The following is a 143,612-nucleotide window of genomic DNA, read 5'->3' on the forward strand; positions in this document are numbered from 1 at the left end:
TCAATCACCTTCGTTGCTCTTCTCTGCACTTTTTCTATCTCTGCGATATCCTTTTTGAGATGTGGCGACCAGAACTGAACACAGGACTCCAAGTTCTGACTGTAACAAATTCTGACTATAACTATTTCATGTCCTCGTCTGAAAGGGACCTATGCTCCATCTTGGAAGGAGACGCATGCTCTTATTCAGGAGTGGCTGGTGGAAGGGTTTATTTTCCCAGGTGCCCTAGTGCTTAATGAAGCTGGGGCAAATTCCTGCGCTCCAGACTTCACAGACTTCATAAGATCACATGGTGACTGTCCTGATTGTCCATCAAACAAAGATCATTTGGTGGGGGCACGAGACAGGGTCTTTTTGGTGGCAGCCCCACCATTATGGAACAACATCTCATCGACAAAATTTCCTTTTTTTTCCCTCAGGGCATCTTGATCCAAACCCTTTTTGCACAAGTCTCAATCGAGGCATAGCAAATTCTTCCGCTTGGTTACACAGCAAAACTGAGAAAAGTCATCCCTGAATTATCTTGCTAAATGAATACTCCCCCCAACCCAGGGGAGGAGAAAATGTTAAAAAAAAAAAATAGTTTCCCTGCAACTTCCTCATTGATTACTTCTCTTTTCTTTTGAGTCTGTTACACCGCATGTCTGTCATGGAATGATTTCCCTCAACGGCTGAGCGTTCAGAACCAGCCGATGTCCTGCAGGCAAATCAAGCCTGAACTTCACTGCATGAAAAAGAATTCCTCGTAGCCTTAAGTTCTTCTGATTTATGGACAAAAGCTACATGACAGTGATTTCATCAGATGAGTCTACTCGCACGGGTGCCAAACTCGCGGCCCTCCAGATGTTATGGACTACAGTTCCCATCAGCCCCTGCCAGCATGGACAATTGGGGCAGGGGGCAGCATAGCAGGGGCTGATGGGAATTGTAGTCCATAACATCTGGAGTGCCAAAGGTTCGCCATCGCAGGTCTGGGCATTTCCTGAACACCCTATAAGCACATTCTTATTTGCATCTATTTCCACCTTAATGTTATATATTTTTTAAAAAATCACTCTGGCCATTTCCGCACGGCCACGCTGGGGATTGGGTCGGCATACATGACGCCGACTCAAACCCCCTCTCGGACCATTTGGTAACCGTAACAGTCCCGGGTTATGGGGAAGACAGCTGTTGTGCCTCTCTGGCGCTAGGTTGCGCTACAGGAACCAGTCTTAATATGTCCTTCCCGGCTTCCGACGCGTTACACAGGCCAGGGGACATGCCCCCCCGCCCTGTGCGACAGCTTGGAAGTTGCACGGCGGAGGGGCGTGTCCCCTGGCCTGTGTGACGTGCCGGAGGCCGGAGGACATGGTAAGGCATTTGGGAAAGGGGGGGAATGGCACCTTCCAGCCGCTGCCGTTTGCACGGGGAGCGAGGTTGGGAAACAGCGCCTTCACACCGCTGGGGGGAGCGAGGGCGGCGCGACTGCGATGCAGCTGCACCACCCATGCGAACAGCTCCCTAGGGATGGCGTTTTTGCCATCCCTAGGGCGCTGTTATTGGCCTGGGCAGGAAAGGGCCTCTGGTTCTCATTAAGTCAGTCAGTTTTCTTGTTGTTGTTCAGGGTCATCAGTGACATGAGCTGGAACTCTCAGCTGCCCATTCTGTGAGAACAAAACAGTCCTTGCATATGAAAAGTCTGAGTTTGGATTTATATCCCCCTTTCTCTCCTGTAAGGAGACTCAAAGAGGCTCACAATTTCCTTTCCCTTCCTTCCCCCCGACAAATATCCTGTGAGGTGGGTGGGGCTGAGACAGTTCTGAAAAATTCAAGGTCACCCTTCTGGCATGTGTTGGAGTGCACGAACTAATTTGGCTCACCAGATAAGCCTCCACAGCTCAAGTGGCAGAGGGGGAATCAAAGCTGGTTCTCCAGATTAGAGTGCACCTGCTCTTAACCACTACGCCACGCTGGCAAATACGTGGGGATTTATTCACTGACCCACCTGCAGTACCATCCAAAACAGAGCTACACCCTTTTGAGCTTATTAACATCTGTAGGCTTCGGAAGGAGTAACTTTGACCTGCCCTGGATAGCCCAGGATAGTCTAGGAAGCTAAGCAGGGTCAACCCTGGTTAATATTTGCATGGGAGACCACTGAGAAAATCCAGGGTCACTATGTAGAGAGAGGCAATGGCTAAGTACCTCTGCCCTGACCTGCTTGGCCCAAGCTAGCTTGATCTTGGAAGCTAAGCAGGGTTAATAGTTGGATGGGAGACCACCAAGAAGAAGAAGAAGAAGAAGAAGAGTTTGGATTTATATCCCCCCTTTCTCTCCTGCAGGAGACTCTAAGGGGCTGACAATCTCCTTGCCCTTCCCCCCTCACAACAAACACCCTGTGAGGTGGGTGGGGCTGAGAGAGCTCCGAGAAGCTGTGACTAGCCCAAGGTCACCCAGCTGGCGTGTGTGGGAGTGCACAGGCTAATCTGAATTCCCCAGAGAAGCCTCCACAGCTCAGGTGGCAGAGCTGGGAATCAAACCTGGTTCCTCCAGATTAGATACACGAGCTCTTAACCTCCTACGCCACTGCTGCCAAGGGTGGCTATGCAGAGGCAGGCAACGGCAAACCGCTTCTATCTGACCTGGTAGCCCAGGCTAACCTGATCTTGTCAGATCTTAGAAGCTAAGCAGGGTTAATACTTGGATGAAAGACCACCAAGGAAGTCCAGGGTCGCTATGCAGCAGCAGACAAAGGCAAAACTCCTCTGCTTTAACTTGGAAGATCCAGGCTAGCATGATCTTGTCAGATGTTTGACCCTAGTACTTGACATTTGGGGCCTAGTCCTTGGGGCCTGGAGATCTCCCGGGATTAGAACTAACCTCCTGGTGACAGAGATCAGTTCCCCTGGAGAAAATAGCTTCATTGGAGGGTGGACTCCGTGGTCTGGTACCCATTGAAATCCTGCCCTCCTCAAGGGATGGGAGACCATCAAGGAATTCCTGGGTTGCTACACAGACGCAGGAAATGGCAAACCAACTCTGAATGGTGGATTCTGCACACCGTAAATATAATGTCTTTAGGACCTTATAAAAAGATCTGTGCTGGGATTGTGTGTTCCCATAGCACAGGAGAACACAAGCATTGTCAGTCAAAGCAGATATTTTTCCCTCCTGCTGCATGGAGCTCTTGTCAATTTCACAGTGCGCCCGCCACTGTGTGTGCCGCAGGAGTTTCTCTGTGGAGATTACCCACAAAGGTTTCCTCTGCTTGCAGCTCATCTGTGTGCTATTTCACTGTCGAAAGTAGATGAACAAAGCTTGTTTAGCCCAGCGATCCCGTGCACGTGTTGTTTTTCCTTTCTTTTTTTTGTTTTGTGGGGGCTGATCTGCAAAGCTATGGCAACACAAGTATGCGCATATCGCAGCTTCTCGAGTTGGGTCCCTGTAGCTTCACAGACAGCCCCCTCAAAACAAAACAAGGGAAAAACAACACGTGCTCAGGATCGCTGTGGATCTGTGCCTGTCTCTACATAGTGGCCCTGGATTTTCTTGGTGGTCTCCCATGCAAATATCTATCTATCTATGCTGGGGATCATTAGGAAAGGAACTGATAATAAAACTGCAAAGATTGTCATGCCCTTATATAAAGCAGTGGTGCGACCGCACTTGGAGTATTGTGTCCAGTTCTGGTCGCTGCATCTCAAAAAGGATATTGAGGAGATAGAAAAAGTGCAGAGAAGGGCAACCAGGATGATTGAGGGACTGGAGCACCTTCCCTATGAGGAGAGGCTGCAGCGTTTGGGACTCTTTAGTTTGGAGAGGAGGCGGCTGAGGGGGGATATGGTTGACGTCTATGAAATTATGCATGGGGTAGAAAATGTTGACAGAGAGAAATTTTTCTCTCTTTCTCACAATACTAGAAGCAGGGGGCATTCATTGAAAATGCTGGGGGGGGGGGAATTAGGACTAATAAAAGGAAACACTTCTTCATGCAACGTGTGATTGGTGTTTGGAATATGCTGCCACAGGAGGTGGTGATGGCCACTAACCTGGATAGCTTTAAAAGGGGCTTGGACAGATTTATGGAGGAGAAGTCGATCTATGGCTACCAATCTTGATCCTCCTTGATCTCAGATTGCAAATGCCTTAACAGACCAGGTGCTCAGGAGCAGCAGCAGCAGAAGGCCATTGCTTTCACCTCCTGCATGTGAGCTCCCAAAGGCACCTGGTGGGCCACTGCGAGTAGCAGAGAGCTGGACTAGATGGACTCTGGTCTGATCCAGCTGGCTTGTTCTTATGTTCTTATGTTCTTATGTTCTTATCGCTGGGCTGAACAAACTTTATTCGCCTATTTTGTACAGTGAAATAGCAAACGGATAAGCTGCAAGCAGAGGAAAACTCCATGGGGATACTTTACTGAGAATCTCTTGCAGCACACACATTGGCTGGCGTGAGCAGCAGGAACAAAAGCAGGAGGGGTGTTGTGTGGTTTCCGGGCTGTATGGCCGTGTTCTGGTAGCATTTTCTCCTGACGTTTCGCCTGCATCTGTGGCTGGCATCTTCAGAGGATCTGATGGTAGTTAAAGCAATATATACCTGTGGAATGTCCAGGGTGGGAGAAAGAACCATTGGCCTGTTAACAGGCGTAAAGGGTGCAGTTAGCAAGCTTGATTTGCATGTGTTGGATAGGATCCATCCAAAAGTAAGAGGGTTGGTTAGGAGAAATAAAGCATTTCCTGCCTGCTGGAATAAAGCATTTCCCGCTCAGCAGACAGGAATCATCCTCAACCCTGGGTTGGGGAGGGAAAGATCACTCGTTTAGTAATCTTTGAAAAACCCGGGTTGAGAGAAATATGACTGAACTCATTTTGCGGAAGAGAGATGCGCAAGGTTCTTCCCCAAAATGCTATTTATAATCTCCTGAAGACATTATGTTTGTGCTGTGTGGAATTCACCAATGCCAGGTGCCTTGAAAACCCCACGAGGGGGTGTCAAAAGCTGGCTGATATTTGACAGCACTTTTCACCACAAATATTGCATGAGATTGTACTGCTAGAAAGATGAAGACCCGAAGTGCGGAAACGAGGGGAAAATGGGGAGAGTCCACCCCTGCTTGGGACACTCGAACCAACTATGAAGTGTTTTCTCTGACAAAGTCAATGAGTTTTTATTCAATCACTATGTGAAATATGAAAACGTTTGTGTTAAGGTAATCTATAGCATTTGATAATGACAAGCAAGAGAACCAGACAACTCACGGGGACTTTCCTGCCCACTCCCTGGAGACACTCCCTTCCATTTTGAGGGGGGTGGGGGGGGTCACATTTGTTTTTGAAGACCCCACCCCCACCCCCACCGCCATCTTAACTCAGCCCCACTCTCTAAGGCTGATTCCGCATGGGCCCCAAACAGTGGTGTGAAAATGGTGTAAAAGGGTTTAAAACAGTGTAAGAGGCTTTATACCGTTTTCACACTGTTTTCACACCGCTGTTTTTGGCTCATGCGGAATCAGCCTAAGTTTTTTCTTTCTGCTGGGAAGAACCAGGTTCAGAATAAAATATAGGATAGGTCCTACATATGCTGTAGATATATACAATGTACATATAAACTGCTGGAGATTAAGGGCAGGCAGGGCGGGATATAAATAAATAAATACATACATACATACATACATACATACATACATACATACATACATACATACATACATACATACATACATACATACATACATACATACCAAGTAAGTCAAAATAAGTACAGTGTCTTAGATTAATTTCTTGTTCTAAAGATGCTTATGTCTTATTTCTTAGGATGCCTTTATTTTTCTGTGTGTTCTGCTCCGTCTTCCAAACAAAAACTTTGTTAATGTCTTACTTTCGGGGGATGCCTTATATTTCGCACTTCAGCAAAACCTCTACTACGTCTTATTTTCCGGGGATGTCTTATATTCGGGGAAACAGGGTACATACATACATATATACATACATACATACATACATACATACATACATACATACATACATACATACATACATACATACATACATACATACAAATTTACCTCAGGAGGTTTAGATTTTCATAGTTCTGAATCACTGTGTGCACTCAGGAAAAAACCACTCCCTGTTTTTGAGCAGTCTGGAACATTACCATGGGTTACAGTACAATCCTTAGCAGAGCTTAGAAAGGCTTAACACTTCTTAGGATTTCACTATAGGGGAAACTTTGTATGCCCTGCGTAAAGACCTTGTCCCACTAGTTGAAGCTTGCGATTTATGACTCTCAAAGTTCAAGCAAACAACGTTTCACATATTTACATCCTTTATCACCTCCCTGTTTCCTCCAAAGTACTCGTCTGTGTTTTATCTTTATAAAACCCGCGTGAGGTGGGCTAGGCTGAGTGAGTGGTCCAAGTTCACCCAGAAAGCTTCTGTGGCAGAGTAGGGGGTTCCTACTCTAACCACTAGACCAGGGGTCAGCAACCTTTACCACCCAAAGAGCCATTGGACCCATTTTCCACTGCCCCGAAGATCTACTGAGCCAGAGAGGCGACTCCGCATGAAGCGGCCTCCAGTTTGGCCCCTCCACTCACCTTTCCTGGAGGGACACGCCCATGCTACCCTCCAACCTCCAGGCCACGCGGAGCCGCAGTATAAGGCTGAAAGAGCCGCATGTGGCTCCAGAGCCGCAGGTTGCAGACCCCTGCACTAGACTATGCTGGGACTTGGGAACTCAGGATTCCTAACCATTAAAATAAAAATGATATATTTTTTTTTGCCAGAGAAGTCTGCACATACCTTCTTCACGAGGTACCCTTCCCGAATGCGTCTGGGTTCGCTCTCTGGTTCTTGCTCCATCCCTGTTTGTCCTCTCAGGTCTTACGCAGCCACCAGTTCAAACGCTTTTGACAAGCTGGGGTTTTGCGTACTGGCTGCCTACACTCGCCACTTTCATAAATTCCCCCGCTTGGTAATCACATGAAAGCATACCCAGTTTCCCCTTCCGGGAGAAGGAAATGGGGAACCAGATGTAAACACTCAGTTAAACGTTTTTTTTTTTCCTGTGCTAAGCCTGCAGACCAACCATAAATGAAAGTAAACGGGCATTGTTTGTTCTAAGGGGGTGGGGGTGTCCCAAAACAAGATTTTCTTGGTACATAAGGAAAGCATATTGAAACTAGTTGAAGAAGCACGCTGGTACATGTGTTGAGGAAAGCATATCAAGAAGATTCAAGAAGCCTGCTGGCAGAGTTATACGTTTGCTGAAATCCCCCCTCCAAAAAAAAACCCCTCCTGAAATCATGACAAATAAATAGAAGAAGAAGAAGAAGAAGAAGAAGAAGAAGAAGAAGAAGAAGAAGAAGAAGAAGAAGAAGAAGAAGAAGAGGAGGAGGAGGAGGAGGAGGAGGAGGAGGAGGAGGAGGAGGAGGAGGAGGAGGAGGAGGAGGAGGAGGAGTAGTTTGGATTTATATCCCACCTTTCTGTCTTGTAAGGAGACTCAATGTCAAGCTCCTTTCCCTTCCTCTTCCCACAACAGAAACCTTGTGAGGTAGGTGTGGCTGAGAGAGTTCCAAAGAACTGTGACTAGCCCAAGGTCACCCAGCAGGAATGTAGGGCCCTTTCTGCACAGGCGGTAAAGAGTGCCCCAGGGATGCTAAAAACAGCGTACTTGGGGAGAGCCAGACAGTCAGCCACATCGCAAGAGATCTATAGCCGGCCTCGCAACCCTCGAAGTTGTGCAAAGATCGCTATTTCCAAACCTCGCTCCCCCAGCCGGTATTTCTCGGAAGGTTCGCCTTCCAAACCAAGCTGTGTGAACGGTGCAGCTGGAAGTTGAATGTTACTCGCGACTGTCCCTGAACGCTTACCTCGTCTCCTGGCTTCCGGCTCATCTCAGAGGCCAGGGGACACGCCAATGTGATTTGTATCCAATGTGATTTGTATCAATAGGAGTATAGTGTCAAGATCGAGGGGTGTCGTTGTGCCTCTCTGTTTTGCATTGGTTAGACCTCACCTGGAATATTGTGTACAGTTCTGGGCACCGCAATTCAAGAAGGATATTGACAAGCTGGAACAGGTCCAGAGGAAGGCAACCAAAAGGGTAAAAGGTCTGGAATCCATGCCCTGCATGGAGAGATTTAGGGAGCTGGGTATGTTTAGTTTGGTGAAGAGAAGGTTAAGAGGTGACATGATAGCCATGTTTAGATATTTGAAGGGATGGCATGTCGGTGAGGGAGCAAGCTTGTTTTCTGCGGCTCCAGAGACTAGCACCAGGAGTAATGGGCTCAAGGTGAAGGAAAAGGGATTCCACCTAAACATCAGGAAAAACTTCCTAACAGTAAGGGCTGTTTGGCAGTGGAATGCACTACCTTGGACTGTGGTGGAGTCTCCTTCTTTGGAGGCTTTTAAGCAGAGGCTGGATGGCCTTCTTTGATTCTGTGTTCCTGCATTGCAGGGGGTTGGTCTTGATGGCCTTTGGGGTCTCTTCCAATTGTATGATCCTATGATCCCATGATTCTATTTATTAATCAACAATAAAAAGTTATAGAGAAACATGGTAGGTTTTGTTTTCTAACATGGCATGACTAGAACATGGCATGGTGGGAAATTTCAGCTCAGATTGAGAGAAAAGTACCCGTATGAAGCCAATATAAATTATATCTACAACCTGCGAGGCTGATGAAGCCATCGAAAAATGCGGATTAGGCGCAATGTGTTTTCCTCCTTGCGTTTAAAAGAATTTGGACTTATGCCTGTGCACAATTTTGGACTTATTATTGAATATGTACAGAATACTTACCTGAGTGGATTTATATAAAATGTTGATGGATCAAGATGAACTGAATATATATTTATGTGTATAGACAGACAGACAGACAGACAGACAGACAGACAGACAGACAGACAGACAGACAGACAGACAGACAGACAGACAGACAGACAGACAGACAGACAGACAGACAGACAGATAGATAGATAGATAGATAGATAGATAGATAGATAGATAGATAGATAGATAGATAGATAGATAGATAGATAGATATGTATTTATTACGGCCTTTTGGCCAGCCAATATGTGTATATATGTTTTCGCATTGATTGAATACTTACCTTATGGATGTTGAACTGACGGGAGAGCATGAACTAAATACTTACCTGAACTAATATGGATGACCCTGAATCTATTTGTTATAATTGTTAAAAATAAGTTGAACTTACCTGTTGGATGGTGTTGACAAGAAATGATTGTATTCATAGCTAATGCAATATTTAAAAAAATATAAGCAATGATATAAACTCATGTATATAGATATACGCATTTGAAAAATTAGTTATAGCCAGAGTGCAACAGTAGTTGTGGTCTTATTATTAAGGTTTTGTTTTCTGCCTTGATTCGATTAGAGCACAGGTGTCAAACTGTAGTCCATAACATCTGGAGGGGCATGAGTTTGACACCTATGGATTAGAGCTTCCAGAGGCAATGGGGACTCTGAGGCACAATGTTGTGGAGTCATATTTAGATGACAATAAATATTGCAACTGGTAAAAATTGCCCTTCTATATAAGGTAGCTTAACTCTATGACTACATATAAGCAAAGACCTCATTTTCCCAAGGACTTTTAGGCCCCCTCCCCAAAAACACTAAACAGTATTTGGAGGCGGAATTTCTGAACCCCCCAGAACAAAAGAGCAACACATATGCAGTCCTTGCATTTTAAAAAATTGCTTGCAAAAATCCTACTGCTGTCAAGTTGTACTGAAAATGCCCACATGAGGCAGATAGTCGCAGTCTTGCACAATGACAACAGCGCCCTCTTCTGGCGACTAAAGCAATGGGACACTAGAACGTTTTCTTTTTCTTCTTCCTGTAGTCTATATTGGTAGGATATAAGAAAACTGAACATTCATATATTGGAAGATATAAGAAAATTGGACATACTAAAAGGTTCTGCCCCTGTAATAATGACAGTGCGGAAACGCTTATGCATTCCTTATTCGAATGTCCCAGACATGGAAAGACTAGGTTAAATTATAAGGATATGATTTTGGCGAGCTGTTTACAATTGCCGGAATACTACAGAATACCTCACTTGCAGAATTATAACAATTTGCTATTCGGTGAGACTGTTGCAAATTTTCTTTTAGAATTAATGAAAGTGTAATAGCCTTTTTTTTAAAAAAAAAAAAGTACATACACTATATATTTCTGTAGTCATTTTGCGGCTGGCTCCACGTCCTGCTGAGCCTGGGGAGAGCAGTTGCCAGCCCCCAGCGATGTACCTTTAAAAGCACGAAGGCTGGGGGCGGGACCATGCCCCCAAGCCACGCCCCCTGCTTTCCGTGCTTCTAGAAGCACATCACTGGAGGCCCAGCAACTGCTCTCTCCAGGCTCTGGGGAGAGCAGTTGCTGGGCTACCGGGAGCCTGGGGAGGGGGCGGAGCTTGGTGGCATGGGGGCGGTGGTTAGATGTGGGGAGTGGGGCCTGGGGATGGGGCAGGAGCGGAGCGGAGCTCCCCCACACATCCCTGGAGGCCGACTCCTACAGAAGCTGGCCTGCAGGGAGGTCGGGAGGGGGGTGGGGTGCTGGCTACGGACGCATGTCTTTGGTCACGTGGGGGCCCCTCTGGCGCCCCCCTCGTGACTGAAAGGCGTGTGCCTGGGGAAATGGGTATCCTCATGTCCCTACATCGGTACATCTCTAGTCAGAAGGCACATGAAGTTACATGAAGGCAACTTTAACAGAATTTACCAGTATAGAAGTGGTGAAATAGGTTATTTTCTCTGAGAAGAAGATGGGAGACAGCGCTCTGGTTACAGCAACAGAGAAACGGACAGAAAGACAAACAGGCAGAGTGACAAAGAAAGAGACAGACAGAAAGGGAGACAGAAGATACGGAGACAGAAGGCGAGACAAAGAAAGAGACACACAAAGACGGAGAGGCAGAAACAGACAGAAATAGAGAGAGACAGAAAAAGAATTACACACACACACACACACACACACACAGAGAGAGAGAGACAGACAGACAGACAGACAGACAGACAGACAGACAGAGAAGTCAGGGAGACAGACAGATGGAGAGGCAGATACAGACACTCAGACACAGAAACACACAGAGAAAGATGGACAGACAGACAGACAGACAATCAGAGGGAGTCAGATTGAGAAAGACAGAGAGTAACAAAGACAGAGGCACAGAGTGTCTGATAGAAAGACAGACAGCAGAGACAGACAGTCTGAGAGGTAGACAGATGTAGAAAGAAAAAGAGGGACAGAAAGACACAGAGAGAAAGTCAAATACAGAGATAGAGAGACACTCAAACAGAAACAGGCAGGGACAGACAGAGACAGACAGACAGAGACAGAAATAGACAGAGACAGAGACAGGCAGAGAAAAAGATCAGACAGGGACAGAGAAACAGAGCCAGAAATATACAGAGACAGACAGAAAGACAGAAAGACAAGCAGACAAAAGCAGACAAAAGCAGAGACTAACATAAACAGATAGAGGGAAAGGCAGAGAGACAATCAAACAGAAAGGCAGAGAGACAGCTATAATGAGACACCCAACACAGATACACAGAGAAAGACAGAGAGACAGATGGACAGAGACAGCCAGAACGACACCCAGACAAGGAGACAGAGAGACAGACACAGAACAGACAGATAAAGACAGCCAGATGGTCAGATGGAGAAGACAGTTATAGAGACAGAGAGAGTTAGATAGAAACAGATACAAACAGAGAGACAATGAAATTCACACAAGAAGACAGAGAGAAAGGTGGACAGAGAGACATCCCCAAATCACCAGGACTTTCCCAACCTGGATCTGGCAAGCGTCCCCTCCCCCACACCATGCAAAATGTCCCTTTATCTAGGTACTATACTCCTATTGATTCAACCAAGAATGGCATTGGCCTTCTTGGCTGCCGCATCACACTGAGTTGCTAGAGTCAAGTCCACTAGCCTCTTACAGACCAATAAGATTGGGGGGGGGGGGGTAAGCTTTTGAGAGTCAAAGCTGCCTTCATCAGATCCACAGAATGATGGCGATGGAGGACCTGCTAGTACTAAATTGTTCCATACGGAAGTGGTTATCATGAGTTGCTTTCAGTTCTGCTTTGTTTTAAAAAACTGGGCTGACATAATTGGAGGTTCTGGGGCACAAGAGCTGTCAATCAGCACAACAGACATGGAGTTCTGAGCAACTGATTTGGGGTTGCTTTAATTGTCAGATGCAGCAATTCTACCAATGCATACCAATTCTACCAATGACTGTAACAAAACTCTACGCAAAAAGCACAAACTCTTTCCCAAACAAATAACCAAATAAATAAGAATAAATCTGCAACTGGTTTTGGATGAAATAGTTGGGACTTATGCCAGAATGATCTTATTTATGTGTAATGGGGCAAAGTAAAAAAAGCTCAAGTTGGTCTTCTGTGCAATCACGACACATGATTACAATTGTGTTACATCACAATATTTACTAGGCAGAATCAACCCTGGCGATCAATGGGGTGACAGATGTCACAGCCAGATCGCCCTCACATCCAGGACTTGCTCTCCTTTAGCTCTAGGTATCACCTACACTGGTAATAGAAAATTCAATACCTGCACCCAGATAAAGCAGTGCTCCAGGTTTCAAACACAGAGCCAATGATGTTGGCCCGTTGCAATGCCCTTCCACCAGCCGTATCAACAGGGAGATTCACTAAAAACCCTTACCGCCAAAGGCTATGCATATGCAACGGGAACTGTGTTGACTCTATAGACCATATTTTACTTTATTGTCCACTTTACACAGGACCCAGAGTCAAATACTTGTCACCCCTGCTACTCAAAAAAAGAGTATGCATCTGACTTGCAAAAGATTACCTTTCTGTTGGACAGCTCCAGTAGTGATGCAAACGATGTAGTCACCCAATTTTGGGATTTGTATATAAAACAGTGCTTTAGGAGCAAATCCTGAACATCAGCCTTCTCTACCTGTACATTTATTTTAGCTTCCCTCTACTTGGTTAAGTGGATCTGTGTATATAATGTTGTTATGCCAATAAAGGTTCTTTGTTTGTTGTTGTTGTTACTAAGCAGATGACATTTATGGGGTGGTTTGCTATTGCTTTCCCCTGTCATCTATACCTTATCCCCAGCAAGCTGGGTACTCATTTCACTGCCCTCAGAAGGAGGAAAGACTGAGTTGACCTTGAGATGGCTACCTGAAACTGACTTCTGTTGGGATCGAACTCAGGTTATGAGCAGAGCTCTGACTGCAGGACTACAGCTTACCATTCTGGACCACAGTGCTCTTAATGGGGGGAAAACCCATACAAATACAAGCATGTCAACTATGCTGGCATATGTATCTACCTACTGGAACTAGAAACATAAAATTGGAAGAGAACACAAGGGCCATCAAGTCCAACCCTCTGTCATGCAGGAAGACACAATCAAAGCATTCCTGACAGATGGCCATTTAACCGCTCTTTAAAAACCTCCAAAGAAGGAGGCGCCACACTCCAAGGCAGCATATTCCTTACTGTCAGGAAGTTCTTTCTAATGTTTTCCTCTATTTTGAATCCATTACTCCTTGTCCTAGTCTCTGGAGCAGCAGAAAACAAGCTTGCTCCCACTTCAACATGACATGCCTTCATATATTTCAACATGGCTATCATATCACCCCTGAGCCTCCTTTTCCAGACTAATTATTCCTAGCTTCCAGACTAGTTATATCTAACTTTTCAACACCAATTACAACTAGCTCCCTTACCTGCTCCTCATAGGGTATTGAAATCAGACTTCTACATTACAGTCATACTCCTATGGACCCATTCCAGCTTGTCAATACCCTTTTTGAATTGTGGTGCCCAGAACTGGACACCACAGTAGACAAGGTGAGATACGGAACAAAGGGAGGATTTTACACCCATTGTTTTCCTCTTTGCAGGATCCCAATGACTGTGGAATTCCCTTCAGAGCAGGTACATTGAGGTCTTGCCACCATAAGCTAATTTCAACAGAAAGCATCCCTTTGTACCCAAATCCTCCCTACAGACAGATTTCAGTCTATGTATGCACACAATTTACTTGAGGTGATGGTGGCAAAACTTCGTCTCGGTCACATAGGCCCCTGTGGGTCACATAGGACCATAAATCCTACACAATCGGTGCCTGATCTGGATCTTGACTGCAGTGCGCATAGATTTCCCCCTCCCCTCCATTTTTCTGAACTGAAATGATCCATCAGGGGTGGGGTGGACAGATGCTATTTGGCCTATTGGGGAAATCCACTGGGACCATTTCTGGTTGGGATAATGGCAAGGGGAGGAGGGGAAGAAGGGTGTCGTGATCCGCCCATGTCTGTTTTGATCCTGCCATGTCTCTCCCACCCAGGATGTTGGAATTCTTTCTCCCCCTCACTCCCCGCTCCCTTTTCATTACTGAGGTTGGGTGTACTTTCTCACTCTTTGTGCTTTGGCTTCCCCGGAACCCTTCTCTTCTCATTCCCCCTCCTTGCTGAGCTTACGTTTTTCCACTTTGCTTCTCAGGCCTTATCAGCTCATTAGACACCTGCTGTTGTTGTTCTGTCAGTGGTGTGGAATGTAGGTTGTTTTGGCCCTGGGAGAGGCCCCCTTATTTGTGGACTGTAGGCTGGCGAGGGCCCAGTCCCCTCTTGGGAATGGACAGTCAGGGTGGTGATGTGGGACATGACATAGGGTATAATGGAGGGCACTTTGTTGCTTGTCCTTTCGCTCTGGCAATAGACATCTAAATGCTTATTCCTGATGCTGTTTCATCTATATATATGAAAAGCTAACAGTGTTTTTGTTGATGATAGTATAACTCAGTAACTGCTGGGCCAATTCCTCTGAAAATTCCCAGTCACTATAGTCAGCCAGGTGAGAGTGTTTTTAGATGTTCACATATCTGAAATTTCACACCTGGCCCAGGTAAAACACCTTTTTCTTGGCACTCCATGGTGAAGGACATGCAGCTGCCTGTGTGTAACTGTCACCCTTAGAATGTTTGTGCTGCTTAGAATGTTCACTCAGATGGCCAGATAGGAGCAGTGGAAACAGTACATAGGTAGTAACTCCAGTGGAAGTAAAACACATACACACACATACACACGAGGGAGAGGGAAGGGAGGGAGAGGGAGGGAGGGAGGGGTGGCATGCAAGGGAAGAGAGGGAGGGAAAGGAAAAGGACGGAGGGGGAGACATGCAAGGGAAGAGAAGTGAGAGAGGGGAGACCGTGAGGGGTGGCATGCAAGGGAGGGGAGGCAAGGGGCCCAGCATCTTGATATGACCCACCCACCCTAGCGGAGGAAAAGGGAAGGGAAGGAGGGGAAGGGGTGGCATGCAAGGGAAGAGAAGTGAGGGAGGGAAGAGAGTGAGGGGTGATATGCAAGGGATGGGAGGGAGGGGCCAGGCACCCTAGATTCCCTGAATACTGCAGTTACAGTTAAGAAAACCAGGCAGGCATTACTCAGGAGTAAGCTCAGTACAGCAACCGTGACATACTTGAATGGCTGCGTCACGCCCCTCAGAGGGTTTCCTCAGAAGCGACACCCATTGCCACCAACCAAACTTACTCTCAGGTAAAGGATCATGACCAGCAAGCCTAGATGTGTGGGAGGGGTACCTTTCCATCCCCCCCAAGGAATGCAGGCACACACATCAATGACATCGCACAGTGTCAGGGTGTGTCTTTGCATGAGCATGTAGTCATCCCCGCAGGGTCGTCGCTAAGGAAGAGGCGAGACGCGGAGGTTTCATCTGGTGGAGAGCGCCAGCAGCGGGAGCGCGGGTGTCCGTGTTCCTAGCGACTCTGCCGCGTGCTGGTTCCTGGCACCTTTTATTATGATTCTAGCGGGGGCGTGTAGAAGGGCGGAACGGGGGGAATTCCGGGAGAGCGGGAGACTTAGAGATCATCATGTGATGCATGATCTCACCTGGCTGCTACGTGCGGAGAGGAGCGCCAGCTGCCTGGGCTTCACCCTCACCTGCTGGGGCAAGACCATTGTCCCTTTGTCCGGGACAATCGGTGGTTGTGAGCCAGGTAGTTCATGACCTGTGACTCATCGGGGGATGAGGGGTGGGGGAGCGGTGCGACCAGAAGGCCGTAGGAGCGCCGGTGTGCCAGCGCTCTACTTACGGTGCTGCTGGGTTAGCAGTGCATCCCTACATCTCCTCCTTTTTTACATTTAGAAGGGAGGCCGAAAATGTTGGGGGGTGATTTAAAGGGACGCTTCATCTCCTCCGCCGCTAATAAGCTGGCTGGAAGCTGCTTGTGCAACATTAGAACTTGGCTATGGCGATGTAAGGGAAAGTCGAGGGGTTTCTTACACATGTTACAGGCAATATTAGATATACATTGAATGAAACAAGATCCGACGATGAGGCACACAATCAAGCCACTGCATCTGGCAACTCATGTAATCTCTTCATATGAATCACCAATGACAAACAATCAATGCATGCACGAATAGAATTGGTGAACTTCGGTGAAGGGCACAGGCCAGAACGGCCGATAGTCTTGGTGTGACAGGAAATAAGTGCGGGGATTCCCACAAGGGAAGTCGCGAGGGAAACATAACGCCTTACTAGAGCCGCCACGTCGCTCCGGCAAAGATGGGGTCCGAGGGGAAGTGGGATGACGGTGGCGCTGTGGGTTTCCGGGGTGGTTTTTCCTGAGGCAGGACGATGGTGAGGCGGCAGCAGAGAGTTCCGGCAGACGGATGCAACAACAAACAAATAACATAACTTCTAAAATTAAAGCATGCAATAACTTCTATGATCAGCTGGGTTACAGAGCTCCACAATTCCTTTGGAGGTCGGCTCCAAAGGGCACCGCTGTAGATGGGGAACAATAAACATAGCTAAACAATACAAAAACTAGGTGATGAAAGGAAAAAGGGGGGCAGCCCATGGCTGCATAATTGTCCAATGCACGGCTCTTGCTGTTTGGCCACCAACGCCCTGAGAGCCGCATGGTGGTAGAGTCCATGGATTTCTCAAGAACGTAGAGAGAGAGCTACCGATAGTCTCTAGCATTGTGTTCAGCACCCCTCACGAGCAAGGCTGCGAGACAAGGCATGTTCCGATAACAATCAGGTGGTTGGAGACAGCTGAGAGTTCCAAAGGTTAACCTATCAGGAGTGTTCCTGGCTGCAACTTCACCCAGCCAGGGGGGGGGCGGCAGAGAGGGGAGAGAGAATGATGGGTTGTAGATGAGGAGCATGACACACAGCTGCTTTCAACCTCTGAGCCATAGCTGGCCCAGGCAGAAGGACGAAACATGGCGGCGGCGGCTAATTGCTCCCAGATGCTGGTCTGGTCAAAGCTCATCAGGGTGTGGCCGACTCTGCCACCGGCAGGGAGGCAGCAGAGCAGGCAGAGGGATGGTGGCCGAAGCTGGCAGTGATGATTGCAAAGAGGGCGGTACAGAGATCCCTCGGATGCCTCGGGGTAGCCTTGCTGGCATGCAGCAGCTCTTGAGCTTGGGCTGGCGGTCGCCTTGACATCCCCCCCAGGTCATCCGGGTCTTTGGACCATCTAAGGCGTCGGTGGCGGGCAAGCTCGCTGAGGTCAGCCAAGGGATCCTCCAGAGAGATTCGGCCCATCTCTGGGATGGGGTTGGTTTCCTTCCCATGCCATTCCATGGGCTGGCCTGTCATGGCGAAGTCGGGATCCACAGGAGATCTGTAGGAAGAAGGACTGAAACACACCCCCTTCCCCAGGTTATAGGAGGGGGGGTCGGGTCCCAAGCCAGGCTTGGAGAGCCGATGGCTGGAGGTCAAGACCAAGTTTTGTTGGATTTTAGTGTTTGCTATAAGAAGATTCATATAAGAAGGCTTATCTTGCAGTCTGCATAGGGGTTGCTTTTAATGCACTCTGTTGGGGTCAGCCTACTCCTCTTTCTTTAAGCTATTTGACAGGGAGGGCAGAGGGTATGATCCCGATGGAAGCTGGCTTCAGAGCCGCCATCTGGTAAGTACAAAGCGAGGGTCCGAGCCTCAGTGGGAGGAGGGGGCTAGCGGACCCTGAGGGAATTGTGGGTGTGCATGCTTAATTTGGTAACACAAAAGAGGGCTTTGATGCGCTTTTGGGTGATGGATGCATCCGGGAGACAAAGTAATCAGGCGATTAATAGGGTAAACCCCACACACAAAGGGGGAGGGGGTCTTTCTTGGTAGGGAAAATGTACTTACTGCGATCTTGGTGGTTAACGCTTAGAGGCTTGAAATGGTGCTGAATTTGTAATCGAATTTGCTGGTTGAAAAATAGAAGGAAGGAAGGGAGGGAGGGGGAACAGCTCCTGGGCGGAATTCTAGGGAGTGAATTCAGGAGACAATAATAAAGGGTACGCAGGAGAAAGAAAAGTGGGGGGGAAGTTGTCTTTGGAATCCTTTACCTTCCCCTCCTGTAAGGAGACCTTGGGCGGTTTGAACTCGCTTCCTCACCTTCACAGCTGAGGCTGTGTAAGGTAGCGGTGGCCGAGGGAGCCCCCAGGCATGGTGACCAGCCAGGTGTTCCCAGCGGGAAAATGTGGGAGCACGGAAATAACTCTGGCTCCATATATAAACCGAAAGCTACGCCAATGTGGTAATGTAGGCTCAAACCTTTCAGGGCACTGGCACACACAATCAAAAGGAGAAAAACTTTAATTGAGGCACAAGTGAGCATAGCTTAGAAGCTAATGGAAAAATCCCTCTTATGAGGGGAAAAACTTTAGGGGTCTCTGAGAAGGGGGCAAGACATACAGAACATACATAGGGCATACAGAGCACATATAAAGTAAATGAGGAGGGATTGCAACTCTGATTTGAGATCTTGCTCTCTGGATCTTGCAGGCTTATTCCTTTGTAGGTTGCGACCCTGCTTTTCCTGAGGTACTGACAATTTTGCTGCCACTGGGAGCTTTGAGCTTAGGGCTTCTTGCACAGGCTCAGAGGCTGGGTGAGAGGTCTGGTTTGAACCTTACAGCTTGAGAGGGCCAAGGGGGCTTCTTCTTCATGAAGGACTTTGGGCTTAAGGCCATTGTGCGAAAGCATCTTCCCCTTTCCATGCCCTATTGTCCCAGTAGATTGGCTATGGGGCATTCTGAGGGAGGGTTCAAAACGGCAGTCCTCCTGTTTACCGAGATCGGACTGGGCATAGTGCCACAAAGCTGGCGTTCTCTCTCTGTCAGCATTTCTTTCTGTTGCAATTCAGCGGCTGTGGACTCTGCAGAGATTTTGAAATGCGTGCCACTCTGGGGCACCTGGCGGAGGCATGGTGACTTTGGAAGCAGAAGGGGTTAGCAGAGCAGGAAGTATAGACGTAGGGGGGGGGAGCAAGCAACGAGATTTAGATTAGCTGAACTTGTGATCAGACTCGAGTGCGAGAGCATTAGGGCAGGATGATCGGATGAACTTGGCAGTTCCTGCGGGATGTTTGTCCCCAAGACCTGGATGTGGATGGCTCCCTGGTGCGCGGAGTCGATGACCCCTGGGATGCCGATGAACAATCCCTGTTCAGCGGCAGAAGCTTTTTTTGGCAAGACCCTTCAGCCCAATGGTCTCCGTGGGGATGGGATCACCACACTGAGCTGGAGAATAAGATCTCATAGGGGAGCTCTGGGAAGGGTTTGAGGTGCTGGACCTTGGTTCCGGGCTTGAGACGTTCGGGTGCTGGCCTCCCCAGCGGGCATTGGGAGCACCTGGTCTTAGACCTCCCTGGGGGTCTTCGGCCCCTCTGGCATCCCCTTCCGGCTCGGGTTGCAGGCCCCCCTGTCGGGCAGCCTACAATCCCACGGAAGTGTCCCGGCTTGTTGCAATTGAAACACTCGTGCCCTGGTTGTCCGCTGGCAGCTGGAGAGGGCTGGGCGGCTAGAAGGCTGGACTTGATGGGCTTAAAGACCCGGAGATCCTGGCAAGCCTTAAGCATGTCGGCCCGTTCGGGGTTCCTACCTAGACCTGCAGGGACTGCTTTATGCACTCAGCGGAGGCGTATGCCTTTGGTAAGGCATGCTTAAGGAGTTCGGCCTGGGCCTCCTCGCTGTCAACCCGCCAGTTCTTTGAGGGCCTCCTGGAGCCCGTTCACATCAATTCGGGCATAGGGCTCCTGAGGTTTCTGGCCGACGCTAGAAAAGCTTTGGGCTGGCCGCCTGGTGTTGGGGACTTTCTAAAACGCCTTGTAGGCTTATCTGTGAGGCTGCACTATAAGGGTGGCATTCCCGCAGGACAATTTGCTGCTGTTGGGGTTAGTGAAAGTTTCGCGAGCCATAAAGCTGCGCTACGGTGTAGGTGCCGCCAGAGGCTGCTCCTCTGTTTATGCACCGCTGGCGGTACTCGCCTTCCCAGATCACATACCGTGCGGGGTTTAAAAGCATGCGAAAGGTGGTTTTCCAGTCCTCCGGAACCGCTAGGTGGTTCCTGGCGACCGCTTCCAACATGCCTCTCCCATAGGGGCTGGTGACTCCCCACGTCCCGCATTGCCTTGCGGAGCTCAGTGAGAATGTTAAAACTCAGGGGGCGGGTACCTAATAACTCATCGAACGATGCCATCCCTCCCCTCGCTATCTGGTGTAGTGGACGGGGCACATGGCAAGGGATGTCGGCATCGCCCTCTTCCGCCAGGGTTTCCTTCTCTTGCAGATCGTGGCTAATACGCTCTGTTATTGTTTTTTAAAACCGCGCCATTACGTACCGACGGAGGTGCGGTGTTTGTGGAAACAAGGCGGAGCCGGCGGGAGGAGTGCTGCCCAGCCGCCGGGAGAATTTGAAGGAGGCGGGGAAGCAAGGGAGGCAGAGGGAGGACAGGCGTCCAATTTAGTGGGATAGAGAAAATTCCGGGGGTGAAACTGGAAGCTGAAGGGCTCCAAAGGGAGGGCGCATCTACAGCAAGGGAGCCATAGACCCGCAGGCTGATGACGACATAACATTGCCTCCACGTCTGCAGCAGTGACATCGGCTACGAGGCTCTGTGTGAGGAGTGCTCACGATGTTTTCCCCAATCCTTTGCGATTCACCGTCCCCCTTTCTAAAGTTCATGGACATTGAGCTTCAATCTCCTCAACCACCTTGCTAGCTCCCCTCTCTTTATGGGAGCACCCTGCCGCATTTCGCCAGCGCTTTCAATTCGCTAACGCGCTTGTCATAAGCCCTGCTTTGGTAAGCTCCCATACTTACCGCTGGTTCACAGGACGAGAGAGAGTGTCCTAGGAACCTCGAAGTCCCTGGACGCGCCGATCCAGCCGGACGGGCGGTAACCGAGAGGTGGGTTCCCTGGACGCGCTCGATCCAGCGGGATCGCCGGTACCGCGTCCTAATCCCAGGCCGGTGCACGGTAAGCAGGGCGGAGGTTTGAGGATTCCCGGGTTTCCAGGCACCAGCTTGTAGTCATCCCCGCAGGGTCGCCGCGGCGAAGAGGCTGGTGACGCCGGAGGTTTCAACTGGTGGAGAGAGCCAGAAGCGGGAGCGGGAGCGCTGGTGTCCGTGTTCCTAGCCACTCTGCCGCTGCGGCTGGTTCCTGGCAACCTTTATTGATGAGATTCTAGCTGGGCGTGCAGAAGGGCGGAACGGGGGGAATTCCGGGAGAGCCGGAGACTGAGAGATCATCATGTGATGCATGATCTCACCTGGCTGCTACGTGCGGAGAGGAGCATCAGCGTCTGGGCCTAATCCTCACCTGGGGGCAAGACCATTGTCCCTTTGTCCGGGACACCCGGTGGTTGTGAGCCAGGTAGTTCATGACCTGTGACTCATCGGGGGATGAGGGGTGGGGGAGCGGTGCAACCAGAAGGCCGTAGGAGCGCCGGTGTGCCAGCGCTCTACTTACGGTGCTGCTGGGTCAGCAGTGCATCCCTACAGAGCACGTACTGCTGGCCTCTGCAATTGATTTGCTGCTACTGTTCCTTTCCCATTTCACCACAATAAGCCACAGCAACACATGGCTGGGCCCCGCTAGTAATAAATATATCATCTGAACACATAATCTCATATTCAACAGTCCAAGGGTGCAACAAAGGGCCAAAGACTCTTTACCATGTGTGCTACAGGCGCAATTGGAATCGAGCACCGAGTATGCAGGAATTTAGACCAGTCTGCAACTCAAATCTGGCATTTTCCACACAGCCAATATAGCCTGGGATAAGGTGGTGAAACATTCCGGTTTGGCCATGACTTCCACATGGCTTTCAGGCCTAAATCAGGCCCACCCCACAAGATTTCCCTTATCCCGCGGCTTTAAAAAAAACACGATAAAATTGGAGGTTCTTTTTAAAAAGCCCGGGCTGATCCTTCTCCCATGCAAACACCGGAGACAGACTGGTTTATTTTTCCACCCCGCCACCTGCTCTCCCCACCCCACAGCTACAGTCAATCAGGACGTCAGAAAAACGGGAATGTTCACACATACACAGAAATCTACGTAAACTCCGTAGACATAAACTCCGTAAACGTGTGTAAACGTAAAACGTTCATGTGGAAAATGAAAATAAACCGGGGACTCATGCATGATTCCCCGGAGCGCTTCCTTCCGGCCCACTGACGGGGCAGTCGTGCGAAGGGAAAACAGGGATAAAAAGAACCTGGGGTATATGATCCCAGGTCTATCCCAGGGTATTTTGTCCATGGGGAAAATGCCTCTGACAGTGACACAGGATGAGGATCCCAGATGCAACCAGTTTGTCCTAATGTGTAAATGGGCCCTTATCTACAAAGACGCTTTTATATTGTGGCAGAAAAGAGGCCATTTCAGTATACGTTTCTTTCTCTCCGCAAAGGTAAGGAAGTAAATACTAGAGGCAGCTTTCCATCATGTGCAAAGATACAACAGAAAGAATACTACGGCAGCTTTGTTGTGTTAAAGGATACATGTTGGACACAGTCTAAATTGACAGTAAAGTTAAACTAACTGCCTGCTTGCATCTCCCAAGGGATGTGTGAAAAACCAGGTCTTAACATGGAACCCTGAAAGAAATCTGCATTCCATACTTTAAGAACATAAGAACTAGCCTGCTGGATCAGACCAGAGTCCATCTAGTCCAGCACTCTGCTACTCGCAGTGGCCCACCAGGTGCCTTTGGGAGGTCACATGCAGGAGGTGAAAGCAATGGCCTTCTGCTGCTGCTGCTCCCGAGCACCTGGTCTACTAAGGCATTTGCAATCTCTGATCAAGGAGGATCAAGATTGGTAGCCATAGATCGACTTCTCCTCCATAAATCTGTCCAAGCCCTTTTTAAAGCTATCCTCCTGTGGCAGCATATTCCAAACACCACCTCCTGTGGCAGCATATTCCAAACACCAATCACACGTTGCGTGAAGAAGTGTTTCCTTTTATTAGTCCTAATTCTTCCCCCCAGCATATTCAATGTATGCCCCCTGGTTCTAGTATTGTGAGAAAGAGAGAAAAATTTCTCTCTGTCAACATTTTCTACCCCATGCATAATTTTATAGACTTCAATCCTATCCCCCCTCAGACGTCTCCTCTCCAAACTAAAGAGTCCCAAACGCTGCAGCCTCTCCTCATAAGGAAGGTGCTCCAATCCTTCAATCATCCTCGTTGCCCTTCTCTGCACTTTTTCTATCTCTGCGATATCCTTTTTGAGATGTGGCGACCAGAACTGAACACAGTACTCCAAGTGCGGTCGCACCACAATGCCAATAAAGGCCCTGGATTGGATTGGATCGCATTCCACACTCCTGACTTTTAAAAATTTTGTAACCTCCAGAATGACAGAGTTCTGGTGAATTTGAAAACTTCCACAACGTTTTGTGTCAATTTGGTTGATCCTAAAGAAAGGTACAGATTTTGTTCTGTTGTTTGGCTTTTGTGTAAAGCACTTCGCAGTCCGGTGGAATTCACTTCCGGGTAGATGCATTTCAGATTTTAGCCTTAACTAGTTTGTGTGAATATGGCTGTACAACTTTTCTAAATTGGCAATGGCCACTGGCTTTCTCCCCACCCCTTCCTGCGGCAGACCCCCGCCCCCCCCCATGTCATTCCTTAGGAACCTTGACCCAACTTTCTGTGGAGATCAGTGGCAAGAGGTGTACAGCCTATAGGGACATGGCGTCGCTTTTGAAAGCCAGTTTGCAGGGGGGGCAGGGGTGGGGCTTGGGGCCACACTCCCGAGCTCCCCCCCCCCCCGGCACTTTAAGCAGCAGTCCTGAACAATCACAGATGCTCTAGGCCAGAGGTGTCCCAACTCTGGCATTTCAGATGTTCATGGACTACAATTCCCATCAGCCCCTGCTGGCATGCTTGGTTTAGATGGCCTATATGGTCCCTTCCACTTCTATATTTCTGTCTTCTTATAGTTTCAAGTATCCACGTAACACAAATATATTTCCAGCTCCTGACAGTACTCCTTCCCTTGGTGTGTTTGAAATCACATACACAGAATTTCTGACCATCTTCAAAGCCAGCATGGTGTAGTGGTTAAGATTCGGTGAACTCTAATCTGGGGAACTGGGTTTGATTCCCCACTCCTCCACCTAAGCAGTGGACTCTAATCTGGTGAACTGGATTGGTTTCCCTGCTCCTCCACATGAAGCCTGCTGGGTGACCTTGGGCTAGTCACAATTCGTTCAGATCTCTCAGCCTCGCCTACCTCACAAGGTATCTGTTTCGTGGTGAGGAAGGGAAAGGAGTTTGTCAGCCTCTTACAGGAGAGAGAAAAAAAGGGGGGGGTATCCAAACTCTTCTTCTTTGTTAGCTCAGTTTGGTTTTGGGGGGAGAAAATAAAACAACTGGTAAAACTTGGTTATTTTTGTTTTATTTAAATAAACATAAACCTTTCAGTGTTGCAAATCCCCCCCCAAAAGGTCAAACCCCACCCCCACCCCCAAGAATAGTTAACACACAGAGAGGAAAGGGTAAATTGCATATTCCAATACTAGGTAAATTTCATGTGACCAGTTCATTTGTTGCAGTTAGACCAGACAGAGAAAGATAAAGGAAGGGAGAAAAAAAGAAAAAGGAAAAAAGGAAAGTCTTAATTTGGATTATCCAACATGGGGTTAAGCAATTTTTTTATTTAAAAAAAAGGAAAGAAAAGAAAAGAAAGAAAGAAAGAAAGAAAGAAAGAAAGAAAGAAAGAAAGAAAGAAAGAAAGAAAGAAAGAAAGAAAGAAAGAAAGAAAGAAAGAAAGAAAGAAAGAAAGAAAGAAAGAAAGAAAAACAGCACATCAATGTCACTTGCATTAATTCTGTTTAAAAACCACTTTTTTTCCTACCAACTTAAATCTCACTGTAGACTTTTGAAAAAGCTGACCTACTGTTTTCCCCGTTTCCTACCCTTTTCCTGGCCCAGCACTAATCTACACATCCAATCAACGGATGCAACATTCTACTTCCATGCTAATCTATCCAAGTAATCTAGGATCTTTTTTTTTTTCATAGCAAAGATAAATAGAACAAAAAAAGAGGAGTTACTATACATAATGCTCTATTTTATACAATGGCTGCATCCAAAGCTGTAAATCAACGTCCTTTTGAACTGATCACTTTTACCCTTAGTTATACACTTTTATTCAAAAATAGAAAAGAAAAGAAAAGAGGAGACAGCTTTTTAGATATCGAAGGCATATTCTTCAAAACATTACACCGAAGGCAAAGAATTTTAATCCTTCCCATCACAAAAAAATAATAATAATCCAAAAACCTGACGGGCAAGGGAGACTTCCAGACACTCCCCCCTCCCCAACTTCTTCTCCACTGCTTTCTTCCACACAAGGAAAGGTCTTCCGTTATCTACACAGGAATTTAATCGCTGAAATTACAAAAGAGGAAAACAGAAAAAGGAGAAAAAAGAAGAAGTATTCTTCATCTCAAAGTAAACTGCCAAAGCCCCGGGAATGAAATAAGAGTCAATTTAAAACGACAGTCCGTTTGAATTCAGAATCTTTTAGCTTATGTTCGTGAGTTTCAACGACGTCCTCGGGCGAGCCGTGTGCGTTAGTCAAGAGGTCCTTGGAAAATAAGTCTGATGTAGCCTTGTTCGCCGGAAAGCTGATGTGCGCAGAACGGGCAGGCTGCATGAAAAGTGTGGGTACCGTGCGGAAGAGGGATTTGGGACCAATAGGCCGTTGTCTTTTCTGAGCAGACGTGTCCACATGGGCTGAACACGTGAGTTGGGGGCCCAGCGTCCACATAAAATCCAGCTTCACATCCCAGCCAGAGAGGCACGTAAGGACCGACCGATCGGCACATGGGACATTCCCGATCCTTCCCGTCTCTCTCTTCTTTGTTCCCCCAGTTATGGTAGCCGTGGACATGGCCACAGCTCAGGTAGACCCAGGGCTGCTTTTCGTCTACGACGTCTTTCCGCTTCATACTGGGGAAGGCTAATGTGTTAAAGCCCACCGGGCACTGAGGCCGAGCCGCATTGATTTCCTGCCGCAGAGCTTCCAGGTGTTTCACCGTTGGAGTGCGGGAAAGCCCTTCCGCCGTGCGCCACAGCAGGGTGGCTCCACACAGGTCAATCAGAGAGCCGTCCTGCAGCTGGTTAGTTTCGTTTTCGACCTGGCGGGAAAAGAGACACGTCGGTTTGGCAGAGTTAAGTGTGAACAGCCTTTGATATCAACAACAAACACGATCCCTTAATTCTTCCTGCGTCCATGAACTGGATATGGGTTACTGTTACCTAAGGCAGTGGTTAACAACCAGGGGTACGTTTACTCCCAGGGGTGTGCGCCAGAGTGTTTGGGGGTACTCAGAAAAAAAAACTTAATGGGTTTGCCAATATGGAGGTACAATGTTAGGGAAATGGGTTCCACCCCCCAGTCACAGCTTCTCGGAGCTCTCTCAGCCCCACCCACCTCACAGGGTGTTTGTTGTGAGGGGGAAAGGGCAAGGAGACTGTCAGCCCCTTTGAGTCTCCTGCAGGAGAGAAAGGGGGGACATAAATCCAAACTCTTCTTCCTCTTCTTCTACAAAGGTGGGAATCACTGACATAAGGTATCACTATGATTTTCCCAGCAGGGCCATATTAACCCATGGCCAGGCCTCTAGGCTTTCAGGTACTTTGGGCTCCCTCCGGCACTTCAATCTTTCACCCCACTACAGCTGACAGCCTGACCCTTGTACATTAGGAACTAGACCGCAGGACATCGCCCTATATCCATTTTGAGGTTCTCTTTCAGAATTTTGCTCACAATTTTATTCACTCACTCACAATCAGTCAAGGTCATGACTAGACTGTATTGCTCACGGAGGTGTAATAAGGGAGGAGGCAGCATGACATCGCAACCTTGACACTAAGCGTGTTATTGGCCCACTGTCTCCCCCCCCCCCCCCCCCCCGCACTGACTCAAAACACACCTCAGCTGTCTACGAGCGTGCTTTGTAACTCACTCTCAACTGGCTCATGAACTCGCTCAGTCGAGGCTTGTCAGAAAGGCTGAAGTCCTAGGGGGCTAGTAACAGTGCCTCAACAAAAACAATTGATGGGACCCCAGTCTCTGTGGGACTCCTAGGCTTCAGCCTAGTTAGAATAATGGATAATACGGCCCAGTTTCACGGGCAGAAGGGGTATGATTTTCACTGATCCTCCATTGTGGAACTCTGATTTCTCTCTGTTGTCCCCAAGAAGCAGCATTTCAAAAGGCACATGGGAGTGAATAAGCCATGGAAATTTCCACTGGATCCCAGCCAGTACACGGAAATCTCAGCTGTTTCTTTTTTCACAATACCAAGTTCCTTGGTTCTAGCCAGCTTCATCAGAACATAAGAACTAGCCTGCTAGATCAGACCAGAGTCCATCTAGTCCAGCTCTCTGCTACTCGCAGTGGCCCACCAGGTGCCTTTGGGAGCTCACGTGCAGGAGGTGAAAGCAATGGCCTTCTGTGGCTGCTGCTCCCAAGCACCTGGTCTGCTAAGGCATTTGCAATCTCACATCAAGGAGGATCAAGATTGGTAGCCATAGATCGACTTCTCCTCCATGAATCTGTCCAAGCCCTTTTTAAAGCTATCCAGGTTAGTGGCCATCACCACCTCCTGCGGCAGCATATTCTAAACACCAATCACACGCTGCGTGAAGAAGTGTTTCCTTTTATTAGTCCTAATTCTTCCCCCCAGCATTTTCAATGGATGCCCCCTGGTTCTAGTATTGTGAGAGAGAAAAATTTCTCTCCGTCAACATTTTCTACCCCATGCATAATTTTATAGACTTCAATCCTATCCCCCCTCAGACGTCTCCTCTCCAAACTAAAGAGTCCCAAACACTGCAGCCTCTCCTCATAAGGAAGGTGCTCCAGTCCCTCAGTCATCCTCGTTGCCCTTCTCAGCACTTTTTCTATCTCTTCGATATCCTTTTTGAGATGTGGCGACCAGAACTGAACACAGTACTCCAAGTGCGGTCGCACCACGGCTTTATAGCTTCCCTGTTGTATCTCTTGTCAACATTTCAATTCAAGAAAATCAAGCTGGACTTGTTGATTGTGTAGATCTTCCATGATTTTAATAAGCATTAGGTCCAGTGTCCACCTTAATTTTTTTTAATTTATATTTTAATTGAATCCAAACATTTTCCAGCTAGTGTATTCTAGGACATATTTTACATATAGTTCAGCATGTTACACGCACCATGAGGCAAGCCTCTTTCCAAACCCTTTCCTCTCCATTTCTTATATTTTCTGCCTCAGTTCCATCATTGGATCGTGTTTCAGTAATATTACCAGATCCTATTCCAGCTCTGGTTTTCAAAACTCTAAAAAGCATCTCCTGATCTCGTTAAACCTTTCCATCCCTCCATGTGGATAAACAGATAAAATACATGGTGGACAGTTACAAAATATGGAAATGGCATGAATGCAATTAGTAGAGCTACCCTTGCCACTTCTAGGTAACTTCAGGAGTCATCTATGGTCAGAACTTCCTGTACGTAGACAAGGCCTTATTTTCTTTTTAATTTTTCTCCCCAGAGAGCTCAGCCCCTCCTCCTGTCAATTTTCACCCACTAATCAGCTGAGCGCTGGTGGGCAAGGGCTGCAATCGGCTGGTGGTCTTCCACCATAAGCAGCCACATAGGACCCCTACTGATGAGATGCGGGCTTTTTCTGGGGGTTATTTCCTCCTAACAGCCGGCCTCTGTCAGCAGGGATGTGTGAAGATTCAGCAGCTACTGATGGAAGCAAGAAGAAAGAGCTGAAGAAGGTGATAGCTAGGAAAAGGGTCCTGTGAACCAGAAGCGGGAACGGAGAGCAAGATGGAGCCCACAGGAAGAGGAGCCTCGGGAGTCTTTGCTGAGGATGAGGTGGAGTCTCACAAAACAGTAGCAGGCTCAGAATTGTAAAGGTGCCTGCAGGTTCAAAAAAGGTTGAGGACCCCAATCCAATGGCGTAGTCACCAGGGGGCGAGACGAGGGCGTCTTGCACAGGGCGCATGATGGTCCGGGGGCGTTCCGGGGCAGGTGTGGCCGGGGCAGGGGCGCAGAGCACATGTACCCCGGGTGCAGGCCCCCCTCGCTATGGCTCTGCCCCAATCAATTACATTTATGGAGTCAGATCTTCCTGGAAACTGGGAATCTTACTCCCAATGTAGCATGATGCTGGGATACAGCAGGCAGACAGTGGCTCTTCCCAAAGTACTTAATGTCTGTAATGTTTTCAATGTTTAGATTATTTAATTGATAAATTGGGAATTGTTTTTATGACTGTGATTGAAATATGTATGTCAGCCGCCCTGAGCCTGGCTTTGGCCGGGGCATTCAAGCCAATAAAATAAAAATAAACAAATAAAGTGCAAAACGATACTGTGGACAGCTGTTGGGCCCGCTTGCTATTCTTACCATTTTGCCTCTCTGCTGAGCAGATCTTGTTTCGCGGAGGCTGAATACATTCCCACATACAGATATCTCCCTCCACACGCCTGGCTTGGAGTCTTCGGTGAAGCCGTTCCGTGGATGCATGACCAGGACTCCATTTGTAGTCAAACCGTCCATCTGCCCGTCAGAGGTCTTCCACTTGGCAGCTTTTTCCTGCAAGGAAACCACCAACAAAAGGCACTTTTATTCAATCGCTCGTCCTCAGATTTCGGCTGGAATCCAAACAAAGCATCAGGGAGCAGAGGCAGCCATTCCTTACCCCTAGGAAAATGTTCTTGGAGGAGTCAAATCCGGCAGCGTAGATCCTCGCGGTGAAAGGAGGGTTGCGTTCGCATATGATCCGGCAGGCAAACCTTGAGATGGTGCTTTGCACGGACTGAGTTTCTGAATTGCTTTGGCTGCCCGGAACGGTATCAGTCACTACGAAATCTATTGGACTTTCTGTCGATCGGCCAATCTGGTAAAAATAAAAAATGGATGCATTCAGATACGTTAAGAACATAAGAAAGAGCCTGCTGGATCAGACCAGAGTCCATCGAGTCCGGCACTCTGCTACTCGCAGTGGCCCACTAGATACCTTTGGGAGCTCACATGCAGGATGTGAAAGCAATGGCCTTCTGCTGCTGCTGCTCCTGGGCACCTGGTCTGCTAAGACATTTGCAATCTCAGATATTGCAAGGAGGATCAAGATCGGTAGCCACAGATCGACTTCGTTCATGATGCAGTGGACAAAGAAAAGGGAGCTTCCAAAGTATCGTAAAACAAAGTATCGTAAAACATGGCCTGGTCAAACCAGCGAAGCGTTATCATTCATCCAACAGCATCCAAGTCTTCAGATACCAATTCCATCTGAACTATTGTGCTGTTTTATTCTGAACTGTTTGGCTGCAGGGAGTCACTTCCTGGCTACACTTTCACAATTGGGGAGACAGGTGATATAGTGGTAAGGTTTAAACTAGGATCTGAGAAACCCAGGTTTAAACTTGCACTCTGCCAAGAAGAAGAAGTAGAGTTTGGATTTCTATCTCCCCTTTCTCTCCTGTAGGGGCTGACAAGCTCCTTTCCCTTCTCCCCTCACAACAAACACCCTGTGAGGTAGGTGGGGCTGAGAGAGCTCAGAACTGTGACTAGCCCAAGGTCACCCAGCTGGCATGTGTGGGAGTGCACAGGCTAATCTGAATTCCCCAGATAAGCCTCCACAGTTTAAGCGGCAGAGCGGGGAATCAAACCTGGTGCCTCCAGATTAGAGTACACCTGCTCTTAACCACTACGCCACTGCTGCAAGGAAGTTTGCTCGGTGGCGTTGGGCCAGTCACGCACTCTCAGACGAACCTACCTCACAGGGTTGCTGTGAGGATAAACATAAAAAAGGAGAACAATGCAAGTTACTTTGGATCCTCGCTCAGGAGGACGGTGGAGCGTAAATGAAGTAAACAAATAAATAAGCAAAGCTGGATTATACAGCTGCACCCACAAACTAGAAGGGAATGATGCTACTATCGTTAGCCATGCTTCGCTGTTTGCTAGGTTAATCAGCTGTAATTATTCTGTGTGAGGCCGCACCTTGAAGGCAGTGTGAAAGCTACAATTACTTTTACAAAAAAGCTGGGGCCCGTTTTATATCTGGAGTAAGCAGGAGACCACACGGGCAGCCCTAGAACCTGAACAACTTCACTAGCTACCTGTATGTTGCTAGGCACAATTCAAGTGGTGATTTTGACCTTGAAAAAGCCTTCGTTCCAGATCATCCCCAGGATAATCTTCTGCTTAGCAGGAGCTCCTGATTTTTTAATATCTGCCAGTAAAAATCTACTCAGAATGCCATCTCAAGTGCATGCAAGAATGGCATCTGCCAGCCGGGCCTTCTTAGTGTAGGCTGACCAGACGTCCCACTTTTGGCGGGACCGTCACGCCTTTAAACAATTTGTCCCGCGTCCCATGGGTTCTGCAAATTGTTCTGATTTTTGGGAGGCTGCTGCACTGCCTTCTGGGGCGCAAGGCAGTGCGGCAGCCTCCCGCGCGCCCGGCCACAGGAGCGCCCGGCCTTCTGGGGCTTGCCGCTTCCCCGTCCCGGATCACAAAGGTGACCATCTGGTCACCTTATCTTAGTGGTAGGGCCAACGCAGAATTACTTGACTAGAATGTAGTAGTTTCATGGCAGACTAAAATGGCTGCCCTCTGAAACTATCTTCAGAGGCACCTTGAACGCCTAAGGCATTTATTATGAACTGAACTTTCACGATGTTCACCGGAGCTTCCGAGTCTGGCAGCTGGGAGGGGGAGCGAGCAGTCTGAATAGAAAGTTACTTTCTTTTTCACATAGCTGAACAAGTAGGGGCGCCCGGGCCAGATGACTGCTTATCTCAGCCTCTGGCCTTGAAAATCGGACTCACCATTTCACTGTCTTTGCTTTGCAGTTGGGTAGCGCCGGAAGAAGAGGGGGATGAATACTTTGGGTTGACGTATGTGGGGTTTGGGAAAAGACAATTTAGAATTGGCTTTTCATCTGCTGGCCACTGATACTTTCCAATACAGCCTTTTAAACCGATGGTTTTCAGAGTTTTATTTGGTCTCAGATCCAGGGCTTGACACATGAGTTAGAGCCCAAATACCTCAGGATATACTTACTCACAAACACAATGGTACAACAAACCATTGTGGGGTGTGGGAAAAAGCATAAGGTCAGAAGGCCCACCATGTGGGCGTGTTGCATGACATTATTGAGCTCCAGCCAGGAATGTAAACAATCCTGTCCATGTGGGTGTGGACCAATCCCAGCTGGTGATGAACTGTCAAAAGTACATAAACTTATAAACTGGGATAATGACTGTATGTAGAAGCCTGGCCACTCCCAGTTCACATTGACCCCAAACTGGATAGGTCAAATCTGCCTAGGACAATGCAGATGAGCAGGGCTCTCCAATCTTTTTGGAATTCTGAAATGGCATGATGGGGGTAGCCACAAAATGGCTGCCACAAAATGGCTGCCGGAGGAGGTGGAGCCAGTAAGGCTGGGTTACATAATTTTAAAAACAAGGACTCTCTCCAAAGGAAGTATAGCAATGTATGTGTTATGGTTGCCACTCCCTCCTACGCTACCCCCCCCCCGATCAGCCGACTGGGGGGACTTTCCAGCAGCGGGATAGGTCTACATCGGCATTTCAGCATCATCACCATCAACACAACAGTGTTTTGGTATTGGGGCAAAAACTATCGGGAAAATGGCTTCTACAATGCTAAGACACTGGTGTAGGCTCCTCCTTCTGTCAATAGGTCCCCCTCCCATTGCCAAGGTTACCAGTGTGTTTTGTATTACATTTCACCCTTGCTTTTCATAATAAAAGATGGTCATTGTCCCCTCAAATCAGGGTACTACCCAAATCATTGTAATTTGCAGCAACTGATTCTCAATGGCTTTCAAGCTGGGAAGAACTTCAACTTTTGATTGTGATGTATGCAATGTGTTGAGGAAGGTTGTATAAGAAGAGATGGACTAAGAAGGGACAAAAGGGAAAAAGGATCCTTCACAAGTGTATGGCAGAGAGGAGAACGAAGCTCCCAGATCCCCTGAGGTCCATTCACAATGAGCGCTTTCCCAATCGTTAACAATCTGAAGTAGAGTGAAAGTTTCACACAACTTCCAACATCAGAAAAATATCACAACAACAAGAATTTGGGTCATTCCCATCTGTGCATACAACCCTTACCTGAAACATATCTGTATTGCTGTCGTGAGTGTATTCAACTACCACCGTCTGAACTCGAGACAAGGTATAGGATATACTGTGCTGGTCCTTGTTACTTATTGCCTGTTGAAAAGAAGAGAAGCATATTTGCAGTTTGTCTGTATGCCCTTTTGTGCATCTTAAATGTAATGGCTTTCGGCCCTAGGGGGTTCAATTCTATGGGACCCAAAAAGACCCATCTCCCACTGCCCCCTAAAGCAAAGTTCCCCAAACCTGGATGATGTCATCTAGACACTCTCCTGAAGATACCCTGAAAGTTTTGTGACTGTACCTTCAGAAATGTGCACCCCACAGCCCTCCACCAGAAATTCCCCATTCACTGCAGAACAAAGAATCTTGGGCAAATTTCTGGTGGTGCCTGCAGGGGACACATTTTTAGATGTATCGGCACCATCTTCTTAGCTCCCATTGGAAAGGATGGGGAATAGGAGCACCCCTTTTGGGGGTCCATAGCTTTGGCCCCCCTGAACCAAACTGCACCAAACTTTGGGGGAGGGTATCATCAGGACAGTCTCCTGATGATACCCTGAAATTTTGGTACCAATACATCTAAGAATGTGCCCCCTGCAGACCAAAACGTGAAAAAACACCCAAAAATTAAAACCGTGGTTTGGCTGCTGATTCAAATCCCATGAATTCGGATCGGATGGGATTCGGACAGCTCGGATTCGGACCCTACTCGTCCGAATTCGTACGAATCAGTGCAGATTCAGTCCTAACCCAAATTCGGACTGCCCAAATCTCCAACCCTAGTTACTATTAGTGTGCTGTGCAGAAACCTCCAAAGTTTTGTGATTCAACTCAGCCTTCACAGCAGCCATTTTGCTGAGCTGACCATTTAAAATTTCAAAAGTATCCAAGAGGCTCAAGGTTATGGACTTCTGCATTACATGCACGAGACTAGCAAGGTCAAGTACAAGAAGAATGAAGCTGATATGGGGAAGACAAGACAGAGGTGCTCGGGAGCAGCACCAGCAGACAGCCATTGCTTTCACATCCTGAATGTCAGCTCCCAAAGATATCTGGTGGACCACTGCGAGTAGCAGAGTGCTGGACTAGATGGACTCTGGTCTGATCCAGCAGGCTCTTTCTTATGTTCTTAGAGGTTTATAAAATTATTCATGGCAAGCATTAACCAGAAGGGGGCAGTGTAGAAAGAGACATTGTTTTTCCTCTCCAACATGTCATGCAGAAAACAACTACTTTACACACCACCTTACTAACTTGTGGGATTGACTGTTCAATCCATTCCAAGGCCTTTATTGGCATCTAGGCTATAAAGTATTACATGATATACAAAAATTTAAAAGAAAGAGTTAAAAAGCAAAGAGTTAATACAATTGTAAAAAGGACCAGAATAAAAATTAGCACCCTTTCTTTGGAAGATGGAGCTTAATGGCTTCCTGCAGAAATTTAGCTACACTTTTGCACATTTCGAAGATGGGGCTATTTAGTAGGAAATCAGCTTGGAACTATCAGAAAACTCAGCCCTCTGTTTATATACTTCACTCAATTTTTATTGTACAACGGGCAATAGAAGAACGTGCGTTGTACAGTTTCAGGGCAACACTTTGGAATCTTCCATAGAGGAGAGCAGATGGCAGGACGTTGAATCTGGCGAGGGAAAAGCCCCTTTGGTGATTTGGATTTTGAAGAAAGCAAGGATAACGGATTGACTGTCAAACAATGTGGCAATGAGGTATCCAAACATTGAGACAGCTTTCACAAAGTGTACCAAACTAGACAAAATGTAGGACCTACTTACAGCTACCTGCCTTCATGGCCACATGGTCAATATTCAGGAGCAGTTCACATTAGTCATTGGTACGGGGGAGAGAACAGTGGCAGGCAGGACATCACTGAGATTGCACATACACTCTGTGCTCCACCAGTTGTACTCACTCCCAGTTCAGCAGTGAATCTGGTGCAAGGAAGAGGCATAGTGGGGGGAAATGGCACCTAGGGCAAAATGGGGCCCTCCACACCCTGTGGTAGCTATGCCCCCCCTCCACACCCCACTTGCCTGAGCTGGTGGCGGTCCCAGGCAGCCTGGTGGGGCTGAGGGGCGCTTGGCTGCAGCCTCCACTGGGCCTGGCAGGGTGGGGCTGAGGGGGCACACTGCAGCAGACCCACTAGGCCGCACCTTCAGCTTCTGCTGGCTGATGGATCAGCCTGGCGGATCCAGGCCCGGCGGAGGGGTGAAGGGGGAGGGGTGTAGTGAGCGATTTTGCACTTCCCCATGGACGCCTCCACTCCTCCCCTGCGCTGACTCAGATGAGCCAAGTCAGTGCGAGGGAGGCATGGGGGGCCCACTGCAAAATCACCCCTCACATAGCACACTCCTCCCCGTGCCAACCTGGCAGCTGAGTCAGTGTGGGGGAGGAGGGGCGTGGGGGCAATTTTGTGGCCCCCCATGTGACAGGATGGGGTGTTTCCCTTTTTTAAGGTTTTGGTGCTGACCATCAAAGCTCTAAATGGTCTAAATGGGTTGACCATCAAAGCGCTAAATGACCATCAAAGCTCTAAATCATACGTGCTGAGGACTCCTGAAAGTCCCCACCCCCACCCCCTCCCCCAAGAGGGCTCTACGCTCAACTGGTCCCTGGACCTAAAGATATCCAGCTGTCCTCAATCATAGTCAGGGCCTTTGTTTTGTTTTCTGCTGATTATGACTGCACGCACACTTGACCCATTCATTCGGATTACTTAATTTGTTGACAGGCCAGCGTGGAAAACAAAACGCTGTCTTAGAGAGGCCTCTAATCTGATCCACCGGGGCTCTTGTTCGCAATGTGGGCGAGAGGATTGGCTCCAGCAGCCCTACAAATTGATTGCCCTTTTTTTTCTGCAGATAGGCGTTTCGCCCCCACCCCACAGAAGTCGCTGCACAGGCTCCGTATCACTCCTGGCACCTGTCTATACACAAAGCACGCCTCACGATCAACCTCCCGTGGAGCTCACTGAAAGCCTGATCCGACAAATGCTAATTAGGCACAGGTGTGTCACTTCGCAGCGACGAATTACCCAGAAATCACTTCTTTGGACCTTTAAGCGCCCGACTGATCTATCCCACAAAACAGACCGAACTGGTCATGCTTGATGCTTCGCAAGAGAACACATGTTGCTACGAGACAGGCGCATTAGTCACGCCTACTGCGAGCCATATGTTGGCCCAGACGCCTTGAGTGATTAAGATACTCGGGATGATTAAACACCAGCAGACTGGTGGGGCACGGAACGTGATGGCTGACATAGCCCTCTTTTACCCCATTCCCTTGAGAATGTAATAGGGGAGGAGGATGGGGGGTCCTTTGTTTGTTTTATTAAACAGATGTTATTTACTCACGCCGGTCCCCCGCAGTGATTTTTAATGAAGTAACTCGGACAATGTGGGTGCTACTGGGAGACAAAGGGAATGGAAATTTATGCTATGTAGGAAAGGCACAGATCTAACAAAGCAGATTAAGTGCCACCATTTGACAGCCCAGGCCATGAGGTTTGGGGAAATGGGAGCCATTTGCCTTCAGAGACCAAGCCTTGCCTGTAACACAGACCTGGGCATTATACGGCCCGTGGGCCACGTCCGGCCCGCCGGATGACCCTGACTGGCCCCCCTGCCATGCTGGGGAGCGAGGCGTCTTTGAAAGCCCCGCAGAAGCCGGTTGCCTTGGCTGCCGGCTTCTGCGGGGCTTTCAAAAGCGCCTTGCCCCCCTGCCTTACTGGGGAGCGAGGCGCCTTTGAAAGCCCCGCGGAAGCCAGTTGCCTTGGCTGCCGGCTTCTGTGGGGTTTTCAAAAGCGCCTCGCCCCCCTGCCTTTTGGCCCGGCCCTCCACAATATTTTCTGTTTCTTATGCGGCCCCATGGAAAAAATAATTGCCCACCCCTGCTGTAACAGATCAGATGGACACTCCCATGAGCGTCAAACTTACGGGCTTGGATGGAGGGGAACACAGGAACTCATGCAATTTGCAAACAGAGGGGCTGGAAGACGCGAGCTGAGCTCTTTTCTTATTTCAAAACTAATAATGGGCCATTGAGGGATTCGTCACTCATCTGGGGGGGAAAATGAAAATCCTAGACACATGGTATCCTACAACATCAACAGGTCCGGCTATTTTCAGCATGGTCTGTTTCTAGCTTGCAAACTGTTCATGGGTATAATTTTAGACGACTGAATGTTGTTGTATGCGTTGTTCTATTGGGGATGACTCTCACGTTGCCCTTTCTTGTGCTGGTTTGATGGCATTGGTGGTATTTCGTGAAAGGTCTCTGCGGAGGCCGCTTACACATTCTGGTCCTTTCCACACAAACCTTTTCAAACGTGTCGAGACAGAAAATAAAACATTTCCTCTATGGGGTTCTGCATTGCTTTTACCCCTCCCCCCCAAGACGTTTTATTTCCAGTCTCAAAAACGTTTTAAATGAATCCCCTTTTAAAACGATTCTCTGTCTGAGACGTTTCGAAAACATTTTCAGTTGCTGCGCGAACTATTGCCTACGTTTCCCATACTTCTCTGCTGCCCTGAACTTCTTCCTCGCCACCATTTTCTGAGCTCCCTCTGTCCCTCCTCGCCTGTTTATTTGCAGCGTTTCTCTGTGTTCTTTTTGCAGGAGGGGAATCTTCGAAGCATCGAGTATACGAGGAGCGGAGAATTACGGCACGAAGCTATGAGGCTCCGAAGCATCGATTCAACATAGAACTAAAAAATGTGGTGGAAATCACGTAATGCAGGCCAGGAATGGGTTCGTGGGGGGAAGGGGGGGGGAGTCCAGACATACATCATCACAAAGGGGGGATTGAAAATGTTTTAGGGGATTTATGTGGCAAGAGTCTCTCAAAACAAGCAACTTCTGATCCTCCAAGTGCAGATAAATCCTCTCTGAATGAGGGGGGGGGAGAGGGGAGTGTCTATATGACTTCATGGGTTAAAGGTGCCAACCTCCAGTTTTGGCCTGGAATTACAACTGATCTCCAGACTACATACATTGCTCGTTTATTATTTATTTATTTACTTAAAATATCTGTTCCATTTCTCCTGGAGAAAATGGGTGGTTTGGAAGATGGGTGGTGTGGCCTGATAGCCTGCGGAGGCCCCTCCCCTCCCTAAACCCCACAAATCTCCAGGTATTTCTGACCCCACAGCTGACAATCCTATTCATAGCTCCATATGGGACCAGCACATACCGTGTTTCCCCGAATATAAGACAGTGTCTTATATTAATTTTTGCTCCCAAAGATGCGCTATGTCTTATTTTCAGGGGATGTCTTATTTTTCTGTGTTCTGTTCGTCGGGCATGCTTCCAAACAAAAACTTTGCTACGTCTTACTTTCGGGGGATGCCTTATATTTCGCACTTCAGCAAAACCTCTACTATGTCTTATTTTCTGGGGATGTCTTATATTCGGGGAAGCAGGGTACTTGTGCACTACCTGAATCTTGAAAGCAGCAACAGAGCTGTTACTGAGGGAAGTCCTCCAATCAGACAGAACGCTTTCTACCACAAAACATTTCTTCTTCTTCTCCCCCCCAAGGACGGGCTGGCCTTTCAGAATAACAGGCCTTGCATTGGAATGATTCCACCCATTTTATTTACAATATGCTTGCTAGTGTATCTTTTTTTTAAAAAGAAGCTTGTCCTTAGGTGAGAGCAGCCCATTCGTCAAACTTACCTTTGCTGCCTGGGGTGTGCAGGCAATATGCACAGTGCTTGGTTTCACCCCGTTGGCTTTGGGCCTTTTAAATAAAGCAAATCTGCTTTTTCTTCTTCCTCGGTCTCCGTTTGGAAGGGAGCCATTGTACCTGTGGAAGAGGAACGAGGGATTACACAGAAGCTGAGGAGCGGGCGGCCTCCAAGTTTATTTGCGTATAGCATCCTTTAGAGATGAGAACCTTAATATATATACGAGTGTAGGTGGGTGGATGGATGGATGGATGGATGGATGGATGGATGGATGGATGGATGGATGGATGGATGGATGGATGGATGGATGGATGGATGGATGGATGGATGGATGGATGGATGGATGGATGGATGGATGGATGGATGGATGGATGGAATTTGCTGATCTAAAGGATGGCTTTAAAAGAAGATTAGACAGAGGGGTCTATCAGTGCAACGTTCAGGGGAGTCAGTCTTTGAATTCCAGTGACAGAAGTCAACATCAAAGGAAGGCTGCAGCCTCTATGACCTGTTGTTGGACCTCCAGAGGAACTGGCTGACCACTATGTGAGACAGGATGCTAAATTAAATGGACCACTGGTCTGATCCAGCAGGGCTCTTCTGATGTTCTCATGAGGCCTCAGCCTCTATGTCTTGTTGTTGGATCTCCAGAAGGTTAACCACTATGTGAAACAGGATGCTAAACTAGATGGACCATTGGTCACATCCAGCAGGGCTCGTCTGATGTTTTCATGAAGGCCTATGTCCTGTTGCTGGACCTCCAGAGGAACTGATTGGTCACTATGTGAGGCAGGATGCTAAACTAGATGGACCACTGCTCTGATCCAGCAGGGCTCTTCTGATGTTCTTATGCATTTGGGATCACAAGAAAGCTTTGAAAAATACTGAGGATCACACAGGTGAACATACATGAGGTTGCCTTATTCTGAATCAGACTCTTGGTCTGTCAAAGTCAGTACTGCTCTCTCTCTCACTCTCTCTCTCTCTCTCTCTCTCTCTCTCTCAATCAATCAATCAATCAATCAATCAATCAATCAATCAAATTAGTTTTTGGACCGCCCTTCCCCAAAGGGCTCAGGACGGTGAACAACAAGTATAAAATATCACTTTAAGCACAGTTTAAAATATAACAGCTCAATGCCCACTTAATAAACCAGGAACCGGGTAACATCAGATGGCGGCATATTCCTCCCCAACTCAGAGCGGTAGCAGTTTTCCAGGATGTCAGGCAGAGGTTTTCTACATTACCTATTACCTAGTCCTTTTAACTACAGATAATGGAGATTGAAACTGGAATTCTGTATGCCAAGTGGAAGTCGGGAATCAACCTGGTTCGCCAGATTAGAGTCCACCGCTCTTAACCACTATACCATGCTGGCAAGATCTGCAGATCCAGACCAGTGGCGTAGCGCCAACAGGGAGAAAAGGGGTGCGATGCCCCAGGCGCATGCCTATGCGGGGGTGTGGATGGGGTGTGGTGGGGGAATTTTGGGAGTGGGGGCATAGCAAGGGCAGTGGACGCAGGCATGCCCTGGGCGCAGTTCCCCCTTGCTTCGCCCCTGATCCACACTATAACACATTGGGCCAGTGGCGTAGCTGCCAGGGGACAGGGGTGGGGTGCCTTGCCCCAGGCACGCACTGTGCATGGGCGTTCCGGGGCGTGGCGGGGGTGCATGGCATACACATGCCCCGGGCGCAGTTCCCCCTCGCTACGCCCCTGCATTGGGCAACAGACTGGGATAACAAAAGAAAATAGAAAGGGTTTTGCCTGCAGGGTTAAACTGCAGGATGACTAATGCTCAACCGGAAGTAAAATGAATGTACGAGGCTGCCATATACTGAGTTCATTCAAGTCAACATTGTCTAAGACTGGCAGCTTCTCTCCAGTGTCCCAGGCTGGGGTCTTTCACATCACCTACTGCCTGGTCCTTCTAAGTAGAGATGGCAAGGCTGGGACCTTCTGCATGTCAGGCAGATGCTCCTATCACTGACCCACAGCCCTCCTGAGTCCCATCTGAGCGCCAGGCACTTACCCTAAGACAATCAGTTCACCATACTTCACTGGTGCTTTTGACGGATGATTTTCTTGATCAGGCGAAAACATGAGCCTAGTTAAGAGCCTTTATCTCAATTTCCACTTCTCTGATCAAGAGCGTTGGCACACTTTTTTCATTATTTCCTGAAAGAGAGAACCGAGAGAGAAAAGGAAGAGGTTAAGTGCAGAACTGGGAAAGTATCCAAGAAATTAGCTGCGGCAATCAATTTTGTTAAGCGCCGCGGATTAAGCGAGCCTGCAAACGGGTCCAGCAGTAGATTGTTAGTCTCATTTTTCTTCTTCGCCCCTTCACCCAACAGCTGAGGAGTTTCTCAGTTGATTACCCATCTCACAAGACCGCTGTCGACACACTGCAGTGGATTTCATCCAGTGGCTCACCCCAGACTGCTTCCAAGTTATATCAAAGAACCTGGAAATCTGAGAACCGTCGTGTATGGTGGTTAGAGTGCTGGACTAGTATCTGGAAGGCCTGGGTTCAAATCCACTAAGCTCCTTGATTGGCTTTGAACTGGTCATACTCCCTCAGCTTCAGCCACCACACACAAGATTGGGGACAAAATGCTAACAGGATCTCTCTCTAGAGAGCCAGAATGGTTAAAAATGGTGGATTCTTCTTCCCCACTCCTCCGTATGAGCAGCAGGCTCTAATCTGGTGGACCAGGTTTCGTTCCCTGCTCCTCCACATGAAGCCTGCTGGGTGACCTTGGGCTAGTTCTCCCTGAACTCTCTTCGCCCCACCTACATCACAAGGTGTCTGCTGGACGGAGAGGAAGGGAAGGCGATTGTAAGCCGCTTTGAGATACCTTACAGGAGAGAAATGCAGGCAATAAAAACCAACTCTTCTTCTCTGTTTCTTAGGACAGTCAAGGTCCTTCTTTGGCAACTGGCAGGGAGACTCACAGGCAGTCGGGGAAAGCAGAGCCCGGGGTTACAGCCTGCCAGCAATGTCATTTCCGGCACGTTCTGAAAGTGATGTCATTGTGCTGGTGGGAACATGGAACACTCTTGGTGTCTGGGCACAAATTCTGTGGTAGAAGGCATTATTACCATAGAGATTTTGCCTGAATACCAGAGCATCCTACATTGCTGGCAATGTGACGGCATCATGTTGGGGGCATGTTGGAAGTTGAGGCCGCCAGTGATATTGGCCTACATCTGTGGTGGCGAACCTTTGGCACTCCAGATGTTATGGACTACAATCCCCATCAGCCCCTGCCAGCATGGCCAATTGGCTGATGGGAATTGTAGTCCATAACATCTGGAGTGCCAAAGGTTCGCCATCACTGGCCTAAATCTTTCCCCACTGCCAGTAAGTGAGCCCTCCCCAATGGCTTCTAAAAGGGGGTGGGGGATGGCTGAGTGCAGTGGGGCCTAGGAATAGTCCTCTTTCTCTTTGTTGTGTTAGCTGCACCAGGCCAACACTATTACTGTATTTGAGTCCAGTAACATCTTAAGGTTTGACAAGACCATATGCCATATGTTCTCTGTTACTTCATGAACGCCACACAGTTCAGGGGAAATTAACCACCAGGATGACGTAAATGCCAGCCAGTTAGCATTCTGAGCAGTTAAAATATAACTGACAGAGATCCATTAAATATTTCACTGTGTCTGCTTGCTTTTTTAAAAAGAAAAAGCTAGAATAAAAGTGTCTTTGTAGTAAAATTACCATCATTTTGTTCAACAGAAGCAGCATTATATGCATTAACAACTGTAGCCAGTAAGAGAGTCAGTCACCGTTTCTAAAAGATTTTCAACTGAAAGGAGGTTTCACTGTATATTCATTAAGGGGAGGTTTTTTTTTAAAAGGAAAGAGCAAACCACACAACTGAGATATGCTGATTCAGAAGCAAAGCCGGAACATTTAAAACGGCTGTGCCAAAGTCCTGAAACAAGTTCTGTCCATGCAACCTGGAAATATCCCCGCTCTCCCCTCCTTAAAAATAATTCACTAACTGGAAAGCCCGCATCATATGGTGTGAATAAACCTCCTCTCTATGCCACGAATCCAGACCACTGCGTTAGTGTGCCTCGTTCCGTTGAAGTTAATGCAACTGAAGCTCTTCTGTCCCCGGAGCTGCAAGCTGGCATTGCTCAAGTCTATGATCCTTTTAGCAAAAGACACAGTATTGGGCCCTTGCTAAGTTTCTGCACAAACCTTTTAAAAAGTTTTGAGGCAGGATATAAAACATTTCCTCCATGGAGGTCTGCCTTATTTCTCCCCCCCCCCCCCCACCACCACCACCACCTTTTCAAATGTTTTATTTGCAGCCTCAAAACATTTTAGATGAATCACCCTTTAAAACAGTTCTCTGGCTGAAACGTTTTGAAAACGTCGTCAGTTGCTGTGCGGTCTATTGGCCGTGTTTCCCACGCTTGTCTGCTTCCCGGAACTTCCTCTTCAGCATTATTTTCTGAGCCAAATGCATTCCCCACTCGCCTATTTATTTCAAACCTGTCTGTTTTTTTTATTTGGGAGGGGGCAATCTTCTAAACACTGCGTATACGAGAATTGTAGCATGAAGCTTTGAAGCATCGAAGCGTTGATTCAAACAGAACTTTTAAAAAAGAGGGAGAGAAATCACATAATGGGAGCCAGGGACCATTTCGAGGGGGTAAGCATCAACGTACATCATGGTAAAGGGTGGGGAGGATGACTGAAAACGTTTTTAAAATGTTCCCAGGGGTGGCCAATATCAGCAGAGTTTAAAGCGGAGTCACTCTGGTAAGATGAGAAGGACTATAGTCTTCTTGCATTCTGCAGCCTCCTACCACACTTGGAAAAGAATACTCTTCACGAAGATGTTCTTTCCATAGGCAGGCTTTACTTTAGCAGTTGAAAGGTTACACAAGTCTATACTATACAAGACTATAAGACTATACAGAACTTAACACTCAATCACACTGAACTCTGCATATACAAAGCATTGCCTCTTATACATCCAACAAGGATACTTTTCCCCCGCCCTGGCAACAACCTCTCATTGGTTTAGAGTCACAGTTGAACTCACCAATCATGTTAAAGGTCAACTGTTGCTACTTTCTTGTCCCTAGACTGACTGTCTCCGGCCTCTGTGTTGGACAAACCTCTGCTGACTTAGAAGATGAACCTTTTTTGAACCTTTCTTTTTTATATATATCATGACAGCCAACCTATGGCGCTCCAGATGTTCATGGACTACAATTCCCATCAGCCCCTGCCAGCATGGGAACTGCAGTTCATGAACATTTGGAGCGCCATAGGTTGTCCACCCTTGTTCTAGGCCAGTGATGGTGAACCTTTTTGAGACCAAGTGCCCAAGTTGCAACCCAAAACCCACTTATTTATTGCAAAGTGCCAACACGGCAATTTAACCTGAACACTGAAGTTTTAGTTTAGAAAAAACAGCTGGCTCCGAGGTGTGTGTTACTCAGGAGTAAGCTTGGTGGCAGTTGGTGGTTTTGCTTTGAAGCAACTTTGTAATTCTTCCAATGGGTGAATCATGACCCTAGGAGGGTTTACTCAGAAGCAATCCCCCTTGCCAGCAACTGAGCTTACTCCCAGGTAAAGGATCATGCTTTAGTTCTTTGCATGAAAATCAGTGGGGTTTAACAGTGCTTAACAGGGTTACCTACACTGCTTCCCCAAAACTAGGTCTTAGGTTTAATGCTAATAATTGATCCCAGCAGCCCAGGCCAGCCTAGATGTGTGGGGGAGGGGGGCAACTCTGCGCGTGCCCATAGAGAGGGCTCTGAGTGCCACCTCTGGCACCCGTGCCACAGGTTTGTCACCACTGTTCTAGGCGATTTGTGCAAAAAGGGCTAGGGGCTTGCCTTCAGTCATAGTAAGATGCATCAATGAAGCTAAGATAGGAAGGATACTGTTTGGTGTGTCGTCCACACCTTTCTTCTCCCTCTCAGGTGGCTTGTGAGAAAACATCCCTGCAGCACAATGAACTATTGGCCCCCACAATATATGGATGCTGATCGAACCAGAGTCGGTTTGTTCCACCCGCACCAGGATTCTGAAGAGACCTCAATTCTCCCTTGTGCCTGTACATCCCAGAGAGCTGGTGCCAACTCCAGACAGGGAAATTCCTGAACATTTTGGAACTGGAGCCTCGGGAGAGCAGGGTAGAAAGTCACAGAGTCCACCCTCCAAAAGAGCGTTTTCTCCAAGGGAACCCATCTCCGTAGCCTGGAGATCCGGCTGAGGTCTCTTTAGCAGCCATTGGAGCGAGAAGGAAGGAGCCGAGAGCTCACCTGCCAAGCCATATGGTGCACACGTCTCAGCTTAAATGGCTTTGTTTTGACGTCTGGGAGCAGCCCTTGGCTGTGCTTAGGTTACAGACACACAACAGACACACTCACTCAAGCTGCGGTGTACATGCTGCGGGGTTTAATTTAAACATAGGGGCCTGTGCAATAACTTTTTTTAAAGGTAGCACTTGTATACTTAGCTATTAGGCTTGCCTCTCCTTAAATTAAAGGACTGGTGTCCTCTGCCTCGACTCTCGCTCGCTTGAAAAGGGTCAGAGCATCGACATCATTTGGAAGGGGCCTGCAGTATGTTTACTTCCCACCTGAGGGAGGGCCCAGCACAGCTGAGCCGTTGGCCCGCTCCCAGATGACCTCGATTTTCAAATGCAACCCAAGTGAAATGGGTCAAAGCCACGGGAGGACACGGCAGAAAGCCACAGATATTACACTCTCCCACAGCAATAGCACTGTCCCCAGAAATGTAGGCAAAATAAAAATAGGTTTTCTGTATTTACCCAACATAAAATAAAGTCAACTGATCACGAACCCACACTTAAAAAAAAAATCCATTCTATTTCTAATGCACACCAGGAGGAGGAGGAGGAGGAGGAGGAGGAGGAGGAGGAAGAATAAGAGGAGGAGGAGGAGTTGGATTTATATCCCCCCTTTCTCTCCTGTAGGAGACTCAAGGGGGCTTACAATCTCCTTGCCCTTCCCCCCTCACAACAAACACCCTGTGAGGTAGGTGGGGCTGAGAGAGCTCCGAGAAGCTGTGACTAGCCCAAGGTCACCCAGCTGGCGTGTGTGGGAGTGCACAGGCTAATCTGAATTCCCCAGATTAGCTTCCACAGCTCAGGCAGCAGAGCTGGGAATCAAACCTGGTTCCTCCAGATTAGATACACGAGCTCTTAACCTCCTACGCCACTGCTGTTCCTTGAGGTTATCGATTTTCAATCGATAACCTCAAAAAATAACCCCCCCAATAACCCCCCCCCAAAAAAACAGAGGCAGAAAAAAATTATGTAACTTCGATTAAGCGATACTTTCCTCCACTTAGTAGACTCAAAAGGCAGAGGGCTATAAAACCAGTATCTATAATTTGCAAGGTAGTGACTGCTAACATTTTTTATTTGACAGCACAGTCAACAGATCTGTAATGGTCAACTAGAAGCCTTGTTGAGCAAAATATCTACTAGGCCACACTGACAATTGGCAGGCACTACGAAAGGTTTTGGCAGCCTTTGGCAGAAATGTGTTGGGGACCCCCGCTTTAGTATTATTCAGACGAGAAATGACATTTGAAAATAGGTGAATGACATATGATATTTAAGAGTTCTCACATGGGGGATGTAAAACAAAATCAAGAGAAGACTCATGGATAAGAGGGAATTGCTTCCTTTATGCCCATTTATTAGAAAGACTGAAAACAGATAGAGGATCCTATGGTTTTGAACATTCCCATACCAAATTTGAGCTAGAATGATGTTGAAACGATGATCATGTTATTGCTAAAAGGGATATGCTTTTGCTGAGATTTGAAACAGAAGAAGAAAAATGGGTAAAAGACTGTATGACAAATTAGGCTATGAATTCTGGGTGCAATATGCAAAAGAAAGAAAGAAAGAAAGAAAGAAAGAAAGAAAGAAAGAAAGAAAGAAAGAAAGAAAGAAAGAAAGAAAGAAAGAAAGAAAGAAAGAAAGAAAGAAAGAAAGAAAGAAAGAAAGAAAGAAAGAAGAGTTGGATTTATATCCCCCCTTTCTCTCCTTTAAGGAGGCTCAAAGGGACTCAAACACCCTGTGAGGTAGGTGGGGCTGAGAGAGCTCTGAAGAACTGTGACTAGTCCAATGTTTTATGCATATGGGAGACTGCATATGGGAGAATATGTGGTAAAAAGGTGACCCTCCAGGATGGAGTGAGGATTCAAACTCGCATCTCCCAGAACTTCATCCACCATTGTAACTGCTACTCTGTCCTGGATCTCTACATTCTTCCCTTCCCAAATCTCATTTTTTGACAGACTCGCCTTCTGTGATCTCATTCTTGAGGGCTCTGTATACCATATGATTTTATGTGCAGCTTTTAACAGCTCCAGCTGAGATGTCCTTGATTCACCCAGCGTGGGCAAATTTAAAGTTAGCAACTGTAGGTGGGAGGTAGTACAATTTTGACATCGGTGGAACAATTTTAACATTGGCGGTGGGTGAGATTCCTCTTTTAGGAAGTCTACATGTTAGGTCTCCTCAGAACTGAAAATATTTCCGATAGCCTAGATTAGTGAGGGATGAAAATACATTACGAGGTAAAAAGACAATCTTGGATCACATCCATTCTGTTTAAATAGGATTCTGAACTCGTAATATACTCTGTTAAGCATGTTAGCTAGCAAAGCCCTAATATACTAAGAAAACACTCCAAAACTGTCTTGCAGGGGCTCTTTCTGCAGAAATCACCTAGAACATTTTAAAAAAAACATTTTCAATTCCTCCCTTTACTGTAATGTTTGTCCGCACTCATCCCCTTAAAGGGTCCCTCCCCCACTTTTTGGGAGTCATTTGTTACATCGATGCTTCAATGCTTCTTGCTGAGATTCTCTATTGCTCAAATAATCAATGCTTCAAAGATCTTAGCCCCGCTCACCCCCCCAAAAAACCCCAACACATAAATTGCAAAAATAAACAGTCGAAGGGGAATGGAGTGAGCTCAGCGACTGTGATAAAATGGCGCCGAAGAAGAAGAGTTTGGATTTATATCCCCCCTTTCTCTCCTGCAGGAGACTCAAAGGGGTTTACAATCTCCTTGCCCTTCCCCCCTCACAACAAACACCCTGTGAGGTGGGTGGGGCTGAGAGAGCTCCGAGAAGCTGTGACTAGCCCAAGGTCACCCAGCTGGCGTGTGTGGGAGTGCACAGGCTAATCTGAATTCGACAGATAAGCCTCCACAGCTCAGGCGGCAGAGCGGGGAATCAAACCCGGTTCCTCCAGATTAGATACACAAGCTCTTAACCTCCTACGCCACTGCTGCTCCTTCCGAGAAGGAAGTTCACAGAGGCATGGAGGCAGTGGGAAAGATAAATGGTAGCAAATATGATCACACAGCAAAGGAAGATTTTTGAAAACGTTTCAGACTGAAGAATCTTTTTTAAAGGGGATTCGTTTAAAACGTCTTGAAGCTGGGGATAAAACATTTTCAGAACGTAATGGGGGGGGAAAGCAATGCGGAGCTCCATGGAGGAAAAGTCCGTATCTCTTTACCAAAGCAACTTTCTAAACTGCTTCGTTGTAGTACAGCCCTATTCACAGGTGCCAAAGAAGCCCTCTGGAGCAATTCTGTTTTGTACGGTTTGTGGAAGCCTTCCTTACCTAGGACAGCCGATACCAAAAAATGGTGCTCCGAGTACAGGAGAGCTACGGTATAAGCAGCCATAAAGGAATTCGAAAGGATTCCTAAGTGTAAGGATGTGTCGCCAGCCACCAAGATCCAGTCAATTCATGCCGTAGTATTCTCCTATCACTACCTATGGGAGTGAAAGCTGAACACTGAAAAAAGCCGACAGGAAAAAAAGTACCGTATATACTTGTGTATAAGTCGACCGAAATGTGTCAAGGCACCTAATTTTACCACAAAAAACTGGGAAAACTTATTGACTCGCGTATAAGTCTAGGGTGGGAAATGCAGCAGCTACTGGTAAATTTCAAAAATAAAAGTAGATACCAATAAAATGTTTTTAAATATTTATTTCAAAGAAAAACAGTATGGTGTCAACAATCACTTTAAAAGTTCTCAAGTGGAATATATAACTCTCACAAACAGTATCTCTTCAGAGTTTCATAGGGAAGATACTCAACAAGATCCCCCTTTTAAAAGTCCCTACAGGTTCTCCTTCAACACGGATAGCTTATCATTACACAGCGAAGATACTTGCGTGGTGATGGCAGCCGCTGCCCCAAAGCAAGTCTTTCTTGCAGGTCTGCAAGCTCAGCTGGACAGAAGTCCCACCTGCTTTCCAAAAACACTGGGTGGGGGCCGAGAAAGGTGCTGGCAGTGGCTGCACCCCAGGGCACCCTGTGTGTGTGTGGGGGGGGGATTCCTGCCACCATAGGCTCCAATGGTGCGGATTTCTCAATGAGAACATAAGAACATAAGAACTAGCCTGCTGGATCAGACCAGAGTCCATCTAGTCCAGCACTTTGCTACTCGCAGTGGCCCACCAGGTGCCTTTGGGAGCTCACATGCAGGATGTGAAAGCAATGGCCTGCTGCTGCTGCTGCTCCTGAGCACCTGGTCTGCTAAGGCATTTGAAATCTCAGATCAAGGAGGATCAAGATTGGTAGCCATAGATCAAGTATGGCTCCCTAGCATTCATGGAGCTTCCAGGCCTGAACAAAAATTCTGTAAGATATAAATTTAATATTTAATATACACACCTATTCACTGAATATTCACTGTGAATGAAGCTATTGGCCACCTGTAGTGCAACGAATAAACAGCCCAAGGCTTACCTGGGAACTGCCTTTGTGTCCACATAGCAGGGAGCAGGTGCAGAAAAACACGCTCAGCTCCCAGCCTTTTTTTGCTCGCCACCCGCTTGCCACCCATTCACTCGCATATAAGTCGAGGGGGACTTTTTTCAGCACAAAAAATGTGCTGAAAAAGTAGACTTATACACGAGTATATAAGGTAGATTAGTTTGAAACATGGTGTCGGAGGAGAGTGTTGTGGATACAAAACAATGAGCTCTAGATCAGTGGTTTCCAACCTGGTATATCTGTCGCCTCCTCCTCCCCAGAGTGGATGGGCCATGGCAAGATATCAGCCCCTTCCCCCTCTTCCCCTCCCTTTCCCCCCACCTTCCCCCTCTCTAATCTTCCCCCCAGGTTGGGAGGGCCACGGCCAGATGACACGCCAGAGTGTTGGGGGGGGGGGGTATGCAAAAAAAATTACATAATGGGTTTGCCAACAGGAGGTTAAACGTTAGGGAAATGGATCACCAATAGGTAAGCAAGTGAAAAAAGGCTAGGAAACACTGCTCTCAAATCGGGTCTGACCTGTCCATAGAAGTTGAATTTACTAAACTAAGGCTCTCGTATTTTGGTCCCATTCTGAGAAGACAAGACTCACAGGAAAAGACAATAATGCTAGGAAAAGGTGAAGGCAGCTGGAAAAGAAGAAGGCCCAACATGAAGGGGATTGACTCAATAAAGAAAGTCACGGCCCTCAGTTTGCAAGACCTCAACAAGGTGTTAATGATACCGTGTTTCCCCAAAAATAAGACAGTGTCTTATATTAATTTTTGCTCCCAAAGATGCGCTATGTCTTATTTTCAGGGGATGTCTTATTTTTCTGTGTTCTGTTCGTCGGGCATACTTCCAAACAAAAACTTTGCTACATCTTACTTTCGGGGGATGCCTTATATTTCGCACTTCAGCAAAACCTCTACTACGTCTTATTTTCAGGGGATGTCTTATATTCAGGGAAACAGGGTAGGTCATTCTGGAGGACACTGATTCACAGGGTCGCCATCAGTCAGAAGCAACTTGACAGCACTCAATAAACACAGTACAGGGGATGTCCTGCGGACACTCCTACTATCGATTATGGGGAGGAACTGTGGTTCAGCAATGGACCATGTGGTCGTTCCCAGATTCAATCAGTAACATCTCCAGGTAAAACAGCTCAGGTGCTGTGAAAGGCCCTTGGATGCCCGAGACCCCGGAGATATGTTGCTGCTCAGAGTCAAACAATGCTGAGTTAGCTGGACTTCTGGGTTCAATCCCCAGGGCCTCCCACTTAAGAGGATCAGGTAGCTGATGATTTGAAAGACTATGGTCTGAGAACCTATAGGCCAATACTGACCTCGATAGACCCATGGCCTGCCTCAGCATGAAAGTGATCATTACTGTAGTGGCAAAATTTTTATTATAATACCTTCACAATGCCCTTCGGGAGACCTGTTGCAGAAAATAATGAATGACCTATTAAATGCAGGATCTAGGGAGAGATCTACCAGTTGTCCAGCTGGTACAATCTTTGGCTAAGAACACTGGCTCTCATTGGCATGAATCAGTCATTTATAAATCAGAATATGGATGTCCTTGCTAGCATACCGCCACACCCTGAATAACTATGGATTAGGTTGCAGTAGTTAAAATCAATGTGCCTCACTCAGTGGCTCGGGAGCTACATCTGGTTCTTCAATATATAGGGTTCCCAGGCCTATTCCTTCCAATGGCCTCCAGTGCCCGCTGCCACTCTGAGCAGCGTTGGAAGAAACATATTTCTAAAACCCCAAAGTCCTCTGCAGCCAGCAGTAACGATAGGTAGCTCTAGGAATTGGCAGAAAAGCTGTGGTTTTACCGCAGAATTTCCGTCAGTGCCTAGAACTGCCCGTTAACATTTTCAGGTCGTACCTGGAAATGATGCAGTGATATGTCTCACACTCTCACGTCCCCAGTCCCAACCTTCCCATATCACCTATGGCACCTTTCCCCAACATAACACTCATTCATTTTTCAGAAAAGTGGGCACGGCTATTGCCCCATGTGACTCGGGGCTGGCAGAAGATGCCCACTTACCACAGAGAGAGGTCCTGACCTCCCCCCCCCCCCGTCTCTTGTAGCGCTAGAGTTCAACTCGAAAGCTACTTGAAGCATTTATCTTTCAACATCCAGCCTACTCAAGAGTTCTGGAAAACCTGAACGTTCACACATGGCTTTGTGTCATAAACCTGACACTCTCTCATGCCACATATCTACGGTTCAACACAGGACGGAGAGACAAGCCCAAGAGGCACAGAGAAACTCTGACAATTTAGCCATACTTTGAATATTAATAAATATAACGTGCGTGCGTGCGTGATCAGTCGGTGGCACAGGGCCTTGAGCAGTCTTGCGGCCATTTTGGTTGATGGAGCTACGCAAGCTGTAGTGAATACCACTGGTTTCAACTCACTGATATAGAAGAGGTGCTCAGACAGGATGAGCAGACAAGAAGCAATATGAAATCAGGCCAACCCCAGACATGGAAAGCCAACTGAGAGAAGGTGGATAGCAGTATACAGAAAATCATCTTCCCCAAACATTTCCCCGCAATCCCACTCGGAAAATATATTTCAGAAATAGTGCCAGTTCTCTGCTGGGATAGATGAGCGTGAAGAAGATTATTCTGGCTGGGCAAGCTGCTATATTTTATCATAAAATATTTCTAAATCAACATGTATAAAGCGCACTTTGGCCCGGGGTCTTGAAGCTGAGGAAGAAGGCACTTAAAAACAAACAAAACCGAGACATTTTGCTGTTATGAAAGACAACAGCTGATTCTTCTCTGAGGAAAACCACACGACCCTCCTACATATTCTCTGTGATGTTCTCAGCTTCCCACACACACAGAGTGTCTCAGCATTGTAGTCATTGTTTTCTTTTTTATATCAGGTGGTTATTTTAGAGCTGGCAGGATGACATTAATATACCATATCCCTTCGACCAAGATTCTTTCTGGGTCAGGATCTTTTGCTATCCGCCATCTTTATTCATCCTCCGCAAAATCAACGATCCTAATTTTAAATCTGAAAGTCAAGCTTTCTTTCCGAGTAGACACATTATCCCATTTAGAAACGTCTCTTAGGCCCCTTCCGCACACGCAAAATGATGCGTTTTCAAACCACTTTCACAACTGTTTGCAAGTGGATTTTGCCATTCCGCACAGCTTCAAAGAGCACTGAAAGCAGTTTGAAAGTGCATTATTCTGCATGTGCGGAATGAGCCTCCGACAAATCCCAGTTATATAAATACAGTGGAACCTCGGTTTTCGTCCGTGATGCGTTCAGAATCACGCGACGAAAATCGAAATCGGAGTAGTCCAAGGTACGCTGTTTGCGCATGCGCAACACTGTTTGCACATGCGCAGTGCAAACGGTGCACCAGATTTACGCAAAAGTCGCCTCGAAATCCGATGGAATCCGAGGTGACTGACGATCACCAAGGCAACAAAACAGCCAGGGGCGACTGGAAAACACTGAAACCAGCGATCTCTGAGGGCAACGTTAACTGAGGTTCCACTGTACCGAGTCACGTTGACCAACTGAAACCGATTGACATTACCATCGCCAGCCCAAAAGTCACCTCCACAACTTTAAGCCCAGATAGGCTGGATGTGATAGCATATCCCAAGAGCTCAATTCATTTCCAGGCCGATCAGCTCTACCTATGACACCAGAACTACATTCATTCGTCTTGTTTTTTTATTTTAACTGTAAATGGATATTATCCTGCATACTGTTCCTGCATAGCTGTTCCACCTGGCCTTTGGGGAGACCGGCCGCTGATGGCGCCCCTCCCCCCCTTTTCTTCCTTCTATAACATCTGTGGATCCTACCATTCCTTCCTCCTTTTCTTTTTGGGGATCTATTAGTAGGACGCCATCTATATATTTGACTGAACGCTGCTTTTAATGGGGTAGTTTTAACATTTATAGAGCCACTGTTTAATCTATCTATCTATCTATCTATCTATTATACTTGTATACCGCCCTCCCCCGGAGGGCTCAGGGCGGTGAACAACAAGATATACAATAGAGCACAAAATAAAATCAATAATACCAGAGTTAATTAAATAAATAATTATGGCTCTATATACATTAAAACCAACCCTATTAAAATGCAGCTTCCAAATACCAACATAATAGATGGCGACCTACTATCAGATCCCCTAAAAGTCCCCTAAAAGAGGGGAGGAGGGGGCGGCAGATTCCACTGATGTTATGGGTGGGGGGGCCATCAGCGACTGGCCTCTCCAAAGGCCCGGTGGAATTCCAAGCTTCCCGTCTTCACACAGGCCCTCGCGAAGACTCATTAAAAGATCACTGGAGGAACCCCGCCAGCTGGAGGGAGAGCGTTCCACCAGGCAGGTGCCAGAGCTGTAAAAGCTCTGGTCTGAGTGGAGGCCAGTCGCATCATTGAGGGGCTAGGGGTCACCAGTAAATTGGCCTCTGCTGAACGTTTATTTAATCCAATTTGATATTACTGATTTTATTGTGTGCTCTATTTCTATGTTTTGTTCACCGCCCTGAGCCCTTCGGGGGAGGGCGGTTTATAAATACAATTAATAATAATAATAATAATAATAATAATAATAATAATAATAACAACAACAACAACAACAACAACAGCAACAACAACAACGATAATGATGATAATAATAATAATAATAATAATAACAACAATAACAATAACGATGACGATGACGATAATAACAACAACAACAACAACAACAACAAACGACAACGATGATAATGATAATGATGATGATAATAATAATAACAATAACGATGACGATGACGATATTAATAATAATAATAATAATAATAATAATAATAATAATAATAATAATAATAATAATAATAATAATAATAATAATAATAATACAGAACAAACTTTGAGCCAAGTTCTTTCTCAGGAATTCCCACACAGGAACGTATTCTGAGCAACACAGACGCTCAGCTTTCTGAGGTAGACCTCCTGTCGGAACATCTTTGATATGCGGATGACTCTCAAAACATGTGGGTGAAGCATGATGATACACTTCCCAAGTTTCCTGTCATGACTGTTTGAAAAAAACTGTGAAGGAAAAATGTTTTTGGCAACGTGGATTTGCTTCTCATGAACAGGTCTGTCAAAAATATCGTGCGGCAGCAACGCCATGCAACCGTTAGGCAAAAAGGAGCAGCAGTGGCATGGTTAAAAGCAGGTGTACTCTAATCTGGAGGAACCGGGTTTGATTCCTTGTTCTGCCGCTTGAGCTGTGGAGGCTTAGCTGGTGAGCCAGATTAGCTTGTGCACTCCAACACACGCCAGCTGGGTGACCTTGGGCTAGTCAGAATTCTTCTGAGCTCTCTCAGCCCCACCTACCTCACAGGGTGTTTGTTGTGAGGGGGTGGGGAAGGGAAAGGAGTTTGTAACCCCCTTTCCAAGTAAAGGGGGGATATAAATCCGGCTCTTTTTCTTCTCCATCAAAGAAGGACATTCTCTGCATTCTGACTTTGCAAGTGTTCTCACGTAGGATGTGAGGGAAAGCTGTAATGAATACCTGCAGCCCAGCTTTCCAAACGTACTGCAAGAATCAAACTGCTCCCCACTTAGGGTTGCTAACTCTGGGTCTGGAGAATTTGGAGGCAGAGACTGGGAGAGGAGGTCGGCACGGGGTCAGAGCATCCGTCCTATAAAGCTGCCGTTTCTTCCAGGGGAAATAATCTCCGTAGTCTGGAGATCAATTGTAACCCTGCAAGATCTCCAGGCCGCTGGGAAATCTCGAGGCCTGGAGGTTGACAATCTCATGATGATCTTTTAAGACCTCGCGCTGCTAATGCTATTAATTCAATACTTGATATACAGCCATCCTTAAAGCACCTCGCTTGGTATTATATAGAGATATAAATATGGGTATGTATACATTTTTTTCTTTGCAGTCAAGTCACAGTTGCTGCTTTACAGCACCAGTTGTCGAACTTCATGACCCCTCCCAGATGTTATGGACTAGTTGCCTAACCCGCCCTCCAGATGTTGGACTACAGTTGTAGAACCATGACCCTCCAGGTCATTTATGGACTGATTCCCATCATCCCCTGTCATCATGATCTTGGCAGGGGATGATGGGAACTGTAGTCCATAACATCTGGAGGGCCGCGAGTTCGACACCCCTGCCTTACAGCAACACAATAGGGGTTTCAAGGCACTAAACAAACTAGAGGTGGTTTAGCCATTGCCTGCCTCTGTGTCACAACCGTGGTATTCCTTGGTGGTCTCCCATCCAAATACTGACCACTTAGCTTCTGATACCTGATAAGACTGGGTTCATTTGGCCCACCCAGGTCAGGCCTGCTTGATATGATTTGAGTTTAATTATTCCAAACTGAATTCCAAGGAATACCTTAAATCAGGGGTCTTCAAACTATGGCCCTCCAGATGTTCATGGACTACAATTCCCATCAGCCCCTGCCAGCGTGGCCAAGTGGCAGGCCTGATGGGAATTGTAGTTCATGAACATCTGGAGGGCCATAGCTTGAAGACCCCTGCCTTAAATGTTCACAACATTTATTTGAGTACCAGCTTTTGAAAACCAGAAGAAGAAGAGTTTTGGATTGATACCTCCCTCTTGCTCTCCTGTAAGGAGACTCAAGGGGGCTTACAAACTCCTGTCCCTTCCCCCCCTCCCCACACACAACAAACACCCTGTGAGGTGGGTGGGGCTGAGACAGCTCTGAAGAACTGTGACTCACCCAAGGTCACCCAGCTGGAGTGTGTTGGTGTGCACAGGCTCATCTAGTTCCCCACAGCTCAAGCGGCAGAGCGGGGAATCAAACCCAGTTCTCCAGATTAGAGCGCACCTGCTCTTAACCACTTCGCCACTGGTGCTCCTTTCCGTCAAATGCAGGCTCATTCCGCATGGGCCAAAAACAGTGGTGTGAAAACGGTGTGAAAATGGTGTAAATGGGTTTAAAACAGCATAAAAGGGTTTATGCCATTTTCACACCGTTTTCACACCACTGTTTTTGGCCCATGCGGAATGAGCCGCAGTTCCATCAGAGCTCATTTCGATCTAGGATTCTCTGAACAGCCAACACAGGAAACGGCAGTCACGTGACAGGAAGAAATGGCACCCTAGCCCAGTGATGGCAAACCTTTTTGAGACCGAGTGCCCAAATTGCAACCCAAACCCCGCTTATTTATCACAAAGTGCCAACCCGGAAATTTAACCTGAATGCTGAGGTTTTCGTTTAGAAAAAAAGGTTGGCTTCCTCTTCCTCCGCCCCACCCGCTCGAGCAGGGGCCAGCCTGCTCTAGCCTCCAGCAAGTCCCGCGCATGCTGTTCTGTGCCTCTCTAGCATCTATGTCTTCTCTGCACCCCCACCCCCCACCCTCAGGCAGCAGCTACCCAGAGCACAGGCACCAGGCCCACCAGCCGAGTCCTCCTTGCTCACTGCAGAGCGCGCACGTCGTGCTCAGTGGCCCAGGCCAGCCTAGATGTGTGGGTGGGGGGGGGGTGTGTGTGATTTTCCAACCCCCACATGATGAACTCTGTGTGCGTGCCCACAGAGAGGGCTCCGAGTGCCACTTCTGGCACCCGTGCCATAGGTTCGCCATCACTGCCCTAGCCTATGAACCTGCCCCTGCTTCACAATGAATCCTCTCCCACCAAGTGACCTCCTCTTGCTGTCCTAGTGTCTCTCTCAATATGCACAGTAGCAGCACATCCTTCCAAAATGCAGCAAAACAAAATGGCAGCTCTTTGGGGGCCTCAGGATCCAGCAGGTGGGGATCAGTGACCCACCTGAGGGTCGGGACTAGGGTGACCAACTCCAGGTTGGGAAATTCCTAGAGATTTGGGGATATAGCCTAGTTAGGGTGTGGTTTGGAGACAGGAGAGACCTTAGAGGGGCTTAATGCCAAAAAAAAGTATTTTCTCCAAAGCAACCATGTCCTCCAGGGGAATTGATCCATGTTTCTTGGAGATTGAGTTTCCAGCTTCTACCTGGAGGTTAGTAAACCAAACCACGCTGCACCTCAGGCTATCAATACTTGTGGGGGGAAAAAAACCACAAGTTTCATCCCACAACATTGAATGTAATGCTGCTATCTTCAAACACACACAATTCTTTCAAAAGGCATAAAAGTATTCCCACAGTACAGATACTCTAATCTTGAACAATTTTCACAAAAAGAGAACAGCTCAAGGCTTGTACATTAATTCAAAAATACAGCAATCTGCTACTACATAGAGGCAGAGGTGGGATCCAGCAGGTTCTCACAGGTTCCCGAGAGTAGGTTACTCATTATTTGTGTGTGCCGAGAGGGGGTTACTCATTGGTGATTTTGCCTCGTGATTTTTGCCTTAGTTACGCCCCTCCTCTCAGCAGTAGCGCGCAGAACTTGAAGCAGTCTAGCAGGAGGTGCACCGGTGTGCGTGGCAGCCTGCGCCTGTGTGCATTTGTTTCCCACCCAAGGACCGGCGCAGCGGCTGCATCCTTGCCACAGCCCCACCCAGGAATGCCCCACCCCTGGAATGCCTGACCACACCCACGTCATGCCCCGCCCAGCCCCATTGGCGCTACACCACAGTTTGAATCCCATCACCATGGGAACCTGTTACTAAAATTTTTGGATCCCACCACTGCATAGAGGTGACCAGTCTGTCTGTCTGTCTGTCTGTCTGTCTGTCTGTCTGTCTGTCTGTCTGTCTGTCTGTCTGTCTGTCTGTCTGTCTCGTACTTGAATGTTAAAGGTACAGCAACAACGCTTGTAAATCACATGAATACAAAAAGGCTTCCCGAGCTGACCAAACTGTGGTATAGTCTGAGCTCGGGGCTTCTTCAGCTCGGCCTGATTATTTGCACGTGCACTTGCTAATAAGAAACTCAATACAGTGTTTTAAAGAGTATAGCTCCTGCCCTCCAGGACCGCGGACCAGCGTTTGTACTCAGAGTTGCTCCAGTGGGCTGTGCCTCTAAATAACAGGGGCAGCTCATCAGTCCATCGCCAAGTCATTCTTTTTGTGAACATTATTCAAGATCAGAGAATCTGTAGCGTGGGAATTCCTTTTAAAAATATTTTGAAAGAATTGTGTAGGTTTGGAGACAGCAATATTATCTTTGATTTTGTGAGATTAAACTTGTGGTTGTTTTTTTTCCCCCAAGTATCGATAGCCTGAGGTGCAGTGTAGTTTGGTTTACTTACCTATCCTCTATGTGGAGGTTAGCAAACCTGTTCCTGAATGAAGACCATATTCCTGATATTAGAGGACAGTCGAGACACAGTTACCCTGGGTAATAGAACCCAATAGAAGCAGCAGTGGCGTAGTGCTTAAGAGCAGGTGTACTCTAATCTGGAGGAACTGGGTTTGATTCTTGGCTCTGCCGCTTGAGCTGTGGAGGCTTATCTGGGGAATTCAGATTAGCCTGTACACTCCAACACACGCCAGCTGGGTGACCTTGGGCTAGTCACAGCTCTCTCAGCCCCACCTGCCTCACAGGGTGTTTGTTGTGAGGGGGGAAGGGACAGGAGTTTGTAAGCCCCTTTGAGTCTCCTTACAGGACAGAAAGGGGGATATAAATCCAACTCTTCTTCTTCAAACATTCTGAAGTGTGGTGAAGACAGCCAAAGGCCTGTTAACAGAATTCCTGAGGCATGTGTCTACAGGGCAGAGAAGGTGTGCTAAAGCTAATTCCCCGCCACTTAAGAACACGTGCAGTGTCTTCACCTCTGGCTATTCTCCCACTCCCTCGGCCCTTAATGAGATGGTCTACTCAGAATCCTACTCAAGCCTATTCAATGGGGCTTACTCCCAGGAAAAAAATGTTCACCAGATGGCACTGTTTGGAAAGATGATTCACAAATTGAGAACAGTTCCTCTCACGCGACAACTTGCGCCAAACTGATCAAGGGAGTAAAGTGGATCAAAGCGTGCTGTGCCCGAGTGTTCTGTTCACATTAAGGAGCTTGGGATGAATTTGAGTCCAGTAGCACCTCAGAGACTGACAAGATTTTCCAGGTATAAGCTTTCTGGGAGTCAAAACTCCCCCCTTCCATCAAATCTGATGGTATCTGACAAATTGAGTTTTGACTCTCAAAAGCTTATATCCACCCCCAGCGTAGCATTGTGGTTAAGAGCAGTGGGCTCTAATTTAGAGAATCAGGTTTGATTCTGCACTCCTCCATATGAGTGGCGGACTCTAATCTGGTGAATTAGATTTGTTTCCTTGCTCCTCCACATGAAGCCTGCTGGGTGACCTTGGGCCAGTCACAGTTCTCTCAGAACTCTCAGCCCCACCTGCCTCACAAAGGGTCTGTTGTGGGGAGAGGAAGGGAAAGGAGTTTGTAAACTACTTTGAGACTCCTTGTGGTTGAGGAAAGCAGGGTATAAATCCAAACTGTTCTTCTACATCTTACTCCAACACCTTAACCGCTACACCACAGGCACTCTCACCTTTTAAGGTCCTACAGGCATGATTAAAAGTCAAACATTAAAAAAGATGGTTTTAATGTGTGATGGAGAGTGGTGTAGTAGCAGGTATTCAGCCATGAGGCGAGGGGTATCCCTGCTATGATATCAGGGAATCCCTCACAATCCAGTCCGAGCACTGACCTAAAGGGCAAACAAAAAACTTAAGAAAATCCCAGAAAAAATTGCAAAAGTATCTCTACTGGCTTAGAGCCCAGTAAGAAACCTGCTCTCCCTGCTGAGGCAGGAAAAATACTGGGGAACAAGATGGATGCCCAGGCCTTCCGTAGGAAGTAGAAAACTTAGTTCCTGCCTCCCTAAGAAAGGGTTGAGAAATCACCCATCCAAGATGCCCACAGTCACCTCCAGGAAAACAAAATTCTCTGCTTGCTCCTCCTGCATTGGTACACTGAAGCTCCCCAAAACTTTGTTCCTGGGAGCCAGCACACCCTCAAGAGAAACACATGCCACAAAGCGGGGAAGGACGAATTGGGAAGGACCAATCAGAAGAAACCACTTCCGTTAACGGAAAAGCTCTTCCGTCAGAGAAACTGTGAGCTCGGTCACCTGCCTCCTTTGACAGCAATTATCAGGAAGGATTGTGCAAAGAGCTGTTCCCTCTCTTCTGCTTAATTCCCACATCTACCCCTTTCCGTTTAATTTCTTCTTTAAAAACAACTTTGTTTTCCTCCCACACCGAGATGCACACGTTCAGCAAAACACAACATCACGAGTATGTGTGGGCACGGTCACATGGGATCCAAGCACAGAGAACTTTGTCATTTGGCTGATCAAACCTTAACCCATTCACAGACTTCCTATCACGAACACACAACAGTTCGGCAAAGACTTCTCTTCCTCTCCGTTACGCACACGTCCTGCTTTGACGGCCCCCGACCATTTGATAAATCTCCTATTCTGTCCTCTCTCTACTTGAACACTGCCTCTTCCACAGGTAGGGGAACAACTCACCCGGCATCTATTCAAAAATCAGCTGCCCCAGAAACCAACTATATCAAACCACTCTAGCTACAAGCCCAACAAAAGAGAGGAAGACACTAACAGCATCCCAATGTATTTCACAGTTCATCGTTAAGAACGGTTACAGGGTCTCTTATGCCAATGTTTATTCCAGAGAATCTTTTCACAACAGTGGCTGAGTATTAAACCAAACTGAATATTAAATCCCCGTTCTGTTTTCATTTAAGTTCATGAGGAAATCAGGTGAGCTCCTTATATTACAACACTTCAGGGAAAGCAATCCCAATTCCGTGGAACAGGCACAAGACAGAAGTTGCCCAGTTTGATTTATTCAGAAGCCACCAACGAGTCTTGTCGATTTCGATGGGGCTTATTTTTGTGCCAAGATTGGGATTGGGGTAGATACATGATCAAACCCGCATCTTGAAAGCCCTTTGACTATAGGCTGCTGCTTCCAAACTCGCAGCAGATCAGACACACCGATCTGAGAACAGGAATGTGACATAACAACAGAGACGCACCGAAGCAACTTACCGGCTTCTTTCCCTTTGTGTTAATTTCCCCATCCTTTTCACACAAAAGGACGCGAGAAGAAATGATACCGGACTCCCTGATCTTCTTAAAAAGCAATCATTAAAAAAGCAGAGGTTGGTGGGGAAAAAAAAGGAGATTAAATCCACACAGGTCCGTAGGCACGCTTCAGAGAACCAGCCAACTCCCAAGCTCCAGTGAGTCTCCTGTGTTCTTTTCATTTAAGCCACTGGGGTTATACATGCTGACTCAAAAAAAGGGGGCGGGCCTCGAGTTACGCAAGCCAAGGTAAACACATGGCAATGGCTTGATGTCATTGGCTGGAGTCAGAGCTGGCATCTCTCTCGACTCCCCCAAATTCATCCCGACTCCAAAAGGAAGAACAGGAAGTGAAAGAGGAGGTGTGGTATTTATGTCCCTCGTTTTTTTCTTTTTTAAATCCTCCAGATACATGCTGAACACCCAGTATCGTGTCAGGATGGGAATATTTGCAGAAATAGATAATGTTCTATTTCCTTCCTGCCCTGCATTACATAATTGTACTGATCCATGCTACGTTCTTCGGGGGGGGGGGGGGGTTTTAAAAAAAGGAATACAATTTACTAGACTAACTTGCTTTCTTTCTCTCCCACATCACCAGCCACGGCCTCAGAGAGTCAGTATTAGAATTAGAGCACAAAGAAATGCCCCAGGCATGAGCACCTTTGAATCACAGATCCATCATGATATTCATTCAGTTCCCGAACCCCCCCCCCCCCCCAGTTATTCATCTAAAGCATTCATTAGCTCCTTTATGGAGCTCACGACATCCTAGAGGCATCACCGAACAGTATAGATTGTTTAAATTTTAATTGTAAATTTACTGAGCCCATTTGCATGGAAGGGAAGGCTATAATATTACAAAGACTATAAACAGAATAAAAATAAATGGAACAAATAAACAGAGGCCCTTTCCGCACAAACCTTTTAAAACATTAGGAGGCAGGAAATTAAAAGTTTCCCCCATGGAGTTCCATACAGTTGTTACTTCCAAAAGTTTTATTTCCAGCCTTCAAACATTTTGGATGAATCCGCTTTTTAAAACGATTCTCTGGCTGAAACGTTTTGAAAACGTCTCAAGTTGCTGTGAGATCAGTTCGCTATGTTTCCCCTCTTCTCTGCTTCCCTGAACTTTTCCCTCAGTGCTATTTTCTGAGCTCACTCCGTTCCCCCTTGCCTGTTTATTTGCAGCATTTCTCTGTTTGTTCTTTTATTTTTTGCGGGGGGAGGGGGGTGCAGCCTTTCACACATTAAGTATACAAGGAGTAGAAAATGCAGCACAAGCATTGAAGCATCGATTCAACACAGAACTTTAAAAAAAGAGAGGGAAAAATCACGTAATGGTGCCCAGGAATTGTTTTGAGGGGGTGAGTGCGGGCATGCATTGTTGTAAAGGGGGGGTTGAAATTTTTTTTACAAACATTTTAGGGAATTTGTGCAGAATGGCCTTAGATGCAAATAAAATATATTAAAAACAGAAAAAAAATAAAATTTACCAGCAGAACTGCTAAATTTACTAGCAGAACTGCTAGTAAATGTATCTAAAAATAAAAATGTCTTCAGCTTTCTTCTGAAGATCAAAAGTGAGGGACGCAGGTCAGCTTTTTTGGGAGGCATTTCCATAATCATGGGACTACCACTAAAAAAGCCCTATCTTGAGTACCTATCCACCCCTTTTAAAGATAAAAATATGACTTCTGCAGGCACCATTTGTCTTCTACTGAGGACAATGGAAGGAATCTTCTGTTGAAGCTCACCCAAGGCAGGGTGGTGTCGCGGATTCTAATCTGGAGAACCGGGTTTGATCCCCCACTCTTTCACAGGAAACCTGCTGGGTGACCTTGGGCAAGTAACAGTTCTCTCAGAACTCTCTCAGCCCACACAGAGGCAGGCAATGGCAAACCACTGCTGAACATCTCTTGCCTTGAAAACCCAACAGAGTCGCCCTACAGAGCTGTGACTTGATGGTACGTGTGCATACACACACACACACACAACTCACCCCAATATCAATAGGAATGGTTCTTTGGCCTCTCATGGACCCCCGCCTGGTGTTTATCTGAGCAAGACGAGGAGAAGGACACACACCCCATGATTATTCTTTAGCAAGCCTTTACTGGCATAGACAACAGACCAACAATAATAAAAACGGACTAAAAAGCATATGCAATACAGGAAATAAATGTTAGGTCGAAGGAAATCTACTGGTGTTAGGTAATTTCCAGGAGAAAGTCTGCCACTATCATACAGAGAGAAGGATCAGGATTGTCCAACAAGTAGTGTAATCTAATTAAATCGGGGAGATTGGGTAAATGTAAAGGAGTAAGATTCACATACTTGGATCTGATTTCCTTGAATCTGAGACAGTGTAGTAATTGGTGGGCCAGAGATTCAACTGAGCTATCGTTACATGGGCACAATCTTTTAGCCTTTTCTTGCTTATTAAATCTGCCATGTAACAAGGCAGAAGGCATAACATCAAACCTGGCGAGCATCATGGCTCTCCTTTGAGAATGATTAATGTAATGGCACTGGCCAGTAGAGCGTTCACATGGCTTACTATTGTTGAGGGTGGAAGTCAACCAAGGAGCTGCCTCGAACTTATGGAAAGCACAAAGATTGTACTTTTCAAAAATAGCATTTAAAAGGAATCGGCATTTCCTGGGGATTTTCTGCAGTTTGCCACCAAACCAGGACGGTACTGAACCAGTCTTTCTAACGTCAGGATGTTCCTGCTTGACTTTTCAGATGCCCCAGAAGAAGACGGCTAAGATAACCCAGGCAAACATGGCAAGACCCCTATCTGGACATCCACCTTGCTCTACTTGTAATGTTCGGAACAGATTACGCATAATATAACAGCAGTTAAACTCAGAAATAAAGAAGAATGAAGGCATGCTTTAAGGCTTTGTATGTAACCCTATAGGCCGTGGTGGCGAACCTTTGGCACTCCAGATGTTATGGACTACAATTCCCATCAGCCCCTGCCAGCATGGCTAATTGGCCATGTTGGCAGGGGCTGATGGGAATTGTAGTCCATAACATCTGGAGTGCCAAAGGTTCGCCACCACGGCCCTATGGGGTTGATGGTGCTTTCCATCATCAATATGCTTGAATTTGAAGTATGTTCACCCATTTTCATGGCAGCTCTAAAAGAGAGCTCGTGCACCCAGCAAGAATCCAGGGGAACTGCTGAACAATGCTAATGGAGGCAAGAGGAGGAGGAGTTTGGATTTACACCCCGCCTTTATTCTCCTGTCAGGAGATTCAAGCCAGCTGAAAAACTCCTTTCCCTTCTTCTCCCTGCAGCAGACATCTTGGGAGGTAGGTGGGGCTTAGGAAGTTCTGAGAGAACTGTGACTGGCCCAAGGGCGCCCAGCAGGATTCATGCGGAGGAGCGGGGAAACAAATCCAGTGACCATACAAAAAATCCACCGCTCGGGCGGAGGAGTGGGGAATTCAACCCGGTTCTCCAATTAGAGTCCACCCACTCGCAACCACGACACCACACTGGAAGAAAGTTACGGCTGGGAAGTAAGAGTACAGTGAAGAGAATGCCTGTGTGAGGAAGCTTTTAATTCACCTGGACCAGTTCCAGGGAAGCCTGGTGTTTCTTCACCCCTTCGCCCCCACTCAAAGGCATACCTCTGCAGACCAAGATGAGTAAGAATTATCAACCTAATGAGAATGGAAGCAGACTTTTGTCTACACCCATCTCACCTAGGTGTAAGTGATCACACCGGTTGGGAAACAGGCCTGGTGAGTTAGGCTAGACGTACTGTAACCAGGGTAATGAGAAAAATACCACCAACTATATCTTGGGGGAAGAGAGATCCGCATAAACCTGTACTCTTAAAACAAATTTTCAGAGACTAAGAAAGATCACCAGCGCTAATAAGATAGCAGTTATGCAGGGGGAAAATTAAGCCAGCTTAAAGCTGGTCTTAAAACTTTCCCATTAAAAAAAACATGGAAACACACACACACACACACACACACACACACACACACACAGATAATGACTCACAACTGTGGAAAACAGCAGATCACAGCACTGTGTCACAAGAGCATTCAAACTCATCTTCCACAGCATCAATATGAGCCTATTGCATCTCTCCAGCATTTCATTTCCATAGTTTTGCAAAAACAGTGAAAGACAGTGGCGTAGCTACCTAGGGACAAGGGGTAACCCTTGTCCCCGGGCACCGCTGTTCTGATCACATTGGGGTGCAAAATCGGCCCCCCACGTGACCAAGAAGTCCTGCTGCCTCGTCGTTTTCGCGTGCCTCGACCCAGTCCATGTGTCACCAACATGGGCGGGGTCAGGGCACTCAAAGACCATGGACTCCCTCCCCCCTTCCTTCCCCCCCTGCCGGCTGGACTTCCAGCCAGCAGCCTGCAGTCCCCTCCAGGCAGGCCAGAAGAGGCTGCAGTCCCGGCCTCGGAGACCTGTTTTATAAGCACTGAGGCCGGGGGTGGGACTTGGGGAGCAGGAAGTTTGTCTCTGGGCACCATTTACCCCTGGTGCACGCCTCTCTGGTGAAAGTTAGTCGAGAGACCGTGCAGGAGGACCTTTGGCACTCCAGATGCCATGGATTACACTTCCTGTTGCTTCAGCCAGCATGGCCACCACATGCTGGCAGGGGCTGATGGGAATTGTAGTCCATAACATCTGGAGTGCCAAAGGTTCGCCACCACTGACATGTAACATCTTGGCCTCATCTCTGCAGAGGGACCGCTGTAAAAAAAATCTCGTCTTTGTTTCACAGAGACAAAAACCCATTTGAGGTTGGAGGCATTTGTCTTGAGGCAGAGTAAACACCAACCCTTTCCTCAGTACAATTTTTCTAGCACCTTCATGCACGTGTGAAATTCAGAAACATAAAATGTCAGAAGGCATTTGTTCTTTTTCCGCTTTTAGATTTTTTTTTCAGTTCTTGGCCTCCTCCTTGTAGAAGAAAACTCTGGAAGCGCGAGGTCCCACTTTCAATGCTGTGGCAGACTTGGGTGGCTCTGACCTGGATGGCCTAGGCCCATGGTGGCAAATTTTTGGCACTCCAGATGTTACGGACTACAATTCCCATCAGCCCCCCAATTGGCCATGCTGGCAGGGGCTGATGGGAATTGTAGTCCATAACATCTGGAGTGACAAAAGTTTGCCACCCCGGGCCTAGGCTAGATCAGGCCTGTGCCGCACATGCAAAATAATGCACTTTCAATCCACTTTCAATGCACTTCGCAGCTGGATTTGCCACAAAGTGCGGAATAGCAACATCCACAAAGTGGATTGAAAGTGCGTTATTCTGCATGTGCGGAAGGGGCCCCAGTCTCGTTAGATCTTGGCTGCTAAGCAGGGTCTGGGCTGGTTAGGATTTGAATGGGAGACCGTTCAGGAAGTCCAAGGATGCTACGCACAGGCAGACAATGGCAAACCATCTACGTTTGTCCCTTGCCTTAAAAATTCCATAGGGTCACAACAAGACGACTACAATTTCATGGCCCCCAGACTTGGGTGGTTCTTTTCCTCCATCAGCTCATTGCACAGTTTAGAGCAGGGGTAGGGAACCTGCGGCTCTCCAGATGTTCAGGAACTACAATTCCCATCAGCCCCTACCAGCATGGCCAATTGGCCATGCTGGTAGGGGCTGATGGGAATTGTAGTTCCTGAACATCTGGAGAGCCGCAGGTTCCCTACCCCTGGTTTAGAGGCAACATCAGGGGAAATGGGAGCAGAGGATAAGTTGAAAGCAGAAGCCCCATCTTCATAGACCTGTACCCCTCAACAATGCTCACCGTCCCATTTGTCATTAGCGTTATCCTTACATAATATTGCCATTAGGATAGCAAGCCTAGCTCGCTGTGGATGGCAATATTTCACACAGCGACTGACTCTGCTGGTCCTCAGCGATGTTTGTGTCTAACAAAATGAAATTCTCATAATTAGAAGCCAAGGTTAATTAGAAGCAAAGCAGGGGACCCCAAACGTTTGACCTTGCGGGCACCTTTAGAATTCTGACACAGGGCAGGGGTGAAACCACAAAATGGCCGCTGTAGCCATCCACTAAATGCCCAGGAGCAAGATTATATATTGGTTCTGGTGGGTTTTCCGGGCTGTGTGGCCGTGGTCTGGTGGGTTTTGTTCCTAATGTTTCGCCTGCATCTGTGGCTGGCATCTTCAGAGGTGTATCACAGAGGGAAGTCTGTTCCACACTGTGTCTAAGTTCTAAGGAACAAAATCCATCAGACCACGGCCACACAGCCCGGAAAACCCACCAGAACCAGAACCAGCCATGAAAGCCTTCGACAAGATTATATATTGCTTTTCAATCTTCACAGCCAATTAGAAACCCTGCTGAGCAAAGGCCCCACCTAGCCCCTCCCACTTTCTAAAAGTACTTGGCGAGCACCATGAAAGACATCAACAGGTACAGGTTATCATGGGGGGGGGGGGAGAGACATAAACAAGCACAGAACTTATCTCAAGCGACCTTCCATTCCTATCCTATAAGAAGCAAAACCAGATATTAAAACCACACCCCAAAGCCTTCCAAACAACTCTTTTGGCTACGGGCAATGGGTCAGTTCTTCCAATATGAAGAAATCGACGTCTCAACAGCTGTTAATGCATTTGAAACCAGTTCCAAATCTATAGCATCCGCTTTAAGTACCCCAAAAGAGTTTAGGAGCCAAAGGAAAAGTGCTGTCATCTCGTTCATCAACTTCAGAATTTCTTACAGCAAGACCACAATTGAGCTGAAAATCTGCTTGCTCCCTTTCACTTCTCCAACAAACATCTAGAACTGAGACTTGGGTCTCCCATCCAAACACTTGTCAGGATCAAGGTTGATAGTTTGTGACAGACCCAAAATCACCTTGGAAACTTCCACGGTGCAAGTAGGAATTTAAACCTGGATTTCTCAGACCCTAGTCCATGATGCTGGCAGGGGATGATGGGAACTGTAGTCCATAACATCTGGAGGGCCACGAGTTTGACACCTATGCCCTAGTCTGACACCTGAACTACGACATCATGCTGGAAAGTCAAGAGTATTTGTAATCAAACAAGCACACACAAGCTGCTCACAGCCTAGCGGCTGTATTTTTAATCATTCTGCTCCTTTAAAAAGGGTTGAATGTGCTGCATGTGTTTGTAACATCCCAAAAGCACTCACAGTCCGAACAATGTCTTGGAATTTCTGGAGTCCACAACGGACAGGCAAGGATTCCACCTTTGCCTTCGGTGAAAGCATACTCTCCAATACTGCCCCCACCCCCGCTGAACTAGTCTAGCCAGCTTGACTTGCAACCCAATTAACCGATCTCCGAAGATCTATCAGGCCCCAAATCTGCAAGCTTCGCTCTTGCATCGGCGCTGTGCGCAAGAAAATGCATGGTGCAAAACCCCGTTGGACTGGTATGGCTACAGGAATTGAGGAAAGTTAGGTTGAAAACAACAAGCTAGCCGGCCCTTGGGAAGTCATTTCCACCCAGGTTAACCTACCACGCATTTCTGAGAGCCAGCGTGGTATAGTGGTTAAGATCAGGTGGACTCTAATCTGGAGAGTCAGGTTTGATTCCCCACTCCACCACGTGAGGAGTGGACTTTTATCTGTGAACCAGATTTGTTTCCCTACCCCTACATTCCTGCTGGGTGACCTCGGACTAGTCACAGTTCTCTCCGAACTCTCTCAGCCCCACCTACCTCACAAAGTGTCTGTTGTGGGGAGAAGGAGGGAGAAGAATTTGTAAGCCACCTTGAGACTCCTTACAGGAACGAAAAGAGGGGTATAAATCCAATCTCCTCCTTGCCATCGTCCTCTTCCTCTTCTTCATGCAGCTAGAACTGGCGTCATTTTCGTCGCTATTATGTTAGTATAGTTGCTGCTTCGCCCATCCTCACACCACCATTACAGATTTGGTAATAAAAATGATTTAGTCATTATTAGAAGACTGGACGGATCAAGAAGAACCCGGAAGTACATTGTAGATTGTTTCGGGATTGAAACCCATGCTCTGTACTCCCCATGCCATTTGATTGAAATTAACTCCATTTTCCCCATTGCCTATGGTGACTCAAAGCAGCGTACAAAATAGCATTAACCCACACAGTGTAAAAAACCGTTAATCATATCCCTATCTAGATGTTTATAAGCTGTTTTTCTCCAACATGGAGTCAAAGGTGTTTACTACAAGTGTGGGTTAGGCTGAGAGACAGTCGCGTCGTGCCAATGGGGCGAGGTGGGGCGCAACACCCTAGGTGCATGCCGGTGAGGGGTGTGGCTGGGGTGGGGGCAGGGCAGGGGTGCAGGGCACGTGCGTGCCCTGGGCGCAGTTCCCCCTTGCTCCGCCCCTGCTGAGACAGCGGTCCTTCCCACACAAACCTTTTAAAACATTTTCATGCAGGAAACAAAACATTTCCTCCATGGAGTTTTGCATTGTTTTTACCCCAAAATGTTGTATTTCCAGCCTCAAAACGTTTTAAATGAATCCCCTTTTAAAACGATTCTCTGTGGCCCTTTCCGCATCGCAACGGTGCGAGGGTGCGTCGGCATAAACAATGCCGACGCGCACACACACACCCCGGACCGTTCGCATGGACGGTCCCGGGAGTGCGGCAGGCAGCAGCGCAGCCTTCGCACAGGCTGCGCCGTCCCCGAAGCCTACTTTGTCTCCTGGCTTCCAGCTTGTCGCAGAAAACAGGGGACACGTCCCCGCAGCCTGGAGCGACAGCTCTGGAGTCGCAGGCCAGGGGGGTGCGTCTCCTGGCCTCTGCGACAAGCCGGAAGCCAGGAGACAAGATAGGCGTTTGGGAAAGGGGGGGAAATGGCACCTTCCAGCCGCTGCCGTTCGCACAGCAGCGGTTGGAAGCCGCTGTTTCCGAAATACCTCGCTCAGGGAGCGAGGTTCGGAAACAATGGCTTCGCGCCGCTTGGGGTTGCGAGGCCGCCACGTGCGAACCCCTCCCCAAGGACACTGTTTTTAGCGTCCCTAGGACGCTGTATTCTGCCCGTGCGGAAACAGCCTGCCTGAAACGTTTATAAAACATCTTCACCTGCTGTGTGATCATTTGACCGTTTCCTACACGTCCCTGCTTCCCCGAACTTCCTCCTCGACATCATTTTCTGAACTCCCTCCGTTCCCCCCTCGCCTGTTTATTTTTGACATTTAGCTGTTTGTTCTTTTATTTGGGTGGGGGGGACCAATCTTTGAAGCGTCAAATACATGAGAACTAGAGTATGAAGCACGAGGCTACAAAGCATTAAAGCATCGATTCGATAGAGAACTCAATAAACGGGAAAAATCACATCACGGAAGACAGGAATTGTTTCATGGTGGGGGTGCGAACCAAAAGGGGGGAATTGAAAACATTTTACAAATGTTTCAAGAGATTTGTGTGAAAGGGGCCAGTGTGTGGCTTTATCAGGACAACACCCACAGAAGAAACTGTGCGCTATTCCAAGAAGCTGTGTGCGCTGTACAAATGAAGTTTTTATCCACTGAAGAAGAAGAAGATTTTGGATTTATATCCCCCCTTTCTCTCCTGCAGGAGACTCAAAGGGGCTTACAATCTCCTTGGCCTTCCCCCCACAACAAACACCCTGTGAGGTAGGTGGGGCTGAGAGAGCTCCGAGAAGCTGTGACTAGCCCAAGGTCACCCAGCTGGCGTGTGTGGGAGTGTACAGGCTAATCTGAATTCCCCAGATAAGCCTCCACAGCTCAGGCGGCAGAGCTGGGAATCAAACCCGATTAGATACACGAGCTCTTAACCTCCTACGCCACTGCTGAAGGTAGGACAGGCCCAGAACAAGACAGGTTTACAGTGAAACGCTATTTTCCAGCACTTGCAAGATGCCCGCAAGAACTCTCAGGACCCAATTTTGTCTACAAGAGAGGTAATGTCTCACTTTCATGGAGAAACGTAAAACCGAATCAAGGCTGTCTGCTCTCATAATACTCAAGTTTTTATTTTCAGGGGGGGGGGGGGAACAGACGGTATCATTACTACATAAGCATGTTACTGAGCTTCTCGTAACCGAAAAACATTTCCAGTTTCTAAATTGTACAGAAAGCAGCTCCAAGTCATTCTGCAGTTTAGCCTCAGAAAAATAAATTGCAACAGTTAAGTCGTACGAGAACCTCAGCGAGTTTGACACATTTGGCGCGTGTGATCATAAGGGACTAAAATAGGCAATACAGACGCTCGGCTTAATCAGATTATTATTTATGTATTCGGAGCGTTTCTGCCCTGCCTTTCCTCCAGGGAGTTCACGGCAGCATATTTCCGTCTTCTCCCTCCTCCGTGTAAGCCTCAGGACAACCCTGTGAAGTAGGTTACCCTGAGAGACCGTGACCGGCCTCAGGTCACCCAGGGAGTTTCATGCTGGGTGGAGATTTGAACCTTGGGACTCCCAAGTCCTAGTTCAACACTTTAACCCAGGAATTCCAAACTTTTTGGAGCCTGTGGGCAGGGGTGTAGCCCTAGGCACTGCACCAACCCTAGAGTTGCGCCCGCCAGTGACATAGGGTCCAGGGGGCCAGGTAGGGCATGACGCCCCAGGCTTGCACCCAGTGGTGGGATCCAAAAATTTTAGTAACAGGTTCCCATGGTGGTGGGATTCAAACAGTGGCGTAGCGCCAATGGGGCTGGGCGGGGCACGACAGGGGTGTGGCCGGGCATTCCGGGGGCGGGGCATTAATAATTTCTCTGTTACTGTAAAAAACTCTTACTGTTAAAAAATAAGTTCCTAATTTCCAGCTGGTATCTTTCTGTCCATAATTTAAACTCATTTTAGCAAGTCCTATCGTCTACTGCCAACAGAAACAACTACTTCTCCTCTAATTGACTGCCTGTCAAATACTTAATACTTTCAAATACTTAATTTTGTTTCTAGAAATCAAAAGAAGGATACTTTCCTTAAACAAGGAACTTTACCATATTTCCAAAACATGTTTTTAAAACAGCCCAACAGGGAGAATTATCCCGTTTTCTACCTTCGCTAACCAGCCACATAGGAAACAGCAGGACTTTATGATTTTTGGACCTAATGGAATTTCTAACGGAAAAGCGGACCCAATTAGTAACCCCCTCTTGGCACACACCAATAATTAGTAACCCACTCTCGGGAACTGGTGAGAACCTGCTGGATCCCACCTCTGGTTGCACCCGCCAGTGGCATAGGGTCCAGGGGGCTGGGTGGGGCACCACGCCCCAGGCTTGCACCTATGCATGGCAGGGGCACGGCATGGGCATGTCGGGAATGTTCCGGGGCGTTCTGGGGTGGCAGCAGCATGGCAGAGGCTCAGGGTGAACTGCACCCGCCCATAGCTGCTCCTCGGCTGAACTTCTCCCACAGTTTCCCAACACCATTCCCACAAAAACTCTATGGTGCCTGTCTGAGGTACATCAAGGCCAGCAAGACACTTGGGGTAAAGACAAAGCCAGGGTGGGCGCACTCCTTCCCTGGCCTTGTCCCTACCCCCAGTGTGTTGATGGCCTCGGTGCGCCTTGGACAGAAGGAAAGCAAGGCACATTTACAGTCTGGTGGGCCCAGCCGCAAAATGGCAGCTTCAGGAGGAGGAGTCAGCCACAAAATGGCTGCTGCAGGTTATCTTCAATCACACAGTGAAGATCCTTGTGATGTAATGGCAGCTGCAACCAAAGCAACATTTTAAACAATGGGCAGCGCAAAGCAAATCTCCACTGGTTAATAAGATGCCTCGTGGGCAAAAGCCCCACCTGACTCCGCCAACTTTCTAAAAACACTTGGCAGGCATGAGAAAAGGTGTCAGGGGACCCCGGCTCTAGCCAGTACACCCCACTGGTTTTGCTATCAGATCAAGACAAATGTGTTCCTTGTATATTGGCTGCTGGAAGCAGTTGCTAAGAAAAACAGGAGACCGTACAGTCAAGTTCCATTCACGTTGCAGAGATAACACCATCGGAACAGGTTTCTGCAGCTTTTTGTAAGATGCAAAATTGGGCCCTTTCATTTCGTTTTGTTCCGGGATAGGAAGCACGCACTGCCGCAACATGTTTGCCAAAACAGCTTAACGTGTTTAGCGGTTTCCGTAAGTACGATGTCGAATCACAATTTTTCTAATTTCCTGGCAAGAACGGAAAACGACTAGAACCCTATATGCAAGTCCACGTTTTCGCTGCCAAATCGTGACACAGACTTTCCTATCTTCTCCGCTACCTTCATCTGATGCTATCGTTCCTGTCACCGATTGGGAGTGTAGGCTTCCGAGGCCCGTTCTTGGCTTCCTATCAGTCCCTGAACAAAATGGCCTTCTGGTTCCCTAGTAACCAACTCTTTTGACAGTTTGGTTCCCTTGGATTCCATCTGTTGGCAATTCAATTCTACATTTGTACATTTTTAGTAGGCAGGATACACCGAGCGAATATTTCAGTGGATAGAGGTATACTTATTTAATTTATACCAACATACGGGGTGGGGGGGAGCTTTCGTTTGTTTTGTAGAACTATGTGAAGAACCAGCAGGCGTCTTTTAAAATAATTTAACAAAAAATTTCTTAGCATACACAAGAACAATAATACAGAAACAAAAACATAAACACTTTTACTTCCCACCACATCAATACAAAACAAAAACATGAAATACAAAAAAGAAAAATAACCAAATAACGACTTCCCTCTATCTCATTATTGAATTCTAATCCATTCTAGGTTCATGCACCTATTTAAAAAAAATGGAACAATTTATCAGTTACACATTTTATGATTTCTAATATTCTGTTTCAGTTTGCTGTTTTCTTTTAGATCTCAAATCCTGCCATTATGTCTTTTCTACCATATTTTTCAATAGGTAGTCCAGAGCCCTTCGGGGGTAGGGCGGTATATAAGTTTGAAAAATGAATAAAATAAATAAAAATAAATAAAAGGTTTCTAGTTTTCTACAAACTTCTCTGTATGACTGCCGATTAATAAGATTCTTAATTTTGCTGAATATTCTGTGACCTTCTGTATCCAATCTCTGACAAATTTTTAGCTATCAGAAGAAACAGGACAAGCAGAACATATTCATCCTTTGTGATACTGAGTTGAATTCAGCAGCTGTTTCCAGAGGTGAAAAAGGAAGGCCCAATTTTGACCACCAAAAAGGTTATGATGGTGATTATGGGACCTACATGGACAAAATCCATTTGGGGCAGAGATACTGTGGCTTGAGTGAAAACATTAGTCACTCCAACTCATTATGTGCTGATCTACCCAAGAAATCAGCCACCAAGAGATAAAACTAATGCTTTTGTCCAATTCAAAAGCAATTTGTAAGGGCGTCCCTAAGTGCTAGTTTCCCCAGGACTGTCCGTAACTTTACAGGCAGGCATCTGGCCATCGATGCTGCTATTGATACCAGTTGGGCTTCAACCACTTCAGTTGGCCGTTTCACAGCCAGTTTTCCGTCAAAAGTCCCATCCTGCGGCCAACTGCAGTTGACTGTATGCTTAAGGAATTCACTCTGTCGGAGCCAAGGAGAGCCAGTTTATGGAGCCATTATGGGAAACCAACAGTGACAGACGAGCTTTCACTTTTAGGCGTAATTAAATCTTGTGGAAGCAACAGGTATCTTGCAATACGTACATATTTAAAAGAATCAGATACCCTGGTGGGTGTTTCTACCTAGGCAGAGAAATTCCAGCACATGTCAGCCATATTCCTCTTTTCCTTCTATGCTTGCAATGAATTGCGAAGTCCAGTGACCGACTGCGAAGTCGAGCGACAGATTCGGGCCAAGGTATTTGAGGACTCCCAGGATAAGAATCTGAATGAACTGTGCTCATTGTATGCCCCCTTTCGCTGCTTTTTGAGACACTGGCCCTTTCCACACAACACAAATACAACATTTTCAGGCAGGAATTAAAACATTTCCTCCATGGAGTTCTGCACGGTTTTAAGCCCAAAATGCTTTATTGCGAGCCTGACAACACATTTTCATGCTGGTCCCTAGCAAATCTTTTTGTGAAAACATCTTGAAAATGTTTTCATTTGCTGTGCAGTCTCTTTAAGAAGAAGAGTTAGGATATGCAGTCGAAGAAGAAGAAGAAGAAGAAGAAGAAGAAGAAGAAGAAGAAGAAGAAGAAGAAGAAGAAGAAGAAGAAGAAGAAGAAGAAGAAGAAGAAGAAGAAGAAGAAGAAGAAGAAGAAGAGGAGGAGGAGGAGGAGGAGGAGGAGGAGGAGGAGGAGGAGGAGGAGGAGGAGTTTGGATATATATCCCCCCTTTCTCTCCTGTAGGAGACTCAAAGGGTCTTACAATCTCCTTGCCCTTCCCCCCTCACAACAAACACCCTGTGAGGTAGGTGGGGCTGAGAGAGCTCCAAGAAGCTGTGACTAGCCCAAGGCCACCCAGCTGGCGTGTGTGGGAGTGTACAGGCTAATCTGAATTCCCCAGATAAGCCTCCACAGCTCAGGCGGCAGATCGGGGAATCAAACCCGGTTCCTCCAGATTAGATACATGAGCTCTTCACCTCCTACGCCTGTGTCACTGTTCTCTAGAGTTACGAGCCTGTGTCACTGTTCTCTAGAGTGTCAACTTGCGTGAGCCATGACAGTCCTTGGGCTATCAAAGCGAAAGCAGAAAGTGGAACAGGAAGATAATTGTTAAGGCAACAGCTCACATGCAGAACTGCCATTTACATAGCCTTGAGGGAATCTCACACATCCAAGAGCTACCAAGAAGGACGACTGCCCAAGCCATCCTGTTTAATATTAAACTTTCTGTTACATTTGCTAACCAATTAGGACCACTGGCAGGCAGAAATTATGAGTGTACCATTCGCCCATCTCCCCACAAAAAATCCCAAGCCAGAAGCAAAAGGAGGCGGCCTGAAAATGCTCCACGCATTGGTCCACTAGTCCTGGCTAGAAGGGTATGGCATTCTTTCCCATGACCTTCCTCATGGTGAGAGAACTCAAACTTGCCAGCCACACCCAATACAAAAATGACCCTGTGGTGCATACTTTGTTCAGGGACTCTCAGTGCCCACACTTATGACTCCACAATCCTTACGCCGCCCACTGCAGCATCCCTCAAGAAAGATCTCCTCAGCAACTGTGCAGAGGGAAAGGCCTACATACCACCTGCTTCGAGACTATGCATCACCCTCGGATTCCCACTCATTCCTGATGCCGGTGAAAGAACGGCAAAGTGGTTTGAGTCTCAGGTCCTTATCTCTGACAGATTGTACGACCATATGGAGTGGAAAGGAGACAAAACACACGGCACTGGTTGGCACAACTGAAGAAGAAGAAGAAGAAGAAGAAGAAGAAGAAGAAGAAGAAGAAGAAGAAGAAGAAGAAGAAGAAGAAGAAGAAGAAGAAGAAGAAGAAGAAGAGGAGGAGGAGGAGGAGGAGGAGGAGGAGGAGGAGGAGGAGGAGGAGGAGGAGGAGGAGGATTTATATCCCCCCTTTCTCTCCTGTAGGAGACTAAAAGGGGCTGACAATCTCCTTGCCCTTCCCCCCTCACAACAAACACCCTGTGAGGTAGATGGGGCTGAGAGAGCTCAGAAGAACTGTGACTAGCCCTAGGTCACCCAGCTGGCGTGTGTTGGAGTGCATAGGCTAATCTGAATTCCCCTGATAAACCTCCACAACTCAAGTGGCAGAGTGGGGAATCAAACCCGTTTCCTCCAGATTACAGTACATCTGCTCTTAACCACTACGCCACTGCTGCTCCTTTTGAAGGTAAACAGAAGACTTAACTTGGCATAGTGTTAAAGTAGGGGTCCCCAACACAATGCTCATGACCACCAAAGATGCCTTCTGTCACTGTTCCTGGTACCTGCCAATAATTTTTAGGGAAGTGGGTGGAGTCAGGTGCAGCTTCTGGCTTCTGATTGGCCACTGGAGATGTGATTGTTTTTAAAAAACATTATTTTGGCAGCAGCTGCCAAATGAGTTCTTGGCCATGTGACTGAAGGTTCACTGTGGCAGGCTTTTCTGGTTGACTTCACCTCTTGTGACAACCATTTTGTGGCTGCACTCACCATCCTAGGGATACCAGCCTCCAGTTGGAACTTGGGGATTCTCCAGGATTACAGCTCACCTCCAACGAGAGAACATGGATGCTTTGCAGCAGTGGTTCTTAACCTGTGGGTCAGGACCCCTTTGGGGGCTGAACGACCCTTTCACAGGGGCCGCCTAAGACTCTGTGCATCAGTGTTCTCTGTCTGTAAAATGGATAAATGTTAGGGTTGGGGGTCACCACAACATGAGGAACTGTATTAAAGGGTCGCGGCATTAGGAAGGTTGAGAACTACTGCTTTGGAGAGTTTCCCAACCTGGATATGGCAAACTTACCCCCCAGAGACTCAGGGGGGGGGGGGGGCAACCCTAGTCTCACAGGCTCAAAAAGGTTAGGGACCTCTGCGTTAGAGTGTCATAAGAACATAAGAACTAGCCTGCTGGATCAGACCAGAGTCCATCTAGTCCAGCACTCTGCTACTCGCAGTGGCCCACCAGGTGCCTTTGGGAGCTCACAAGCAGGAGGTGAAAGCAATGGCCGCCTGCTGCTGCAGCAGCTCCTGAGCACCTGGTTTGCTAAGGCATTTGCAACCTCAGATCAAGGAGGATCAAGATTGGTAGCCATAGATCGACTTCTCCATAAATCTGTCCAAGCCCCTTTTAAAGCTATCCAGGTTAGTAGCCATCACCATCTCCTGTGGCAGTATATTCCAAACACCAATCACGCGTTGCGTGAAGAAGTGTTTCCTTTTATATGTCCTAATTCTTCTTCCCCCCAGCATTTTCAATGAATGCCCCCTGGTTCTAGTATTGTGAGAAAGAGAGAAAAATGTCTCTCTGTCAACATTTTCTACCCCATGCATAATTTTATAGACTTCAATCATATCCCCCCTCAGACGTCTCCTCTCCAAACTAAAGAGTCTATGACTATGTCTAAAGCCATGGTGGCGAACCTTTGGCACTCCAGATGTTAAGGACTACAATTCCCCACCCCCCCCCCCCCCCACCCCCCCCCCCCCCCACCCCCCCCCCCCCCCACCCCCCCCCCCCCCCACCCCCCCCCCCCCCCACCCCCCCCCCCCCCCACCCCCCCCCCCCCCCACCCCCCCCCCCCCCCACCCCCCCCCCCCCCCACCCCCCCCCCCCCCCACCCCCCCCCCCCCCCACCCCCCCCCCCCCCCACCCCCCCCCCCCCCCACCCCCCCCCCCCCCCACCCCCCCCCCCCCCCACCCCCCCCCCCCCCCACCCCCCCCCCCCCCCACCCCCCCCCCCCCCCACCCCCCCCCCCCCCCACCCCCCCCCCCCCCCACCCCCCCCCCCCCCCACCCCCCCCCCCCCCCACCCCCCCCCCCCCCCACCCCCCCCCCCCCCCACCCCCCCCCCCCCCCACCCCCCCCCCCCCCCACCCCCCCCCCCCCCCACCCCCCCCCCCCCCCACCCCCCCCCCCCCCCACCCCCCCCCCCCCCCACCCCCCCCCCCCCCCACCCCCCCCCCCCCCCACCCCCCCCCCCCCCCACCCCCCCCCCCCCCCACCCCCCCCCCCCCCCACCCCCCCCCCCCCCCACCCCCCCCCCCCCCCACCCCCCCCCCCCCCCACCCCCCCCCCCCCCCACCCCCCCCCCCCCCCACCCCCCCCCCCCCCCACCCCCCCCCCCCCCCACCCCCCCCCCCCCCCACCCCCCCCCCCCCCCACCCCCCCCCCCCCCCACCCCCCCCCCCCCCCACCCCCCCCCCCCCCCACCCCCCCCCCCCCCCACCCCCCCCCCCCCCCACCCCCCCCCCCCCCCACCCCCCCCCCCCCCCACCCCCCCCCCCCCCCACCCCCCCCCCCCCCCACCCCCCCCCCCCCCCACCCCCCCCCCCCCCCACCCCCCCCCCCCCCCACCCCCCCCCCCCCCCACCCCCCCCCCCCCCCACCCCCCCCCCCCCCCACCCCCCCCCCCCCCCACCCCCCCCCCCCCCCACCCCCCCCCCCCCCCACCCCCCCCCCCCCCCACCCCCCCCCCCCCCCACCCCCCCCCCCCCCCACCCCCCCCCCCCCCCACCCCCCCCCCCCCCCACCCCCCCCCCCCCCCACCCCCCCCCCCCCCCACCCCCCCCCCCCCCCACCCCCCCCCCCCCCCACCCCCCCCCCCCCCCACCCCCCCCCCCCCCCACCCCCCCCCCCCCCCACCCCCCCCCCCCCCCACCCCCCCCCCCCCCCACCCCCCCCCCCCCCCACCCCCCCCCCCCCCCACCCCCCCCCCCCCCCACCCCCCCCCCCCCCCACCCCCCCCCCCCCCCACCCCCCCCCCCCCCCACCCCCCCCCCCCCCCACCCCCCCCCCCCCCCACCCCCCCCCCCCCCCACCCCCCCCCCCCCCCACCCCCCCCCCCCCCCACCCCCCCCCCCCCCCACCCCCCCCCCCCCCCACCCCCCCCCCCCCCCACCCCCCCCCCCCCCCACCCCCCCCCCCCCCCACCCCCCCCCCCCCCCACCCCCCCCCCCCCCCACCCCCCCCCCCCCCCACCCCCCCCCCCCCCCACCCCCCCCCCCCCCCACCCCCCCCCCCCCCCACCCCCCCCCCCCCCCACCCCCCCCCCCCCCCACCCCCCCCCCCCCCCACCCCCCCCCCCCCCCACCCCCCCCCCCCCCCACCCCCCCCCCCCCCCACCCCCCCCCCCCCCCACCCCCCCCCCCCCCCACCCCCCCCCCCCCCCACCCCCCCCCCCCCCCACCCCCCCCCCCCCCCACCCCCCCCCCCCCCCACCCCCCCCCCCCCCCACCCCCCCCCCCCCCCACCCCCCCCCCCCCCCACCCCCCCCCCCCCCCACCCCCCCCCCCCCCCACCCCCCCCCCCCCCCACCCCCCCCCCCCCCCACCCCCCCCCCCCCCCACCCCCCCCCCCCCCCACCCCCCCCCCCCCCCACCCCCCCCCCCCCCCACCCCCCCCCCCCCCCACCCCCCCCCCCCCCCACCCCCCCCCCCCCCCACCCCCCCCCCCCCCCACCCCCCCCCCCCCCCACCCCCCCCCCCCCCCACCCCCCCCCCCCCCCACCCCCCCCCCCCCCCACCCCCCCCCCCCCCCACCCCCCCCCCCCCCCACCCCCCCCCCCCCCCACCCCCCCCCCCCCCCACCCCCCCCCCCCCCCACCCCCCCCCCCCCCCACCCCCCCCCCCCCCCACCCCCCCCCCCCCCCACCCCCCCCCCCCCCCACCCCCCCCCCCCCCCACCCCCCCCCCCCCCCACCCCCCCCCCCCCCCACCCCCCCCCCCCCCCACCCCCCCCCCCCCCCACCCCCCCCCCCCCCCACCCCCCCCCCCCCCCACCCCCCCCCCCCCCCACCCCCCCCCCCCCCCACCCCCCCCCCCCCCCACCCCCCCCCCCCCCCACCCCCCCCCCCCCCCACCCCCCCCCCCCCCCACCCCCCCCCCCCCCCACCCCCCCCCCCCCCCACCCCCCCCCCCCCCCACCCCCCCCCCCCCCCACCCCCCCCCCCCCCCACCCCCCCCCCCCCCCACCCCCCCCCCCCCCCACCCCCCCCCCCCCCCACCCCCCCCCCCCCCCACCCCCCCCCCCCCCCACCCCCCCCCCCCCCCACCCCCCCCCCCCCCCACCCCCCCCCCCCCCCACCCCCCCCCCCCCCCACCCCCCCCCCCCCCCACCCCCCCCCCCCCCCACCCCCCCCCCCCCCCACCCCCCCCCCCCCCCACCCCCCCCCCCCCCCACCCCCCCCCCCCCCCACCCCCCCCCCCCCCCACCCCCCCCCCCCCCCACCCCCCCCCCCCCCCACCCCCCCCCCCCCCCACCCCCCCCCCCCCCCACCCCCCCCCCCCCCCACCCCCCCCCCCCCCCACCCCCCCCCCCCCCCACCCCCCCCCCCCCCCACCCCCCCCCCCCCCCACCCCCCCCCCCCCCCACCCCCCCCCCCCCCCACCCCCCCCCCCCCCCACCCCCCCCCCCCCCCACCCCCCCCCCCCCCCACCCCCCCCCCCCCCCACCCCCCCCCCCCCCCACCCCCCCCCCCCCCCACCCCCCCCCCCCCCCACCCCCCCCCCCCCCCACCCCCCCCCCCCCCCACCCCCCCCCCCCCCCACCCCCCCCCCCCCCCACCCCCCCCCCCCCCCACCCCCCCCCCCCCCCACCCCCCCCCCCCCCCACCCCCCCCCCCCCCCACCCCCCCCCCCCCCCACCCCCCCCCCCCCCCACCCCCCCCCCCCCCCACCCCCCCCCCCCCCCACCCCCCCCCCCCCCCACCCCCCCCCCCCCCCACCCCCCCCCCCCCCCACCCCCCCCCCCCCCCACCCCCCCCCCCCCCCACCCCCCCCCCCCCCCACCCCCCCCCCCCCCCACCCCCCCCCCCCCCCACCCCCCCCCCCCCCCACCCCCCCCCCCCCCCACCCCCCCCCCCCCCCACCCCCCCCCCCCCCCACCCCCCCCCCCCCCCACCCCCCCCCCCCCCCACCCCCCCCCCCCCCCACCCCCCCCCCCCCCCACCCCCCCCCCCCCCCACCCCCCCCCCCCCCCACCCCCCCCCCCCCCCACCCCCCCCCCCCCCCACCCCCCCCCCCCCCCACCCCCCCCCCCCCCCACCCCCCCCCCCCCCCACCCCCCCCCCCCCCCACCCCCCCCCCCCCCCACCCCCCCCCCCCCCCACCCCCCCCCCCCCCCACCCCCCCCCCCCCCCACCCCCCCCCCCCCCCACCCCCCCCCCCCCCCACCCCCCCCCCCCCCCACCCCCCCCCCCCCCCACCCCCCCCCCCCCCCACCCCCCCCCCCCCCCACCCCCCCCCCCCCCCACCCCCCCCCCCCCCCACCCCCCCCCCCCCCCACCCCCCCCCCCCCCCACCCCCCCCCCCCCCCACCCCCCCCCCCCCCCACCCCCCCCCCCCCCCACCCCCCCCCCCCCCCACCCCCCCCCCCCCCCACCCCCCCCCCCCCCCACCCCCCCCCCCCCCCACCCCCCCCCCCCCCCACCCCCCCCCCCCCCCACCCCCCCCCCCCCCCACCCCCCCCCCCCCCCACCCCCCCCCCCCCCCACCCCCCCCCCCCCCCACCCCCCCCCCCCCCCACCCCCCCCCCCCCCCACCCCCCCCCCCCCCCACCCCCCCCCCCCCCCACCCCCCCCCCCCCCCACCCCCCCCCCCCCCCACCCCCCCCCCCCCCCACCCCCCCCCCCCCCCACCCCCCCCCCCCCCCACCCCCCCCCCCCCCCACCCCCCCCCCCCCCCACCCCCCCCCCCCCCCACCCCCCCCCCCCCCCACCCCCCCCCCCCCCCACCCCCCCCCCCCCCCACCCCCCCCCCCCCCCACCCCCCCCCCCCCCCACCCCCCCCCCCCCCCACCCCCCCCCCCCCCCACCCCCCCCCCCCCCCACCCCCCCCCCCCCCCACCCCCCCCCCCCCCCACCCCCCCCCCCCCCCACCCCCCCCCCCCCCCACCCCCCCCCCCCCCCACCCCCCCCCCCCCCCACCCCCCCCCCCCCCCACCCCCCCCCCCCCCCACCCCCCCCCCCCCCCACCCCCCCCCCCCCCCACCCCCCCCCCCCCCCACCCCCCCCCCCCCCCACCCCCCCCCCCCCCCACCCCCCCCCCCCCCCACCCCCCCCCCCCCCCACCCCCCCCCCCCCCCACCCCCCCCCCCCCCCACCCCCCCCCCCCCCCACCCCCCCCCCCCCCCACCCCCCCCCCCCCCCACCCCCCCCCCCCCCCACCCCCCCCCCCCCCCACCCCCCCCCCCCCCCACCCCCCCCCCCCCCCACCCCCCCCCCCCCCCACCCCCCCCCCCCCCCACCCCCCCCCCCCCCCACCCCCCCCCCCCCCCACCCCCCCCCCCCCCCACCCCCCCCCCCCCCCACCCCCCCCCCCCCCCACCCCCCCCCCCCCCCACCCCCCCCCCCCCCCACCCCCCCCCCCCCCCACCCCCCCCCCCCCCCACCCCCCCCCCCCCCCACCCCCCCCCCCCCCCACCCCCCCCCCCCCCCACCCCCCCCCCCCCCCACCCCCCCCCCCCCCCACCCCCCCCCCCCCCCACCCCCCCCCCCCCCCACCCCCCCCCCCCCCCACCCCCCCCCCCCCCCACCCCCCCCCCCCCCCACCCCCCCCCCCCCCCACCCCCCCCCCCCCCCACCCCCCCCCCCCCCCACCCCCCCCCCCCCCCACCCCCCCCCCCCCCCACCCCCCCCCCCCCCCACCCCCCCCCCCCCCCACCCCCCCCCCCCCCCACCCCCCCCCCCCCCCACCCCCCCCCCCCCCCACCCCCCCCCCCCCCCACCCCCCCCCCCCCCCACCCCCCCCCCCCCCCACCCCCCCCCCCCCCCACCCCCCCCCCCCCCCACCCCCCCCCCCCCCCACCCCCCCCCCCCCCCACCCCCCCCCCCCCCCACCCCCCCCCCCCCCCACCCCCCCCCCCCCCCACCCCCCCCCCCCCCCACCCCCCCCCCCCCCCACCCCCCCCCCCCCCCACCCCCCCCCCCCCCCACCCCCCCCCCCCCCCACCCCCCCCCCCCCCCACCCCCCCCCCCCCCCACCCCCCCCCCCCCCCACCCCCCCCCCCCCCCACCCCCCCCCCCCCCCACCCCCCCCCCCCCCCACCCCCCCCCCCCCCCACCCCCCCCCCCCCCCACCCCCCCCCCCCCCCACCCCCCCCCCCCCCCACCCCCCCCCCCCCCCACCCCCCCCCCCCCCCACCCCCCCCCCCCCCCACCCCCCCCCCCCCCCACCCCCCCCCCCCCCCACCCCCCCCCCCCCCCACCCCCCCCCCCCCCCACCCCCCCCCCCCCCCACCCCCCCCCCCCCCCACCCCCCCCCCCCCCCACCCCCCCCCCCCCCCACCCCCCCCCCCCCCCACCCCCCCCCCCCCCCACCCCCCCCCCCCCCCACCCCCCCCCCCCCCCACCCCCCCCCCCCCCCACCCCCCCCCCCCCCCACCCCCCCCCCCCCCCACCCCCCCCCCCCCCCACCCCCCCCCCCCCCCACCCCCCCCCCCCCCCACCCCCCCCCCCCCCCACCCCCCCCCCCCCCCACCCCCCCCCCCCCCCACCCCCCCCCCCCCCCACCCCCCCCCCCCCCCACCCCCCCCCCCCCCCACCCCCCCCCCCCCCCACCCCCCCCCCCCCCCACCCCCCCCCCCCCCCACCCCCCCCCCCCCCCACCCCCCCCCCCCCCCACCCCCCCCCCCCCCCACCCCCCCCCCCCCCCACCCCCCCCCCCCCCCACCCCCCCCCCCCCCCACCCCCCCCCCCCCCCACCCCCCCCCCCCCCCACCCCCCCCCCCCCCCACCCCCCCCCCCCCCCACCCCCCCCCCCCCCCACCCCCCCCCCCCCCCACCCCCCCCCCCCCCCACCCCCCCCCCCCCCCACCCCCCCCCCCCCCCACCCCCCCCCCCCCCCACCCCCCCCCCCCCCCACCCCCCCCCCCCCCCACCCCCCCCCCCCCCCACCCCCCCCCCCCCCCACCCCCCCCCCCCCCCACCCCCCCCCCCCCCCACCCCCCCCCCCCCCCACCCCCCCCCCCCCCCACCCCCCCCCCCCCCCACCCCCCCCCCCCCCCACCCCCCCCCCCCCCCACCCCCCCCCCCCCCCACCCCCCCCCCCCCCCACCCCCCCCCCCCCCCACCCCCCCCCCCCCCCACCCCCCCCCCCCCCCACCCCCCCCCCCCCCCACCCCCCCCCCCCCCCACCCCCCCCCCCCCCCACCCCCCCCCCCCCCCACCCCCCCCCCCCCCCACCCCCCCCCCCCCCCACCCCCCCCCCCCCCCACCCCCCCCCCCCCCCACCCCCCCCCCCCCCCACCCCCCCCCCCCCCCACCCCCCCCCCCCCCCACCCCCCCCCCCCCCCACCCCCCCCCCCCCCCACCCCCCCCCCCCCCCACCCCCCCCCCCCCCCACCCCCCCCCCCCCCCACCCCCCCCCCCCCCCACCCCCCCCCCCCCCCACCCCCCCCCCCCCCCACCCCCCCCCCCCCCCACCCCCCCCCCCCCCCACCCCCCCCCCCCCCCACCCCCCCCCCCCCCCACCCCCCCCCCCCCCCACCCCCCCCCCCCCCCACCCCCCCCCCCCCCCACCCCCCCCCCCCCCCACCCCCCCCCCCCCCCACCCCCCCCCCCCCCCACCCCCCCCCCCCCCCACCCCCCCCCCCCCCCACCCCCCCCCCCCCCCACCCCCCCCCCCCCCCACCCCCCCCCCCCCCCACCCCCCCCCCCCCCCACCCCCCCCCCCCCCCACCCCCCCCCCCCCCCACCCCCCCCCCCCCCCACCCCCCCCCCCCCCCACCCCCCCCCCCCCCCACCCCCCCCCCCCCCCACCCCCCCCCCCCCCCACCCCCCCCCCCCCCCACCCCCCCCCCCCCCCACCCCCCCCCCCCCCCACCCCCCCCCCCCCCCACCCCCCCCCCCCCCCACCCCCCCCCCCCCCCACCCCCCCCCCCCCCCACCCCCCCCCCCCCCCACCCCCCCCCCCCCCCACCCCCCCCCCCCCCCACCCCCCCCCCCCCCCACCCCCCCCCCCCCCCACCCCCCCCCCCCCCCACCCCCCCCCCCCCCCACCCCCCCCCCCCCCCACCCCCCCCCCCCCCCACCCCCCCCCCCCCCCACCCCCCCCCCCCCCCACCCCCCCCCCCCCCCACCCCCCCCCCCCCCCACCCCCCCCCCCCCCCACCCCCCCCCCCCCCCACCCCCCCCCCCCCCCACCCCCCCCCCCCCCCACCCCCCCCCCCCCCCACCCCCCCCCCCCCCCACCCCCCCCCCCCCCCACCCCCCCCCCCCCCCACCCCCCCCCCCCCCCACCCCCCCCCCCCCCCACCCCCCCCCCCCCCCACCCCCCCCCCCCCCCACCCCCCCCCCCCCCCACCCCCCCCCCCCCCCACCCCCCCCCCCCCCCACCCCCCCCCCCCCCCACCCCCCCCCCCCCCCACCCCCCCCCCCCCCCACCCCCCCCCCCCCCCACCCCCCCCCCCCCCCACCCCCCCCCCCCCCCACCCCCCCCCCCCCCCACCCCCCCCCCCCCCCACCCCCCCCCCCCCCCACCCCCCCCCCCCCCCACCCCCCCCCCCCCCCACCCCCCCCCCCCCCCACCCCCCCCCCCCCCCACCCCCCCCCCCCCCCACCCCCCCCCCCCCCCACCCCCCCCCCCCCCCACCCCCCCCCCCCCCCACCCCCCCCCCCCCCCACCCCCCCCCCCCCCCACCCCCCCCCCCCCCCACCCCCCCCCCCCCCCACCCCCCCCCCCCCCCACCCCCCCCCCCCCCCACCCCCCCCCCCCCCCACCCCCCCCCCCCCCCACCCCCCCCCCCCCCCACCCCCCCCCCCCCCCACCCCCCCCCCCCCCCACCCCCCCCCCCCCCCACCCCCCCCCCCCCCCACCCCCCCCCCCCCCCACCCCCCCCCCCCCCCACCCCCCCCCCCCCCCACCCCCCCCCCCCCCCACCCCCCCCCCCCCCCACCCCCCCCCCCCCCCACCCCCCCCCCCCCCCACCCCCCCCCCCCCCCACCCCCCCCCCCCCCCACCCCCCCCCCCCCCCACCCCCCCCCCCCCCCACCCCCCCCCCCCCCCACCCCCCCCCCCCCCCACCCCCCCCCCCCCCCACCCCCCCCCCCCCCCACCCCCCCCCCCCCCCACCCCCCCCCCCCCCCACCCCCCCCCCCCCCCACCCCCCCCCCCCCCCACCCCCCCCCCCCCCCACCCCCCCCCCCCCCCACCCCCCCCCCCCCCCACCCCCCCCCCCCCCCACCCCCCCCCCCCCCCACCCCCCCCCCCCCCCACCCCCCCCCCCCCCCACCCCCCCCCCCCCCCACCCCCCCCCCCCCCCACCCCCCCCCCCCCCCACCCCCCCCCCCCCCCACCCCCCCCCCCCCCCACCCCCCCCCCCCCCCACCCCCCCCCCCCCCCACCCCCCCCCCCCCCCACCCCCCCCCCCCCCCACCCCCCCCCCCCCCCACCCCCCCCCCCCCCCACCCCCCCCCCCCCCCACCCCCCCCCCCCCCCACCCCCCCCCCCCCCCACCCCCCCCCCCCCCCACCCCCCCCCCCCCCCACCCCCCCCCCCCCCCACCCCCCCCCCCCCCCACCCCCCCCCCCCCCCACCCCCCCCCCCCCCCACCCCCCCCCCCCCCCACCCCCCCCCCCCCCCACCCCCCCCCCCCCCCACCCCCCCCCCCCCCCACCCCCCCCCCCCCCCACCCCCCCCCCCCCCCACCCCCCCCCCCCCCCACCCCCCCCCCCCCCCACCCCCCCCCCCCCCCACCCCCCCCCCCCCCCACCCCCCCCCCCCCCCACCCCCCCCCCCCCCCACCCCCCCCCCCCCCCACCCCCCCCCCCCCCCACCCCCCCCCCCCCCCACCCCCCCCCCCCCCCACCCCCCCCCCCCCCCACCCCCCCCCCCCCCCACCCCCCCCCCCCCCCACCCCCCCCCCCCCCCACCCCCCCCCCCCCCCACCCCCCCCCCCCCCCACCCCCCCCCCCCCCCACCCCCCCCCCCCCCCACCCCCCCCCCCCCCCACCCCCCCCCCCCCCCACCCCCCCCCCCCCCCACCCCCCCCCCCCCCCACCCCCCCCCCCCCCCACCCCCCCCCCCCCCCACCCCCCCCCCCCCCCACCCCCCCCCCCCCCCACCCCCCCCCCCCCCCACCCCCCCCCCCCCCCACCCCCCCCCCCCCCCACCCCCCCCCCCCCCCACCCCCCCCCCCCCCCACCCCCCCCCCCCCCCACCCCCCCCCCCCCCCACCCCCCCCCCCCCCCACCCCCCCCCCCCCCCACCCCCCCCCCCCCCCACCCCCCCCCCCCCCCACCCCCCCCCCCCCCCACCCCCCCCCCCCCCCACCCCCCCCCCCCCCCACCCCCCCCCCCCCCCACCCCCCCCCCCCCCCACCCCCCCCCCCCCCCACCCCCCCCCCCCCCCACCCCCCCCCCCCCCCACCCCCCCCCCCCCCCACCCCCCCCCCCCCCCACCCCCCCCCCCCCCCACCCCCCCCCCCCCCCACCCCCCCCCCCCCCCACCCCCCCCCCCCCCCACCCCCCCCCCCCCCCACCCCCCCCCCCCCCCACCCCCCCCCCCCCCCACCCCCCCCCCCCCCCACCCCCCCCCCCCCCCACCCCCCCCCCCCCCCACCCCCCCCCCCCCCCACCCCCCCCCCCCCCCACCCCCCCCCCCCCCCACCCCCCCCCCCCCCCACCCCCCCCCCCCCCCACCCCCCCCCCCCCCCACCCCCCCCCCCCCCCACCCCCCCCCCCCCCCACCCCCCCCCCCCCCCACCCCCCCCCCCCCCCACCCCCCCCCCCCCCCACCCCCCCCCCCCCCCACCCCCCCCCCCCCCCACCCCCCCCCCCCCCCACCCCCCCCCCCCCCCACCCCCCCCCCCCCCCACCCCCCCCCCCCCCCACCCCCCCCCCCCCCCACCCCCCCCCCCCCCCACCCCCCCCCCCCCCCACCCCCCCCCCCCCCCACCCCCCCCCCCCCCCACCCCCCCCCCCCCCCACCCCCCCCCCCCCCCACCCCCCCCCCCCCCCACCCCCCCCCCCCCCCACCCCCCCCCCCCCCCACCCCCCCCCCCCCCCACCCCCCCCCCCCCCCACCCCCCCCCCCCCCCACCCCCCCCCCCCCCCACCCCCCCCCCCCCCCACCCCCCCCCCCCCCCACCCCCCCCCCCCCCCACCCCCCCCCCCCCCCACCCCCCCCCCCCCCCACCCCCCCCCCCCCCCACCCCCCCCCCCCCCCACCCCCCCCCCCCCCCACCCCCCCCCCCCCCCACCCCCCCCCCCCCCCACCCCCCCCCCCCCCCACCCCCCCCCCCCCCCACCCCCCCCCCCCCCCACCCCCCCCCCCCCCCACCCCCCCCCCCCCCCACCCCCCCCCCCCCCCACCCCCCCCCCCCCCCACCCCCCCCCCCCCCCACCCCCCCCCCCCCCCACCCCCCCCCCCCCCCACCCCCCCCCCCCCCCACCCCCCCCCCCCCCCACCCCCCCCCCCCCCCACCCCCCCCCCCCCCCACCCCCCCCCCCCCCCACCCCCCCCCCCCCCCACCCCCCCCCCCCCCCACCCCCCCCCCCCCCCACCCCCCCCCCCCCCCACCCCCCCCCCCCCCCACCCCCCCCCCCCCCCACCCCCCCCCCCCCCCACCCCCCCCCCCCCCCACCCCCCCCCCCCCCCACCCCCCCCCCCCCCCACCCCCCCCCCCCCCCACCCCCCCCCCCCCCCACCCCCCCCCCCCCCCACCCCCCCCCCCCCCCACCCCCCCCCCCCCCCACCCCCCCCCCCCCCCACCCCCCCCCCCCCCCACCCCCCCCCCCCCCCACCCCCCCCCCCCCCCACCCCCCCCCCCCCCCACCCCCCCCCCCCCCCACCCCCCCCCCCCCCCACCCCCCCCCCCCCCCACCCCCCCCCCCCCCCACCCCCCCCCCCCCCCACCCCCCCCCCCCCCCACCCCCCCCCCCCCCCACCCCCCCCCCCCCCCACCCCCCCCCCCCCCCACCCCCCCCCCCCCCCACCCCCCCCCCCCCCCACCCCCCCCCCCCCCCACCCCCCCCCCCCCCCACCCCCCCCCCCCCCCACCCCCCCCCCCCCCCACCCCCCCCCCCCCCCACCCCCCCCCCCCCCCACCCCCCCCCCCCCCCACCCCCCCCCCCCCCCACCCCCCCCCCCCCCCACCCCCCCCCCCCCCCACCCCCCCCCCCCCCCACCCCCCCCCCCCCCCACCCCCCCCCCCCCCCACCCCCCCCCCCCCCCACCCCCCCCCCCCCCCACCCCCCCCCCCCCCCACCCCCCCCCCCCCCCACCCCCCCCCCCCCCCACCCCCCCCCCCCCCCACCCCCCCCCCCCCCCACCCCCCCCCCCCCCCACCCCCCCCCCCCCCCACCCCCCCCCCCCCCCACCCCCCCCCCCCCCCACCCCCCCCCCCCCCCACCCCCCCCCCCCCCCACCCCCCCCCCCCCCCACCCCCCCCCCCCCCCACCCCCCCCCCCCCCCACCCCCCCCCCCCCCCACCCCCCCCCCCCCCCACCCCCCCCCCCCCCCACCCCCCCCCCCCCCCACCCCCCCCCCCCCCCACCCCCCCCCCCCCCCACCCCCCCCCCCCCCCACCCCCCCCCCCCCCCACCCCCCCCCCCCCCCACCCCCCCCCCCCCCCACCCCCCCCCCCCCCCACCCCCCCCCCCCCCCACCCCCCCCCCCCCCCACCCCCCCCCCCCCCCACCCCCCCCCCCCCCCACCCCCCCCCCCCCCCACCCCCCCCCCCCCCCACCCCCCCCCCCCCCCACCCCCCCCCCCCCCCACCCCCCCCCCCCCCCACCCCCCCCCCCCCCCACCCCCCCCCCCCCCCACCCCCCCCCCCCCCCACCCCCCCCCCCCCCCACCCCCCCCCCCCCCCACCCCCCCCCCCCCCCACCCCCCCCCCCCCCCACCCCCCCCCCCCCCCACCCCCCCCCCCCCCCACCCCCCCCCCCCCCCACCCCCCCCCCCCCCCACCCCCCCCCCCCCCCACCCCCCCCCCCCCCCACCCCCCCCCCCCCCCACCCCCCCCCCCCCCCACCCCCCCCCCCCCCCACCCCCCCCCCCCCCCACCCCCCCCCCCCCCCACCCCCCCCCCCCCCCACCCCCCCCCCCCCCCACCCCCCCCCCCCCCCACCCCCCCCCCCCCCCACCCCCCCCCCCCCCCACCCCCCCCCCCCCCCACCCCCCCCCCCCCCCACCCCCCCCCCCCCCCACCCCCCCCCCCCCCCACCCCCCCCCCCCCCCACCCCCCCCCCCCCCCACCCCCCCCCCCCCCCACCCCCCCCCCCCCCCACCCCCCCCCCCCCCCACCCCCCCCCCCCCCCACCCCCCCCCCCCCCCACCCCCCCCCCCCCCCACCCCCCCCCCCCCCCACCCCCCCCCCCCCCCACCCCCCCCCCCCCCCACCCCCCCCCCCCCCCACCCCCCCCCCCCCCCACCCCCCCCCCCCCCCACCCCCCCCCCCCCCCACCCCCCCCCCCCCCCACCCCCCCCCCCCCCCACCCCCCCCCCCCCCCACCCCCCCCCCCCCCCACCCCCCCCCCCCCCCACCCCCCCCCCCCCCCACCCCCCCCCCCCCCCACCCCCCCCCCCCCCCACCCCCCCCCCCCCCCACCCCCCCCCCCCCCCACCCCCCCCCCCCCCCACCCCCCCCCCCCCCCACCCCCCCCCCCCCCCACCCCCCCCCCCCCCCACCCCCCCCCCCCCCCACCCCCCCCCCCCCCCACCCCCCCCCCCCCCCACCCCCCCCCCCCCCCACCCCCCCCCCCCCCCACCCCCCCCCCCCCCCACCCCCCCCCCCCCCCACCCCCCCCCCCCCCCACCCCCCCCCCCCCCCACCCCCCCCCCCCCCCACCCCCCCCCCCCCCCACCCCCCCCCCCCCCCACCCCCCCCCCCCCCCACCCCCCCCCCCCCCCACCCCCCCCCCCCCCCACCCCCCCCCCCCCCCACCCCCCCCCCCCCCCACCCCCCCCCCCCCCCACCCCCCCCCCCCCCCACCCCCCCCCCCCCCCACCCCCCCCCCCCCCCACCCCCCCCCCCCCCCACCCCCCCCCCCCCCCACCCCCCCCCCCCCCCACCCCCCCCCCCCCCCACCCCCCCCCCCCCCCACCCCCCCCCCCCCCCACCCCCCCCCCCCCCCACCCCCCCCCCCCCCCACCCCCCCCCCCCCCCACCCCCCCCCCCCCCCACCCCCCCCCCCCCCCACCCCCCCCCCCCCCCACCCCCCCCCCCCCCCACCCCCCCCCCCCCCCACCCCCCCCCCCCCCCACCCCCCCCCCCCCCCACCCCCCCCCCCCCCCACCCCCCCCCCCCCCCACCCCCCCCCCCCCCCACCCCCCCCCCCCCCCACCCCCCCCCCCCCCCACCCCCCCCCCCCCCCACCCCCCCCCCCCCCCACCCCCCCCCCCCCCCACCCCCCCCCCCCCCCACCCCCCCCCCCCCCCACCCCCCCCCCCCCCCACCCCCCCCCCCCCCCACCCCCCCCCCCCCCCACCCCCCCCCCCCCCCACCCCCCCCCCCCCCCACCCCCCCCCCCCCCCACCCCCCCCCCCCCCCACCCCCCCCCCCCCCCACCCCCCCCCCCCCCCACCCCCCCCCCCCCCCACCCCCCCCCCCCCCCACCCCCCCCCCCCCCCACCCCCCCCCCCCCCCACCCCCCCCCCCCCCCACCCCCCCCCCCCCCCACCCCCCCCCCCCCCCACCCCCCCCCCCCCCCACCCCCCCCCCCCCCCACCCCCCCCCCCCCCCACCCCCCCCCCCCCCCACCCCCCCCCCCCCCCACCCCCCCCCCCCCCCACCCCCCCCCCCCCCCACCCCCCCCCCCCCCCACCCCCCCCCCCCCCCACCCCCCCCCCCCCCCACCCCCCCCCCCCCCCACCCCCCCCCCCCCCCACCCCCCCCCCCCCCCACCCCCCCCCCCCCCCACCCCCCCCCCCCCCCACCCCCCCCCCCCCCCACCCCCCCCCCCCCCCACCCCCCCCCCCCCCCACCCCCCCCCCCCCCCACCCCCCCCCCCCCCCACCCCCCCCCCCCCCCACCCCCCCCCCCCCCCACCCCCCCCCCCCCCCACCCCCCCCCCCCCCCACCCCCCCCCCCCCCCACCCCCCCCCCCCCCCACCCCCCCCCCCCCCCACCCCCCCCCCCCCCCACCCCCCCCCCCCCCCACCCCCCCCCCCCCCCACCCCCCCCCCCCCCCACCCCCCCCCCCCCCCACCCCCCCCCCCCCCCACCCCCCCCCCCCCCCACCCCCCCCCCCCCCCACCCCCCCCCCCCCCCACCCCCCCCCCCCCCCACCCCCCCCCCCCCCCACCCCCCCCCCCCCCCACCCCCCCCCCCCCCCACCCCCCCCCCCCCCCACCCCCCCCCCCCCCCACCCCCCCCCCCCCCCACCCCCCCCCCCCCCCACCCCCCCCCCCCCCCACCCCCCCCCCCCCCCACCCCCCCCCCCCCCCACCCCCCCCCCCCCCCACCCCCCCCCCCCCCCACCCCCCCCCCCCCCCACCCCCCCCCCCCCCCACCCCCCCCCCCCCCCACCCCCCCCCCCCCCCACCCCCCCCCCCCCCCACCCCCCCCCCCCCCCACCCCCCCCCCCCCCCACCCCCCCCCCCCCCCACCCCCCCCCCCCCCCACCCCCCCCCCCCCCCACCCCCCCCCCCCCCCACCCCCCCCCCCCCCCACCCCCCCCCCCCCCCACCCCCCCCCCCCCCCACCCCCCCCCCCCCCCACCCCCCCCCCCCCCCACCCCCCCCCCCCCCCACCCCCCCCCCCCCCCACCCCCCCCCCCCCCCACCCCCCCCCCCCCCCACCCCCCCCCCCCCCCACCCCCCCCCCCCCCCACCCCCCCCCCCCCCCACCCCCCCCCCCCCCCACCCCCCCCCCCCCCCACCCCCCCCCCCCCCCACCCCCCCCCCCCCCCACCCCCCCCCCCCCCCACCCCCCCCCCCCCCCACCCCCCCCCCCCCCCACCCCCCCCCCCCCCCACCCCCCCCCCCCCCCACCCCCCCCCCCCCCCACCCCCCCCCCCCCCCACCCCCCCCCCCCCCCACCCCCCCCCCCCCCCACCCCCCCCCCCCCCCACCCCCCCCCCCCCCCACCCCCCCCCCCCCCCACCCCCCCCCCCCCCCACCCCCCCCCCCCCCCACCCCCCCCCCCCCCCACCCCCCCCCCCCCCCACCCCCCCCCCCCCCCACCCCCCCCCCCCCCCACCCCCCCCCCCCCCCACCCCCCCCCCCCCCCACCCCCCCCCCCCCCCACCCCCCCCCCCCCCCACCCCCCCCCCCCCCCACCCCCCCCCCCCCCCACCCCCCCCCCCCCCCACCCCCCCCCCCCCCCACCCCCCCCCCCCCCCACCCCCCCCCCCCCCCACCCCCCCCCCCCCCCACCCCCCCCCCCCCCCACCCCCCCCCCCCCCCACCCCCCCCCCCCCCCACCCCCCCCCCCCCCCACCCCCCCCCCCCCCCACCCCCCCCCCCCCCCACCCCCCCCCCCCCCCACCCCCCCCCCCCCCCACCCCCCCCCCCCCCCACCCCCCCCCCCCCCCACCCCCCCCCCCCCCCACCCCCCCCCCCCCCCACCCCCCCCCCCCCCCACCCCCCCCCCCCCCCACCCCCCCCCCCCCCCACCCCCCCCCCCCCCCACCCCCCCCCCCCCCCACCCCCCCCCCCCCCCACCCCCCCCCCCCCCCACCCCCCCCCCCCCCCACCCCCCCCCCCCCCCACCCCCCCCCCCCCCCACCCCCCCCCCCCCCCACCCCCCCCCCCCCCCACCCCCCCCCCCCCCCACCCCCCCCCCCCCCCACCCCCCCCCCCCCCCACCCCCCCCCCCCCCCACCCCCCCCCCCCCCCACCCCCCCCCCCCCCCACCCCCCCCCCCCCCCACCCCCCCCCCCCCCCACCCCCCCCCCCCCCCACCCCCCCCCCCCCCCACCCCCCCCCCCCCCCACCCCCCCCCCCCCCCACCCCCCCCCCCCCCCACCCCCCCCCCCCCCCACCCCCCCCCCCCCCCACCCCCCCCCCCCCCCACCCCCCCCCCCCCCCACCCCCCCCCCCCCCCACCCCCCCCCCCCCCCACCCCCCCCCCCCCCCACCCCCCCCCCCCCCCACCCCCCCCCCCCCCCACCCCCCCCCCCCCCCACCCCCCCCCCCCCCCACCCCCCCCCCCCCCCACCCCCCCCCCCCCCCACCCCCCCCCCCCCCCACCCCCCCCCCCCCCCACCCCCCCCCCCCCCCACCCCCCCCCCCCCCCACCCCCCCCCCCCCCCACCCCCCCCCCCCCCCACCCCCCCCCCCCCCCACCCCCCCCCCCCCCCACCCCCCCCCCCCCCCACCCCCCCCCCCCCCCACCCCCCCCCCCCCCCACCCCCCCCCCCCCCCACCCCCCCCCCCCCCCACCCCCCCCCCCCCCCACCCCCCCCCCCCCCCACCCCCCCCCCCCCCCACCCCCCCCCCCCCCCACCCCCCCCCCCCCCCACCCCCCCCCCCCCCCACCCCCCCCCCCCCCCACCCCCCCCCCCCCCCACCCCCCCCCCCCCCCACCCCCCCCCCCCCCCACCCCCCCCCCCCCCCACCCCCCCCCCCCCCCACCCCCCCCCCCCCCCACCCCCCCCCCCCCCCACCCCCCCCCCCCCCCACCCCCCCCCCCCCCCACCCCCCCCCCCCCCCACCCCCCCCCCCCCCCACCCCCCCCCCCCCCCACCCCCCCCCCCCCCCACCCCCCCCCCCCCCCACCCCCCCCCCCCCCCACCCCCCCCCCCCCCCACCCCCCCCCCCCCCCACCCCCCCCCCCCCCCACCCCCCCCCCCCCCCACCCCCCCCCCCCCCCACCCCCCCCCCCCCCCACCCCCCCCCCCCCCCACCCCCCCCCCCCCCCACCCCCCCCCCCCCCCACCCCCCCCCCCCCCCACCCCCCCCCCCCCCCACCCCCCCCCCCCCCCACCCCCCCCCCCCCCCACCCCCCCCCCCCCCCACCCCCCCCCCCCCCCACCCCCCCCCCCCCCCACCCCCCCCCCCCCCCACCCCCCCCCCCCCCCACCCCCCCCCCCCCCCACCCCCCCCCCCCCCCACCCCCCCCCCCCCCCACCCCCCCCCCCCCCCACCCCCCCCCCCCCCCACCCCCCCCCCCCCCCACCCCCCCCCCCCCCCACCCCCCCCCCCCCCCACCCCCCCCCCCCCCCACCCCCCCCCCCCCCCACCCCCCCCCCCCCCCACCCCCCCCCCCCCCCACCCCCCCCCCCCCCCACCCCCCCCCCCCCCCACCCCCCCCCCCCCCCACCCCCCCCCCCCCCCACCCCCCCCCCCCCCCACCCCCCCCCCCCCCCACCCCCCCCCCCCCCCACCCCCCCCCCCCCCCACCCCCCCCCCCCCCCACCCCCCCCCCCCCCCACCCCCCCCCCCCCCCACCCCCCCCCCCCCCCACCCCCCCCCCCCCCCACCCCCCCCCCCCCCCACCCCCCCCCCCCCCCACCCCCCCCCCCCCCCACCCCCCCCCCCCCCCACCCCCCCCCCCCCCCACCCCCCCCCCCCCCCACCCCCCCCCCCCCCCACCCCCCCCCCCCCCCACCCCCCCCCCCCCCCACCCCCCCCCCCCCCCACCCCCCCCCCCCCCCACCCCCCCCCCCCCCCACCCCCCCCCCCCCCCACCCCCCCCCCCCCCCACCCCCCCCCCCCCCCACCCCCCCCCCCCCCCACCCCCCCCCCCCCCCACCCCCCCCCCCCCCCACCCCCCCCCCCCCCCACCCCCCCCCCCCCCCACCCCCCCCCCCCCCCACCCCCCCCCCCCCCCACCCCCCCCCCCCCCCACCCCCCCCCCCCCCCACCCCCCCCCCCCCCCACCCCCCCCCCCCCCCACCCCCCCCCCCCCCCACCCCCCCCCCCCCCCACCCCCCCCCCCCCCCACCCCCCCCCCCCCCCACCCCCCCCCCCCCCCACCCCCCCCCCCCCCCACCCCCCCCCCCCCCCACCCCCCCCCCCCCCCACCCCCCCCCCCCCCCACCCCCCCCCCCCCCCACCCCCCCCCCCCCCCACCCCCCCCCCCCCCCACCCCCCCCCCCCCCCACCCCCCCCCCCCCCCACCCCCCCCCCCCCCCACCCCCCCCCCCCCCCACCCCCCCCCCCCCCCACCCCCCCCCCCCCCCACCCCCCCCCCCCCCCACCCCCCCCCCCCCCCACCCCCCCCCCCCCCCACCCCCCCCCCCCCCCACCCCCCCCCCCCCCCACCCCCCCCCCCCCCCACCCCCCCCCCCCCCCACCCCCCCCCCCCCCCACCCCCCCCCCCCCCCACCCCCCCCCCCCCCCACCCCCCCCCCCCCCCACCCCCCCCCCCCCCCACCCCCCCCCCCCCCCACCCCCCCCCCCCCCCACCCCCCCCCCCCCCCACCCCCCCCCCCCCCCACCCCCCCCCCCCCCCACCCCCCCCCCCCCCCACCCCCCCCCCCCCCCACCCCCCCCCCCCCCCACCCCCCCCCCCCCCCACCCCCCCCCCCCCCCACCCCCCCCCCCCCCCACCCCCCCCCCCCCCCACCCCCCCCCCCCCCCACCCCCCCCCCCCCCCACCCCCCCCCCCCCCCACCCCCCCCCCCCCCCACCCCCCCCCCCCCCCACCCCCCCCCCCCCCCACCCCCCCCCCCCCCCACCCCCCCCCCCCCCCACCCCCCCCCCCCCCCACCCCCCCCCCCCCCCACCCCCCCCCCCCCCCACCCCCCCCCCCCCCCACCCCCCCCCCCCCCCACCCCCCCCCCCCCCCACCCCCCCCCCCCCCCACCCCCCCCCCCCCCCACCCCCCCCCCCCCCCACCCCCCCCCCCCCCCACCCCCCCCCCCCCCCACCCCCCCCCCCCCCCACCCCCCCCCCCCCCCACCCCCCCCCCCCCCCACCCCCCCCCCCCCCCACCCCCCCCCCCCCCCACCCCCCCCCCCCCCCACCCCCCCCCCCCCCCACCCCCCCCCCCCCCCACCCCCCCCCCCCCCCACCCCCCCCCCCCCCCACCCCCCCCCCCCCCCACCCCCCCCCCCCCCCACCCCCCCCCCCCCCCACCCCCCCCCCCCCCCACCCCCCCCCCCCCCCACCCCCCCCCCCCCCCACCCCCCCCCCCCCCCACCCCCCCCCCCCCCCACCCCCCCCCCCCCCCACCCCCCCCCCCCCCCACCCCCCCCCCCCCCCACCCCCCCCCCCCCCCACCCCCCCCCCCCCCCACCCCCCCCCCCCCCCACCCCCCCCCCCCCCCACCCCCCCCCCCCCCCACCCCCCCCCCCCCCCACCCCCCCCCCCCCCCACCCCCCCCCCCCCCCACCCCCCCCCCCCCCCACCCCCCCCCCCCCCCACCCCCCCCCCCCCCCACCCCCCCCCCCCCCCACCCCCCCCCCCCCCCACCCCCCCCCCCCCCCACCCCCCCCCCCCCCCACCCCCCCCCCCCCCCACCCCCCCCCCCCCCCACCCCCCCCCCCCCCCACCCCCCCCCCCCCCCACCCCCCCCCCCCCCCACCCCCCCCCCCCCCCACCCCCCCCCCCCCCCACCCCCCCCCCAAGGAGGAGGAGGATTTATATCCCCCCTTTCTCTCCTGTAAGGAAACTCAAAGGGACTTATACACTCCTTTCCCTTCCCTCCTCACAACAAACACCCTGTGAGGTAGGTGAGGCTGAGAGAGCTCCGAGGTCACCCAGCTGGCATGTGTTGGAGTGCATAAACTAATCTAGTTCACCAGATAAGCCTCCACAGCTCAAGTGGCAGAGCAGGGAATCAAACCAAGTTCTCCAGACTAGAGTGCACCTGTTCTTAACTGCTACACCGCACCACAGGAGGGGATACATCAAATAAACAGAAGTAGAAGAAGAGGAGGAGGAGGAGTCGGATTTATATCCCCCCCTTTCTCTCCTGTAAGGAGACTCAAAGGGGCTGACAATCTCCCCTCACATAAACACCCTGAGAGGCAGGTGGGGCCGAGAGAGTTCTGAGAGAACTGTGACTAGCCTAAGGTCACCCAGCTGGCATTGAGTTGGAGTCCACAGGCTAATCTGAATTCCCCAGATAAGCCTCCACAGCTCAAGCGGCAGAGTGGGGAATCAAACCTGGTTCCTCCAGATTAGAGTACACCTGCTGTTAACCACTACGCCACTGCTGCTCCAAAATTGAACGAAACTGCTTTCCTGGATGAAGAATGACCCATCTGAAAAAGTACCTCTCTTCACTTCCAACACTATAAGCTGGCACAGAATTGTGTGCACCGGAAGTGACATCATGGAATTGTTGTTAGGGCCAGGGCTCCACACATCCATTCTCCTGTGGTCTAGCAAGAAGCATCCCTTCCCAGTACACACTTCCAACAAAAACATTCCTCATCTGCTTAGCCTGTGCTGAAGACGGCAGTGGCCAACCAAAATGGTTTTACTAATGCCGTCCGCAAACACAACACAAGAGAGGAAACCACACTGGTCATCAACAATGATTAATTCTGGTGGGCTAGTGAGTCAAAATAGTCATTAGCCCCTGCTGGGAGACCAGGAACATCAATCAGACTACTGTACTGATCCATCAAGCAGCAGTGGCGTAGTGGCTAAGAGCAGTGGCTAAGAGCAGGTGAACTCTGATCTGGAGGAACCAGGTTTGATTCCCAGCTCTGCCGCTTGAGTTGTGGAGGCTTATCTGGGGAATTCAGATTAGCCTGTGCACTCCCACACACGGCAGCTGAGTGACCTTGGGCTAGTCACAGCTTCTCGGGGCTCTCTCAGCCCCACCTACCTCACAGGGTGTTTGTTGTGAGGGGGGAAGGGCAAGGAGATTGTAAGCCCCTTTGAGTCTCCTGCAGGAGAGAAAGGGGGGATATAAATCAAAACTCTTCTTCTTCTTCTTCTACTCATGGAAGCTATCCCAAATGATTTGAAAAACCTCTCAGAACTTGTGTGTACAGACAATTGTTGATGTCACTCTCCATCCCAATGGCACCTTCAGAGACTATAGGAGTAAAACAAACAAGTCTAAGGTTCCCAGGGCTTATTCTACCATAGAGTTTTTTTGCTTAATAGCAGAGCATTCCTGCATTGCTGGCAGTGTGATGACATCACTTCTTACAAGCACCAGAAGCAACATCGTGGTGTTGTCAAGCTAGGCCTTTCTTCACTGCCAGTAAGTCCTCACCCAACCCTTCCAGCAGTTGCCAGAGGGTACCTGGCACCCTACACAGAACAGCACCAACATGAAATACAGGCCAGGAACCAAAAACTTGCTCTAGGTGCAAATGCAGGCTGTGAGATTTCTATTTTATGCAGTAGCTTGCCACAAATTTACTGGCTGTGAAGAGGGGCCTAGCTCAACAACCCCATGATGTCATTTCTGGTCAACACCAGAAGTGGGATCATCATCATACACCAGAAGTGACATTATCACACTGTCAGCAATGCAGGGACACCTATGCTATTTGGACAAAAACTCTATGGTAGAATGGGTCCTGGGAACCTTGGTTTTGTTTGTTTTATCCCTACATTGTATTTATGAGACCTTATACTGTATCTGTTTTATGTCTCATTGTACACCGCCCAGAGCCCTTCGGGGGTTGGGCAGTTTATTAAGTCAAAGAAAGAAAGAAAGAAAGAAAGAAAGAAAGAAAGAAAGAAAGAAAGAAAGAAAGAAAGAAAGAAAGAAAGAAAGAAAGAAAGAAAGAAAGAAAGAAAGAAAGAAAGAAAGAGAGAGAGAGAGAGAGAGAGAGAGAGAGAGAGAGAGAGAGAAGAAGAAGAATTAGAAGAAGAATTAGAATTAGAAGAAGAAGAAGGAGGAGGAGGAGGAGGAGGAGGAGGAGGAGGAGGTCTCTGAAGGTGCCTCAACCTCTGGTTACAGTCCCTGAAGTTCACAAATTGTCCTTCTCCTCAAGACCTAGAAAGCTGCGGCAAAAGATACAACCTGAAAATCCCCACAGACTCACAAAACAAGCAGTGTAAATTTTTTTACCCTAGCCCTGCTTCATTTCCTTGGGAAAACACTGCGAAGTTCACTAACAACTGTTCCCTGGTTTTTGAGACATTTGTGCTAAGATCCTGCATGCAGTTGGGCGGATTAAATATCCAATAAGAGAACAGCCATTTAACTGTGTGCATAGGATGGCCAGTTTGGCATGTGAGAGAATGATCTTGCTCGGCTTTGTGTGTGTGTGTGTGTGTGTGTGTGTGTGTTTACGCGTGTGCAAAGAACACAAGGAAATCCAGTAGTTTCCCAAATTGCCCTTTGTTCTCAGTAGCTGTAACCAAACAGAATATTACAGCATAAAAGGCACGTGGCTGATAAGCATTCCAAATTACCTTAGATTTGATTTTTTTAAAAGGACACTGCTAAACTGTACGTTTTATAATTTGATCGCCGTGATCGCCTATTAGCATGTAGTTTTGTTCAGGAAATCCCTTGAATTTCGGAATGAAAAGCTTTCTCTAAACGGCTCTTTTATCTTGGAAACTGAAAATCAATGTGCAGAATTTCCGTTAATACGAGCAAAGTTTAGAAGCAGGTTAATGGAATACAGAAGAGTTTTCTTGGGGAAGCAAATTAAGTGAAAGTGCACAAAGGCCTCCTATGCGTCATGAATGCTAAACACAGGAGAAACGCCATGACTCAAAGTCTTGTCGGTTCGGAGATGGAAGAACAGCATGACACAGATCTGCTACCCACCCCCCTCATCTGGGGGGGGGGGTGAAAAGTGGTATCAAGTCGCAGTCCACCTATGGTGATCCCGTAGGGTTTTCAAAACAAGATCTGTTCAGGTTTGCCATTGCGTTGTTGAAGGCTTTCACGGCCAGAATCTCTGGAGTGCTGTGGGTTTCCAGGTTGTATGGCCGCGTTCCAGCAGCATTTTCTCCTGACATTTCGCCTGCACCAGAGGAACATCTGAAGATGCCAGCCACAGATGCAGGCGAAACGTCACGGGAAAATGCTGCTGGAACATGGCCATACAGCCCAGAAACCACACAGCACCCATGATCCTCTGAAGATGCCCTAACCCTAACCCTAACCCCACAACACTACGGGTTTGCCATTGCCTGCCTCTGTGTAGCAACCCTTGGTGGACTCCCACCCAAGTATTAACTAGGGCCAACCTTCTTAGCTTTCAAGATCTGATGAGACTGGGCTAGCCTAGGTTTATCCAGGTCAGAGCAGAGGTGGTTTGCCATTGCCTGCCTCTGCATAGCAACCCTGGTCTTCCTTGGTGGTCTCCCATCCAAGTACCAACCAGGGCCAACCTTCTTAGCTTCCAAGTTCTGATGAGACTGGGCTAGCCTGGGTTATCCAGATCAGAGCAGAGGTGGTTTGCCATTGCCTGCCTCTGCATAGCAACCCTGGTCTTCCTTAGTGGTCTCCCATCCAAGTACTAACCAGGGCCGACCTTTTAGCTTCCAAGATCTGACTGGGCTAGCCTGGGTTGTCCAGGTCAGGCCATTGCCTGCCTCTGTGAAGCCTTTCTTGGTGGTCTCCCATCCAAGTACCAACCAGGGCCAACCTTCTTAGCTTCCAAGATCTGATGAGACTGGGCTAGCCTGGGTTATCCAGGTCAGAGCAGAGGTGGTTTGCCATTGCCTTCCTCTGCATAGCAACCCTGGTCTTCCTTGCTGGTCTCCCATCCAAGTTCCAACCCTACTTAGTTTCCGGGAATGGGCTAGCCTGGGCCATCCAGGTCAGAGCCACCCTTACCTACTGGTATAATAATCCAAACACCAGTTAAGATCTATTTCAGAAGCCCTTCAGAGGTGAGGTGGGTGCGCAGGGCTTTTTCAGTAATGGAATCTCACCCGTGGAACCCCTTGCCCCTTGAGCAGGCCTTCCATTGCTCTTTTTTTAGGTTCCAGACCAAACCATTTCTGTTCATGCATGCTTTTAATGAAGTGGAAGCTCTTGGAACACCCTCTTATAATGGGCCTTTTTGACAGAGAAATGTTACGTTAAGCAAGATTAAGCAGCTAATAGCAACGGTAATTATGCTTTGATGCATTGGCTGGGGTTTTTTTTAAAGGGAAAAAAAATCTAGATTTTAATTAATAACTTTTAACAGGGCTGCCAGCAACTGCGTGTGGACATTCCTAGAGATTTGATGGATGGAGCCAGTTTGGGGTGGGGAGGGATTTCAGTGGAGTATCATGTAGGGTCTGCAACCTGCAGCTCTCCATGCTGGCAGGGGCTGATGGGATTTGTAGTCCATGAACATCTCGAGAGCCGCAGGTTGCAGACCCCTATGGGATTCATGCTCCAAAGCTACTGTGTTCTCAATGGGAATTCTGGCATTGGAAGGCCCAACTTTTAAAGGTTTATGTTTTTACTAGATTTCATGTTGTACATCCCGTTCCAGCTCAGCTTTTCTGGAAAGAGAATGGACATTTTTTAAAAAACAATAACAACGATTAATTCTGTACACAGATATCTGCTCCTCTCTGGGAATCTGGCCTACCCTTCCACAGCTCTGGGAAATGTTTGCTCGCAGAAGATTGCGGAAGTGGGGGAGAGATTTGCACATCTTTAATTCATTAGTCGCGGGGGGGGGGGGGGGGGGGGGGGTTATATAGGGATGCAAAGACCCTCTCCCCACTATCTCCTCTCAACTGCCTTTTGAAAGCGAGAGAGAATGAGTCAGTGGAGAGAACTTTGCACTGAGCACAACATAAATATTATCGCTTTATGGCCTTGGGCAGAGATCAAGAGCAGAATAGTACGAAGATTGACAGACAGACGGGGTGGGTGGGGTCAACTTGGGAAGACGGAAGAATCTGCACTCAGCAAACGCACACACACCATATACATGGTCCCTCTTTGCACTTTTCCTGTAGTTCTTTCTTTTGGAACATCCAATGTAACGTTTCCATTCTGGCCTTGCTCAAGTTCATAGCATTACTTGGAGCCAAGGCAGAAGGTAAAGTTTTTCTGGACTCTCATCCGCTCAAGGAACTGAAGCTGGGATCTTCTGACTCATGATAACAGCACTGAAACATCAGTGGAAACACACCAATGTGCTTTCATTGATCTGTGCAGTTTGGTCATTATACCCACTAAACCGGCTATCAAAACTCTCTCTTGTTCCTACCCTGTTTCCCCGAATATAAGACATCCCCTGAAAATAAGACATAGTAGAGGTTTTGCTGAAGTGCAAAATATAAGGCATCCCCCGAAAGTAAGACATAGCAAAGTTTTTACTTGGAAGCATGCTTGACGAACAGAACACAGCCAGCTGTACCTACAAACTAGAGCGTACGTTAGCATGTCTCTCGCAATACAATAGCCACCTTTACACACGTCTTTAGTTCTACACAGCCCAAAGGCAACTGAGCAGGGATCCCCAACCTTTTTGAGCCCCCAGGCACCTTTGGAATGTTGAACCAGTGTGTTCAGTTCAGTGACAAAATGGTGACCACACATTGGTTGCTGAGGGAGGTGGAGCCAGCCAGAAAATGGCTGCCTCAGCTTACCTTCAGTCACACAGTGAAGATCCTTGTGCTGTGCTAGCAGCTGCTACTGAAGTCATGTTTTTTTTAAATATGCACACTCAATCAGAGCTTCAATAGAAGCTTTGGTGGTCAAAAGACCCACCTAGCCCTGCCCACTTTTTAAAAATGCTGGGGAGGGCAGCAGGAAAGATGTTTGCAGATCCCATGGTACTCATGTAACCCCCATGCTCAGAATGGGTTGACCCAGTACGGGGTGGAGACACAAAGCAGCAAGAGGCTGCAGCAGACCTCATGTAGTTTGGAGGAGACAAGGCTACCAGACTTGGACATTGATTTGTATAAGCCCTTAACACCTTGTTAAGGTAACTGCAATGTTGTTGGGAACTACTAGGAAGGTAGTTGTTTGTTTTTGCTATGTTGTAAATGTTGGAGTTTATTGTTTCAAGGTTTCTTTTTGTGCCTATAATGGGTGAGAGTTCTCCTGGAAACCTTCATCATGTTGAATCCTGTTCACCAAGCCCTTGGAGTCTTCAGGAGCCAACCCACTTGCAAAGAAGAATTGGACTTGGCAGTATCAGTAGACTGTAACTAGAAGGACTTGAAAATGCAATCTGAACAGGACCTTGAAGTGTGATGTTAAATGTTGATGTTATATGTTAAGAAAGTAAACCATTTTGTTTTAAAATTTGTTGTTGCAAACTCATTCCAAGTTCTGCCCCACAGAACCCACAAGCTGAGGTTACACTCACATGTACCACAGTGGGGATCCTTGCAGTAGAGGATCGGACTGTCCCCAAATCACAACTTTTCAAAAACGCGCCTCTCTCACGCACACACGCTCATTTCTATGCACCCAGACAGAAACAGAAAAATATGTGATGTCGTCCACACTTGAAAATCCAAATAGCATCTAACACCTATCAATGCCTTTGTTGACTTCCCCAGAAAATATCTGTCAAATTAATACCTCCACAGTTCCAACTCACAAGCAGACCCACTTTCTGGGCCCCCCTTCACCAGCCTGAGCTGAGAAACTAACACAGATGGGAGGGGAGAAAACAGAGAAATGGGACTTTAAATCATTTTTAGGAAATCGAGTTTTACTCTGTTCAAGCGAAATTGCTTTATGAGTGTTGGGAGTCTCCCAAGCCAATACGGGGAGGGGTGGTATACAAAAACCAACCAACAAACCAATATAAGTTTGCAGTCCCTAAGTCCTTTTGAGGAATGTTTAAGGATTCCCTCACCTGAAACTCATTAACTTGAAACTTGGAAATGAGTCACTGGGTATAAACTTTGCCAATACTGCCGGCTTCGTGGGACCTTAAGAACGGCCGCCTCGATTCCTTCCAAAGCACGTGTCCTGCACAGAATCAAAACCACTTCTATATATGGGAAAGCTAGCCCAAGAGGAATCAATTTTCGAGTGTCAAGCTTTGCATATTTGTTCAGCCCTTCATGTCCAAGATCAACAATTCTTGGCAACCACAGGCCGTTATTACCTCGAGAGGGTAAGATGACCTTTTCCGTCTTTCCCCCCCCCCCCCTCTCTAAATATGCTCAGATACCAAACATCATTCATCCATCCATGGGTCAGAAGAGCAGGACTCCCACGGCCACTGTCAGACCACAAATATCCATTTAAACACCAGCAGGCCACAACTGAGCACGAATCAAACCCAAGATGTGAGCAAGAGAGCTACTTTTAAAAAAACAAAAACCCAACTTGTTTGGGGTATCTTCTTGGTTTGAGATGCAAAATACGAACAGGAATCTCTGTTTTCTCTCTCCACCCCCTTCACTTCTCTTTTCACTCCCTCCCTTTTTCCTTTTTTTTTAAACAAACGTAACATGGAAACAAAAGCTTATTCCATTGCTGCGCAACTCAAATGCCAGGCAGGGAATCCTAGAGTTTGGTCAATAGGAAGTGAGAGAGGAAATGAAACAAAGACCGCTTTGAAAGACACTCGCAGCCAAAACAAATGTGCAGCCTTTAAAAGGGGACGTGAAGGGACGACAAAGCGCGGTGCATCCGGTCCCCGGGACTCGAATTGAAAAACAAAAGTGCATGCTCAGAACTGTCGAATTTTTTAATGTATATCTTTGAAAAATATATATGGTTTTTTAAAAGAACCAGAGCTCCCGTTTAGAAGACTGGCCCAAATCATCCTGTTCATCCCCTCTCTCAAAATGTCAGTTCACTTTGCATCTTGATTTCCCTTTTTCAAAGGGAAAAAATTAAGCAATACCCCTCCCCTTCCCACTATATTAGTGATTTACAGACTTTGAGGAAGTGGATGGAGAAATCTATTGCTCAAACATGTTTTTGTTACCGACAGTGTACATCTATTTATAGTGGTTGGGGGGAGAAGAAAAGAGGACCCAAATGGCTAAAGTAAAAAACTTCATTAGGACGTAGCCCCATCCTTTAAAAAAGGGGGGGGCTTCCTCTTGAATGATGGGAGACCTTCAGAAGGGGGGGAGGGGATTGTAAGAGAATAAAACTCTCCTAGGTGAACACAAAGGAGCTCAATTCCTGTTTTGCCATCTTTTTAAAAATCCTGGCTGCCTAATGTTAGAAGCTGGGCAAAGAAAGATTGAGAATCAGGGCCAAGAAAGAGACAGATGAAAGGGGGGGGGGGTCGGTTTCCACCCCCCCATCTCTTCCGCCCCTAGAGGAAAGCTCCCTGGCAAAAGGGGTTTCCAGCCCCCCGCCCCAGATGCCATGTTGCCAAAGGAAAGCTGAACTCCAGCCGCCGGTGCCATTTCCCCCTTCCAGCCGAGAGGACAAAGAACCCAAGAGAGCCCCCAAGGAAAAGGAGCCATTCCGAATGGGGAAAGGGGGGGGGGGAGGACTCGGGGGGAAGGGAACCAGAATCCGGAGTCAATCCGGAGGCGGCGCCAACCCCCCTCCCCCCCCCAAAAAAAAAATGAATCAAACCAGAGAATCTTACCCTTGGAGTACTCGAGAGCCCGGGAGCGCACGAAGGGGGGCGCAAAGCGCAGACGGTGCCCAAGGAATCGAGTCAGCTCCAGGGCAACGCGAATAAATAATAACAATAACAATAATGTTTATCTTGCAGGAGCCCAGTTGACCCAGTAAATTGGGGGGGGCGACAGGCGACGAGGGTAGATTCCAGCTGGGGGCAGGCGATCGGCTGCGCGGAACGGATCCCCCCCGCCGCTTCCTCTTTTGTGGCTGGGATCCAGCAGGGCCAGGACGCGCCAGCCGCCTCCAACGCCAGCCTCCAGCGCTGTGGGTCAGCCACGCAACCCACACAGACACCAGGGGGGAGGGAGGCAGGCAGGCAGGGAGGGGGGTGGGGGAAAAGGGTGACTTCATAAGAATGCACCACCACCACCCCCCCACCGCCACCCCCGGGGAGGAGCATGGGAAGTGTAGTCCTCGGAAAAGGCGAGGCCGGCGGCCAGGGAGGAAAGCGAGCCTCTTGCAACGTGGGGAGGGAGGAAGCGAGCCTCTTGCCAGGCAGGGCGAGAGGCTGGCAAAGGCCCCTTTCCGCACAGGCAGGCTCATTTACTTTCAGGGCGCTTTGCAACTGGATTTCGCCGTGCAGAATGTCAAAACACCACTTGCGAACCATTGCGGAAGTGGGTCGAACGTGCATTATTCTGCCCGTGCGGAAGGGGCGAAAGGCTGCCAATGCTGGGAGGATTCGCAGCCAGAACCTTGCAGGATCTGGGGTAAGGGAAAAGGGAGGCGGGTTGTGCGTTCACACACGCATTTGAGCCACTAGCAAAGCACTTGAAGGATGGTTAGAAAGTAGGTGGGGGGTGGGGGCTGGAGATATCACTGAATTAAAGCTATTCTTCACATTCCAGAGGTCAGCCCCCCTGGAGGAAACGGCTACTTTGAAGGGTAAATTCTACAGCATTATACCCTGTTTATTATTATACTTTAATTTTGTTTAATATCACAATAATAAACTGGGTATAATGCTGTACGATCTACTTTGAAGGGTAAATTCTGCAGCATTATACCCTGTTGTTATTAAAGTTTAATTTTGATTAATATCACAATAATAAACTGGGTATAATGCTGTACAATCTACTTTGAAGGGTAAATTCTACAGCATTATACCCTGTTTATTATTATAGTTTAATTTTGTTTAACATCACAATAATAAACTGGGTATAATGCTGCAGAATCTACCCTCCAAAGTAGCCCTTTTATCCAGAAGGTGGTGGTGGTTGTTGTTGTTATTTAATTTTGTTTAATATCACAGCTCCCAATTCTTTAGCTGGTTGTTGGCCTTTCATTACAATTCGAGTCTCACCCAGAGGCCTGGGAAGTTGTAACGTATCGTGCGTAGTTTTCGTGCGGATCCCAGCAGAGCTGCCTTCTGAATCTGTCAGATGTTGATTTTGTCAGTTTGAAGATGTTTCAAGTGCAGCCCCGGTGTTTTCGGGGTGGTGCCCGGGGTGCCGATTACCACTGGGACGACCTCAGCTGATTTGTGCCATAGTCGCTGAAGCTCGATTTTCAAATCGTGGTATTTAGAGGCCTTCCCGTGTTCTTTTTCAACACCCCTGCTGTCACCAGGAACCGCTGTATCGACAATGGTCACTTTCTTGTCCACGGTCAGTGTGATGTCCGGTGAGAATCCAAAGGAGAATCCAAACACTTTGTCCGTTTGGATTTGAAAGTCCCACAGGATCTTGACCTTCTCATTTTCCATGACTTTCTCTGGACAATGTTCCCACCAGTTTTTAGCTGTCCTGATGTAATTTCTGCATAAATTACTAGTACTACTACCACTATTAATTTCAATTTATTTCCCACCCTTTACAATTATTGAAATCCCTCTCCTCCCCAAACCCTACCTTCCCCAGGAATCTCCAGGAATTTCCCATCCCAGAGCTGGCAACCCTATTGGCAACTGATGACATGGAGGGTTATGGTTGCCAACTTTGGGCGGAGGATTTAGGGTGGTGGCTGTGGAGGACAGGGACCTCATCAGTGTAAAGTGTCATAGAGTCCAACCTCCAAAGGATCCATTTTCTCCAGGGCAGTTGATCTCTGGGCAATTCCGCACACGAGTAAAATAGGTTCAACCCAGTTCCCTGAGAAGGGTACTGACCTAGGTCGAAGCCGTTGTTGTTCCCCACTGCAACCAGCTTGATCCCAGCTCGGAGGGCGGAATCATCCTGTGCCTCTTCGCCGCTCCATTCCGATCGGCTACTGTTCTACGGCCATGTTCCGTCTATCCCCACACACATTATATTAAAAAAACTGCCACAGGGATGGAGGGACAAAGGTGGCGTTTTTTTGATTGGCCAGCTGTATGCATGCCCGAAACACTCAGCTGTGATTGGCTGAATGGGGGACTCCTGGCACCAGAGATCCCGCACTTCACTGGAATTGAGCTGAGTTCGAGCGTGGTTCTCTGAAAAAGTAATAGTTCCCAACTGGAGTCGGAAATTTAACCATTACACGGGGCAAAGCTGGTACAAAACCACGTCGATCCCAGTGGTTGTGCGGAGCACTTAGGTCAAACGCAGCTTGAACTTAGCCGATAACGCAAGTGCGGAATCGACCTCTGTAGTCATAATTCTGTGACAGGCATCCCTATGTCCAGATGACAAGGATCAATTCCTCCGGAGGAAATGGAGAAGAAGAAAAGTTTGGATTTATGCCCTGCTTTTCTCAACCCTGAGGAGTCCCAAAGTGGCTTAGAAACTTCCCTTCCTCTCCCCACAACAGACACCTGGTGAGGTAGGTGGGGCTGAGAGAGTTCTTAGAAAACTGTGACTGGCTCAAAGTCACCCGGCAGTAATTATAGGTAAGTCAGTCAAAGTGTAAAAAATTGTGTTCTGGGCCACAGCTGATTTCTGGGATCCCGGAGGAAAAGATGGATCCAAAATACACTCAGGTAAGAAGCTGAACATTCAGGGTGAGTGGGATCCAATCCAAAACAGGCCTCTGTCTGCTCAGCCTCTGGACTTCTTGGTGGCCTCCCGCTCAAACGCTAACCAGGACTGACCCTGCTTGGCTGACGAGAGGAGATTGGGCTAGCCTGGACCATCCAGGTCAGAGGACTAAGCCTGTATTACCATCGTTTTTTGATTTTGAATGAAATGCACCATAATTGATTAACTTTCATCCATGTATTGTCGAAGGCTTTCACGGCCGGAATCACTAGAGTGCTGTGTGGTTTCAGAGGTTGTACTTTGGTTGAGGATAGCAGCAGCTGACGCCATTCGCCTGCATTCGTATTGGCATCTGAAGATGCCAGCTACAGATGCAGACGAAACGTCAAGAGAGAATGCTGCTAGAACACGGCCATACAGCCTGGAAACCACACAGCACCCCAACTTTCATCCAGTTTGTTATGGATTCCAGGAAGAAGTTAAAGGACTTCTTTATTAGAGAAGTTAAAGGGCTTCTCTATTAAATGTCTCTATGTTTTTAATTATACTTTTACAAGAGTGTCTACAGATTGCAATCCTGAGTATAGTCCTGTTTTACTCAAGGAAAGTAGAAGAAGAGTTCGGCTGTATGCCTTGCCTTTCTCTCCTTCAAGGAGTCTCAAACTGCTTTCCCTTCCTCTCCCCACAAGACACCTTGTGAGGGCGGTGCAGTGGCGTACCGCCCATTGGGCAAATTGGGCAGCTGCCCAAGGCGCAGGAATTTAAAGTCACATGGGGGTGGCCTGATGTCTAGCCCCGCCCACTCTCTGCGGTGGCCCACAAGCAAGGCAGGACAAGCAAGGAGTTTCCTGCTGTCACAGAGGACGAGCCACCACCCCCCTCAGAGCCCAGAGATACCCAATCACTGGATGGCAGAACATCCCCCAGCCGGGTGGGCAGGGCTACCTCTGCCCTTTGGGGGGGATCAAACCCAGGTTTTGCCCAGGGCACCAGTTTTCCCAGGTACGCCACTGGGATGGTGAGGCTGAGAGAGCTCGGAGAAGACTGTGACTGGCCCAAGGTCCCCAGCAGACTTCATGTGGAGGACCAGAGAAACAATCACGCTCACCAGATCAGAGTCCACCACTCACATGGAGGAGTGGGAATCAGACCTGGTTCACCAGATAAGATTCTGCCACTCAGGTGGAGGAGTGGGGAATCAAACCCGGTTCTCTAGATTAGAGTCTGCAGCTTCTAACCCCGACACAACACTGGTCTTGCCCACTAAGTGAGTAGAGCAGTCTGTTTGAAAGAACGAATCTCGGCGTTACGTTGCCCAAAGGTAGAACATCAGACAGGCACATTTTATGGAGGGCACATTTCAATGTGACACTCCAGGGAGCCTTTTGAAATCACCATCACCATGGCTACTATTGGCTTCCGCTGCGTGCCTCCGTGTAGACTGCTGTGTAAGATTCCAAATGGCCTGAGTTAATACCCTGATTCTGCACTTGAGCGGCATTGTACTTTCGATGTACAGAGAACAGCTCCTCCAAGAATCCCAAGCTTCGTTTCCTGTGAGTCACACAAGTATGTCGTTGAGGAGGCTCCTTCTAACCGCTCATGCCAAGGCATGTGACTGAGTTAGTGAATTGATATCTGTTGAATCAGGGGGGTAACTGGTGTAGGACAGTGGTAGGCACATTAGGTGAGGATTGGAAAGATCTGGGTTCCAATCCAGCCTCGACAGTGAGCTGGAGGTGTGGCGGTGAAGAGCGGTGAGCAGTGAAAACTTGACAGCGAGCGAGGTGTGGTGGTTAAGAGCAGTGGACTCTAATCCGGAGAACCGAGTTTGATTCCCCACTCCTCTACCTGAGCGACCGTCTCTTACCTGGTAAACTGGAGTTGTTGTCTTGCTCCTTCACATGAAGCCTGCTGGGTGATCTTGGGTTCTCTCAGAACTCTCTCAGCCCCATTTACCTCACAAGATGTCTGTCGTGGGAAGAGGAAGGCAAAGGAGTTTGTAAGCCACTTTGAGACTCCTTACAGGAAAGAAAAGCTCGGTAGAAATCCAAACTCTTCTTCCCATTCCTCCACATGAAGCCTGCTGGGTAACCTTGGGCCAGCCACAGTTCTCTCAGAACTCTCTCAGCCCCATCTCCCTCACAAGGTGTCTGTTGTGGGGAGAGGAAGGGAAAGGAGTTTGTAAGCCATTTTGAGACTTCTTACTGTTGAGAAAAGTTGGGTACAAATCCAAACTCTTGCATTACATCCTGCTATTTCACAGTGTTGCTGTGAGGGTAAAATTAGGAAGGGAGAATCATGAATGCTACCCAAGCATCTTGGAGAAAATACAAGTGTACTGGATGCTTTTATTGTTTTTTACTGTTCTGCAGCATGATGAACATATGATACTTTATTTTTTTAACTTATTTACGTTATTTATAGACTGCCTTTTTCACTGGTGACTCAGGGCGAATTGCACAGAGGGAATCAATTCAATCAACACGATGAGACATTCAATAACCAATGAAACGGGATTCAGATTTCAAAACCAACCGAAAGTTTATTTATGCACTTGTTTCCTATGCATTCAGCGTACATTCCCTTCTCACACATTTCCCCCTCTTCAGAACTCGCTGCGCTTCAGATCAGCTTCTCCGTGTGGTTTCCGAAACTGGTAAAAGAACAAAGGGAATCGGTTTGTGTGCAGCTTCTTGTTGGGTTTTCCCATTCGTCCCCACCTTCCCTTGCAGTTCCACCCACTCCCATGGCCAGCATTTTAAGGGTAGCAGGGTTTCTTTGTTTTTTTAAATTGAAATGTTGTAGATCTATTGCAGGAGTGATAGACCAAAAAAGGTGGCAGGCAAGCTGCCATTTTGTAGTTGTTTTGTTTTTTAAAAAACTTCTTAGATTCGATGCTACAAGGCCTCAAATCCTCATGCTGTAATTCTCTAGGGCTCATTCCGCACATGCTTCTGCACTGCTTTCAGTGCTCTTTGAAGCTGTGCAGAATAGCAAAATCCACTTACAAACAGTTGTGAAAGTGGTTTGAAAACGCATTATTTTGCGTGTGCGGAAGGGGCCTAGGAGTCATGTCTACATAGGTACGTAAAATGTAAATACAGTGCGAGATGGCCAGCTCAAGCTGAGAAAATGGAGCCAACAAGGAAGTCTGGGAACTGCAGAGTGACATGAGGAACATTTTAAAATGACCCACACAGCAAGTTCAAATGCTTCCACAAAAGATTCTGTGAGGCCTGCTGGTCTCTATACAGAAACCCCATTTTGATTCTTCCAATCTTTGGTTCATACAAACTTATATTCCTTGATATCAAATACAACGTTTAGGCATTCGGCCCAGTCCCACAATTCACTTCCAGAAAACCATTTTCAAAAAAACTCGGGAACAGCATGCCAATAAAACGTTTTGAGGCAGGAAATAAAATGATTTGGGCTTAAAAACAGGCAGAACTCCATGGAGGAAACATTTTATTTCCTGCCTCAAAATGTTTTATTTGGTTTGTGTGGAAAGGGCCACTCTGTTCCAGTTCTTCAACATGAGGGATCATTTACTGGACAGCATTTAGCAAAGGGCGGAGTGGCAAGAGGCTCCCAAGACTGTATTTTGCCCCAGGTTACCAGCAGAAGCTGTAGAATAGGAGTCCCAACATGGTATCAGTAAGTGGGTGCGGCAAAGATTGGCTTTTGCCAAGGGAGGCTTCTGAATGGCCATAGGAAATTTGATTGGCTGTTTGGATTTTTAAAAACATTGCTTTAGCATCAGCTGCCACCACAGTATAGGAATTTTCACTGTGTGACTGAATGTAAACTGCAACAGCCATTTTGTGGTGGGCTCCACATCTTGCAGCGGCCATTTTGAGGCCGCCATTTTGTGCCTGCACCCCATCATGCTGTGTCAGAATTCAAAGGGACCCGCAGCCTCCAAAAAGTTGGGGATCCCTACCCTAGAAAGTACAATGGTCGATAGTTTACTGGACATCCCTTTACCAGCTTCATCCCACAGTCTTTCTGATCTCATAGCGATCATCCTCAGACACAACCAGCAAAGTATGTTCCGACAGCTTCAGTTATGATGTCATTTTGATTGGAATTAGTGATCCAAGATCACATTTCCAGGGACAGGATGACTCAGGGATCACAGGCTTCAAATATGTATCTGTCATATGGAAATAATTCTCATGTTGTAAGACCGATAGCAATTAGCAATGCGCTTACATAATGCCGTACATGTTTCAACCACTGTAACCTAATACATTGCCCACGAGATACTTGTGAGGTAGATTTATAGCTGAATTACATAATTACCTAGCGTTTACTGACGACTGAGGAACCACATAGTTGCTGCTATCGATAAGGAATTGCTTTGGCTCTCACTCTGGATTGCATTCCAGTCCTTCATTAACTGGGCATATAAACAAAGAATGAATGTGTACCAGTATATTAGTACTACCTCTGGAAAGAGGTGTGGTCTTGATTGGGACACTCCGACATTGCTCCTATAAATACCATTTTTAGTACAGGTGATACATCTTGTCAAAATGAGTTCTGAATTTAGACTGGTTGCAAGGTGCAGTTCAGAGCCCAGCTCGTCCACTTCTGATCTTGGCTTTTTGAAGTATCTTCAAAAGCCACTTACAGGAACGCCAAGACTCCAGGCGAGGGAGGGTAATCTCCCGGAATTGTAACTGATCTTCTTCAATCCAGAGATCAGTTCTCCTGGAGAAAGTAGCTGCTTTGGAGGCTGGATCTGATAGTAATATACCCAATTGAGGTCCCTCCAGTGGTGGGATCCAAAAATGTTAATAACAAGTTCCCATGCTGGTGGGATTCAAACAGTGGCGTAGTGCCAATAGGGCTGGGTGGGGCACGACAGGGGCGGGGCATTGCTGGGCAGGGCTGTGGCAAGGACGCAGCCGCTGTGCCGGTCCTTGGGCGGGAAACGAATGCACGCAGGCTCAGGCGGCTAGACTGCTTCAAGTTCTGCATGCTACTGCTGAGGAGCGGAGGAGGGGCATAACTAAGGCAAAAATCCCGTGGCAAAATCACCAATTAGTAACCCCCTCTCGTCACACACAAATAATTAGCGACCTACTCTCGGGAACCTGTGAGAACCTGCTGGATCCCACCTCTGGGTCCCTCCCCAAACCCTGGCCTCCACAAATCTCCAAAAAAATTTCAGAGTTCGCAATCTTGCCAAAATGTTTCATGATGTTCCGGCCATTACACTTATATATGATTGGGGTTATACTTTATACATTGAACATGGTTTAGTGGTTAAAGTATCGGGCAAGCTCTGGGGATCGAATTCCCGCTTTGTTGTGGAATCTTGCTGGGCGACTTTGGGCCCCTCACACTCTCGGTCTAACTCCCCTCATGGGGTTGTTGTTGTCATAACAGTAAACTAGAAGAGGGAAGAGGGAAGTTAAAAGCTTTGTTGGGGTTCCCCTTAGGGAGAAAAGCACAATCTAAATTAAAAAGTCTTAATTTTTGTTTGTTTGCTATTTAACTCCTGACGTGTTTGCTTCTGTTTGTTTGCTTCTTGAATATAAACACATAGACACATGTAGAAGTCGAGTTTCCATAATTATATGGAAAGCTGTGTATTCGAAAAGCTGGAGATAAAAATCTCACAACTTGGCTTGGCGGTCCCCGAGGCAAACAGGACAGAGAGAAATCATTTTGAAAATTCAGCTCCCTCGCAGAGAATATTATGTGTGTGTCTGATTAATTATCCCGAGCCTTTTAAATGTAGATCCCTACTTGCCCTAAAGCCTCAAGCATAGGGTGGAACATACTTTTAAGCAACCAAACCCTATTGGGTATGTTGACTGTCAAGACATTTCATTTGAATTCTTCTCTCCCATCCCCCCTCCATACACACATCAAAGGGAGCTGAAAGAGCTCGTACACTGGAGGAACACCGCTCCAAAATAATCTTTGATATTTAAACAAGAATCAGTTTGTTTTGTGACACGCACATTCTGTTCCGGCATCTCTAACTGGGACCTCCTGAGTCACATATGCAAAAATCAAAAGGCATGTGGAAGTCCGTGCTGTTTTCTGCAGATACTGCACATTTCTCCCCCTACATGACTTTGAAGTAACAGGAGCAGTTAAAACGAATAACCGCAGATGTTGCAAATTATGTATCATTTTTTCCCTTCCCGTGAGCTGCTTCACACACTACTTAGTGATAAATGTATAGTCACTACAGCACAGTAGCAGGCAGTGGCGTAGCGCCAAGGGGACAGGGGGGTGCACGATACACCAAGCTCGCACCGGGGGGCATGGCGGGGGGCGCAGGATGCACATGTGCCCCGGGCGCAGTTCCCCCTTGCTCCGGCCCTGGTAGCAGGGAGCTGTGGCCAGCCAGGGCTCTTCATAAAATTCATGCATTTATTTATATTTTTAGATGTGCATGCAAAACGTGTTTTTTTTTAATTGCATGCTTTAAAAATAGTTAGGAAGCATTAAAATGAAGTGCATTTAGCCTCGTGCCTAGGTTGCCACCTCCAGGTCAGAAAATACCTGGATATTTTGAGGGTGGTGCCCAAGGATTTGGGTTTGGGAAGGGGAGGGACTTCAGGGAGGTATAATATCATATCGTCCACCTTCCAAAGGGGTAATTTTCTCCTAGTGAAAGGATCTCTGCCGCCTGGAGATCAGTTGTGATCCCATGAGATCTCCAGCCACCACCTGGAGGCCAGCATCCCTGCTCACACCCGACACCCAGATAAACAGATCAGCAGTTCAATGGTCTTTTCAGGCCCCCATAGAGGCTTTTGTTATTTCCCCATTAAGCTTTAGTTTCCCCATAGTTGCTGCCCGAGGGTGGATCACTTCTTGTGCGAGGCCCCTCTATAATGATACACATCACACCATTGCTGGGGGGTAATAAATTGGCCATAGCCATTTTATTGAGCAGAAGCGTGAGGCTAAGCATGGGTCTGGATCTGGTCATGCGGGTACGTGCTACAGCTCAGCAGGGCGGGTGCCCGGTCCCGAGCTTTGATCTACTGTGGGGCTCTGCCGGGCAGCTGCTCCTGGCCAGAGGTGTTCCCCCTTTCGGCCTGGTTCGACAGGGCGGTCGCCTCTTGTCGCTGTTGCCGTTCCCAAGGGGAAGGCGCGGCTCCCTACCCCCCTTCCCCTTGCCCTACCAGATCAATACCCACATGCTACCAAACTTCACCACGCCAAAATCCAGGTTGCTATGACACAAACAGCATGCATTAACCTATGCGCAGGGTGAAGTATGGCAAATCGTCGGCCGGCAAGCACATGGCCTGAACAAAGGAGGGCAAGTCCCTTTAAAGCCTTGGCTTGCTCCTCCTTTCATCCGGTGACGCGGCCCCTTCCCATGGTGGCTCCCTTTCCAGTTCCGCCCTCACCTGGGCAGTGCCAGCTGGGCTCATTCCAATCCCCCACCCCGATCAGCAACTCCGCCTCGTGGTAATTCACATGCGCCTTTTAGCATGGTTTTAGTTCATTGTTAAGTCTTCTAAGGGAGGGTATTTTAGTTAGCCCCTGCCCCTTTACGACATTTCCCAATAGGCAGTTTCCTTTCTTTACCCTGCAACCCCCTGTTTTAGTTCTAGCTAGTCAGTCAGAGTGAGGTACCAAGGGTAGTTGGAGACTGGAATACTCGTGACGTACATATTAATATATGGTGGTCCATAGGCTGCTAAGTTTACCGTTGCTGTTAGAACTAGATGAAGACCGAAAGAACTGAAATGGTGCCAAGACACAGTGGACTTTCTTGAAAGCAGCCGCTATAAATATCAATAGTCTACAGCTTCAAACCTGCTCAAGACAAGCAAGTACTCTGATTTAGATAGACCCAAGGGAGGACTTAGGGTCCTAATTCTCTCAAGGAATAAACCTATTGTTGAACTGTTGAACCTGGCTTGTGTCTCCCCCACTCTGTCCTAGCCAAGTACAGGGCACCAAAAATAGATTCACTTGGGGCGCAGAGCAGGTCTGAATACGTCTTTACCTTTCTGCCTGTTACACCTGCCAGCCCTGCTTCTTCCCACGTCTGTGCCGTCTACAAGGTTTATTTACTCCCTTGCGCTATTCTGCATGGCCCCAGCTGATCTATTTACACGTTTATTTCTTGACTGAATGTTTCTGTCCCGTTCCCCCCCCCCCCCACAAACCGGGAACTCCAAGTGGGCCACAAAACACACAAACAAAACATAAATATATATTTAGATAAAGAACAATCGAAATTAAAAAGTGCAATTCCAGTTCCCACTCATATTCGGGTTGCCAACCTCCAGGTAGCATAGTTTGAGTTGATCTCCAGACAACAAACATCAGTTTCCCGGAGAAAATGGCCGCTTTGGAGGGTGGAGCCTATGACATCATATCCTGTTGAAGACCCTCCTCTCCTCAAACCCCACTCTCCTCAGACCCTGCCCCCCCCCCACGCTATTGCCTAATCCAGATCTGGTAACCCGATCCTGGATCTGCTAGGCAACTCACTCCAGAGCACAAGCTACACATTGTGTAAAAACCTTGAATCTCTGGCCAGGACTAGACTTAAATCCCTGAAAACAGGGAAGAAGGTGGAAGCCCAGCCTAGATCTTTCTCAGCTAGCAGATTGTTCCCCAAATCCTCCAACTCCCCTCCACCTCACTAGCTTCCATTCTCCTGGTTTTTCAAAGTGCAAACAATGTCCCTTAACAGAGAGCCAGCATGGTGTTAAGAGTGGTGGACCCTGCTCTGGAGAACCAAGTTTGATTCCCCACTCCTCCACACGAGTGGTGGACTCTTATCTGGTGAGCCATATTTGTTTTGCCACTCCTAGGCTCATTCCGCACATGCAGAATAATGCACTTTCAAACTGCTTTCAGTGCTCTTTGAAGCTGTGCGGAATAGCAAAATCCACTTGCAAACAATTGTGAAAATGGTTTGAAAATGCATTATTTTGTGTGTGCAGAAGGGGCCCTACATTCCTGTCAGGAAACCTTTGGGCTAGTCACAGTTCTTTGGGACTCTCTCAGCCCCACCTACTGCGCCAGGTGTCTGTTGTGGGAAGAGGAAGGGAAAGGAGTTTGTAAGTTGCCTTGCGTCTCCTTATAGGAGAGAAAGGCGGGGTGTAAATCAGAACTCTTCTTCTTCTCTTCTTCTTCCAGGCCTGCAAGAGAACATCTCTTGTGACCTGCAATTAAACCTTTAGGCATTGCTCAGTTCGCACGGAAGTATGATCCCGTGCATCAAAGGTCAAACTCTTCACGATGGTGGTATCGCTGTCATCTCACCGGTCAGTATTTAATATGCTATTAGTGATGGAGGCAAGTGGTAACTAACTGTCATTAGCAAGGACTTAAAAGCCGTTTAATTATAGTCATTATCACGTAGCCTAGCAATTCCCACCTCTGCCTGTGATTTCTAAGCCCGATAGCGGGGGTTGTTTGGTTCTCTTAACAATGCAACCTTTAAAAAGCTATACCAAAAACCGCAGGAAAATCTGCTCTTTTTCTCAATTTCCTTCTCACCTTGTACTTTCTCCGAGTAACAGTGTGTTCCTACGCTCAGGTTAAGCTGGTGTGTTTGTAAATCACCCTTGCGATCGCACAGTCTAAAACGCTGAATAGAGATTATTATTATTTCCTTGGAACCTGCTAGAGATGTAATTTACTTGTAGGCTAATTAGCAAATATCCAAGATCTATAACAATCTGGCCTCCGGAAACATCTGCAGATGGAGTCAAGGGAACTTGATGATGGGGTGGGGGTGTGATGATATATAAAAAATAAAGGTTCATAAAAGGTTCATCTTCTAGTCAGCAGAAGTTTGCCCAACACAGAGGCCAGAGACAGTCAGTCTAGGGACAAGTAGCTACAGTTAACCTTTAACATGATTGGTGAGTTCAACTGTGACTCTAGACCAATGAGAGACTAGGACCAGGAGTAATGGGTTCGAAGTGAAAGAAAAGAAATTTCACCTAAACATCAGGAAAAACTTCCTGATTATAAGGGCTGTTTGACAGTGGAATGCACTACCTCGGAGTCTCCTTCTTTGGATGTTTTTAAAAAGGGAGGCTGGATGGCCATCTGTCAGGAGTGCTTTGATTGTGTGTTCCTTTTGAAAGATTTGTGTGGAAAGGGCCTCAGTCTCGCAAGGGTGAGCCAGTCTAATTTTGGTATGTGGCCAATGTACAGTATGTGGAGATAGGAGAGATGCGATTCTCAGCCTTTGCAGTGTGTCCACAGTTTGGGTGCATTTATTTACTTCATTTGTGCCCTGCCTTCCTCCCCCATGGGGACCCAAATCAGCTTACACCAGTCTCCTCTCTTTTATCCACACAGCAACCCTTTGAGGTAGGTTAGGGTGAGAGAATATAACTGGCCTGAAGACACCCAGCAAGCTTTCATGGCATGAGTGGGGATTTGAACCTAGAACTTACAGAGATCAAGCTGACACTCTTAAGCACTACACCGCTGGCACACAGTGGCGTAGCGCCCATGGGCGGGTGGGCGTGGCAGGGGCGTTCCAGGGCAGGGGGCGGGCAGTGCTGCAGCAGGGGCGCAGGGTGAGCGCGCGTCCCGGGCACAGTTCCCCCTCGCTCCGCCCCTGCTGGCACAGTGTTGTGTTTCAACACTGTTGGCAGTAACGCTTCCCGTTGCTTCTCTGGGAGGTGGGGAGCTCATTAGAAAGCCGGTGGCCCTTTCCGCACCAACCTTTTGAAATGTTGCGAGGCAGGAAATAAAACCTTTTCTCCCTGGAGTCCTTTGGTTCTCAAAATGGTTTATTTGCAGCCTCGGAACGTTTTACACGAAATGCCCTTTAAAAATTATTCTTTCGTTGAAACGGCTTCAAAACGGCTTCCTTTGCCTGTGCGACCTGTTTAAGATGTTTCCCATGCCTCTCTTGCAGCCCTCACACTTCCTCCTCAGCGCCATTTTCTCAGCTCACTCTCCATTCCCCTGTGCCTATTTTTGGAGCATTTCAGCAGAGTTGCTTCAGTTTCCAAGGTCTAATCTTTGAAGGCTGGAGCGTAGAAGGCACAGAGAATTGCAGCACCCTGCAGTGAAACACTGAAGCATAGATTCCTCAATGAACTTTTCAAAAAAAAAAAAAAAGGGGGGGGGGGGACATCACAAAATAGCAGCCAGGAATTGTTTTGAGGGGGTGAGTGTGGGCATACATCATGATAAAGCAGTGTTTCCCAACCTTTTCGAGGTCAGGGTGCCCTTGACCTCACTCTTCATATCTCACGGTACCCCTGCCGCCACCCTCCACCTTCCCCTCCCATTGCCCCTGGTTGCCACACCCCCCCACCTTCCCCTCCCAGGGTGAAGGGTAGCACTAAGGGAGTAGTGAGCGTAACTGGGACCTTGTGGCAGGCCCTGCCCCATGGGCCAGCTCCATGTCCTTGCTGGCGCCGGTGGGAGACACCACAAAAATGAGTGGGGGGGCGGTAGTGTTGCCGTGGTACCCCTGGGACATGCTCATGGCACCCCAGGGTACCAGGGAACCCTGGTTGAGAATGGCTGTGATAAAGGTAGGGACTGAAATGTTTTAGAAAACTTTTGGGGGATTTGTGAGGAAAGGGCCAGTGTGGTGTAGTTGTTAGAGAGTCAGACTAGGATTTGACTAGTCTGCCTTGCATCCCCACTCTGCCATGGAAGCCTGGGTGAGTCACACACCCTCAGTCTAACCTACCTTACAAGGTTGTTGTGAGGATGAAATGGGGGACCGTGACTGATGTACACCACACTGGGGCTCCATTGGAGAGAAAGGCAGGGTATAAATCAGTAAGTGAATCATAAATAAGTCCGGATTCATGAAAGCAGACATTGACCCTTTCCACACAGACACTTTAAAATGTTTTGGGGACGGAAATAAAATGTTTCCTCCTAGGAGTTCTGCGTTGTTTCCCCCGCCTCAAGAAAACGTTTTATTTGCAGCCTCAAAAACATTTTAAATGCACCCTCTTTTCTAACAGTTCTTGGGGCTGAAATGTTTTCTAAAAGTCTTCATTTGTGTGCTGTCCCTTTAAGATGCCATATTGTGAGTTCACTCCTTTCCTGCAGAAGCCCTTTGCCGTGTTGCTGGAGCATTTCAGAGCATTTTTGACATTTTGGGGGGTGAAGTCGTTACGAGCTACGCAAGGAATAGGCGAGACGCAGCGATATCATCCGGTGGAGAGAAGCCAGTGGCGATATAGCGTGATCCGTGGATCTGGCTACTCTGCCGAGCTGGCGGTCCCTGGCACCTTTTATTAGGGTTTTTGGGAAGGCGGGAGAGTGGGAGAATGTTGCACAATACATGAATCATAGGGGCTGCGTACGTGCGGGAGGAAACGTTCCTGTCTGGGCCTAATCCATACCTGGGGGTATGCCCCTTCTGTCCCTTTGTCCAGGACATCTTGTGACCTGTGAGTCACGGGGGTCTTGTGACCGGTGAGGGTGTTTGCCCAGAGGGCAACAGATGGCGCAGGCACTCCTGTGCTCTGTCTGAAGCTCTGCCGGGTTCGCTGGCTCACCCCTACAGGGGGGCTTCAGAAAGACTCAGCCTGAGGCTATGAAGCATGAAGCACTCATTTGTCCATATACTTCTTCCTAGCATTGTCCCACTAATGCAGGGTCCACTGCTCGGATTTTTAAACACCACTTCTCTTGTCTGGTTGCAGGCCTGTAATTTTCAGATCCTCATTGATGGTATCTTGCCATAGTTGCTTTAGCCGTCTGCGTGGCCACTGATCAGTAACCTCAATGTGATAGGGGACGCTGGCGACAGTGTCCGGGGCTGCTCGTCGGACATGGACGAACCGGCCCGGGCGCCTCGCTCTCATTTTTGCCTTGATGGGCGCAATGCCAAATTGTTTTCAGACCATTTCATTGGTGATGTGGTCAAGGAGGGATACACCCAGTGTCCAACGAGTCATGCCCGTTTCCATGACGTGGCGTTGTCTCTCAGCTGCTTTTGTTACGGGCCAGCGCTCTGACCCATAGAGTGGTACAGGGCGGACCATGGTCTTGTAGATTTTTTACTTCAGGTGTATAGGCATTTTCTTATCACAAAGAACACCAGTCACTCCCATCCACCTCAGCCATGTCACATTGACTCTCACCCGTATTTCACCATCAATGCTGCCATTGCTCTGTAAGATCGAGTCGAGGTACCGAAATGCATCTGTTTTCTTCCGATTGTCACCACTGACCTGGATTGAGCCCATATCAAGGATTGTTTCCAGATATTCAGTCTTTGCAGTGTTAAGGTGCAGGCCGAATTGACTAAGACGGTCGTTCCAGGCCTGCACCTGGCGCTGCTCTTTCACTCAAGTAGTGGTTATGATCATGACATCATCAGCGTAGAGCAACATCCAGGGTACAGCACTTTGCAATTCCCATGTGATGGTGTCCATGACGAGAATGAACAGCAATGATGACAGTGCTGCGCCCTGGTGGACATTTTGCCTTTTGGTGGTCAGGAGACAAACAAAATGGAAGGGGCAAGAAAACTTACCCTCTCTGCATTCCTTTCTGTGGAACCTTGACTCATAACAAAGCTGAGCATTTCTAAAAGACGGATCTCCTTCAAGCATTGAGTCTCCTTCTCAGGTAGTGACCTCGCCTCACCTTGGAGGTCACATGCTCAGGCCTGCTTCATGCCAGACTCACCCCAATATAGAAAAGTGATCGGGAGCCACTGAGCAGATGCCTGTCTAACCTGACATGGACTACAATTCCCATCAGCGTCTTGCAAGGGCCAGTGGTGGGATCCAAAAATTTTAGTAACAGGTTCGCATGGTGGTGGGATTCAAACAGTGGCGTAGCACCAATGGGGCTGGGCGGGGCAAGACAGGGGCATGGCCGGGCATTCCGGGGGCGGGGCATTCCTGGGCGGGGCTGTGGCAAGGACGCAGGGCACGCACACCCCAGGTGCAGTTCCTTTTCACCCCACCTCTAAGAGGAGGGGCGTAACTAAGGCAAAATTCATGTGGCAAAATCACCCATTAGTCACCCCCTCTCGGCACACACAAATAATTAGTAACCTACTCTTGGGAACCTGTGAGAACCTGCTGGATCCCACCTCTGGCAAGGGCGTGTGCCAGTGTGGGGGCATGGCAGGGGCATTCTGAGGCGGGCAGGGTCGTGGCAGGGGCACAGGGCACAAACATGACCCAGGCGCAGTTCCCCCTCGCTATGGCTCTGGTGTGGAGTTATATGCATGCCCTGGCTCGTAAAGACCTTTCTCAGGTTATGAGTGCCAAGAACACCCCAAATTGGTGCTGTTTCCATCACCAGCAGGGCAAATGCAAGGCCATGGCACTGACTCTGAAACCTCCTGTCCTTCGATCATGTGGGCCTGGGGGCAAGAAGCGCTAGCTGGCAAAGTTGGCGTAGGTGAGGGAGAGCAAGATGTGTAATTGAACAGAGGGCTCCTCAGCACTGTCCAAGAAAATCAATATTCAAACAGAAATCCTGGGCAAATAACAGAAGAATCCCTTGCTGGCTGCTCTGGCACCTGGTTACTTTGTCTTTCTATCCCATCGATGCTGGAGGCAGTTCATACACAAAATGATATAATTCAGGTCAGTGGTGGGATCCAAAAATGTTAGTAACAGGTTCCCATGGTGGTGGGATTCAAACTGTGGCGTAGCGCCAATGGGGCTGGGCGGGGCACGATGGGGCGTGGCCGGGCATTCGGGGGTGGGGCATTCCTGGGCGGGGCTGTGGCAAGGACACAGCCACTGCGCCGGTCCTTGGGCGGGAAACGAATGCACACAGGCACAGGCTGCCACGCATGCCAGTGCACCTCCTGCTAGACTGCTTCAAGTTCTGCGCGCTACTGCTGAGAGGAGGGGCGTAACTAAGGCAAAAATCACGTGGAATAATCACCAATTAGTAACCCCCTCTCGGCACACGCAAATAATTAGTAACCTACTCTCGGGAACCTGTGAGAACCTGCTGGATCCCACCTCTGATTCAGGTCCTATACTTAATTAAACAGGCGTATAAAATATAAATATTTATTTATTTCAAACATCTCTATGCTGCGTTTCCATCCAGATCACTGTTCCCACAGCGGCTTCAAACGTTTCAAACTTTCAAACCTTTAACATTTCAGGCATGACAATACCAAACATTTTAGACTGATTAAAACATGAAACATTAAACCTTGTGAGTATGTTTATGTGCATCCACTTTTTGGAAACAGGTGTTAAAAATTAAATCTATTGGATTGGGAAAAAGAATACCCTATAAGCCAGAAACTCTGTTATTGAATTATCTCTGCAGTACCCCTAGAGACGAGCAAATAGCTGCATTACACATCATTACTACAGCCAGACTGGTCTTTGCCAAGCAATGGAAATAAACAAACAAAAAATTCCTAAAATACATGACTCGTGAAAAAATGAAGGAGGTCTATAGTTTAGTAAGGTTAACAGCATTTCAGAAAAATAAAGACACAAACAGTGTAGACCTTTTACGGTCAAGAGCAGTTCAAAGAATGAAGCTGGAAACTGGGTAATTTGGATATTGTTTTGCATATTTGGAAACTACATGAAAATGTTTCTATTTGTGTACATGGTTGATTGAGGAACCGCATGGCGTAGTGGTTAAATGCTTGCATTGCCACTCGCACGGTCAGGAGTTCGAGCCCCCTGTGGGTCAGATATCCTGGCAGCTGGCTCATGGTCAACTCAGCCATCCATCCATTTCTTGGTTGGTAAATGAGTACCTAGCTCATAGCTAGGGGGTAAAGAATAGCCGGGGAAAGCAATGGCAAACTACCCCACAAAAGAGGCTTGCCTATGAAATCACTGCTTGCAGAGGTACCCCAGGGTCGGACACGACTGAAGGGGAAACTTTACCTTTTACCTTACATGGTTGATTGTTTTATGTACATATGGGTATTGTTTCTATTTTTAAATAATTGTTGAACATAAGAAAAAGCCTGCTGGATCAGACCAGAGTCCATCTAGTCCAGCACTCTGCTACTCGCAGCGGCCCACCAGGTGCCTTTGGGAGCTCACATGCAGGATGTGAAAGCAATGGCCTTCTGCTGCTGCTGCTCCCGAGCACCTGCATTTGCAATCTGAGATCAAGGAGGATCAAGATTGGCAGCCATAGATCGACTTCTCCTCCATGAATCTGTCCAAGCCCTTTTTAAAGCTATCCAGGCATCTGCCAACACCATTCCCGGTGTCCACCAAGTGCTTTTAGTCCCTGCTCTGAAGCTCTAACCACTACACCACACTGGCTTTCATAAGATGGCTGCTATGGAACAGTAGCAAGCAGCCAGGCTCAAAAAGGTTGAGGACACCTGTTCTAGGCAAGTGAACGCTCAAACTGGTGGATCTGTGAAGAAGGCTTCTTGATGACCCCTTGGCTGTTCAAACCTGCTGCATTGATGGTGGCACTATGGATCCATCAAAGGGTCAAAAGTAAGTCTTCAGCTACACATGAGTTAATGTTCCTGCAGAAATCTGAAGACCAGTTGTCAATGTGCAGCTAGTACTGAGCACGGTTGCTATAAATTACTCGAAGCCCATGCTCCAGTTCACAGATGGCCCCGCTCTCAACAGGACAGAGTGTTTTTGGTATGTTCACTTGGCTGTACACTGTACCCTGCCAAAGCCACACAAATGGACGGTACAACATTTTGAAGCGGGTAATGTGGATACCTCATCCAACGAAGCGGGAGTGTCACACACACATTGGAAAAGGGCTCTTTCTAGATCCGGTCCCCAACCTTTTGGAGCATGCGGGCATGCTTGGAATTTGGACGCAACATGCCGGGCGCAACAAAATCACAACCATCGGAGACGGAGCTAACCACAGAATGGCCACCACAGGAAGCAGAACCTCAGGTAGACTCCGCACGGCATAAATATAAGGGGCTGAGCACATTATAAAAAGCATTTTAGGGAAGAACTTCTGTTTCTCTCAACCCACGTTTTTCTAACAGATGGAGAAGAGGGGACAGTTTTGGTTCCAGATCCCCAGGCACCTCCTGTAAATGCAGAGCCTGAGCAGTCATTAGTCCCTTCTGGACCAGTCTAGAGGCTCCGGCAGAGCATGCAGGCAGGGATCCACAGCCAGGTCCAAGCTCTGAAATGCCCCAGCCAGGGTCTAGCTCTGAGGCTCTTCAGTCTCTTCACAATGAGTCAGAAGGGACCCTGCCAGCCCCATCACCCCAGAGGCATACCAGAAGTAAATGGCACCCGCAGACAAATTGTCTCCAGGGCCCCCCATGCCTAGGGGTGGTTTCCTCCCCCCTCCCCCCTCGCTGCTCCCCTGCCCCTCCAGCCAGCAGCTGGCAGTCCCTTATGCCCTCCCCAGCCTCGGAGAGCTGCTTTTATAAGAACTGAGGCCAGGGGGCAGGGCTCATAGGGCAGAGCCACACCCCACCCCACCCATGGGGGTGTGGCCACTCCTCCCCTAGCCCCACCCCTGGTCGCAGTGCTTATAAAAGCAGCTCTCTGAGAAGGGACTGCTGGTTGCCAGCTGGGAGCCCATTATAGGTTCCCCTGTATATCAAAACTGTGATGGCTAAAGTTGTGATGCAGAAAAGAATAACTGTATTTTAATCTGCCTGACCAACCGCATCTTCGGTGGGCCAGTCAGAACCGCTGCCGGGGTAACAGCCCAACCGAGCCCCACAAATATTCTAAAAACACTCCAAGAAAGGTTTTGTCAAGCACCATAGAACCTATGGGCTCCCTATAGGGGCCCCTTGAACGATGGCATTTTCTAGATCCAAAGCCCCCCTTTTTAGCTACGCTGCCATACTGACTCATTAGAGAAAAATTATAAGTAGGTTTTTAGCCATAGTTAGACGCTTCCATTTCAGTCAGGAAAACTTCAGTCGGCATAACTGAACAATTAAGCCGACAGAAAAATCACCCCAGCTACACAAGAACACAGCGAAGGAAAAGAAAACGAGGAAATCCACTCATAACAGATGTGAACTTTTCTCCTTAGGAAATTGTTGCTCCATGTTCCTGTCAGGCAAGATAATATGTTTACAAATTTTGCCTAAGAGAAGCTATCAGCAATGCCAGAGTGCCACAGAATAGCTGACGGTGTTTGCCAAGTATATTTAAGCAACACTCAAACCATGTAGCGAAAGCTTCAAGGGGGAAAAAAACGAAGAATCCCTCATGTGTCAAAACAATGCTTCAGGGCATGTGCGAGAATTACAGTGTTGGCATTTCCCCAATGCCATTGACTCCACCAGTTCTACATGAGAAGACTATGCTGTTGGTAGAGTTGCCGGGATCTGGGAGGCAGCTAGCGATTTCCTGGGATTACAACAGATCTCTAGACCAGTGTTTCCCAACCTTTTCGAAGTCAGGGTACCCTTGACCTCACTTTTCATATCTCACAGTACCCCTGCTGCCACCCTCCATCTTCCCCTCCCATTGCCCCTGCTTGCCACGCCCCCCACCTTACCCTCCCAGGGTGAAGGGAAGCACTGGGGGGGGGGTGGCTGCTGACCTTGTGGCAGGTCCTGCCCCTTGGGCCAGCTCCATGTCCTTGCTGGCGCCGGTGGGAGACACCACAAAAACGAGGGGAGCGGGCGGTAGTGTTGCCACGGTATCCCTGGGACATGCTCACGGCACCCCAGGGTACCACGGAACCCTGGTTGAGAGTGGCTGCTCTAGACTATGGGCCTTTCCGCACAACTCACCAACAATATTTGTACACACTCACTCCCTCAAAACAATTAATGGCTGCCATGAGGGGCTCCCCGCCCCCTCCTGCTTTTTTAGTTATTTGTAGAATTGATGCTTTGATGCGACATTGCTTCCTGGCTGTCTACGTATAATCGATGCTTCAATGATTTTACCCCCGCCCCCAACAAAAACACACACAGAAATGACCAGAACAAACAAATGAGAGGAAATGGAATCTCAGGGACATGAGAAAATGAGAAAGTTGGGGGATGGCACAAAGGCATGGAAAATGGCGCCAGAAAAGGTGAAACGTAGTCAATATGATCGCGCAGCAAGGGAAAATGTTTTGAAAATGTTTCAGACTCAGGAATCATATCAAAGGGGGATTAATTTAAAACGTTTGGAGGCTGGAAATTAAACATTTTCAGAACCAAAGGGGGAAACACAATGTGGAACTGAACGGAGGGAATGTTTTATTTCCTGCCTCAGAACGTTTTAAAAGGTTTGTGTGGAGAGGGCCACTATACACCCCTTATTTAGTTATGATTGATTGGTTGGTTTCCCCTGGAGAAAACGGCTGCTTTGGACTGCGGCCTGCATGTCATTATGGACTACAGTTCCCATCATCCCCTGCCAGCATCATGCTGGCAGGGGATGATGAGAACTGTAGTCCATAACATCTGGAGGGCCGCGAGTTTGACACCTATGATCTAGAGCTTAATCTTCGTTAACCTCCTGACTTGGGAGTTAGGCCTACCCTGGCTTCCCTTGACTGGAGAATTAGATCTTCGTTTAATAATCCATCAGAAGACTAAGCCAATGATTTGGATGGTTTTACCAAATCAATAAGCAAACTTAATCGAACCTCTTTTGATTTCTACCTCCCCCCCTCTCCACATGAATTGCCGTTCTCCTTTTCTTCTGCCTTCAAACTTCCTTGGCCTTCACATTCTCAGACAACCTTTACTTTCTTTAGGCATTTCTTCATGCCCTGCTGGGCCAGGATTTGAGAACTGACCCAAGAGCTGGTAGTCCTCTTGAAGAAATCATGGAAATAAGATCTGCACACATCTGATGAAGTGGAATGTGACTAAGCAAAACTCCCATTTTAATGAATGTTGTTAGTCCTTAAGGTGTGTCAAGTGCTGTGTGTAACTGACCCTGGTTCCCACCTGACTGCACGCCAACTCTTCTTTCGGCGGTTTGCCTGGAATTCGAATTAGGGAGAGATATGCCTGTCTGTGTGCTATCTTCAAGTGTGATTCTTTCTGTGTGAACTCTCTTTGGCTCATTCCGCACGTGCAGAATAATGCACTTTCAAACTGCTCTCAGTGCTCTTTGAAGCTGTGCGGAATGACAAAATCCACTTGCAAACAGTTGTGAAAGTGGTTTGAAAACGCATTGTTTTGTGTGTGCAGAAGGGGCCTTTGTTTATGGTATCTTTGCACGGGTGGGGTGATGGTCTGGTTTTATACTACTGATTGTACTCTGGGAGCCCAGAGTTCTCCTGTCTTGTCTACAGATCTGTCTAAGCCAGTGAACAAAGAACTGTTTGTAGTTACTTTGCCCTGGACTCAGTCTGTTCGTTACAAGGTGCCACTAGACATTAATTTTATTTTGCTACAATAGGCTAACGTGGCCACCCTGTGGAAATTCTAGGGTTGTCGGGTTTTCCCTGACCACTGGGGTAGGGTTGCCACATTCAGACTGGGAAACTCAGAGGTGGGATCCAGCAGGTTCTCACCAGTTCCCGAGAGTGGGGTTACTAATTATTTGTGTGTGCCGAGAGGGGGTTACTAATTGGGTCTGCTTTTCCATTAGAAATTCCATTAGGTCCCAAAACCATAAAGTCCTGTTGCTTCCTATGTGGCTGGTTAGCAAAGGTAGAAAACGGGATCATTTTCCCTGTTGGGCTGTTTTAAAAAACATGTTTTAGAAATATGGTAAAGTTCCTTGTTTAAGGAAAGTATCCTTCTTTTGATTTCTAGAAACAAAATTAAGTATTTGAAAGTATTAAGTATTTGACAGGCAGTCAATTAGAGGAGAAGTAGTTGTTTCTGTTGGCAGTAGACAATAGAACTTGCTATATGGACAGAAAGATACCAGCTGGAAATTAGGAACTTTTTTTAACAGTAAGAGTTTTTTACAATAACAGAGAAATTATTAATGCCCCGCCCCTGGAATCCCCGCCCACGCCCCCGTCATGCCCCGCCCAGCCCCATTGGCGCTACGCCACTGTTTGAATCCCACCACCATCGGAACCTGCTACTAAAATTTTTTGGATCCCACCACTGGGGAAACTCCTGTAGACTCGAGGGTGAATTCTGGGACAGATACCTTAGTGGGGTACAGTGCCAGAGAGACATCCTTAGGCGACCCTCATGATTATTTGATGTGTGCATGTTATTAGAATATTTTGGATCTGTTAGCTGCCTGGGGGGGGGGGGGGTTAGAATACCGCTTGTTAATTGCTAAATTCATTGCGTTGTCATTAAAAGAAAAAAAAACCTCTCTACTGTCACCCCCAGATCTGTTCCGTGTCTCCTTTTAGCCGGAGCGATGTCGACTGACAAACTCCTGTTTTTGTGTACCGTTATCCAAAAATACATATTCAGATTTTGACACTGTCAAAAAACTATTTTTAGTTTCCTTTTGGATATGTTTGGAATGGGCCCTTAACTGTTGCCACGCTGCTATGGAGACGGTATCCATGCGCACTGACATGTTTACAACTGTTTAAAACACTTTCCAAGGACAAACGCAATCCAGTCCCTTGCTTTGAACATGGAGGGGGGGGGAGCTTTTTAGATGTTGTTGCTGTTTTATTCATTGTAGAACGCTTTTGGCCTTTGTACATCGGCTGACATCTCTGTTGCTTGCCGGCGAGGGCTTGGTTTTTTTAGGTAATCCAGGAAAACATGTTTTGGAGGGGGGCGGGTGGGAGAGAATAGAAGCAATTGGGCTGCCGATTTTCGATCCAGTTCCCCAAACTCAAATTATTAAACTGTCTATCGGTTGCCTAAGTGCTCCTGGAAGGCCGATTTAGTCATCTGTGAAGCCAACAGAGCCCCATATGCTGCCTTTCAAGACATAAGCATGCAATAGCTGGAGCATCTAAAGATTCCCTCAGCGACAGCTTCTCACTTCTAGGACACTTAATCCCAGATCTGTTTGTGTTGCTTAACAGTATTGAGGCTGATTTGATTTTCAAGCACCGGAACCTAAATTTAGTAGGCTTCGTCCATATTTAGACACCGCCCAAGCAGACAAGTTGGGTCCGTTTCCCGATTCCCCCTAGCAACCCACTTCTTCCGTTTGCTATGTGCAGTAGAAAAAAAGAAGTAGATTGTGTGTCTCTTCGCTATTCCTGTTCCAGCGGGAACCTTGGTTAACCCAGCACATATACCCAAGGGTCATATAATCCTTGAAAATGGATTACCTGTTACCCCACCCCCCCTCTCTCTCGCCTTACCCCTCTCTCTCCCCCTTCAAAACAGTACCCAATCCTTTACAGTATGTAAGGAGCAGGGAATTATAAAATATAGTGCATTTAAAAGTAAGAGTTGCTTAATGGCGTCATTCTGGCTCCTGATCTCCTGGCTTTCCACAAAGTACACAAAACAGAATTACTCACAAGAGCTTTTCTGCATATAGGATATGGAGTTGCCCTGTACACGATTATTTACAAAGTTATGTTGACAAATTGTTAGGGATTAGGGTTGTCAGATACTCCCTAGCAACTTTGAAGGGGGAGTATAGGAGTATAGGACTGGCATTTCAGTGATAGGGGAGTATAGGACTGGCATTTCAGTGATAGGGGAGTATAGGACTGGCATTTCAGTGATGTCGCTGACCGTATGGTAATGCCACATCTGGCATGTGCTGGAAATGGTTGCCAACCTCCAGGTGATGGCTGGAAATCTCCTGGAATTACAATTGATCTCCAGGCAACTGGGATCAGTTCCTCTGGAGAAAATGGCTGCTTTGGAAGGTTAATTTGCGGGATTATTCTCCAAACTCAAATTATTCTACCTTCCGCAGCATGTAGAATTTTGTGACTGTGCCCATACAGTTTCAGGATTCTGATGCCTGTAGCCACAAGAAAAGTTGGGTGCCCCTGTGGTAGCCAGTAACACAATTGGTTGCAGTCTTTGAAAATACCTCTGGATACCAATTTAATGGTATATATAGATTCTGGCCTCTGTTGAGTATTCCAGCTAAATATTTCAGATAATATTAGGCCCATCCAGAGAAGTCTGGTGGAAGGGGATTCTGCCACTCGGACCCCACCTGGCCCCCTCCAAAGGGCTTTCCTGTGGTGTAGGAAGCCAAAACAAACGGGGGAAAAATCCACATGCTTCAAGAACTCCCTATAGGGTTGATAATGGAGATACGCCACCCAAAATGTGGCATATCTCCATTGCCGGCTCCGCTGCTACACGGGGGCTGGGCAAGCAGTAGAAGTTGACTAAGGTCAGTTCCACCCCACCACCCCACCCCCGGCCTGTCCCTTGAATACCCCTGGCTACGTTGGCATATTTTGCATCAGCGGGCCTAGGGATGAGGGGAGGCTTCCAGGTTGGGCGCCGTGGAGCCACGCAGTGCCCACCCATCCGAGTAAATGATCCCCTGGCTGGGACATTTGCCCATGTGCTAGTGTAACCCCTATGCCCAGAATGGGTTGGCCCAGAATGGGTTGACCCAGTAAGGGGTGGAGACTCGGAGCAGCAGAGAGGCTGAAAGAGCTCTTTTGCAGAAGAACAAGGCTACCAGACTCGGACCTTGATTTCTATAAGCCCTTAACACCTTGTAGGGTTTTGCTTTTCAATGGTTGTAATGGGTGAGGGATTCTCTGGAGACCTTCATCATGTTATAACCTGTTCGTAAACCCTTAGGTCTTCAGAACCAAGTAACTTACAAAGAAGATTTGGACGGCAATATCAGTGAACTGTAAATAGAAGGACTTGAAATGCAACCTGAACAGGACCTTGAATTGTAGCGTTAAATGTTGATGTTTTAAAAGTGTTAATTGTAAAGAAAAGTAAACCATTTTGTTGTTTAAAATTGTTGTTGCAACTCGATTCCAAATGCTGCCCCACAGAACCCACAAGCTGAGGAGGTTCAAATGGCTTAACCAGCGTGGGGCTTGGAAGTGGATTACTGAAATATAAATTACTTGCAATGGAAGTGTGCAACAAGTTGGGGTTTGATCCCCATATAACTGTTTGTTATTTGATGTAAGTTCAAGAGATGTTGCTATGTGAATTTGAAGCACATGATTCTGTTTGGCAGTTGCATGAAGGAGGATTCAGTTGCAACCCCATCCCTTCTGTAATTGGCTGAATCGCAACATTTGCTGGAAAGTTTACTGGAAAACTTCCAGTGCAATAAGTTTGGAACAGTTGGAGTATCTTGCAAGGGAAAGACAATGTTCTGCATTCAGATACGCAAATGTGGTTCCACTCCAAATTACAGGAATCTCTGGGAAATCGTGTGCAATGATTTCAAAGTTGCATTGCAATTGCCAATAGGGACTGACAGAATTTTAGTGGGGAGAATGTAACCCCTATGCCCAGAATGGAGTTGGCCCAGAATGGAGTTGACCCAGTAAGGGGTGGAGACTCAGAGCAGCAGAGAGGCTGAAAAGAGCTCTTTTGCAGAAGAACAAGGCTACCAGACTTCGGACCTTGATTTCCTATAAGCCCTTAACACCTTGTTAAGGGGACAACTGTGGTTGTAATGGGTAGAGAGTTCTCCTGGGAGACCTTTCATCATGTTGCAGCCTTCCATTCATCAAGCCCTTGGAGTCTTCAGGAATAGCCAACTCTTTACAAAGAAGATTTGGACTCTGGCAATATCAGTAAAGACTGTAAAATAGAAGGACTTGAAATGCAACCTGAACAGGACCTTGAATTGTAACGTTAAATGTTGATGTTTTAAAAGTGTTAATTGTAAAGAAAAAGTAAACCATTTTGTTGTTTAAAAATTGTTGTTGCAACTCATTCCAAGTACTGCCCCACAGAACCCACAAGCTGAGGGTTACACTGGCTTCAACCAGCGGGCTTGAAGTGATTGCAACATAAATTGCTTGCAATGGAAGTGTGCAGCAGGGGTGGGCTTCTGATCCACTATATAACTGGGGCAGGGTTGTACCATCTCCAGAGGGGGATTTGCTCCCCCCCCCCTCCAGATTGGCCTGCCCATCTTAAAAATCTGTTTCTCACCTCCTTGTGGTTTGTGTAGGTGTGTTTGGAAGGGAACACCAATTGCTTTTAGCGGTGAACCGTTTTTTTTCATTCAAAGTATGTGGGTTTGAGGTCTCATTTTGCAATGATTTCAAAGTTGTATTGCAAATTACTGTCGGGATCTACAGAATTTTAGTGGGGAGAATGTAACCCTATGCCCAGAATGGGTTGGCCCAGAATGCTGACCCAGTATGCGGAGACTCGAGCAGCAGAGAGGCTGAAAGAGCTCTTTTGCAGAAGAACAAGCTACCAGATCGACCTTGAATTCTAAACCGGTGTTCAGAGCCCGCTTTCTTGATCAAGGCAGCCTCACGAAACAGAAGTTCTCCCGGAAGACGAGCCCCACTGACACCGCCCGAGGCATTGATTACATGTCTGTGTATTCATCAGTTGCATCTGACTCTGTCGTCATCATAAATAACATCAGCGATCTCGGAATCCTAAATAAAGATGTTCGAATTGCACCAGTCGCCGATGTTTTAAAACGTTAATCGTACCATCCATTGTTCAAAACGTACCACGCGCAACCCATCCTAACGAATTCATAAATCCAACGTCTGAGGTTAAAGCATACCATCGCAGTGAAATCATTCCGCCGAGGACGGTTCCCTCCACATTCACTGCCCATCCAAATCATTAAATTTCCTTTGTGGTTTGTGGCAGGTGTTTGGAAGGGAACACCAATTGCTTTTAGCGAAAAGAATGCCGTTCACGGCGGTTCCGAGTGTCTGGTCGAATAAGAGGAAGCCACGTAGCCATAAGCCCGATGGCTGAGAGCCCCAAAAATGGCAATTATTGGATTACTTGATCTGAAATCCAATTTTCCCCCTCTGTTAAGCTTTATTATTTAAACATGTTGTTTTAGGCTTTACACTATAAAAAAAATAGTCCTAGGTTGTATATCGTTACGACTGTGATTACACATACATCATGTAAAAAACACAACTCGTGTGTACCACTGATTGGTACCAGGTCCAGAAGGAAATTCAAGTTCCATTGAAATGAATGAGAATGGAACAAGTGATACATGGACCAATACCTGGAAAAAAATAGAAAGTTTACTTTATGCTCAGATTTGAAAGAAAATTATCTTAGGATGTTGTACCGCTGGTACTTATATCCTAGTAAACTAGCAAAAATGTATAAAGGCGCATCAGAACTTTGCTGGAAGTGTAAAAAATCCACTGGTACTTTTTTACATCTTTGGTGGAATTGCAGATTGGCAAAGGAGTATTGGACAGAGATATCTGGTTTAATAAATGTTATTTTGGGATACAAAGTGGATTTCCTTCCACAATGTTTTTTACTAAATATCTTACCAAAAAATGTGCATAAGGAACATGAAAAAATCCTGCTGTATATGATAACTGCGGCCAGAATGGTATATGCTAAATTATGGAAAGCACCAGAAATACCAAATGGGAAAGATTGGCTCTCTAAAATGTTAAGTTTTTTTGAATATTGATAAATTATCGACAATTATGAGACAACAGAATTTGGAGATATTTGGGAGGAATTGGAAACCTTTCATTGATTATTTCCAGTTAGAATACAAATGTATGAAATATGATTTGTGATCTTTGATAAGTGAATAAGTAAAAATTGTAAAGCACTTTATAAAATATAAATTATGACTATATTTAGATTTTTTTAAACTGTATTCTTTTCTCTTCTCCCCTTTGTTTTTATTTTTAGATCATAATGGCTAGCTTATAAATAGATAACCAAGAGGACATTTTCTTTGACACAACACTGGATTAAGTATTAAATATAACTGACTAATTAATTGTTGATATAGTTAGTAGGTCAGAATTAATGTAATTATAATTCAAAATGATATATGATTAAAAACTTGAGATGTACCAAAGTACTTTCGATATTAGATTGTGTATCTTATGTTTTACTTGCTGGAAGTCTGTTTTCAATGCACTATTTTTTTCTTTTTTTCTTTATGTCTTTATATCTTTTTTATAATGTCTTCCATTATGTAAACACAACTCGAAATTGTATTTTTTTCTGTATATTTTTTTCTGTATATTTTTTTCTGTTTATTGTATACTGTGATTAAATTCAATAAAGGTGGTTAAAAAAGAGAATGGAACAAGTGCATAACAGTCCCCATTCACTTCAATGGAGAACACAGATGGTGTTTCAGGACATGGCCTGGCAACCAATGGAAGATGAGCGGAGGTGTGTACTTATTGCGGAGTAGAGCATTTTTCATCGCCACGCTATGACATAATTTCCTCCCAAACATGTAACCACGAAGAAATATGGGGTATAAATTTTTTATTAAATGATAAATAAACTTGTAAAATAAATATACAGGGGTTTTCTAAGACCCTTTGAATCTTATCTCAAATGCAATCACAAAACAAATCTGTGAATTATAAAACTAATCTGTGAATCAATTGCAGTAGAAATGAAATGCCAGTGTGGTGTGCCAGTTTGAGTACAGAACTAGGATCTGGAAGAACCAGGTTTGAATCCTCATTCTACCATGGAAACTTGAATGGTGACTTTGGGCCAGTCACACATTCTCAGCCTAACCTACTTCACAGAATCACTATGAGGATAAAATGGAGCAGAGGAGAATAATGGAAGCGGTTTTGGGTCTAAAGACTTTAGTCAACGAAAACCATCTCTGGTCATAAATGCCATGATAGGCTACAAACTGTGGCACAGTGCCCGAACATCTGAACACAAAGGTCGAATCCCCCACTTGAAATTTGCACACAGATCCAAACCTGTTCATTATGAAACCATGTCCTCTTCATCAGAGTTTCTCCCTCCCCACCGCAGCGAGCACACAGCAGACACACCCGGTTGCAGAACTCTTAGCAATCCCCACTACCAGGTGAGCTCACTTTGCCGGTCTCCCCTGATTGGCTGGCATGCCTTGATGGGGCGGGACCTTTTCCCACTGCGGAAATGTACATTATAGGGGCATAATAAAAAAACCATAATAAAAAAAGTTTAATGTTTAACTGTGCAAACAGTTAATCGTTACCGATGTAAACCATTAACGATTCAAAGTGACATGTTTGACTGTTTAACGCTTGCGTCCCCTTCTGCTGGCCGATCGCAAAAGCGGAAACGAAACCAAGGAAAGGCTGTGCACGCATCGCAGCGCTGATTGGTTGCCCGAATTCTGCGTCACACTCCAGGGCGGGAAACGAGTCAGGGTTTCAACCCTCATCCCTCCCCTCGGATCAGCTCTGAACCATGTTAATGTGGTCTATGCTACTTGCAGCCAGGTCCTGCTGGAACGCAGATTAACAGGGAGAACGAGCGCCAGAAACGGAATCTGCCACATAAGCAATAGGGAGGTCGTCCCTCAAACCTGGTTAGTTTGTGTTCTGAAACCTGGCTAAGGCGGTAGTGGGGATTCGACCAAAGCTTCAAGGCTCATATAAACCCATCCACAACAAACATTTCCTCAGCCAAACAGGCTGATGAGTCCCCCACTACTTCTGTTTTGCTAAGTTTCAGGTTCTTCATCCTCATCTGGTCCATCACAGCTGCCAGACATAGATTTGGTACTTTGACTATCTTATCTTGTTCAGATCAGAATGGGAAATAGAACTGGCAGCAAACTCTGTGCCTCTGGACAGTCTGAGAACTTAGTATCATTTATATGAACAATATTGGGAGGCAAAACTGAAACCCTGTGTAGGAGAACCCCATATAGAGGATCAGTGGCCTCCTAAAAGCGCTTCTCAGATTGGCCCACCAGGAAGGGTCCGGAAGCAGCACTTGGTTTCACTCGTAAGAGCCCTGCTGAATCAGACCAGTGTTTTGTCTAGTCCAGCATCCTGTCTCAAACAGGAGCTTAGCAATTTCTAGAGGTCCAGCACGATGGCAGAGAGGTTGAGGCCTTCCCCTGATGTTGCCTTCTGGTACTGGGATTCGGGGGTTGACTGCCTCTGAAATGTGGAGGTACACTTTAGTCATCATGATTAGTAGCCACTGATAGACGTGTCCTCCATGAATCTGTCTAATCAAATCCAGATTCCCTGTGAGCTGTTTTACTCTGCAAAAAAAATAGATCACGTACATTCACTGCTTTATTTTAAAACAGGCCTGTTCTAGAACAGAAGCAAGGATTTAACCTTCCATCAGGGGCGGAGCGAGGGGGAACTGCACCCGGGGAGCGTGCATGCCCTGTGCCCCTGCTGCAGCACCATCCGCCCCCACCCTGCCCTGGAACACCCTCAGAACACCCCTACTTTGGAACACCCCAGCCACGCCCCCACACTGGGGGGCCCTTGGGGCATCACGTCCCTCCTATCCCGTGGGCACTACGCCACTGCCTTTCAAGGCCTATTTTATTTTGCTCATCAAATCTCCATGCCCTGTAGGATTGCCAGCTCTGGATGGGCAAATACCTTGCAATTGGGGGGGGGGGGTAGAGCTTGGGGAGTGTGGAGAAATGTTTTTTTTCCCCCGCCCTTCCTTTTGTCCCCAACCAGGCACCATAGAGCGGGTGGGCAGAAGTTGCAGTGAGCCTGGTAACAACATCAGGGGGAGCCAAAAAAGGGAGGGGAAGAAAGGAGAGATAAAAACCAGCCAGAACCCTGTGGGTGGGTTCTTCTTGTCTTGCTGGGCTCTGGGGAGAGGAAGGCTCTGCCTCGGAGAGAAGGCAGCGGCCATTTTCCCCGCAGGCCGTGTGCTAGGCCCAGTGATGGGGAGCTTCCTCATAAGCAATACCTAGGCAATAACTAGTAGGCAGGGTATGTGGTAGCGACAGGGCCAGAGAACTTGCGGTTTGCTTTTCTTTAGTTTGGGTTCCTTGTTGTCTTTGGGGTGCTGTGCCGGAAAAGCTCTCTAAATTATTCTTCTGTTATTAAAGAATTGACTTGGTTAAATCTTTACCAGGAGTGGACCGTTCTCTGTACCGCGTGTGCCCCCCCCCATTTTGGACACACTAGTGGGAGAGGAGACTGGAAAGTCCTGGTCCTTCCCAGTGGAGAATCCAAAAACTGACCAGGTGGTGGCAGCGAACCCTGGAAATAAGATAGCCCTCTCCAGGTGATATGAACATATAGTTTATGATGTTTTAAGCCATTGTATTTAATCATATAAGTTATATGAGTGTAATTCGCTGGGTACCAAGCACTTCAAAAACTTACTTTCGTTGGACGAAACGAAATTCATAGAGCAGCCTGACACTGAGTTTTTCAGGTGGTTTGGGAAAACAGGACCCCACTAAGGAGATAAGGAATTAGCAGGAGCTCACAAATACAGATAACAGTGAAATAGAAACTTAGGCTCATTCCGCACAGTCAGAATAATGCACTTTCAAACTGCTCTCAGTGCTCTTTGAAGCTGTGAGGAATGGCAAAATCCACTTGCAAACAGCTGTGAAAGTGGTTTGAAAACACATTATTTTGCATGTGCGGAAGGGGCCTTAGTTATGGAAACCTTTGTGTAAGATGTTTTTAATTTAAGTTGCACCAAATATGGGATGGCAAGGTGTGGCAAAAGGTGGGATGAGATGACCAGGTCTGTACATCTTCTTGACTCAAGCCAATGGTGAGAAGACAAGGAGGGATGTTTGTAAGAGGGTATAAATTATGTTACACAAGCAACAGCCCCTTTGAACCTCCTCCCTGTTGCTAACAGAGGAGAGTTCCCTCTTCTGCGCAGAATTGAAACAATAAATCTCTGAACACTGAAGAAGCTTTTGGGATGGTTATTTTAGTAACCGGACAGAGGCTTAGCTCTGAGGACAGGGCCTTGCCCTGTGCCTAACAATGGGAAAGGTTGGCAACTCTGGGAGAGGTCAGAAGGCGAAACAGGGCCTGCAAGCCATCGGCAAGCCTGTTTCGCCACAGGGGAAGTGGAGTTTGGGGAGGGGAGAGAGCCCAGCAGGGTTCAATGCTATTGAGTCTACCCTCCAAAGCAGCCATTTTCTCCAAGGGGACAGATCTCTGTCATCTGGAGATTAGTTGGAATAGCAGAAGATCTCCAGGCCACGCCTGGAGGTTGGTTGGCAACCCTGAATTGTCCTGTGCCGTCAGTGAAAGTATTAAAGGTGGATTTAAAAACACATTTCTCTCTTTAGAACAGATGTCACTCCATCAAGGGAGTGGCTCCCAAGTCACTGTATGTAAAATCCCTGAATTTGCCAGCTAGAAATTTTCACTTGGGTGGACTCCGCACAGGCCAAAGCTAACATCTGCCAGATGTTAGATTGCTTTCACATTGCTTTCACATCCTGCATGTGAGCTCCCAAAGGCACCTGGTGGGCCACTGCGAGTAGCAGAGAGCTGGACTAGCTGGACTAGCTGGACTCTGGTCTGATCCAGCTGGTTTGTTCTTATGTTCTTATGTTCTTATGTTAAAAAAAATTGTTGGGGGTGGGGGGGACTTCACACAGGTTCCATTCTCAACACAAATTAGGGCTGTTTTAATCCCCTCGACCCGGGATTTTTGAAAATGGCTAAATCAGCAATTCTTTCACACAGTCCTGGGTTGGAGGCGCTCCTGGGCAAAACGCAACAGGCAGGAGACACTTTATTTCCCTCCCTTCCACACCTTCCTTTAAGGTTTAGGTGGGACAATCGGCGTGGCTGCAGGGGTTCGTTTCTGTATGCCTTCGCAGCTATGGATGTGTTACAGCAAATTAAGAAAAAGAGAAGAGTCTCCACGCGACGGCACGAGAGCAGCCCAGTTTGTTTTCATGGGCTCCAATCAGAGGTGGGATCCAGCAGGTTCTCACAGGTTCCCGAGAGTAGGTTACTAATTATTTGTGTGTGCCGAGAGGGGGTTACTAATGGGTGATTTTGCCACGTGATTTTTGCCTTAGTTACGCCCCTCCTCTCAGCAGTAGCACGCAGAACTTGAAGCAGTCTAGCAGGAGGTGCACCGGCGTGTGTGGCAGCCTGTGCCTGCGTGCATTCTTTTCCCGCCCAAGGACCAGCGTAGCGGCTGCGTCCTTGCCACAGCCATGCCCAGGAATGCCCCGCCCCGGAATGCCTGGCCATGCCCCCGTCGTGCCCCACCCAGCCCCATTGGTGCTACGCCACAGTTTGAAACCCAACACCATGGGAACCTGTTACTAAAAATTTTGGATCCCACCACTGGCTCCAATCCCTGCCTGAATAGCTAAGGGGCACATATGCAAATGAAAAAGAAAAAGGGGTTAATTTATGACACTGATAAATACAAACATGCCGTGTGGAATCCACCTTTGTTGTGCAACAAACAAGCAAGACAACAGGTTGAAAAGGAAGCAGAAGTTTATAAAGGAACTTCTCTATGCCTTTTCCGCTTTTTGTTTTGAAATTTCCTCATGCTTTATGAGGAACGTCCCTTTCCTAGTCTGTTCGACACAAATGACAATAAATCCTTGCAAACGATGTCATGTAATTGGTCTTTGGAGACCCAATCACAACATTTTGACAGCTGGTCAATAGGCTCTCTGAAGCTGCGGGCTGTCTGCCAAAATCTTCTATCGTGATGCAACAGAGGAGAACTGTGATGTGAGGTTCCCTCGTCCTCTTTCAGGTTGTCTGCCAAAAACATTTTATCTATTGTTGTTGATTTATTTGTAACTAGGAAAAAAGAATTATGAAACTTGCCAGGGGTGGGGGCTATCCTAAATTTCGGAATTAGGCAGATGCGTAGCTGCCAGGGGACAGGGTGGGGCGTCTTGCACTGGGCGTGCCGTGGTGGGGCGTGGTAGGGCGTGGTGTTCTGGCGTGGTGGGGCGTGGTGTTCTGGGGTGGTGGGGCGTGGTGTTCTGGGGTGTTCCATGGGCATTCTGGGACATGGTGGGGGTGGGCATGGTGTGGCAGGGGCACAGGGCACACACGTGCCCTGGGCACAGTTCCCCCTCGCTATGGCTCTGGAATTAAGGAGCTCCCTCTGCCTGCCAGATGACTGGGCTTTCTCAAACTCAGCGAGGAGGCAGAGGGAACTCC

The 143,612-nt window shown here is 53.7% G+C and overlaps 2 protein-coding genes across 3 annotated transcripts in view; both read right to left on the reverse strand.

Annotated features, from left to right (window-relative positions):
- PLEK (pleckstrin) overlaps window positions 1–6,931 on the reverse strand; it is a 36,560-nt gene extending 29,629 nt beyond the window's left edge. Inside the window, exon 1 of the mRNA XM_048510808.1 lies at window positions 6,783–6,931. Within this exon, the coding sequence (XP_048366765.1) occupies window positions 6,783–6,842 (60 nt within the window). The 5' untranslated portion in view covers window positions 6,843–6,931. The remainder of the gene's footprint in view (window positions 1–6,782) is intronic.
- An 18,617-nt stretch (window positions 6,932–25,548) lies between these two features.
- PELI1 (pellino E3 ubiquitin protein ligase 1) lies at window positions 25,549–108,230 on the reverse strand. 2 transcript variants are annotated; one of them, XM_048501424.1, is made up of 7 exons: window positions 107,864–108,230; window positions 41,259–41,404; window positions 39,215–39,344; window positions 33,507–33,608; window positions 30,059–30,256; window positions 29,764–29,952; window positions 25,549–26,498 (listed from the first exon to the last, which is right to left on the reverse strand). In XM_048501424.1, the coding sequence occupies exons 2-7, from the start codon at window positions 41,327–41,329 to the stop codon at window positions 25,932–25,934; spliced, it is 1,257 nt and encodes a 418-aa protein (XP_048357381.1). In that variant the 5' UTR covers window positions 41,330–41,404; window positions 107,864–108,230; the 3' UTR covers window positions 25,549–25,931. The 2 variants fall into 2 exon arrangements, with proteins under 2 accessions (XP_048357381.1, XP_048357389.1); XM_048501432.1 differs by lacking the exon at window positions 107,864–108,230 and adding an exon at window positions 62,023–62,218.
- Window positions 108,231–143,612: the final 35,382 nt, after the last annotated feature.

This window comes from Sphaerodactylus townsendi, linkage group LG01 (genome assembly GCF_021028975.2).
Source record: "Sphaerodactylus townsendi isolate TG3544 linkage group LG01, MPM_Stown_v2.3, whole genome shotgun sequence".
In the NCBI taxonomy this organism is placed as follows: Eukaryota; Metazoa; Chordata; class Lepidosauria; order Squamata; family Sphaerodactylidae; genus Sphaerodactylus; species Sphaerodactylus townsendi.

Excerpts from the sequence above, each read along its gene's own strand:
- PELI1 (XM_048501424.1), bottom strand. The coding sequence starts at position 41,329 with ATGTTTTCGCCTGATCAAGAAAATCATCCGTCAAAAGCACCAGTGAAG. Across the intron at positions 29,953-30,058 it reads CCAAGAACATTTTCCTAGGG|GAAAAAGCTGCCAAGTGGAA; the intron begins GTAAGGAATGGC and ends GTTTCCTTGCAG. Across the intron at positions 26,499-29,763 it reads CTCAGCAGAGAGGCAAAATG|GTCGAAAACGAAACTAACCA; the intron begins GTAAGAATAGCA and ends TTTTCCCGCCAG.